At 45.7% G+C, this 106,537-nt stretch overlaps 2 protein-coding genes and 1 long non-coding RNA gene across 12 annotated transcripts; 2 read left to right on the top strand and 1 right to left on the bottom strand.

The window, feature by feature from the left end:
* The first annotated feature begins 8,286 nt into the window (after nucleotides 1-8,286).
* Nucleotides 8,287-8,520, top strand: LOC128340599 (cyclin-dependent kinases regulatory subunit 2-like). The gene has a single exon (XM_053285878.1). It carries the CDS (start codon nucleotides 8,287-8,289, stop codon nucleotides 8,518-8,520), a length of 234 nt encoding a protein of 77 aa, XP_053141853.1.
* Nucleotides 8,521-23,241: 14,721 nt separating this feature from the next.
* WNT6 (Wnt family member 6) lies at nucleotides 23,242-104,797 on the bottom strand. 9 transcript variants are annotated; one of them, XM_053284919.1, is made up of 5 exons: nucleotides 104,539-104,755; nucleotides 89,116-89,441; nucleotides 39,278-39,493; nucleotides 31,634-31,935; nucleotides 23,242-24,116 (listed from the first exon to the last, which is right to left on the bottom strand). In XM_053284919.1, the coding sequence occupies exons 1-5, from the start codon at nucleotides 104,613-104,615 to the stop codon at nucleotides 23,655-23,657; spliced, it is 1,383 nt and encodes a 460-aa protein (XP_053140894.1). In that variant the 5' UTR covers nucleotides 104,616-104,755; the 3' UTR covers nucleotides 23,242-23,654. The 9 variants fall into 9 exon arrangements, with proteins under 9 accessions (XP_053140894.1, XP_053140903.1, XP_053140897.1 ...); XM_053284928.1 differs by lacking the exon at nucleotides 89,116-89,441 and having other exon boundaries at nucleotides 104,539-104,797; XM_053284922.1 differs by lacking the exon at nucleotides 89,116-89,441 and having other exon boundaries at nucleotides 39,278-39,498.
* LOC128340137 (uncharacterized) lies at nucleotides 59,715-64,435 on the top strand. 2 transcript variants are annotated; one of them, XR_008313487.1, is made up of 3 exons: nucleotides 59,715-60,142; nucleotides 61,938-62,239; nucleotides 64,198-64,435. It is a non-coding gene; the product is annotated as an uncharacterized LOC128340137 (long non-coding RNA). The 2 variants fall into 2 exon arrangements; XR_008313486.1 differs by having other exon boundaries at nucleotides 59,717-60,142; nucleotides 61,938-62,138.
* Nucleotides 104,798-106,537: the final 1,740 nt, after the last annotated feature.

Below are 106,537 nucleotides of genomic sequence, written 5' to 3'. Positions count from 1 at the left end.
GGAACGCAACTCTGTACACACGTCACGTGCACAGCCACACTGACGTGCTTACAGATTTATACACGCCTGGATGTGTTCAGAGACACACACAGGCCCGTTCATGCAAGGCGAGGGGCGCGGGGGAAGCAACCTTACTTACCCAGCTATGAACATTGCATCTTTCCCGTGGAGATGGAAATGCACATCTTTGGCAAAATGCCCACCACAGCTTCCATTCGATGCACACACCTGCACACAACTACCCAGCCGTGAGCATGCATTATTGCAAATGGCCACACAAATGCACATCTCATCATATGCACAGAACTCTGCAATCCAAGAGTGTACACAGATGATCATACAGTCATTCACAAACACACACACTCATCTGGATAGATAAGCAAAGAATCTTGCAAACGCTGCCCAATATCCTTCTATGCACACACACCTCTGCATACTCATGGTGCCAGACGACCGAATTCACAGTCGCTCAACATAGCCATTTATACACAGACGTGTATACATATGTGATGTTGCGTTCTTTCATTCCACACATCTATATCCCAGCCTTCCTCCAAGGCGTTCAGCATGACATATATGGATGGGGTTACTTCCCCTTCCATCAACAAATAAATGTGATGGGGTTTTTTCTTACACCCAGAGAAGCTCATTTAAAATTTCATTTGACGTGTACCGTCCATCCGTAATCATTACATCCAAATGCCTTTCTTTCGTGCGTTTTTAAAAATGTGTTCTAAGGCTTTGTGCTCCTACTGTTAAGCCTAGGGAATAAGGTTATTGACCTAAAGACCTATGGAAATTTACAGTCATTGGCAAGAACCTACATGGTTTTAGTGAAGTCACAGTCCCAAACCTACTGAAAAATACAGGTGCCTACTCTTCTTTTGGCATATATTGGCCCATAGTCTGTGAAATCAGAAGCTGCTGCTGATTGAGATGGAGGAGACACCGCCTTAAAAACAAATCTGGAAAGATAAAGATCAACTCCAACTGCAGCCCATACTAGCCTGCACTCTTGTTTGTGATTCTACTGGCAAAGTAACTGTTTGCAATAATCCTGTACCTTGCTCTTCACACTTCTAGCAATTTCATTCATGCCAATGCATAGGACACTTAATTTTATTGATGTAGCTGGGGCATAGTGATTAGAATGTCACTATGTCAATCTCTCTAGGATTGTGAGACTTGAGTTCAAATCCCCTCTCAGCCATAAAGCTCACAAGGTGACCTTGGGCCAATAACTCTCAGACTAATCTACCTCACAGGATTGATGTGAGGGTAAGGTGGGGGGCAGGGGGCCAGATACATCACCTTGAGCTCCTTGGAGGAAGAGTGGGATAAAAATGCAATAAACAACATTTTGATCTATTACAATCCATCTGATAAATTAACATTTTAAAAAATTAAAATAGCCCCAGTAGAAATGCATGCATATTTTTCAGTTTATTTTTCTGTATGCTAGTTTGTATGTCTGTAGTCTTCTGTTTCCTAATAAACAGCTTTTGATACTTGTGGTTTTGCCTGAGAATTCAAGGAGTTTGGTATTGGCATTGCTCGACTATGAGACTTCATGGGTTGAATCCACATGAAGGTTTGGAAGGTGGACAGAGGTGCATCCAATGTACGCATGTACGCCTGCTCAGCTCCTGCTGTGACTAGATGGATCTGCTTTTCAATGGGTACACACATAAGACACAACATAGAGCCCATCTGAAGGTCTATGCTGTGGCAATACGTGCAGCAAGGAAGTGATTTTATTCTACACGTATTGCGTTTGCAAGTTCTCATCCAGCACTGCTGTTCCGGATTGTTAGGGGTTTAACTCAAGCCCCTTCTGTTTCAAATATACTTTTGGAAACAATGTCTCACTGTGACTCATTCAATGAGTTATTCGCAGATAAACATTTCTCGTATTTGGGCTGATCTGGACTCCAATATTTCTGCAGGGCCAGTTAAGGGGCTGCCCAGCAATCCCACTTGTGAGATTAGATTAGATTAGTTTCGGTTTGTGACTCCTGAGGATGTGGACAAGCTGCTTGGAGCGGTATGGTCTACCACCTGTACTTTGGATCCTTACCCAAAATGGCTGATTTCATCTTGTAGGGAGGTTGTTGGAGCTGGCCGAGTGGATATCATTAATACCTCACTGAGGGCAGGCAGGATGCCACTGTTTGAAGGAGACAGGGGTTATACCTCTTCTTAAGAAGCCCGTTCTGGATCTCCTAGTGATGGATAATTATAGGCCAGTCTCCAACAGTTTTCCTCTAACAGGGATTCCCAGATGTTGTTGACTACAACTCCCATAATCCCCAGCCAAAGGCCATTGCAGCTAGGGATGCTGGAAGTGAACAACATCTGGGAATCCCTGTTAAAAGGAACAGTGGTCTCCAACCTCCCATGGTTGAGTAAGATAAATGAGAGAGTGGTGGCCTCCCAGCTCCAAAGAGTCTTGGAGGAAACTGATTACCTAGACCCATTTCAAACTGGCTTTAGGGAGGGCTATGGGGTGGAGACTGCCTTGGTTGGCCTGATAGATGACCTTCACCAGGGAACTGACAGAGGGAGTGTGACTCTGCTGGTTCTTTTGGATCTCTCAGCGGCTTTCAATACCATCAATCATGTACCCTTCTGTATCACCTGAGAGATTTAGGAATAGGAGGCAGACTGTTAACCACAATCTGCTCATGAGCCAGTACTGTGGTTCCACTGCTGTGTCTCGGGTAGATTTCAGATGGTGGCACTCGGTGACAATTCCTCTTCAAAATGGGAGCTACAATATGGAGTCTCCTATGACTCCATTCTGTCACCAATGCTCTTTAACATCTACATGAAACCACTGGGTGAGGTCATCAGGGGATTTGATGCTTGGTGTTATCAATATGACTCCCAAATCTATTTCTCCTTGTCATCAGTATCAGGAAATGGCATTAGTCCCTTAAATGCCTGCCTACAGGCAGTAATGGGCTGGATGAGGGATAATAAACTGAAGTTGAATCCAAGCACAACAGAGGTGCTCATTGTTTGGGGTCATAATCTGCAAGACAGGATAGAACTTCTGGATGAGGTTACACTCCCCCAGAAAGAATGTTTGTAGCTTGGAAATGCTCTTGGACCGGGTCTCACCCTGGTGCTTCAGGCTGAGGAGGTGGCCAGGAGCCCTTTTTACCAGCTGCAATTGATTCAACAACTCTGCCCATTTCTTGAGGAGAACGACCTAAAACCAGAGGTACACCAGCTGGCAACCTCCAGGTTGGACTACTACAATGTGCTCTATATAGGGCTGCCTTTGTATGTGGTTCAGAAACTTCAGTTAGTTCAAAATGCAGTAGCCAGATTGGTCTCTGGGATATCCCGGAGAGACCACATTATGCCTCAAACAATTGCACTAGCTGCCGATTTGTTTGCAGGCAAAGGACAAAGTGCTGGTTATTATCTTTAAAGCCCTGAATGGCTTAGGTCCATGTTACCTGAGAGAGTACCTTTCTCTACTGTTCATTGAGATAATCAGGAGGGGTCCGTCTTTGGTTCATCTGGTGGCGACCTGGGATAGGGCCTTCTCTGCTGTTGCCCCTAGATTGTGGCACACACTCCCTGTGGATGTAAGAGGATTGTCTTCCTTGGAGGCCTTCAGGAGAGCCTTAAAGACCCATCTTTCTAGCCTGGCTTCTAATGATATTTAGTTTTCATTTTCATTTTAATCTGCTTTTAATTGGTTTTTAATTGTAATCTTAATCTACTTTTAATTGATTTTTGATTTTAATTGTTATGTATTTTTTTATTTTAGTGTAAACTCCCCTGAACCACTTTAGGAAGGGCAGTATATAAATCAAATGAATGAATGAATGAATGAATGAATGAAGGGTCAAAAATCATTCTTGGAAAATAATTAATGATTTGTCCATCAAATAGAGACGATGCAACACAATAATAACTAGAGTTAGTATCTTGCTTGAGAGTGTTCAGACAACTCTGCAGACCTTGAGCTGTGCAACACCAACACATGAGCACTAAGCCCAGTTTAAGGGTGCCCTCCCACCCAAAACCCAGGCTAAGTGGGAGGCTCCCTAAGTGGGTTTGCCACCACTGCCAGGAGTCACGCGCCTCCCAGTGGTTCACACACACCAGCAAAACTGGGCTGGGCTTCCTTAGCCCGGTTTTGCCTGCCCATGTGAATAGCCCCATTCTCTCCGTAATCCTCACAACAATCCTTTAAGACAGGTCATATATGCTTATATTGCAGGTGGGAGCTGAGGCTGATAGTAGTATGCCTAAAAATACCTCAAGACTTCATGGCAATGGCAAGAGTTGACCCAAGGGTCTGCCAGTCCACAGCAGAAACTCTTAGCCAGTACACGACACGGAAATCTCATGAACGTTCTGCAGATGTCTGCCAACGTAGCTCTAGTATTGTTCACTGTTTTCATCTGATTACCACAGTTTCAGGAGTGAGAAGTCAGCACAAAACTCTGAGAGGCTGGAGACATTTTGGAGGTGAAAACCCAAAACTATTTTGACAAACTTGATTAGGTTAAAGGCACTCAAATGCAATCTTGCAAACTCAAAATCAAATATGTGACTACAAAGGGGAAGGAGGGGAGATACCTGGCTAGGCAGTAGCACTGAGTTCTAGTTAACCACAATCTGAACATGAGCCAGTACTGTAAGGCTCTTGCATAAGACGTAATGAAAGAGAAGAAAAGGCACAGAAGACTAACGTAGAAGGTAAGAAGTCATTGTTCTGCTCGGCAGAGTACGATTCATTCTTCTGAGACATCATTCACAGAAGTTCAGGGCATCAGGGGCATAACTATAATAGGGCAAGGGGAGACCGTTGTCTGAGGGCCCACTGCCTTGGGCCCCCCCAGAGGCAAGTCACATGACTGACTTCCCCAGCCGCACACCCGCCCGGGCTTGCTTCAGTTGTATTCATCCTCCGAAACTGATGTGAGTGTTAAGACCTGGAGCTACCAGAACAGCATGTCTTTCTCCAGTACCATTAAATGACTTGCATCGTCCACAATTTACAAAACCTTTTAATCTTGTCTCTGGGCCCACTCCAACCTTGCTACGCCCCTGCAGGGCATCCTACTATAATCCCATGTAGCCTCATCTTGAATGTGTGAAGTGCAATCTCACTTCCCCCCCTTTTTTAGCCCAGAGGAAGTGTGTAAAGGAGGAGCCCAAGGAGACTGAAGGAAGAAGATTCTGGAGGGAGAAAGAGAAATGGAGTTCAGAGCAAGAAGAAAAAGACTAAGAGAATAAACTATCTCCAAACAGCAACTTTCTGCCCTGACCCACAGTCTGTCTAGCAGCATCAGCAGTGAGAAAGACTTATGCCTACAACAGTAACCCAGCCTGGAACTATAGAATTACAGTTAGGTCTGAAGCCAGAATTCTATTCATACATTATGTTCAACATGCATACAATCTGCACACAGACTGATCTGTATGTGTACACAGTTACGTACGCATTATGTTGACTGCTCTTCTTCTAACCTAACATCTGCAACATCTGAACCCAACATCTGCAACTCACTTCAGTCCTTGGGTACAGATCTCAGGTTCTCTGAAGCAAGCAGGTTACATTAAGCCAAGATTGGTCTCTGTTCGGATGACATGACCAATTTCCCCTTAAATATGTTAAATAATCAATAAATATTTTAACCTAAATAGGAAGCTGACATTCATGTGAAGATGGGAGCAGGGAGCGCATACTCCCAAAGCCCAGAGACATCGCAAAGAACTCGGCTCTACGTGAGCTTCCCTGTGACATCTGAACCGGCCCTATGACTGCTGCACTTTGGGACATATACTTGTCTTGAGGACTGTGATTAAGAATCCTTTACCTTTCCTCAGAAAGCTGATAATGTCTTAAAGTTGTAAAGTTGTGCCGTCGAGTTGGTGCCGACTTCTGGCGACCACAGAGCCATGTGGTTGTCTTTGGTAGAATACAGGAGGGGTTTACCATTGCTGTCTCCCACACAGTATGAGATGATGGCTTTCAGCATCTTCCTATATCTCTGCTGCCCGATATAGGTGTTTCCCATAGTCTGGGAAACCATACCAGCGGGGATTCAAACCGGCAACCTCTTGCTCCCTAGGCAAGTTACTTCCCCACTGCACCCTTAGATGGCTGATTATGTCCTAGTTTAGGACAATTTGCAAGGAAGATAGATCACATTTATTTTCTGATGGGTCTTCCTTGTGTCTGTAGTTTTTCTGTTCCTTAACAAACAGGTTTTGATAAATGACTTCTGTCTTTGCCCTGAGGGAGTTAAGGAATTCTGACTCAAGCCTGTAGAAGACCTGGCTACCCTCCAGTGCAGTGGGTCTTCGTCTGTCACCCTGGGGCCACCGAAACATGCAACAAGGAGCACGTGTCCTTGTTGAAAAAAGAAAATGCCGAGGAGCCAGAGATTTCTTTCATATGCAGCATAAATTCTTTGTCTTTATCTTCAAAGCTCTCTATAGCCATATCCCATTCTTTCTACCTTTGTTGTAAATTATATCTCTGCCCATGACATACATTTCTCCAGCCACCCCAAAGTCTGCTATTCCCTTAGATGAGCTATTAGATAAGCTATATGGCTATTGCCTATGGGTAGAAAGGTTAAATGGAAGAATCCTGCTCAACTCTGTAAGAGAGACACTGGGCAGAGTGTCTCTGTAAGAGAGTATCTTCTATATCTCTGTTATCTACCAGGTGTCCTAAACACTTGGTTATGAAGAATGGATAGGTGGAGATACAGTTCATTTATGGTTTTAAAGGTAAATAACAGTGCACTGAATTGCATCTGGGAACCAATTTGTAGCCAGTGCAGCTTCTTGAGGACCACCTCAGTGTGTTTCCTCTGGAAGTTCTACCTGTGATGTTCCACTTCCAGGCCATTCACACACATGTAAATAATTGCTAGATGCTGCACTCATCAAGTGATGAACATGCATTTGTGAACAAGACCTGAGTTGAGTACCTTAAGGAAACCTGGAATGCATCTCTAGTTTGCAGTTGACATTTATGGGAGAAAGAAATGGAAGATCCTATTTTCAGTTTGGAAGTGGGATTCTGCTCCTGCTTCACTGGGAATGTTATGATCCAAGCAGGATAAGTTCCAATGGGCAGGGGAGATACCAGAATGGAGGATCCCTAGTCCATTCTGACCACAGTGGACATAAGATCTTGGGGTTCATCCAGAATCAGCTGGAATGGCAGTGGCTTCCTGCTCTGCTATTTACAGGTGTCTAAATCATCCCTTTCCTCCCTATAATCTCAACCTTTGTATAAATGGGCTGTGCTGGGTGTTTAAATGTGGTGCACCATGACAGCAGCTGGCTCTGCATTTTTCCACCCAGGCAAAGATCCATGTTTTCCTATGGCTGGGATGGGAGCTGTTATTACCTGGGGCAATGACTGGGCTATAACCTTATAACTCTGCACTTGACCCTCATGCAGGCAGTTGCTCTGCTGCCAAGGATGCCCTCATTCTGATGAATGAGCCACAGTCCTGCCCAGTGAGTTTTTAAAACAGTCCAATCAGCCCTGCCCCTAATGAGGAGCACACCAATGTTGAGAGGCAGCAAAAAGCTTCAGGATGAAAACTTCTCTAGGCGAGGTCCTCCAAGAACGCATCACTGCACACTTGTTTCTGGAAACTGTGGAATCTCCTTCTCTTGAGGTTCTTAAGAGTGAATGGCTGCTGAGTATGCTTTAACTCCAAGGATGGAATTAGGATTGCCAACTCTCACTGAAGCTATTCTTGGAGATTTTTGTTTCCAGTATATTTCATAATATGAAGCCATTTAAGGAGTATCTCCACAAAGACTTTCCTTTCAGTGAATGAGTCTTCAAAGTCCCCCCCTTCTTCAAAACACTTGCCAAAGTCATAAGTGAGCATGACTTTGGGATTAAATATGAGGGATGCTGGTATAACTGCCCCTCCCCAGCCATGTTTTAGACTTGTACACATAAGAGAGAGAGTTAGCCTTCGACGGGTGCTGCTGTTGCTGGAGAGGCGAGAGAGGGCGGCTTCACTCGGAACAGAGGTGTCTGACCACTGCCTTCATCATCATCATCATCATTAACATTTATATCCCGCTCTTCCTCCAAGGAGCCCAGAGTACTACATACTTGAGTTTCTCCTCACAACAACCCTGTGAAGTAGGTTAGGCTGAGAGAGAAGTGACTGGCCCAGAGTCACCCTGCTAGTATCATGGCTGAATGGGGATTTGAGCTCGGGTCTCCCAGGTCCTAGTCCAGCACTCTAACCACTACACCACACTGGCTCTCTCATGGCCCACAAGCAGATCTATTACTCAGACAAATACTTTGATGAGAACTATGAGTATGTGATGTTACCAAGGGAGCTCTCAAAGCAAGTACCAAAGACTCATCTAATATCTGAAAAAGAATGGAGAAGACTTGGTGTTCAGCAGAGCCTTGGCTGGGTCCTCTATATGATTCACGAACCAAAACCGCACATCCTCCTTTTTAGAAAACCACTTCCTAAAGGCCAGCAGAAATGATATGACTTCTCTAAAACCTCCTGGGACTTTATGAATGTATATAAGTTGGTAGTTTTCAGGGAATATTTGAAGAAATGTACACAAATCATTACCTGTGCATGTGCTGTAAATATTCACAGCAACAGAGCTCAGTAAAATACAAACAAAGTAGGCTGCTATAGTCTTGAGAACTTTCCTTTTTGTTAAGTGCTTATTTGACTCAATTTTGTTCAATAAGGTTTACACGTTACATGTAATATGTTGACTAGATCATCAAATTTCAACAATTGAGGGCTTTTATTCTTGGTATTGTACCTTTTATTCTTGGTATTGGTAGGATAGAGAGTAACTGATTCTGAGAAGATCGAAGAGAGATGGAAGGAGTATACTGAAAATCTGTACAGCAGGGACATCAACATCCAAGATACTCTAGAAGATATTCTCTACTTGCAAGAACCTCTAGTATGGGAAGATGAAGTTAGAGCAGCACTCTGGTCATTACCAAGTTGGAAGGCTACAGGAATTGACAGAATAGCTACAGAAATATGGCAGGCAAGAGAAGAAGAATCAGTCAAGGCTCTAATCAAACTATGCCAGCAAATTTGAAGAATGACACAGTGGCCAACAGACTGGAAGAGGTCAGTCTACATACCCATACCAAAGAAAGGAGACTTAGATTGTGCAAACCATCGCACAATATCCTTAATTTCACATGCCAGCAAAAAAAAAAATGCTCAGGATCATCCAATACAGATTAGAGCCCTACATGGAAAGGGAACTGCCAGATGTTCAAGCTGGTTTCAGAAAAGGACAAGGAACAAGAGACATCATTGCCAATGCATGCTGGATAACTGAGAAAGCCAAAGAATACAAAAAAAAAAAGTCAATATGTGCTTTATTGACTACAGAAAAGCTTTTGATTGCATCGACCATGTCAAGTTGTGAAATATCCTTAGGAAAATGGGCATCCCAGAACATCTCATTGTTCTCATGAGAAACCTATACACAGGGCAGGAAGCCATAGTCCAGACGGAACATGGTGAAACAGACTGATTCCAGATCAGCAAAGGAGTAAGGCAAGGCTGCATACTTTTTCCTTCTTTATTCAATTTATATGCTGAATATATACTGAGAGGAGCTGGACTGGTAGAAGATGAGCACAATCTTAAAGTTGGAAGAAGAAACATCAATAACCTGTGCTACACTGATGACACCACTCTGATAGCTGAGAATGCAGATGATCTGCAAGCTCTAAGTCAAGAAGCACAGTGCAAAAATGGGACTACAACTAAATGTAAAGACTAAACTAATGACAGCAACCAGCCTCAGAATTGATAATGAAGACATTGAAGTGGTGGATAGCTTCTGCCTTTTTGGATCAACTATCAACAGTAAAGGATTCAGCAGTCAAGAAATGTGCCACAGATTAGCACTTGGTAGGGTTACAATTAAGGCCTTGGAAAGGACATTTAGATGCCATGACATGTCTATACTTACAAAGATTAGAATTGTTCAGACAATGGTTTTCCCCGTGACACTCTATGGATGTGACAGCGGGACTCTGAAGCAGCAAGACAGAAAAAGTATCAACGTTTTTTAATTTTGGTGCTGGAGAAGACTTTTGGGGATACCATGGACAGCCAGGAAAACAAACAAATAGATCATAGAACAAATCAATCCAGAATTTTCACTCAAGGCACAAATGACCAGGCTCAAACTAGATACTTTTAAAATTGTAAACCGCCCTGAGCCTGCTCGGAAGGGCGGTATAAAAATTGAATAGATAGATAGATAGATAGATAGATAGATAGATAGATAGATAGATAGATAGATAGATAGACAGATAGAGAATACTTGGGACACATTATGCGGAAACCCAGCTCCCCTGAGAAATTCATAATCCTGGGAAAAGTTGAAGGAAAGAGAAGAAGAGGATGACCAGCAGCAAGGTGGATGGATTTGATTACGACAGCAATGAATGCACCACTGAGAGACCTTAAAGGCCAAATTGAAGACAGATCATCTTGCAGAAAATCTATCTATGCAGTCACTAGGAGTCGATACCGACTTGACGGCACTTAATCAATCAATCAATTGTACCTTCTGCAACTGTTAGAGCAATTCATCCTGTGGTTTCTCAACTGTTGAAATAGGTCTGATTAAATAAACCCAGAAGAGAGATTGAAATGTCTCCTAATATCCAGCATATCTAGTAAAAATGTGAAATCATTCTATTCCTAAAGAAAGGCTCTATGACTATGCTAGGTGGGGAGAAAAGGAACAAAAAAGGTTCTCTAGCATTTCTTTGGCCTTCTCAGCATCTGCAGCATCTAACTGATCTAGCTATCCAGACCCCAAGTGCCCCTGTTACTGGCTCACCAAGGCAGGATCTGCTTTTCCAAAGAGGTTCAAAGGGGTGACAAACATGGGCTATCACATCTCCACAGCTTCAACAGACTTCAGGGAACCTGTTCAGTGCCAGCTGGATGGCAAGCACTATCTCACATGTGCATGCTATTGGGGGCGGGGGGGAATGCAGAACACTCACTTGCTCGGGGCCCCGAGCATTATCTACTGTGGAAAGTAACTAGGACTGGTCTCTAAACTGCATGGATGGAACTGCATTTGCTATTTTGCTGCCCATTTACCTAGTTTGGAAGTATTCCTTCATGCAGGGCATACCTAATCTATAGAATTTGCGGCCACACGATATGGTGATGGCTTAAAAAGGGATTAGACACATTTTATAGTCTATCAATGGCTACTAGTCCTGATGGCTATATGTTACTTCCAGGTTCAGAAGCTGGATGTCTCTAATACCAACTGTAGGGAAGCAATGACAGAAGATGGGGTATGCCTTCATCTCCTACTTGTGGGCTTCCTGGGGGCATCTAGTTGGCAAACGGGATGCTAGACTGTGTAAGATTTGGCCTGATCCAGCTGGGCTCTTCCTATGTTCTTACGTTCTTTGCTATTTTATGCCTCTAGCCCCCCCCCCGCCCCCGCTTCCCGGTTCTGCTATATCTACAGAACAACAGTTTAAGTCAGACAACAGAGACTTGCGTGTGAGGTCTGTAATCTCTCTCCAGATCCCTGATAAAACAAAATGGTGCCTTTGCAATTAAAAGGCCCTACCCAACACCACTAGCAGCAACTGAATCACAGAAAGCACTGGATTTTCTCCCCAGATTCACCAGAGACCTTCTAATCTGAGTTCCTCTCATAAAAGAAAATGCAAAGGGGGGAAATGTTATAAACAATATACAGTGGTCTTAACAGGATGATTGGGAGTTCATTCCATTGAAATAACACTCCTTAAAGTTCCAATCGGGACCTATTTAAAATAACCACTGCTGTCCCAGATAAAATACCGACTTGTGTGTTTTCAGGAACAATGCAGACTGGAGATTAGGCTGCAGTCTCTTCAATCCCTCCCTGTCTGGCCTGTAGGGAGCTTCTTGCTGTGTAGCAAGATGTCCATCAGAGACTCACTCTTGATAACCTTTACTCTCAGCTGTAACCAAGTTTTCAAGGCATTTGCCCAGATTCCTCCCTCCCGATCCTTCTCACTCACTCCATCTGTTTTATTTTAGACTATAAAATGAATATAAAATAAATATAAAATACAAAATATAAAATAAATCTGTTTTATTTTTAGACTATTTTAGACAATAAGCTCCTTGGGAGCAGAGACCTTTCTGTGTTGCCTATATAACCATAAGGTGCCGTGTAGTACTAGTAATAATAGCCTTAATAATAGGTCCTTCCAGCTGAGATGGGATGTTTTCCCAAACATAGTTTATATTGTCAGTACACAAATACACCCACTCATTCACAACTGGACACCCTAAAACTACACATTTGAAATAGAATTTAAAATATAGGGTTTGTTCAACAAATAACATAATTTTTTTATTTTAAAAACTTGGTATCCTCATAAATTATATCATAAGAAACCAGATTTTCCCCTTCTTCCCTTCTAGCTCATAATAATAACTTTTGGAAAGTTGCAGTTCAAGAAGTTTTTACTGGAAAATTATAATTCTTCCAGTTGATGTTGTTATGCGCTCTCTCTCTCTCTCTCTCTCTCTCTCTCTCTCTCTCTCACACACACACACACACACACACACATACACACACAGTAGCAAACTATAGAGTTTTCCCAGAGCCTCCAATATCAGTGTGTTAACCTTGCTGGAAACTAGCTCCAACCTGAAGCCCACCCTACCTGGTCAGACCCACATCCACCCTCCTGCTAGTGGGTGACCATAACCACTGCTTTGAATATTGTAGCTGTTTGTGAAGATCATGAACATGCACATCAACATTCAGTAAAAAATGAAGGGAAGTGCTTTGATCTGTCTCCAAGCCTTAATGAAATAATTGGTTCCAAGTGAAGATATCCCCTTCCTGCTCCTATTTGCTAGACCCAGAGAGCTGACACTAAACAGTCATCCCAGCAGCCAGGCTCCCACCCTGCCTTCCTCATGCTTCACACACTAGGCACTGATGGGCACTGGGCATAAGTAACTTAGCATCTTTGTGATATGACAATAGCTGAGGCTCCAACTGTCCCTATTTACCAGGAATAGTCCCTGTTTTCCAAAATCTGCTCCGGATAAATCACTGTCCCTGTTTTGAACTATTTGGAATGCATTGTTCAGAAACACACACACCCCTACTTTTTAAAAATGTGAATTGCTAGACTTGCCATTCTTCAGGATCCAGCTCCCTCCCCAGACTAGTCTCTAGAAATCCAATCTCCAAGTGGGTGGGTGGATGCATCATGTCTCAGGTGCACAGCATTAAGGCACTATACCATGCAGAATTTAGAGTGGGTAGAATCCAGCCATGTGTAATAGTGGGTGGTGGGTCTTGGTCACCGATCTTGATATGAGAATTAGTTGTTACAAGTGCATCCCTCCCTAGTTTCATCTGTGAAACGTTGGAAGGTAAGGGCTTGGCTTATCTGCTTTGATAATCTGGAATGATGCATTGCGTTCTGCATGCACTTTACTACCTGCTTTCCGTTTGTGATATACTTGGAATCAAAATTGCATGCCACCATGCCTCCCAGTTTACTTGACTAGCCTCTTAACATTAACATCCCTGTCCATATTTTCCTTGGTGAAATGTTGGAGGATATGCATTGGGGGTGACGAGGAGGAGAGCACACCACCACATTGCACATGCCTCCTACCTCACGATCAAGTCCACATCACTGTCTGGCTAAAAGCGCTTCTGCACTCTGAATATGGGTCTGTGGTTGTTTCCTTTGTAAACACAGGTGATAGCGCTCTCTCTCTCTCTCTCTCTCTCTCTCTCTCTCTCTCTCTCTCTCTCTCTCTCTAAGGTATTAGCCTGAACAGACTAGTTCATTCACTGTTGGATCTTGTGCCCATACTGTGCCAAGTGAGAGATTATGACGTTCAGGAGTAGCCCTTCCATGAGGCAAGGTCTCCTCAGGCAGCAGATTGCTGGGGTGCCAGGGAGACAGCAAGTTGCCATCCTGCCCCCCCCCTTTATTTTAAAGAGCAAAAGTGAGGGAGTGTACATGCAAGGGTGGGTAGCATTTGGCACCCTGCCTTGGGTGCACAGAAGTCCTGAGCCACCAGTTATGCCATTGCTCTTTTTCATGACCGTGCCTGGATTGTACTGTGTTAATCCAATGCATTCACTTCTGTTTCTTTTGCAGTGTTTTGCGCAGTTGTATTGCTTTATATCTTGTTAGCAAATTTATTATAATATTTACATTTCTACGTCACACGTCATTCAGAGCCCTCAGATTTATTTATTTATTTAGTCTGCTGCTCTGTACCTGATTTCCTAAATCGGAACTATTCCTGATTCCGGTCATCTGTTCTGAGTGCTTGTGATGTTTGCTGAGTGTGGTTGTGCTCTTGCTGAGAGCTACTCCAACCCAAGTCCTGGAAACTTGTTCCTCTCACCAAGAATGTACCTCCAGCCCTCGTGAATTCTATAACATTTCCCAAACAAGATTCCTTCAACGGTTTCACTGAGCTCCCCTTTCCCAATAAAGGACTGTTCCAAGGGAGCCTGGCTTCAAACCTTTGGGCTGGTTCTGGGCAAACATCCATTCCTGGAATATTTGATTCACTTCATTATCTGGTGATACACACCTTTTCTGTTCTGTTTCTGTTCAGAACATTTCTGTTTGCACACAAAGTGGCGTCTTGATGCAAGGTGGCTCTAGGCACCAACATCTTCTGTAGGACTTGGAACACTGCTGCCTTCAGGAGACTTCTGTGAAACATACAGCTAACAAAGGCATTCAGTTCTGCCCCTTTCAAAACCTCCTGAATTGGTCTGAGGTTGATTCTGAATTCACAGAAATGCCTCATAGCCCTCAGCCATTGTAAACTGCCCCTGGACAGAAGCAACATTCTTGGTATTTACTCATATGGGAACAGAAAGGTGGTACAGTATCTTTGCCGTGGGCAGCTGGGGATGCATTTCCATCGAAGGAGGTAGACTGTTCTGAGCGGAGCCATTAATGTAGTAAGGGAAAGAGCCCACAGCAGGCTGCTTCACCTTGAGGAGCCTGTATTGTGGATGCAGAAGCAGAGGAGTAGCTATAATTGAACAAGGTGGGACAAACGCTCCAGGCCCCAAGGCAGCCCCACCCACCATCCACCCCCGCTGACTGGGCAACAGTTCACGTTTTGCTCACTCTCATGGATGGGGAGAGTGCAATAATATATAAACAGAAGGACGAGAGAAAAGGTGTGTGGAGAAGGTTGTTTCTCACCATGTCCTTATAGTTCTTCTGCAGCAAAGGCACCAGGAGAGGAGAAGGGGGCAGCGGTACAAGGGGCAGTGGTACAAGGGGCAGGGATTCACTTCTGGCTCCAGGATCCATTCCAACCTTGCGACACCACTGCTCACTCAATCCTAGCTAGAACTGAGCAGATAGGGTCAAAGAACCCGGGCCCCACAGCTCCTGAGGCGCCCCCCACCCGCTAGCACCAACTCTCCCTATTTTCTTCATTATCTCCCTCCCTCTGAGGGGGCGCCAGAGAGAGGGGAGGACATGGGCCCCTTCTCCCCTCACTATGCCTACTCAGAAGCTTTGTGCAGGTTGACATCCAGAGGGGGCTTAAATCAAAGCTGCTGTTATGAAGCAAAGCAAAACTAGGACTTAGGAGACGGTGCTCAGGGGCTCATTTTTAGAGTGGGTCTATGGCAAATATGCACCAAACAAAACTGAGGAAGGATGACATTTCCGACTGCGAAGGAGGAGAGGGATTGATGGGCTTCTCCATTCCTCCAAATATCAACCAATCAATGTACTGGGTATTACGGCCAAACGATATGCAAACACATATTTGCTGTGTAAGGTGAAAGAGTTGGTGGAAGTACAACTATCCAGTGCTTTGTGCTTGAACGTCTGATCAATATATATGCAAAATAAGAAAAATGTTCTTGCAGAAATAAGTACAACTCTGTCTCTGTCCTTAGTGAACTGAGAGTTCTTAGCAAACTGAGCACTTCTGTGGCTGAAGTTAGAGAGTACTTGTATAGATAAATGCCTGCTGCTTCACACTAAAATCCTTTATTCTGCAATAGACAAGTTAGGGCCAAACTTATGTTACGTGCACGGTGCAATGATGTATGACTGTCCCTTGACTTATAATGAAAAGCAGCCATAGGAGACTGAAATCCTGAGCATTGAATCAGTAATGAGAAGGGACTTCTTATCTCTTTCTTCTTTGGGAACCTGTATTTTCCCTCTGTGGGTGCTATTTTGAGCAAAACAAATGGCCTAAAAGGAAAGAGTAAAACACACAAGCCATTCCTCTTCTCCCAATTGCAACTTCCCATAGCTGCTTTTCATAAAAAAACAGGAAAGTCAGAGACAAGGACCCTGTTCTGATACGCAGTCTAACCCAGGCTAGGGAAGCCCAGCCTGGGTTAGGCTGTGATCGGGCCTGATCCTGCCCTGATAACTGCGGGGATCAGGTCAAATCCTGGTGGGGCAGTGCCACCTAGCCCGGCTTTTTAACTTGGCTACTAGCCTGGGTTAACGACACCAGTGTGCCGTTAATCCAGGCTCCAGGATTGTGTGTCTCCTCGGGCTATGTTTAGCCCGAGGAGACACAGAGGTGAGCAACTAGAGCGCCTGTCTCCTAAGGGAATCCCCCAATGTACTGTGTTTGGCATGCAGTGCATTGTGGGATACCCAGAGGCCAGGCTGCATCGTCCCAGCCTCCAGACTTCCATGCAGCAGCAGATCATCTGGGAGCACGGTTCATGCTCCCAGCAACGTCCCATGTCTCGTCCAGGGGGAAAGTAAGATTTGTGCAGCTTCCCCCGCCTGCCTGCTCCCCCGCCTGCTCAGTCATGTGAATGGCCCCATTGTGTCTGCATTGCATGTAACATGTAAACTGGCTGTCAGCATGGGAATCCAAGAACATCTTTCTGAAATAATATCTCCTGAAAAGGGGATATGCTGAAAGACATTTGCTGAACACACTTTTGTTTAGCAAATGAAAAGAAATAAATATTTCCTAGTCCTCATTTTAAAGCATAATTTCACTATTCTAATGTGCACAGATAATGAGGACATTCACACAATCAAAAACTGTGTCCTACCCAGGTTTGAGAGCTGTGTGCACTCCCAATTTTCAGTTGTGTAGAAGCAAGGTAAGAGAAAAACCTGGGTAGAAGTGATTGTGTGGAAGCAAGGTAGGTGGAGAACCTGGGTAGCTTTTCCTCCTACCTTGCTTCCACACAATCACTTCTTCCCAGGTTTCCTCTTACCTTGCTTAAACACAAATGAAAATTGGGAGCACACACAGCTCCCAAACCTGGGTAGGACACAGTTTTTAACTGGGGCCATTCACACGAACACCCGGGCAGGCAGAGGGAAGGTTTCCCAAATCTTGCCTCCCCCACCCCCCCCGATGACTGCTGTTTTGTTGGTGGGAGTATGCAGCACACTCCCATACGATCAGCCCTGCTACGAGCAGTGGGAAGCAGGGCGGATTGATCTGAGGCCGGTACTCGTTGTCCTGGCTTCTGTGACTCCCACAATGCACCGCATGACACTCATGATATATTGGAGGATTCCCCCAAGAGACAGGAGCTGAGTGTGGCCAGAGTGGAAGCAGCACGTGCTCACACATGAGCAAGTAGTGGGGGGTAAGGGGACACTCGCTCCCTTAACCTTGACCTTGGCTAATGGCTGGGGTAAACAGTGGGGCTAGGCAGAGCTGCCCTGCTGGGATCAGGCCCAATCCCAGCGGTTCTCACATGCAGCCTAACCTTGGATGGGCGTCCCTAGCCCAGGATTAAGCTGCACAGGAGAACAGCCTCATTGTGTGAATGACTTCAATATGGTTTTGATTTCACATATGGAAGTACATTTAAGAAGACTGATGAGAGATTTTGGAAGTTTCTGTGAGAAAAACAACTAGTGATAAATTACTCCAAAACAAAAGTTGTAGTATTTTGCTGATCCCCCCCACAAATAAAAGTACAGATGGAATATTGATAGGCTTGTAATTACACAATAACTTTACATATCTGGGTCTACATTTTCCAAGGAAAAGGCTCCAGGCTAACTTCAGATTACAGCTTTTAAATTAAACGCTTGCAGAACTTCTTATGCAATATGGAGTTTTACCTGGGGAAGAGATAGAAACTTAGTAGTTCTGACACTCAAAAGATTCACAGGGAAGGTGACCCTGCAGCTCTGAGTGGAGCAAAGATATGGGGCCAAACATTAGTTCTTTATAAATCTCTCAAAATCATTTTTTAGGATCACTTCTTGCTCTGCCTCCAGGCACTCCAGTAGTTCATTTGAAAGCAGAAATAGGCTTAAGATCTATTGTTGTATGTGCTCAGCCAGCACCCTCATTCTGTCTTGGTTTAAGATCTATTCCATGGAGGAGGCTTTACAAGTTACAACTTCCTAAAATTTTCTTACTATTATGAAAAAGCTCCTAAAATGAACTGACTGCACCAGTGTGTAAATTTAATTCAGCAATATGGCCTGGATGTACACACAACCACTGTGCTGCTCTCTCTCTCCAGCTTTTCCTCTTCACACATTTGTGATATAGGAGGACCTAGCTTAGAAGCAGGATAAAACTCATGTAAAGCTGGACTTCTAAGAAGCAAGATAGAAAAAAGCGTTAACATTTTTGAACTTTGGTTCTGGAGAAGACTTTTGAGGATTGTTGTTGTTGTTTAAACAGTCAGACAGGTGTTATCGACTGGTTTGTTTTATCCAGACATCGGGTCCTTCCCAAGGACTTGGGATGGCTGAATTTTATTATCAGTGTTGTTGCTGCTGTTATAGATATCGTCACAGAATATAGGCTGTTCCAAGTAAAGTTGCTTTTTGTAATTGGCTGATGGTGATTTCTGTGGCCCCTGTGGTGTTGAGGTGCTCTTGTTTTGGAATTGCACCTAGGGCGCCAATTACCACTGGGATTATTTTGGTCTTTTTCTACCACAGCCTTTCAATGTCAATTTGTAGATCTTTGTATTTTGTGATTTTTTTTCTATTTCTTTTTCTTCTATTCTGCTATCCCTGGTATTGCTATGTCGATAATTTTTACTTGTTTTTCTTTCTTCTCGACTACAGTTATATCAGGTGTATTGTGTGGCAGATGTTTGTCTGTTTGTAGTCGGAAGTCCCATAATATTTTTGCATCTTCATTTTCTACCACTTTTTCAATTTTATGGTCCCATCACTTTGGCTACAGGTAGCTTGTATTTTTTGCAGATGTTCCAGTGTACCATCCCTGCTACCTTGTCATGCCTTTGTTTGTAGTCAGTCTGTGCGATCTTTTTACAACAGCTGATTAGGTGGTCCATCTTTTATTATTATTATTATTATTATTATTATTATTATTATTATTATTTGTTTACACTGTCAGACAGGTGTTATTGACTGGTTGTTGTTGTTGTTGATGATGATGATAATAATAATAATAATAATAATAATAATAATAATAATAATTCAGTTTCTAGACCGCCCTTACAGAATAGCTCAGGATACCATGGACAGCCGAGGGGAAGGGGGCCAGGGAATGGATCATAGAACAAATCAATCCAGAATTTTCACTCGAGGCACAAATGACCATGCTCAGACTATCATACTTTGGACACATTATGCAAAGACCCAGCTCCTTTGAGAAGTCTATAATGCTGGGAAAAGTTGAATGAAAGAGAAGAGGATGACCAGCAGCAAGGTGGATGGACTCGATTATGAGAGCAATAAATGCACAACTGAGAGACCTTAATTGCCATGTCGAAGACAGATCATCCTGGAGAGAATGTAATATCTATGTGGTCGCTAAGAGTCGACACTAACTTGACAGCACTTAATCAATCAATCAATCACTCACTCAATATGTAAGTAATATCACCAGGGACTCAAATAAAAGGGTGCAGCTGCCCCTGACAAATTGGTGCTGATCCAGCAAAAAGTCTCACTCTTGGAATTATATCCATGGGAGCCTAGGAGAAACTTAGAGCAGTGGTGCCCATAGTTGGGGGGCAGAGGTGTACCCGGGATCCTATACATACACACACCCCTACCTTTCATCTGGATGCTGTTTATATGTCTCCTGTGCTGTGTTGTGGAGCAGTTTGAAAGCCACAATCCAAGCCGGGTGATGATGGAAGGAAGCTCCAGCATGACCTGCAATGACCCCCTCCAGTAATGCCTGGGGCAACAAGGCCCAGAGGAACCCCTTCTCCTGCTCCCACCATGCTGGGGAGAAACCTCTCATTATCTGCCTGTGTTGTGGTGAGGCCAACACATGGCTCCACTTTGGGAGAATCAGATGTTCCTATCTTCGTCATGCAAGACTGAGCTATCCCCTCCACACAGCCTGGCTGAGGCATGGGAGAAGCAGTGAACTGACAGAGGACACACACACAGCCATGTGCAAAAAGAAGCACACAATGCTCATGTGTGACTGTGGGTCTTGCATGAACACAGCTTCCATCCAAATAGCAGCCATACAATGCCATGACTCCCCCGCACCCCACTGCCGCCCAGGGTAACTTTTTCAATTCAAAACATCATATATATAAGTAGAGTCTGTTGTCTGCTTTATCAAAAGGATCTGAGGCTGCCTAATTACCACTATGACTGGGGAAAGGGCTACAGTTCCCCCACTATGACTGGGGAAAGCCCATATAGTATTGACACAGATTATGTAGGATGTCCATAGAAGTTGGAATTCAGATCCTAAGGCCTGCAAAGCCCGTGCTGCCTCCACCAGCCAAGAACTAAGCTATCCCAATCCAAAGTTGGCACACTTCTTAAAACATCACGGCAGGTAAGTCTGTGGCAGCTAGAGGGGTGAGACAATTCTGCATGACCAGGGCCCATGTGACATCAGCATCGGGCACAGAAAGGGGGCGGCCTCAGAGGTGGAGAATACAAAAGTGCAGCAGAGGTTTAATACACAACTCCTCATGCTGACAAGTCAGCTAGTATAACAGAAACCTAGTATCTAGGAACACCAAAGACCCTATTTCCCATCCCAACAAAAACAGGACAAAGACTTCTAGCTTTTGCCAGATCCCACTAACAAGAAAGGGAAATGTTGTTTCTGGGACTCCACTGTCAGAACTGGTGCCAGGTCATGGTGGGTCTCAGAACCAAGCCCTATGCCAGACCCTACAGTGATTTTCAGGTCCCACCCACAATGGTGGTGGCATGCCCGGGTCTGCATTGTGCCCTGCCTTGGCAAGCTTTCTGGGCAGCGCCCGTGGGCAGCATAACAGCAGCAGGCACCCTTCCTTCAGCTGTGATGCCCTTTTAGATTTAGGCAACACCAGTAGTAGTTCTGTCATCACCTCCCCACCCCTAGCGGCAAATGGACTTCCTGCAGAGGTCTCTCTCTGTGTCATCACAGGGGCCTCTGGAGGAAAGCTGTTTGCAGATGGGGAAGGCAAGAGACGGCAACAACAGAGCAACAGTCAGCTGAGAGAGGGGCTGCCACTACACAGAGTGTGGGTACTGGGCAAGGACCTGGGAATTAGCCATGGACATGGTTTTTGATGGTCCAGTAACCTGTTGCTACTGTGCCAAAGCTAGCCTGGACCCTGGGCCTGGACCCTGTGAGGATATTGGTCAGCACAGATCTCTTCAGGATGTATAGATAATCAGCCCATAGTGGGTTTTATCCTTAAGATGGAAGCTGGGGAACTAAAGAAGACAGCAAACAGACAATACACCCGTGTATGGTCTATGCTGGAAGGGAGGTCTTGTCCTGTCCCACTCCATCACCAACATGCCCAAGTGCATGAACACACACCTGGGCAATTCTCCATTAGAGCGATGATGCCTAATCTAGTTTGTCCCTATCGCAACCACATGCAATGTTATATCAAGGCCCTGGCGCCCTCTGGTGGGAGAACGGTTCTTCAAATGTCCAACAAAAAGTGCTTCAGAGCGAGTGAGTGAGTGTGTGTGAGAGAGAGAGAGGGGGCGGGGTGGGTAGGGGGCCGGCATGTTTATCATCAGGGAAGTGGCTACTGAAAGAGAAGAGGCAGAATCAGAGAGTCATCCGTCTCCTGCACACATGTGAACGTCCCTATAAAATGCAACCACCTTATTAGTTGCAGAAGGAAGGCCAGAACTACTTGGCATTTAAGTGGGGGCCTGACCTGAGCATGTTGTTTACTTCCTGGGTGCCTCCTGTGTTCACCTAAGTATGTGCAGTGCTGGAGGTTTTGCACAGCATCCAGCAAGTGATCTGGTTCCAAGTGGCTGAGCTACAAGCCTGACCCAACATAATGTGATATTTTACTTCCACAAGGGCCCATATTTCATCTTCCAGACAATAGTTATGCAGCTGATCTCTTCCTAGTGTTCTCAGAGTCAGCCGTATCTACAAATACAGCCTCTCTAGCATTGATTCGCCTTGTAGTAAAGTGACCCCTAATAATTCTGAATGGGAAGAGTCTCTATAAAGTCATAGGACAGACAGCAGCAGCACCGATTCCAATGGGAGAGTGCCAATATCAAGAAGACCTCTATCCCATCCCTTTATTCCCCATACAGCCCTACTGACATGCAAAGGTGTTATACCATGAGCTTAGTCAGAGAAAAGCAAGGGCCTCCTAGTAATCAGGCACTGGTCCCTTTCTGCTGTGCTTGCCTGAGGAAGCAATCCCATTCTGCTTCAGATGGAAGGGTGATATTGCAGCAGGGTAAGAAAAGGAGATGCTGCCAAGCTACTGAATGGATGTCGTAGAAGACAAGACAGTTCATACCAAATGCGTCCAAACCAGAGGCATCACCAGAGGCATCACCACCAGAGGCCTCACCATTCACCTTTCTACCCTAGCATCTCACTCCATAGAAACTCTCTTTGATTCTGGATTGAGCTGCAATAAGCATCGTCCTCTTTGGTCCTGTTCTCCCATTCCCAGTCAGGAACACACAGTAAAATCACTTCTTCACCCCTTAGGACATATTCATCCATATACCACTCTTTAACCACCCTGATAGTGTGAATAGTTGAAGTGAGCAATTCAGGGACTAGTCCACATTAAATGCATTCATGTACACTCCCCTTTGCAACACTGGATGAAAGGCTGTTAAATAGCTTTATTGATGTAGAAATAAATTGCAGTCTGAGCCCCAGCAAGGAAGCCCTGGGGGTGAATCGTCAAGGAGCCTCTGCAGGAAAGATCCATTAATAAGTGAAGCACAACACTGTGCACATCCCATGGTCAGTGATCCACATAGGACCACGTTGCTGGAGTTGCTGATAGGAGAATACCAAGCGATGCAGGTGGCTGCAGTCTTCAGGAGGGCATGTCCAGGCAGGTACAGCAGGTGGGCCCATATGGAGCCATAACTTGGCCCTGGATACCAAGGACCTGTCACAAAGGAGGTTATATAACCAAGTGCTGCAAATGCTGGACACACCAAGGACTTATGACACAGTCCATGTTCTGCGGATCCATAGTGGGTCAGACCTGGGATCTGTTCCGGGGATCTCTGGCAAGCTCTTCTGTGACCCCCCAGACTAGATCAACATCATGGCCCTTACACTCATAACAACTCAGTTGTGCTCCCTGTCCCTGGATTCTGTGGTAGGCTGGGCACATTCCCCATCCTCATACTCTGTGCCTTCCCTCTCTGTTGCCCTCTGCATTCAAATGCACAGGCTGAGCTCTTTGCGCACCGTGCACTTTCGACACTGTACGACACAGCACCAGTGGAAGCGGCAAAGGCAGTTCTCTTCCAGGAAGAGTGTCTCATCACGGTGACCACGCCCACAGCACAGCAAGTCACAGCCACTCACGTCCATGGCAGTGCTGTTGCACACTCGCCCACGTGTGCCCAGCGAGCCCGTCTTGCGGTTCGCAATGCAGAAGTCGGGCGAGTCGGCAGAGTAGATGAGGTCCTGCCGGTCTGGGGGCTTGATGTTCCGACCCACAGGAATGAGCGTTTTGCCATCATTGCCACCCATCACCTTAAAAGCCCCATTAAAGCGTTCAAGAAGCCGGTCACCCACCTCCCGGAAAGGGGGCATCTTCTTCCAGCAGGTGCGTAGGGCACAGGAACCCGAAAGCCCATGGCACTTGCACTCCGTCCGCATGTGGTTCTTCACTGCCTGGAAGGAGGGAAAGGGACAGCCACTGGCGAAAACAAGTCACATCTCCAACAACACCATGCAGTAATGAGATTAACAAGTGGAAAGCTTGCTCTTGCCTCAAGTGATTCCTCTGGGCTAAAGGTGGGAGCAGAGTGACAGAAAGCTCGTTCTGAACTAAAAAGGGAGGTTGGAATGTGGCTCTGTTCTGCTCCAAAATGCGACAAGAAGATTCCCTCTCTCCATTTATTATCACTACTGGGTCTTCTATACATGAGGCCAAAGGGCCTTGCAGTGGCTGGCATTTATGGCTGTTGGAGACAACATGTCCAAAGGGTCAAGGAGGAGTATGAGCCTGGAGACCAGCAGGTGAATTCCTAAAGCAGGGTTAGGCAACCTGGGCTCTCCGGCTGCTACTGAACTATGACTCCCATCATTCCTAGCTGCAATTTATTGAGAATCGTTTTTTAGTATCTTTCGAAGAAATTCTGAACAGGAGGCCCTTGTTATTTGTGAGGGTTCCGTTCTTGCCTACGATCATGAATATGGAAACCACAAATAAAGAACTCTTAGGAGAGGAATGCTGGTCTTGTGGTAGCAGACATAACTTGTCCCCTTAGCTAAGCAGGGTCGGCCCTGGTTGCATATGAATGGGAGACTAGAAGTGTGAGCACTGTAAGATATTCCCCTTAGGTAGATGGAGCCGCTCTGAGAAGAGCAGAAGGTTCAAAGTTCCCTCCCTGGCATCTCCAAGATAGGGCTGAGAGAGACTCCTGCCTGCAACCTTGGAGAAGCCGCTGCCAGTCTGTGAAGACAATACTGAGCTAGACAGACCGGTGGTCTGACTCAGTATATGGCAGCTTCCTATGTTCCTATGACTCAATAGGAATCTGGAAGGTGGTGATTCTGGAGGTTAGGTTCCTGCACCAAATAAATTGCCAAAAATCAACCCCGACCAAAAAAAAATTTGGGAGAGAAGTAGAAATAAAAGTAGTACATCACAGTACCTTACTTTCCAGCTCTCCAGCAATGCCCTCCACCCACCCAAACCAGCCAATTTTTTTTGCTGATTTTCACTGGCTTTTAACTGCATATAGGCAAAAATAGCCTGTTTTTAATACCACGGATGATGAAACTGGGTCTTTAAGACCCATCTGTGGATATGCGAAACCACAGTTGCAGAAACTGTGGATAATGGGGGCCAGCTGTACTTCTCATTGACCTGCAGATATCAAATTTTGCATGGACAATCCTGCCACTTAAATTAGCTGGATTAGCTTTTTATACTAGAAAACCCTCAGGAAAAGGTTGATTATTTTATTTTAATTTTTTTATTTTATAAGAAATACTGAACTTACAAATACCAGATTTTGCATGGACAATCCTGCCAATCTCCCTTCTTCCTCTCTCCCTTGCAGAAGTGTTGCTAGGTACCTAAAAGACCCAGGGCCTGGGCTCACAGGGCCTGGCTGAGACCCACAGCCTCCCCACATTTTGAAAATTAAACCACTTCAAGCTCTCTAAAGGTATCCAGCACTTTATTCGCCATTAGTTTGCTCCACCACTAAAAATGAAGATTTGAATCTCCTTTTTCTCCTGCATAAGATTTCTCCTGCAATCAATACTCATACAAGTTGAGAACGCGTGTGGTGTAGTGGTTAGAGTGTTAAGACTAGCATTTGGAATGGAATCCTTTCCCATTCAGTCATTAAGCTCACTGTGGGACTTTAGGTAAGACACATTCTCTATCCTCCAGACCTGCCTCACAGGATAGTTGTGACTTGTGAGAATAAAAGTGGGAAGGAAGAACATGTACACTAGCCTCAACTCTGTGGAGGAAGAACAGAATATGTGTCATAATAATGCATATGAATATGTCTATAACATATACATATTTATGATGGCTTTTAACCACATGCACTCTAATACTAAGCATGCAAACTCAGAAACAAATTCAACTAATATTTTTTTTTTACAACTACCACAGCAGGAAGCATCCCAATTTAATCCCTTCTATGAACTACATTTAAGCAGAAAGCATATGTGACTATAGTGTATGTCAGACAGAAGGAAAAGTCACAAATTTGCTATCAGTTTAGGTCTATATATCCACCAATCTGATTTCAAACAGGACAGCAGAATGGCATACATGGAATTACCCTAATTTCTTATGATTTAAAGATAAGTAAGCATTTCAAGACCAAGGGAGCTTTTAAAATGAGTTTTCTCTGATCTGATTTGCAAAGCCTTATTGGGAAGACAATTATTTTAAAAGATCAAAAAAAGATATATTTTTGGCGATGGAGGAGGGGAAAATGCTTAATGTTCAATTTAGCCATTTCTGAAGCTACTTTTAAGAAGTTAGGGTATTTTAGTCCACTATAAAACAGACAATATGTGAGTTATTTATATATGAGCTACTGTTACACACACAAAGCAAAATAAAATAGTAAATATTATAAGGAAAAGCACGTTGGTACAGAGAGAACAATTTTCTCATATATTTTGCTATGTAAGCCACAATTCAAGAACTATGCTGGTAAAAAAGCAGTATATACATATTTTAATAATATAAGGGAAAGACACAAGAAACACACACAGACACACGCACCAGATTAAAGCTATAAGCAATTTAGTATCTTCAAACCTAACAGCCAGGACATGGTAAACCAAAAACTGAGAGCGGCGGGGGGAGGGGGGGATGACAAAAACAGAAACAAATCCATTTTGTTAGAGCATTTTTCTTCTCTCTTATTATTTTTAAAGTTTGTAATACTTTTTGTAGTGACTGATTTCCTCACAAGAAGGTATACTGTTGGGGTGAGGAGATTTTTCTTACACATTTGTATTAGAATAGTTTTGGCGTACACTTGCCACCTTGTTGTACCGCTTTAAAAATGTTTTAGGTTTTTTAGTTTCACACACACATACACACACGGAATGGGGAAGAAAGTGTGAGTGGGGAGGATCTCTCTCTCACACACACATATATAAACACTACAATTCCAAAACAAGGTGGGAGGTAGGGGTGTGCACAAGCCAGTCTGGCACTTCCTTTGTGCCCAAGCCAGTTTGACGCTTTCCTTTGTTCGAACTGGCTCCACTGGCAAGGGGTGTGTGCCTTTAAAAGAGCAGGTAAGGAGCTCTCCCCCACCCTGCCACTTTCTCCCGCCGGTGCTCAGTTTTTCAAGAGACGCACAAGACTGCTGCACTGCTTCCTGCAGTCCCGATCAGCGCCGGCACACACATGGCCAGGGCGCACACGTGCTGGCCATCTGCATGGTCAGCATGCCATGCAAATGGCCGGCATGCATGCATCCCCTTCCCCGCCATATGTGTGCTGATGCCAATCGGGGCTGCAGGAGCAGCGTGCCTTGAAAAACTGAGCACCAGCAAGGGGAGAGTGGTGGGGCAGGGGTGAACAGGTATGGAGCTCCTTACCTGCTCTTTTAAAGGTACACCTCTTCGCTGCCCCGGAGAGTGCACGGACTGCTCATGCACATCCCTAGGGGGAGGTGTCAGAATTCTAAAGCATTGCTCTTGGCGCCACAGTAACCTTTTCTGGCCACTAGAGGCATGATGAGGTGTTAATAGGTCTCCCTTGGTCAGTTAGAACCATTCAGTTGCTGTTGAAGGCTAGTGCCTGTTTGGGTGTGTTGGGTATGTTGTTCTATGTCTGTCTCAGTCACACAATCTAAAACTGAAGCTATTCAATCTACAGAAATCGGGCTAAGGGAGCCCAGTCCAGTTCCCGTGGATCATGAGAACCACCACCGGGCTGGCAGGCAAGCCCGGGAGTTCCACAGCAGCCAGCCCGCCTAATTCCCCCTCCCCTTACACCAGCGAGCACTCCCTTAACCTGGGGTTTTTGGTTGTGAGATGCCATGGCATGTCTCTGCACTGCAGCGACTCATGAGGAGACCCCCGACCAGGGGGCTAATACAAGTCTCCCGGCCTCAGGGGTCTCCCCAGGATGCCCTGTGTGCTCGTAAGGGGTATCCTGGGACTTCCGGGGGCCAGGTGGCCCCCCAATCCTTGCTGCCACTACTGGCTCCGTGACAGAGTCAGTAGTCATGTGGGCAGCTGATCCAGCCGTACAGGGACAGCTCCCTGCTCGTCTGTGATCATGTGTAGAGCCGGTTGTGTTTAGAGCCTCACTGTGTTCTACCCGGTTTAAGAGCCAAGTGTGATCACAAAATTTTTGGTTGTGTGGAAGCAAGTTAGGAGGAAAACCTGGGTAGAAGTGATTGTGTGGAAGCAAAGCAGGAGGAAAACCTGGGTAGCTTTTCCTCCCGTCTTGCTTCTACACAATCATTTCCACTACTACTACTACTACTACTACTACTACTACTACCACCACACATTCTTGTACTGCTATCTCATGTGTATTTCAGAAAAGCAAAGGAAAACTGCTGATTTACTTTAAAAAGTTCTTCTTATTTACTTAAATAAATCTTTCAGGAAGCACATTTGTTCCTCAGGCTCATTTATACTTTTAAAGCAGACATACACCACCCTTAGATGTCTCATTAGAGGATGTCAGTATACTGTAGAATCAGTAAGACCATCTGTGAGGGAGCCAGATTATTCAAGCCCTCAAACTAGTGTCTTGGAAATACAGTGATCCCCAACAATACAGAACTTGGCAATCCCTGCCTGAGAATGTCCAAAAAATGTAAGCAGGAATGTCAAGAGCTTCATGCTGCAAAACCCTAATGATCCAGGGCACTTTCCAGATTAACCCCTACCACAGTGTCAAAACGTATCTGCTAAGTGTGCTTCCGTACTTCCCGTGTTGTGACACTGCAGTCCCTATGCTGTCAGCAGGGTGCCGTTCACATTTTGGATGCCTTGTTCTGGATTTTATCATTGCAATTTAGTGCTATAACGTTGTATGTCCGTTGCAAAAAAGTAGCTGTATTTTCCCATGGTACGGAAATTTTCCTGTTGTAGATTCTGGGGATCATTTCCAATTCAATCCTGCCAAGCCAAAGCATTTTACCACCGTTTTAAAGGGTAATCTGGAAAGTGCCCAGGAAATAATAAGGTTGTTAATAAGGTTGTCATAACCAGAGATTCCTGGGTAGAAGGAGGTCCACCCTGGTTGCATATGAATGGGAGACTCAATGTGTGAGCACTGCAAGATATTCCCCTCAGGAGATGAAGCCGCTCTGGGAAGAGCAGAAGGTTTTCAAGTTCCCTCCCTGGCTTCTCCAAGATAGGGCTGAGAGAGATTCCTGCCTGCAACCTTGGAGAAGCCACTGTCAGTCTGTGAAGACAATACTGAGCTACCGTGTTTCCCCGAAAATAAGACAGTGTCTTATATTAATTTTAGCCCCCCAAAATGCACTAGGGCAATTAGCGGTACATCAGAAATTACTGCTAAGTCTTACTTTCGGGGTAGGTCTTACTTTCGGGGAAACAGGGTAGATACTAGACCAGTGGTCTCACTCCGTATATGGCAGCTTCCTATATTCCTAAGTAGGAAGCAGAAGCCTACCTTCCTTCCAGATCCCCCTCTCCCTGGTTGGTTGTGTGAATAAGCCCAGTATTTTAGGAATAACATACTCTAAATTATTTGATCTAATTAGAGGTGCATAAAATTATGCATGGAGTAGAGAGAGTGGACAGAGAGAAATGTTTCTCCGTCTCTCACAACACTATAACCAGGGGTCATCTCATGAAACTGAAGGCTGGGAATTTTAGGACCAATCAAAGGAAGTACTTATTCACACATTGCATAATTAAACTATGGAATCCTCTGCCACAGGATGTGGTGATGGCCTCTAGCTCGGATGGCTTTAAAGAGGGCTTAGACAAATTCACAGAGGACAGGTCTTTCAATGGTTACTAGTCTGGTGGCTATAGACCACCTCCAGCCTTAAAGGCAAGGTGCCCCTAAATACCAGTTGCAAGGGATCAACAGCAAAAGAGAGGGCATGCCCTCACCTCTTGCCTGTGGGCTTCTCAGAGGCATCTGGTGGCCCACTGTGTGAAAACTGGATGGGCCTGATCCAGCAGAGCTGTTCTTATGGACCAAGGGGCTCTGGCTGGGTTAACCTCCCCTGGACGGAACTGACCATTTCTGTGTAGCCCAAAACGTCCCAAACTACATCAGCATATGATTTTTAAAAAACCCTTATATAAGCACTATATATAAGCACTAATGCATTGATATAGCACTAGAGTACAGGTAAAGTGCGCCATCGAGACGGTGTTGACTCCTGGCAGCCACAGAGCCCTGTGGTTGTCTGCTTCACATATATTATATCAGGAATGAGGAATGTGTAGAACAGCCTTGTAAGGTAGGCCAGTATTATTATCCCCATTTTGCAGGTGGTGGGCTGAGAGAGTCACTTGCCTAAATCCACCTAGTGAATCACAGCAGAGATGAGATTTGAACCAGGGCCTTTGTGCCCACTCATCTTCTCTACTAGGAGACTAGATGAATTCCCTGGGCATGTAAGTGCATAGCTTTGTCTGTTCAGTGCATGCAGTGCCTAACCATCCCCTCTGGCCTTGTTTATTCATCTGCACTATTATCCATTGATAAATGAGTGATAGTTGTGCTGAGGATCATGGAATCGTTTGCCAGTTGATATGTTTTTGGTGGCAATCCAAGATGAACCCCAGGACTGATTACGGAGGTGGGAAAGACAGGCAGAGGCAAGAAGAATAGGATACCTGAAGATCACAGAGAGGAGCTCACGTGGCAGGCGATGCAGACATGTAGAAAGAAGAATCAGGCCTACCAATTTAACATGCTCTGGATATGGGGCAACCAAGGGCGAACAGAGATAAGCAAACTGATAGGAAAGAAGAGACCTGAGGCAAACGGTTGACTCAAAAGAGCTTGTGTGGGGTGGAATTTGCTCTTCATCCACCTCCAGCATTTTTGAACCTCTGAAGATGACCGTCAAAGACAGATGAGGAACTATGCAGCAAATAATGTGTCAGAAGAAGTGGTGGAATCTGCAAACAGAAACATCAGCGGCCAACATATGCTGGTGGCAACTTTGTTCTCTGCCCCTTTACTGCCAGGACCTGTAGGTGGCCACTTACCCATGCATCATGGCAAGGCTAGCCCTAGAGTGGAATGAAGGATTAAGACGCAAGCTGAGTTGGGGAGGGTAAGTAAGAGGGGAGGGGCAGGGCTGGCCTGGAGCATTGGAAGTGCTCTGGAAGCGAGACAGGATTGTCTGTGGAATAGAAAAGAGGAGGTGATGGGCAGTGAGTCAAGTTTATCTTCCGTCTAGTGGTGCCTCTCCTTCTCCTCTGCTTTGTTCCTTGCGTCAAGTGGATTGTGAGGTCTTAAGGGTAGGGACTTGGAAGGAAGGAGGGAAGGAGGGAAGGAGGGAAGGAGGGAAGGAAGGAAGGAAGGAAGGAAGGAAGGAAGGAAGGAAGGAAGGAAGACTGTGAAGGCCATGATGCCAAGGCAAGCTAAAGCAGCACACTTGGCTTATCTATCAGAAAGAAGGCAAGGCTGTCCATGGGAGAGGGGTACCAGATACCCAGGGAGTCTCGGAGGCTGCCCTTACCAGGCGTCCTGCTTCATTGTTGTGCAAGTCGATAAGGGTTCGAATGTCACTCTTGCCACGCTTGCGCTTAGCGTCCATGAACTGGCGAGATTTCTCATAGCCAAAGTCAACATCATCCCCACAGCCGCCCCATTCCCAAGCAGAGCCTTCTGACCCTGTAATGGTGGGGGGCAGAGGAGGTGCCCGGCTCCGAGTTGCCTCACATCCACACTGCAGCAGCTCACCCATGCTGCAGGCCTGGGTGACCGCATGGCTCACACCTGCTGCTGTGATGGCATAGACGAAGGCTGTCTCCCGGATATCTGTATAGGATATTTATTTAAAAGCATCAGACTAAGTTCAGTAAAAACAAGAAACAGCACACCCATAATTTTAAGTTTTGAAAGCAGACAGGTAGCCCATGGCCATACCAAAGCCTGGGATTACATTTAAAAGCTGCAAGACAAGCAGAAATTCAACAAAAGACAATTTTCCCTTATTTTTTTCTATGCACCTACTGAATTTCTGCCTGACCAATGGTAGTTAAAGTTAGCAATGTCCTGCATGTTTGTTTTTTTAAAGGAAAAAAACTTCAGATGTTTAAAGTGGGGTGAAATAGGTGTAGGTAGCTGTGCTGGTCCATTTAGAAGAAAACCAGAATAGGTTTCCTTCTAAACCAGAGTTCCTTCCATTTAGAAGGCAATTTAGAAACCAGAGTTCCTTCCATTTAGAAGGGAAAAATTGCAGTCACGGTAGGGCAACACTTTTTAAAGGACTAATTAAAGAATTGCTAAAAAGTATCTTCCAGATATTATATCTCTGAAATATGTGGGGTACAGCCCTGTCTCACTTCCTCTGCCCCAGAAACCCTTGGTGGGGACTGAAATCTCTCACACCTTTCAGAAGCTGATTAAAGTCTGCATGAAACTTTCTAAACTTTACTTTTCTATGCAACAGATGCATATTGATCTTTAGATTCCACAAACCAAAGGCTATCGGGAGACTTCCAATGTGCTTCCTTCCCTCACCCCACCCCACTCTTTTTGCTTACCAAAACCTCTGTAGAACTCCAAAGGGTGCTATTCAGTGGTCTCTTCAGACCACATGTGAGCACGGTAAGATATTCCCCCCACAGGATGGAGCTGCTCTGGGAAGAGCAGAAGGTTCCAAGTTCCCTCCCTGGCATCTCCAAGATAGGGCTGAGAGAGATTCCTGCCTGCAACCTTGGAGAAGCTGCTGCCAGTCTGTGTAGACAATATTGAGCTAGATGGACCAGTGGCCTGACTCAGTATATGGCAGTTGCCTATGCACCAATGCTCTGTGACTCTTTAATAAGTTATATTGAAAATATTACCCCTACTTTGAAGTGTGGTTTTTCCTGTTCATTACATAAAGGCGAGCTTAATAAACTCTTTCACCCTCCTCCTCTCACTTTAGCTGTGCCCTGGCCAAACAAACCTCACCTCCCGCTTCAAACTCTGCTCATGTATAGGGGCTTTGAACTGCATGTACTTATTTGGGAGTACGGCCCACTGAAATCAGTAGAATCTTCTTCATCCAACGAAACACGTATCGTAGACCGTAAGTGGTACGGCTCTGCGGGAGAAGAGAGAGCGGCGACTTTGTGAGTCATAATTACCGGCTGTTTTAAGCAGGCAGCTGCCTCTTACGGTGGATTTGGGGTGCCATAAAAAGGGCAGCAGGGTGAGGAGCTGACAGAGCTGCGTTACGGCGGGTCACACAACCCAGCGCGAAATTAAGGCGTGCAAGAGCCCCGCTGAAAATAAGTGTGCAAGAGTGCCAGGCCACACGCAGCAGCGTGGAGATTAGCATCTGCCCATGAGCAGCTGGCCTGCCTCTCAAAGCCAGCACCCGGGACTAGGCGAGGGTAACGTAACGCCAGGCTGGAATGCCAGCCCTTCCCCTCCCCTCCCCTCCCCTCCATAACCTGGCTTCTTATTTACGGCAGGGCGCCAGTCGCCCCTCCGCCGCGGGACACGAGTTCCAGGCATCCCTCGCCATGCCGGGACCTGCCACAGCCAAAGGGGTATTCTCCTATGTGCTTGCTCCAGCACCAGGCGCCGCACCCGCCGGGGGCTCAGTCTCTTCCTCCCGTCCCCGCGTTGCCAGTAGCCGCCGTCCTGGACTACCATGCTGATAGTAGGGCACAGAAAAACCCTTTAACCCCCTGGCTCTCTAGGCAGCTGGAGCGGCAGCCCCCCACGTGACCAGAGTCCTGTGCCCTTTGCCCTTCTCATGGCCCCGCCCTGCGACCCTTCTTTCCAGTTTGTTTCCCATCTCCCTCCAGACACTTGTCGGTGCTTCTTCATGTCATACTGCTTGCCACAGGTGCAGCAGGAGAAAAGCTTGCGGAGCAACTTTTCACTTGATTTGAGGGGAAGCGGGGAGAAATATGTTGTGGGCGGGGGGGGGGGGGTCAGTAAAATTTGATTTATTTATTTATTCGATTTCTATACCGATTTCTATAAATGAGGGAGAACTCCTCAAATGCAATGGAAGGAGGCTCTGCTTGCCCACCCATAGATTCAACCCCTAACCTGAACATATCAGCATCCAAGAATATGCTATTTTATTTACTTTGTGCAATGCAGTGGTATAGGGTCTTAGATTCTCAGCCCTGCTTCTCTCAGTCAGGAAGGATTGCCTGCCCTTAGTGAGAGAGAACTGATCAAGGAGCAGATGTTCCATTCTCCCAGTTGCCTGGCCCTCCATTCCTATTTTACCCAGGTGAAAGATGTTGGATTTGATTCATAAGGGCTCTGTGTAGGTCAAGTATCCATTGGAAATATTGTCAGAAATAATGGGATCTCGGTGGAGATGTTAGCAGCAATTTTAGATTTTAGCCGGTGTCCAAAATGTCCAAAGAAATAGTTCTCACAAAAGGTTTCTTTCTTCTTCTTTTTACTGTATATGAACATTTGGCCTGTAGTCTGGCAACCTTATTCCTGCCCATATTGTTGGCACAAAGGAAGGTAAGCCGCCTAGAGCCTTAATTGATTTGTTTAAGGCAAAGGAGGCTTCTTTGCCCTCTTGACTTGGCTGTCCTCTTGGCTTTGAGCCAGGACTCTTAAGAAGGCCACTATCCAGGATTAGGGCAAAGGGGCTCCCATGGGTGTGTGTTATTTATTGCCCAGCCCTGTCAAGTTGCTGGGAAGCCTGGAGGAAGCTCTAGGGACATGTAGGAGCAGAGTCTATGGGGAGGGTACGTAGGGGGAGGGGGCAGTAAATCACTTCCAGACATGGATGCATTCTTGGGTTTTATTAAAAGCTGCTGTGTTGTCTGGGAGCACCCATAATTGCTTCATTACAAGGACAAGGAGACATGTCACAGCAGTAAACCTTCGGCCTGTAGCAATAACCTGTGCTTCCCCAGGGACCCAGCTATTCCTGTGCCTCACACACTCTAAATGCTGCATTGCCCCTGCCTTCTGGGGAAGAAAGAAAAACCCTTGTTTGTATCATTTCCTCAGCTCACAGAAAGGGTGATGATAACTGAAGGGATTGTGAGGGCCAGGGACTCCCATCATGCATGGCCCAGCTCCTCCGTCACGATGGGCACCCACTTCTTCCTGCTTCTCTCCTTAGGTTTCCTCTAGTAAATGAAGATTATATGGCCCTATCCACCCCCACCCAGCGACTGTTGCTGGTATCTATCTTAGGTTTCTTTTTAGATTGTGAGCCCTTTGGGGACAGGGATCTATCTTATTTATTTATTATTTCTCTGTGTAAACCGCCCTGAGCCATTTTTGGAAGGGCGGTATAGAAATCGAATGGAGGAGGAGGAGGGGAAGAGGAAGAGGAAGAAATAAATGATAATATCCTGGCTCATTCCCCCTCCCAGTCATCCACACTGACATTAGGGGAAAGGACTGCATGAGCCACAACATCACAGGAAGTCTTTTCACTTAGGTCTACAGTTTTAGCTGTACACAGCCACAGTGCTGAGAAGAGCAGGGTGGTATTTTGGCCTTGATTTTACTGAGCAGCAAAAACGGCAGCACCCAATTATATTTAAAAATAGTTCTGTCATCAGATTAAAGAAATCTTTTGATTAATTTGTTTCTGTTGAAATGTTGATCAATTAACTACTTCTTAACTCTGCATACATTTGCTATTAACTAAGTGGCATATGACGCCAAGTAAGTTGGCCAAGATAAAGAAAACCTCTAATGCCATGTGTTGGAGGGGATGTTTGGAATTGGGTTCTTATAAACCTATGTGGTGGGATTGTCCCAGAGTTAAAAGATTTTGGCAAGCAGTAGAAAAGGAAATAGTAATTAAATATAGAGTTCCGTTAATACTTAATGTAGAATTGGGGTTATTGCTCTTGTATATTGGAAGTAATATAAAATTTGATAATAGTATTTTGTTAAGGTTTTTTGTATTGGCAGCACAAGGATTAATTGACCGTAATTGGAAAACTGCTGTAAATTTAAATATCAGTAATTGGTACAAAATAATATGAGAATATATGCTTGAGGAGTTTGTTTCAGCTTGATGTAATAATATTCAACAAAAGTTAACTAGATATGATTTCAAGCAAGTATGGAAACCTGTTATAGATACTATTGAAGTAAATAGGGTTTATTATAACCCGAGTAAGATTTTGGTTGAAATGATCGGGAAGATGATGGATTGAAATATCAAAAGTATTTAATTGTGATTGATATATCAGCTAAATATGGTTATACCAACTGTACATATTGTAAATGTTTAATTTTTTAAAATTTAATTTTCTTTCTCTTTTATTTTGATGTACCACCAATTTATTATTCATCTTAGAAAATAATGGAAATATAATACAGAAAATTATTTTTTTTAAAAAAACTCTGCATACATTTGCATGCAAATTGGGTAGTAATTCTGAGGAAAAATTGTTATGCGCTTTGTTTTAAGATGATGCGTTCATGTGTCACAACAGGGTTTCCCTTTGAGAGAGAAAAGGGGGAATGCTTCTTCTGAGATGGTGCCTGCTACCTGCATTTACTGGTAAATAGTTACATTTAAAATAATTACAATTTGATTAAAAATCTGTTGCCCTGGGGAACATTTTCATTGGATCAAAAAGCCCATGGTCAATTATCAAACAGCTGCAGCTGTTAAGAAAAAGGGACACATCTTGTTTCTTTGGACTTGATCTAGCCACTTGTGAGGCTCAGACATGGAAGTCCTTCACACAATGCACATTGGCTACATAGAAAGCACTTCTGTGAAGGTAATAACATGAAATGTACAGGCACATCATCACATCTGACAATTACACAGACATATGTTCCATACATACATGAGGGGTTCATGCTTCATGAACTTCACTTCCATTTAGAAGTGTTTTCTGTGCATAAAAATAAATAAATAGAAGCCCAGCAGAGGAGAGGAAAAGCCCATCTGCTTCCCATCCAGCGCTGCCTGGTGTGAGAGACCGAGTGTGTGCTGTTGGCTCCTTCTGCTGCTACCTGCTCGCTCCTGCTTCCCCTGTGAGACTGCAGCCTGATTCCTCTGTGTAACATCTGTGGGGAGTGTGTGCAGGACTGGGGCCAGGGGTGAATGATTCAGCAGTTCCTGGTGCCACCGGCCCAGCTCTGGGCCTTTTATAGGAATGATGCCTGTGGCTGCAGGTCCGCCACTGGTGGGCCGGCTACCAACAGGGTCGCCACCAAAGTGGATTGCCCCTTTGGGGGAGCCACTTCGGGGGATGGCAAGGGCCAGGCAGTTTGGCTCAGAAGGAACAGGTACGCAGTCTGAGGGTGCTTCTGGATCTGAACCTCTCCCTGGTGTCCCAGGTTGAGGCGGGGCCAGAGATGCTTTTTATCAGCTTCGGCTGATACGCCAGCTGCGTCCATTTCTTGAGATGAACAATCTCAAAACTATGCTGGTAACCTCTAGGCTAGATTACTACAATGCGCTCTATGTTGGGCTGCCTTTGTATGTAGTCTGGAAACTGCTGTTGTTCCAGAATGTGGTGGTCATCTAGAAGAGACCATATCACTCCTGCGTTGAAAGAATTACACTGGCTGCCAATACGTTTCCAGGCAAAATACAAGGTGCTGGTTAATACCTATAAAGCCCTAAACAGGTTAGGCCCTGGGTATTTAAGAGAACGTCTTCTTCACCATGAGCCCCACTGCCTGTTAAGGTCATTTGGAGAGGCTTGTCTGTGTTTGCCGCCAATGCATCTGGCGGCTACTCAGGGACGGGCCTTCTCCGTTGCTGCCCCTGGACTTTGGAATGCGCTTCTTGTTGAAATAAGAGCCTCTCCATCTCTGGCAACTTTTTAAAAGACACTGAAGACACATTTATTCACCCAGGCCTTTGATTAGATTTATAGTTTTAATATTTTTAATGTTGGGGTTTAAATTATTTTAATGCTAATGATTTTAATGTTGAAATTATGTTAATTGTTTAATTGATTTAATGTTTAAATGATTTTAATTGTAAACCGCCCAGAGATGCAAGTTTGGGGTGGTACAGAAATATGTTAGATAAATAAATAAAAATAAATAGTATGATATGTCAAATAGTTATAAGTCTCTCTAGCCTGAGTGCAAAGCTGGTTTGCACTAGTTGAGCTTATGTGGCTGAAGGTCTCAGAGTTTTCAGTGAAATAGAGCAGGATAAATGGCTTGCTTTCATGGATGCACTTCACCAATCAGACACAGACAGAAAGTCCCCCCCCCCCTTTTCATTCTCCAGCTCAATAGCATGATGCAGAGGTTCCCAACTTTGGGTCCTCAGGTGTTGCTGAACGCCAATTCCCATCATCCTAAACCACAATGACCAAAAGTTGATGGGAGTTGGACATTATCCAACTTCCATGTGTTCAGAGAGCTCACATATGTACTGAAAGAGTTCAAATAAAATGGAACTGGTGTACTGCCTGCTTTAAAAGAAACAGAAATGAAAAGAAGCAGGAAAAAATATATGTATTGTAATGTATTTTGCAAAACATATCTACCATATGTTTTTTCACATCTGCTTATGTCATACCAGAACCTTTGAATCCAGCTGAGTAATTCTGGAAGGATTCCTTACTTCAGTTCAGGTGAGCAAGTTTAAATTGTACCTTCTTGTGGGCACTAAAGTCAGAGGTTCCTGAACTCCAAGATCCTTAGAGAGGACTGGTGCCTTACCCCAATAATGGGGAGCAAACCTTCACCACTATCACAACCTAACTATAGTCTTCTGTCCCATCTAGAAAGAAGTAAGATAATCTCCATATAAATAAAAGTCTCCCCACTGGCATTTTAGAGCCCTTCTCCCCAATTCATGGTCTCATCTCTTGAGGATATCCCTTTTGGCTTTGGTTATGAGGGTCCTTAGCATGTATAGCTGCTTTATACTGAGTAAGAACTTTGATCCATCTAGCACAGTATTGTCTACATAGACCCTCCAGGGTTTCAAAAAGTTTCTGAGAGCAGACCTAAGACTTCTTGCATGCAAAGAAAGTGTTCTGCTGGTGAGCTACAATCCCGCTCTGTTTCCTCTTACTGAGCGATGACCCTGTAGCTTAGGAGGTTCCCCTCTAGCAGCAGTGTCCCTTGAGTTGCAGTAAATGTTTCTCTCCCTGCTACTCTCCATGGGAGAATCCTAAAGAGGGAAGTCGTCCCCCCCACCCCGTCACCAAGCAAGAGAGACTGCACAGCTCACCCTGCTGTAGAATTTTGCCAAAATATTTGCTGTGACTGGTGCAGTTCCAGCGACGAAAGCGGAATTGGTACTGGCACTCACGCACACCCAGCCTGGCACCCTTGGCCACCTCCTGCACAATCTCAGGCTCTGTCTGGCACAGCTCAGCTTGCTTCCCAGCCAGCCGCTTTGTCTTCCGGCAGATGCTGTTGGGATCCATGACCAATGGGCTGCCCACTGCCCTGGAGAGGTTGGGGAAAAAAAGACAAGGAAACACTCTAGCCAAGCAGAAATGGCTGGGCCTAAGACATACGTAGCTCCATACAGATATCCTCAGGGTCAAAGCTCATTCTCTTTCAGCATTCAGCCTGGCCAATGAAATGGCATCTGGTACACACACAATGGCTCCCACCCACAGGTCGGTTCAGGTGAAATGTCTGACTAGCCCTGCCTACTACATGATAAGGAACATCAGCACAACCCATTCCCTCTCCCTGCATTGAACATAGGAAACTGCCTTATACCAAGTCAGACTATTGGGCAGCAGCTTCTCCAAAGTTTCAGGCAAGAATCTTTCCCAGCCCTACCTGGAGATAACAGGGAGTGAACCTGGGACCTTCCGCATGCCAGGCAGATGCTCTGCCACTGAGCTGCAGCTCCATCCCCATGCCATTCTGTTTTCCATAATCGCAGTGCAGGTCGTGTTTGAGCCGTTCAGATGAACTGACCCTCCATGCAATTTTGAAAAGCAGACTGGTGTGCTGGGAGGGGGAAGTGGAGCATGTATGCTCACATCCCTGTCATGTGGTTGGTGGTGCTGGGGAGACATTTGGTCTGAACTGGCCCCAGTACTACAACTTCCCCAAGCTGCCACTTTCTCAGTCTGATTCACTTCATCTGAACCAACCGCATCAGAAACTACCCACTCTGATTCTGCAGCTCTGCGCACTCATCCAATCACTCCTCAGGATACACCCCTGGGTACCTTTATATTAGCACACAGTACTAAAACCATAGACTGATGCTCCAAAGACCAGCAGAAGGTCTCCCTTATGACCTGGAACATGGCAGATTCGCACTGCAGTTGCAGGGATGTATCCTTCATAGACTTGAACTCCAGACACAACATAATAATGGTGCAGGAAACCTGGACATCCAAAGACCTTGCACTCAGTGACATCAGTGCACACTCATTGAGAGCAGAAGCCAGCACGGGAAGGGGAAGACCTAAAGATGGACTGGGAGTGCTAGTTTCTACAGCCCCGGATGCTACATCAGTAAGTCTCTCCTCTTTTAAACAACACGCCATGGCTGTGACAATCCACTTCAGACACTGTACCCTGCTGGTAATCAACATCTACCTACCTCCACCAAGGCAGAAATCCCAGGTCAGGGAACTGTGTTCTGAACTAGAAAACTATTTAGCTGACCTTCTCTCTACCATCCCCAATGTGTATACAGTGGTAGGCAATGGTCTTAACACCAGATTAGGTCCTGCCGATGATACTCTGTATGCACACTATCAGTGGTGAACTATGCAGGACTCTGTTTGGAGTTCTACTCCTGGTCATGTCTCAGCCAAGCAGTCAGAACCAATGACTCAACTCTGTTCTGGCACATCACTGTGGATCACCCCAGCTATGGCTTGATGCACCTGGACAGAGGTCTGGGAAAGGCACTTTTGTGAATTGTAAAGAGACAAATAAGGGGACCTTGGATGCCCCTGGCAAGACATAGAGGACCTGCCCGCTGGGCCACCTGTAACATCAGCAGAGATCTCAACTAAGACCTGGGAAGGCCACTGGAGACGATCTAATCCCCTCTGGGCTAATAAAAAACAACTCAGTATGGTGGGCTCTCATTCTGGCCTCACTGTTTACATTCATTGACAAACACGGTTATATCCCTAGGGACTGGAGGCTAGTGGTCAATGTGCCCATCTTCAAAAAAGGTAGGAGGGATGACCCAGCAAACTATAGACCCATCAGACTGCTCAGCATTATAAGCAAGCTACACACCAAACACCTATATGAGAGACTTAGAGACTGGCTGGGACAAGAAAACCTCCTAGAAGAGGAGCTGGCCAGTTTCAGGAAGAGATGATCCACCATTGACCAGTGCTGAGTTCTTCAGCACCTAAATGAGAAATACTCTCCACTCATAACATTGTCAGAGACCTCAAGTCTACATTTGACTCCATCTCCCGAGCCAAATTGTGGGAAAAGCTGAAAGCCTCTTCAATCACCTGCTATCTCTTATTTGTACCCTCCAGAGGCGTATCTAGGGAAAATAGCGCCTAGGGCAAGCACTGAAATTGCGCCCCCTGTCCAAACATCTGACACCCATCTTTCAGACAGCTTTACCATAATATCAGCTGAAAAATACAAGTCAAGCTCGTTAATCTTTTCATATTTCAAAAACTATTTAGCAGTGGATGTAGCCAGACCAAAAAATGCTGGGAAACTACAAATTTCAGTAAGCTGGGGCTCATGAAATACCCAAATACTATGTGGAGGTGTACTTGGAAAAATAAACAGAAGTGCCTGTCTAATTCTCTACTATGCATTGTAGCATAGCTATTACATACGTTTTAAAAATAAATGGAGAATTTGACTTTTCCCAGATACTCTGAAAATAATTAAAGGATATGCAGAGTAAACTGTGTCACTACTTGGAATATATTCTAGTATTTCAGAAAGACAGTTAAAATTAGAGAAAGAGAGTAAGAAACTCCCAGTGGGCCTTAATACTAAGGATTTCACACTGATTCAAAGACAAACTCACCATTAATAGCCATATTATTAAGACATCACATTTAACTCACTTATCACAAGAAGCAAAGTAAGAGCAAATGAATATAATCCTAGCTCATAAGCTTCAGCTCAGTATTCACAAGCCCTGATTCTCTGTATTTAGTGCCAAACTAAATATGCGTACAGTGACATATTATATTAAAAAAAAATTCCCTGCAGCCCCTTCAGGGGGGCTTCCTAAGGGCCATGTGTAGGGGGTCTGCAACTGTTCCCCCTCCACTTGCTGGCCTCTAGGGCCTCTCAGGGACCATTTGAGTATGTGCGGTGGCCGTTTTTCAAAATAATTTTTTTTAAATGGCCGCTGAAAACAAAATGGTCACCATGCGTGCTCAAATGGCATCTGCAAGGCCTGGCATGGCCTAGGGCCTCACAGAGGCCATTTGAGCATGCATGGTGGCCATTTTGTTTTCAGTAGCCATTTTTAATTTTTTTATTTATTTTTAAGAATGACACCCCCCCCTTCAAGTGGCGCCCGGGGCACGTGCCCTGCCTGCCTCACCCTAGATACGCCCCTGGTACCCTCCACAAGGGCATATCCCTGAAAGTCAGATGCAACCCCCAAGGTCATCTGTCAAGCGCCATCCCCACCCACCCCTGTAAGGGCGTCAAACAAGGCTGCTCACCCTGTTCCTGTTCAGCTTCTATATAAATGCCATGGTGGGTCACTTAAATAATCTGGACTTTCACTTCTCCACAGAGGAGAGTTGGTCTTGTGGTAGCAGCAAGCATGACCTGTCCCCTTAGCTAAGCAGGGTCTACCCTGGTTGCATATGAATGGGAGACTAGAAGTGTGAGCACTGCGAGATATTCCCCTCAAGGGATGGAGCCACTCTGGGAAGAGCAGAAGGTTTCAAGTTCCCTCCCTGGCAGCATCTCCAAGATAAGGCTGAGAGAGATTCCTGCCTGCAACCTTGGAAAAGCTGCTGCCAGTCTGTGTAGACAATACTGAGCTAGAGAGACCAATGGTCTGACTCGGTATATGGCAGCTTTCTATGTTTCCTATGTTTCTGTGTAACTGGAAGAGAAACACCCCTGCACTCTGCTTTACGCACACAACATGGTAATTCTCTCCAGGACCCACATTGACTTAGAAGATCTCTGGGGGCCCTTGCATGTTACTATAAGGAGGACCACCTGGAAACAAACTACCACAAAATCAAATCATGGCCTTTGCCAGGAGACCACACTCCTGGCACATAAACGAGAACACAATCAAGCAGGTCTCATGCTTTAAATACCTGGGGGTGGTCTTTAATACTTCTGGCACTAGGAAGACCCACAGCAGCTATGTTGCCCAAAACGCCCAGAGGAGCACCTCAGCCATCCTAAAATGATTTTGATCAAAAGGAGGCTACTACATACCTGCAGCCTTTAAACTATTTGAGGCCAAGTCACTGGTGCAACTTCTCTACAGAGTCCAGCTGGGTCTGTTCTTCGACATCGCCCCCCACCCCTCGGATCTCATCACCAGACTAAATTCCTAAGAGTAGTACTCCAAGTACCCCGCTGTGTCTCCAGTGCCAGTAGATGACTGGAGACAGGCCCAGTGAAAGTGGAGGCCAGAGCATGGCTGTCCATACTCATTTTCTGGCTAAGACTCCCTTCCCAATGGGCCTACCCCCATAACACCAGAGGATGGATACCAACCCTCATGGAAGCGAACTCTGTTAGTAAAACGATCATCTCTTGGGCTCTCCCCACCCCACCTACTTTCCCTGGGATATGTGCAGGCCAGGACACTTCTTAAACAGTGTGTGGTGTGGTGGTTAGAGTGCTGGACTAGGACCGGGGAGACCCGAGTTCAAATCCCCATTCAGCCATGATATTTGCTGGGTGACTCTGGGCCAGTCACTTCTCTCTCAGCCTAACCTACTTCACAGGGTTGTTGTGAGGAGAAACTGAAGTATGTAGTACACCACTCTGGGCTCCTTGGAGGAAGAGTGGGATATAAAATGTTAAAAATAAATAATAAATAAATAAATAATGGACACAGAATAGCAAACTGACTTAGGCAGGGCCCCAAACCTCCCCATCACTGAAAGCCTAAGGTACATAATGTCACCTGCTGCATGTCTTACACAGCTGGCGGTCCCTAACCACAATAGAGCTTTCACCCTGGCTTGTTGCTGTGCCCTCCCTTTGGCCTTGTCAGATGGAGGATATAGGAAGAGCCCGTTCCTGGAACGCTTGTGCCCCCATGATGCTGGGCAGGTTGAAAGCACCGAGCACATCCTCCTTCACTGCCTTGTTTATAGTGACATCCGCAGTACTTTCATCCTCCCACTACTTACAAGGTTGCCAGGCCACACAGGCCAGTTCTGCATACCATTACTACTCTCTGACTGCAACTCCCTCATAATATGTATTGTTGCCAAGTTCTGCGTGGCAGCGTGAAAAATTCACCGGGGCCTGACCGCCGACAAGAGTTAATCAGACCCAACACTGCTCATACCTGTAATGATGCCTCTAATCTCCTGCCCTACAGTTCTTCTCTTAATTTTAATTTAAAATTTAATCCTAATCTTAACTAATGTTATAGGGTTTTTTTTTAAAAAAAATAGATCTTAGTTTACAGCAATAATCTGACTTTTATGATATCACTTTCAAACTGTCTTCATAGATATAAAGGTAAAGTGTGCCATCAAGTCGATTTCAACTCCTTGCACCCACAGAGCCCTGTGGTTTTCTTTGGTAGAATACAGGAGGGGTTTACCATCGCCTCCTCCCACACAGTATGAGCTGATGCCTTTCAGCATCTTTCTATATTACTGCTGCCCAATATAGGTGTTTCTCATAGTCTGGGAAACACAGGCCAGTTCTGCGTATTCCCATAGTCTGGGAAACATACTAGCGAGCATTCGAACCAGCAACCTTCTGCTTGTTAGTCAAGCATTTCCCCACTGTGCCACTTAAGGTGGTCTTCATAGATATAGGCTGTTTTAATAATATAGCTCTTAAATCTCTTAGCTTCTCTGTTTTCCCATATCACATTGTAAATTTTTAACCAATTTCATAGCTTTTCATAGTTTTATAGCAATATGATTTTAATATGCTATAGTCACTGTCTTCACAGCCTCCATAGGCATTGACTGTTTTAAAACTATAATTTTATAATTTTAATCTTTCACTTCTGATGAGTTTTTATGTTTGCCTTATGCTGGTCAAAGACCGTAATAAAGATATTGATTGATTGAATCTGATTCACATGCCACCTTTTAAACATAATAAACAGTAACAAATGGACTTTTGGTGAAGTGAGCCTGTCTTGAAATGACGTCGAGATGCCCCGCAACCCGCACCACACACACACACCCGTAGGCAGACTCATCCCCATATTGTTACTAGGAAGGTGTTCCAACTTCCTGAAGCCATTCAACACATTATTCAAAATGGAATGATAGACTGAGGTGGTAGAATTCTGGGCTGTTCTTCAGACTGCAGGTGAAGAGGGGTCATATTTTTGAATGCTCCCCCATGTAAAGGGACTACACTAAACCTTTCTCCCTGACATGCTAATTTTATGTTTGCAGAGATTTTTTAAATATAGGGGAGCATTAAAAAAGATGACCTCTCAAGTGGTACAACCATCTCATCTTCTTCTTCATAATTTGTAGAAAGGCTTCTGGTTATAAGCACTGCCATGAAACACAATGTATACTGGGAATATTGTCTCTGTGATTCTGGGGGAGGGAGAACCCAGTGCAGAGCAGGGACATAGGGGAGGCTGCTTTCTTTGTGAGAGAAAAGCTGAATAACCTTGGAAAATGATAAAGGCCAGTAAACAAGCCCTGGGCCTATGCCAGCTTTCCTCCCTGGCTTCCAGATGAAACTCAGTACAAGAGTTTTACTCTTCAGTGATGTGATTAAGGGATGTGGGGTCAACGTTTTGAGAGAATAGACTCAGGCTGTGTCTCCTCATCCTAGAATCCAAGAGGTTTCAATTCTTCTGGAAGGAATGTTCAAAGATATTGAATGCTCCATAATGTGGAAATCCCCCCCCCCCGAATCTGGATTATATGCAGCATCTAGTTAATCTCTATTTTCATGTCTTAAAAGAGCAAGAGGTTGTTGGGTTTTTTGCCTCTATGGTCATGGAGAAAAAACTTGAAAACATGCCAACAGTGTCTGCTAAATTTCAAAAACCAGAAAGGAGTCTTGGTGAGGCTTCCTGTTCTCAGAGGGAGAAACATTTGTGGTCTGAATGCTTCCGCATCTCTCACTGGATCTTGAGGTCCTTACCCTTTGCTTTCATTGGACCTATTGCTCCCCAGAGACCCATGCAATGTTTCATGCCTGCCACCCCAATCCCTGTCAATATTCTGCCATTCTGTAAGCCCATTTTGCAGTGGTACATACTTTATACCTCAGACAAGGCTGAGAGCAGATGGACCAATACCCAGAAGGGCAAGGTCTTTTATAAGAACACAAGCCTGCCATGCCTGTTTATCCATCACTCTCCATTTCCTGTCTGATGGCAGGTGGCTTGATAGTGTGATGTCTGAAAGGTCATATTACTAGCAGAGAATTCTTTCCAGGGAAACCTCAGTACTGCAGCCTTTTAACATCCTCATGCCACCCGGTTCTGATGCTGGAGGAGTGGAGTAAATGGGGATTTTTCTGTTCTGTTCTCTGCCTACCTTGCTGAGTGAGAAGACACACAGAGTGGCTCCTTACAGCCTAACCATGAGAACTCCAGGCAATGAGAGTTATTTCTCTCCACCAGTTTGCAGCAGGTTTTGAAGGAAGTTCTGTCTAATCAGATGAGTCACTAGAAAGGCCGAGCCAGGGGATTCCCAGCTTCTGCTCAGCCTAGCATTGACTCTCATGGTGGCCCAGGAAAGGATCCAGAGAGGGAGTCCAGGAGGGCTGGGTATGAGGTCATGAGTCCAGCAGGAGCATGGACATGCTTCTGAGGTTGTTGTCTACATTCCTGGATTTCCATGAATCTGTGCAGGCAGTGCTGTAAATTCTAGATGTCCTATTCTCATAGCTATCTATTATGATCCAGGTAGAAGTTGTCTCTGTTTTGCATCCTCCTGGCAATAGCTGCATGGTAGGGCAAGGAGAATTGGATGTGGTACAAAAATGTGCAACCTCTTATCCAACCCCAAACTGGCAGCACACAACAAACCACGGTTCCTTTAGATCTACTATCTAAATACATCTGTAGTTTATTAATAGATGTACCACCATACAAGGTCACTTAAGGAAAACTAGACACTGTGTAATAATGTTCATGGAGTCTCTCAGTGCGGCTTCGTACATTCCAGACACATTTCAGCCCAAGCCTTTCTCAGTGACATTACTTGTAACAATTCAGCAGGCTGATTCAGATGATCAGTAAGTAGCTGGGCAGAACAAGTGTGTTACCCAAGTTCAGTAGCTGCGTGCACTCCTGTTTTGCTAAAATACAAGGTAGAAGTGGGGGGAAGTGCACTCCCATTTTGCAATTGCACACGGCTTCTGAACTTGGGTAGGACATTTGTCCTATCCAATTACTGATCATCTGAACTAGCCTAATGTGTGCTATTTCCATAGTTTAAAATATCTCAAACAGATACACGTGTGACTTCTCGAGCCTGAATGAAACACATATAAAGACTGATTTATTGCAATAGTTAGGAAAGGAACTGTAGCTCAGGGGTAAAGAACCTGCTTTGTATGAAGAAGATTCCAGGTTCAGTCTCATGCATCTCCTAGTAGGACTGGCAAAGGCTGAAATGGCTCTCCAAGAACTGAAACCTTGGAGAGCCATTGCCAGTGTAGACAATACTAAGCTAGATGTACTAATCATATATAGATTTTCCTCCTGGCTATTTATTTATTCATTGATTCAATTCATTCATTCTTTTTTCTTTCTAATTGTAAATAGGGATGTGAAGAACTGGTTTGCTTGTGAACTGGACTGCTGTGAACCAGGCTGATTCGAGCAGTTCAGTCACAAACCACTTTAAACTGGTTCACGTTGGTTCATCGAACCAACCAGCCCAGCCGATTGGTTCAACCAAACCAATTCGCTTTGGCACAGTTCAGTCTGAATTTGAACCAAATTTGGACTGAACCACATCAAATGGTCTGTGCACACCCTTAATTGTAAATCATCGAGCTGTAGGTGTGGTGTCATTGCAGTCAGATGTGGTGTCATCTCTTATTTATACCACTGGTATGTCATGTTTAAACAGGCACAGATTTCCTTGCAATCACTTGCACTTAGTCAAACCTTGAGTACATCTGGCTGAAGGATGTGTTGTCACAGTTTAATAAGGGAATGAAAGAAGCAATGGGCACTGTTCTCAGCAATACAGCATGATAAACATGCTATTGTAATGCTGCACACTAATTCTGATTCTGTACACTGATTCTGCTATATCCAGTCTCCTTTTTCTTACAAAGCAATGCCATGCCATAGGAAACACTACTTTCAGCCTCACCTGTATCTCCACCCTATCACCTTATCCACTGAACTGCAGCTCTTTACCCCTGTGGTCGGGGAATCAGATTTGATTTGCAGACACTGAAATCTGTTGACTGTTCCCAAGTCATATTACTTTTATTCAGGGGGGCTGAGCAAACAGAACTATACAGCCAACCTGAGCCATTACCATTCCCTATTCTAAACCTTCTGTTGGTTCTTTGCTCAGCATCTTACAGCCCCATGTTTCAGGTAATCTAAACTGAGTTGATTTAGAAGGGGTTAAAAGCCAAGCATTACCCAGCCTTACTTTATTGCCAAAGTGCTGTTCACACATTCAGCAATAACCATAGGAATGACATATTGAGGCTGTTCTCATGACCAGCCTAACCCAACCTGGGGCAGCCCAGGCAGGGTTAGGCTGTTCATAAGAAGTGGCAGGATGCTCACGGATCCCTCCGCCCCCGCCTGCCTAACCCTCATAACCAACCCAGCTGTTAACTGATTTTAAGGGTGCTCTTGCACCCTTAACCCGGCTACCAGGTATTGTGTGTGTCTCCTTGGGTCGTCTGGGGGAAAGGTAAGTTGAATTTAGCCCCCCCACCCCCGCGCCCTTCCTACCTGCCCAGGGCGATCTTGAGAATCACCCCATTGTATGCTTCCCTTGCCACAAGAAACATCAAGAAATGACTCAAGTTCCAACAGGTCACGCGAGGAGAGAATGAGGGTGTGGTAAGGAAGGCAAAGTTGCCAACTTTCCTAGCTTCATCTGAACTGCCCTGTTTAAACCAGATAGCTAGATGGAATCATGAAGTATTTCAATATATAAATATTAATAATAGTAAGCAGAATAAAACACAGATCAAATACAAAAATAAAATACGGTAGCAGAAGGAGTAGCATAAAATGATAATGAATTTAAAATGCAGTATAGCTTAAAAAGTTAAAAGTTCATTTGTTGGAAGGCCTGAGCAAATAAGAACATTTTTGTCTGGTGCTGAAATGACATAATCAGAGCCAGGAGAGCTTCCCTGGGGAGGGCATTCTACAGACAGGGTGCCAAGACCAAGAAGCCCTCTTTCTGGTCATTACCACCACCTACTTAACTTCAGAGGACGGAAGACCTCTGACAATGAAGATAGTGTTCAGATAGGCTCATGTGGAATTAGGCAGGTAACTGGCCCTAAACTGTTTATTATTTTATTTATTTATTTATTTTAACATATTTGTATACTGCCCAAAACGCAAGTCTCTGGGCAGTTTACAATAAAACAATACAGTTTAAAACCATCAAACTATTAAAACAGTATTTAATTAAAAGCCTGGGTGAACAAATGTGTCTTGAATGCCTTTTTTTAAGTTGTAAGAGATGGGGAGGCTCTTATTTCAGCAGGGAGCATGTTCCAAAGCCTCGGGGGAGCAACAGAGAAGGCCCGTCCCCGAGTAGCCACCAGAGGAGCCAGTGGCAATTGCAGATGAACCTCTCCTGATGATCTCAATGGGTCATGGGGCTTCTCTTAAATACCCAGGGCCTAAGCCTTTCAGGGCTTTATAGGTTATAAAAAAAGATCTTATATTTTGCCCAGAAACTTATCAGCAGCCAGTGTAGATCTTTTAAGATAGGAGTGATCTCTGAGATGACCCAGAGACAAACCTGGCTGCCGCATTCTGGACCAACTGCAGTTTCCAGACTATGTACAAAGGCAGTCCCACATAGAGCACATTGCAGTAGTCAAGTCTGGAGGTGACCAGCAGATGTACTACTGTTCTGAGGTCATTTATCTCAAGAAACAGACAAAGCTGGCGTATCAGCCAAAGCTGATAAAAAGCACCTCTGGCCACCACCTCAACCTAGGACACCAGGGAGGTTTGTGTCCAGAAGCACCCCAGACTGCGTACCTATACCTTCTGGGGAACTGTGACTCCATCGAGAACAGACAGATCAAAATCATCCCCTGAGTTCCGACCCCACACAATAAGTACCTGTCTTATCTGGATTCAGTCTCAGTTTGTTAGCCTTCATCCAGCCCATCACTGCATCCAGGCAGGCATTTAGGGAGGTTATGCCTTCTCCTGATGATGTTGACACAGAGAAAAAGATGTGGGTGTCATCAGCATACTGATAGGACCCTGCACCAAATCTCCTGATGATCTCTCCCAGAAGTTTCATGTAGATGTTAAACAATATCAGAGACAATACAGAGCCCTGAGGGACACCATACAGAAGTTCAGATTTTGAAGAACAGCAGTCTCCAAGAGACACCATCTGGAATCTGCCCAAGAGGTAGGAGTGGAACCACTGCAAAGCAGTGCCTCCCACCCCCAACCTCCTCAGATGCTCCGGAAGGATACTATGGTTGATAGTATCGAAAGCCACCAAGAGGTCCAAAAGGACCAACAGAGTCACACTTCCTCTGTCAATTCCCAGTTGGAAATCATCCATCAGGCCAAACAAGGCAGTCTCCACCCCATAGAGCACCTGAAAGTCAATCTGAAATGGGACTAGATAATCAGTTTCATCCAAGACTGCCTGGAGTTGAGAGGCCCCCACCCTCTCAATTACCTTGCCTAACCATGGAAGGTTGGAGACAGGCCTATAGTTGTTTAACTCTGAGGGATCCAACACAGGTTTCTTCAAAAGAGGTCTAATAATTGCCCCCTTAAGGCAAGGAAGCATCCTTTCCTCCCTCAGAGAAGCATTTATAATATCTGCCAGGCCTTCTGCAACAATCTCCCTGCCAGATAGTATAAGCCATGTTGGGCAGAGTCAAGAGAACAGGTGGCAGGCCACACTGCTCCAAGAAGCTTGTCCACATCCTCAAGAGTCACAAACTGGAACTGATCCAGCCTGACCACATAAGAGGAGTCGTTGGACACCTCTGCATCAGACACTGCAGTAATTGTGGCGTCTAAATCCAAGTTGGCCCAAATATGATTTTATCCACACAAAAATCATGAAACATGTCACAGCGGGTAATAGATGGTTCTAAGTTCTGATTCAAGGGAGGAAGGGCACTTACTAGCCCTCTCACAACCCTGAACAACTCCGCTGGACATGAACTTGCAGATGCAATACAGACTGAAAAGATTTGCCTCTTTGCCATCTGTATTGCCAGATCTTCAAATGTGCTCTATGTTGTAATCTGTTGGATTCCTTCATTTGTGCTCCAATTGTCTATCTTGCCACTTCAGCCCCCGTAGTTCTTCCGTATACCAAGGGGCCAATTTTGAAGCGGGCCAGAGAGGACGTTTAGGAGCAATCATGTCTACTGCCCTGGTGAGTTTGCTGTTCCAATTCTCCACCAGGGAATCAACAGGATCACCGGCAGGTAAAGGTAAAGTGTGCCATTGAGTTGGTGTTGACTCCTGGCGACCACAGAGCCCTTTGGTAGAATACAGGAGGGGTTTACCATTGCCTTCTCCCATGCAGTATGAGATGATGAGCCAACACTAAATCCCTCCAAGGCTTCTTGGAATCCTATTAGATCCAATAACCTTATTGGGCAGACCATCCTAATGGTCCCCTTGCCCCTGAGATGGTGGGATGTAATTGTGAGTCCAACCTTAACCAGATGGTGGTCCGTCCATGACAATGGGGAAATCACAGAAGTCTCCACCCACGGAACACCACCCAGATCAGAGTGAAAGATCAGATCAAACATGTGACCAGCAACGTCCTTTGGTCCCTAGACGCCTTAGAAGAAGCCCATAGTTGTCATGGCCGCTATGAACTCTTGAGCCGCTCTGGACAGATTGATCCCAAAGTGGGCATTGAAGTCCCCAGCACCACAAGCCTGCGGGACTCCAACACCAAGCCTCTCAGCTCAGTTAGGCAGCGGGGCAATTGGTATGCCAACAGAAGTCCTGGTCTATCCCTGGTCCCCAAGCCTAGGTACACACATTCAATATGGTCAGACACTTCAACAGGAATCCTGGTCAGGGAGATATTGTTCTTATAGACTACAGCCACTCCACATCCCCACCCACGTCCCCACACCTGCTCTTCAACAGAGTACCCTGGAGGGAGAAGCTGGGACCAGACTGGACCACCAGCCTCTCCCAACCAAGTATCTGTGATATATACCAAGTCTGTTCCTTCATCCAGAATCCAGTCATGGATGGTTTCTGACTTATTCTGGACAGACCTACCATTACAGAGGAGCAAGGTGAGGGTCTGTGGGAGGTCAGCACTGCTCCTCAAGGTCAAAGAGCTGGCAGGACAGCCAGAAGGGGAAACAGCTATTAGATTTCTGATTCCCCTTCCCCTGTGATAGCTTGCTGACCTGGCAACATTACTTCTTCTATTCCTCACCACCACTGGAATAGCCACCCCATAGTCAGTGGACACACACCCTGTCTCCCCATCCCCAGACTAACCAAGACACATCTGAAACACCCAGAGCCTAAAAACAACAGAAGTTAAAAAAAAAAACCCAAAACCTGGCCCTCACTATCCCCTGAAGTGGCTCCCCCAAAGGAGCAGGTCCACCGCCACAGAGCAGCAGTCCTTTATAAGCCCAGAAGGATGGCTAGTCTGGGAAGATGGTCCTCAAGAACTGCTGACTCACTCCCCCCTTGCCCCAATCCCACACAGACTTACCCACAGGGCAGCAACCACAAGTTAGGGGGCACACAGGCTGGCAGGCTGTCAACTACAGATGGCAGCAACACAGGCTCTCACCACTGGGAAGCAGCTGTCTCTCTGGGTAGTAGATGTTAAGGTGTCTTCCTCCCTGTTTAGAGTTTTATAGGTAAGCACCAGCACTTTGAAATCTGCTTAGAAACTGACTGGTCTCCAGACCAGTAACCAGGGTAGCTGTTTAAGAACTGATGGGATATGCTCTTTATAGCCAGATCTTATTAGTAAGCTAGCTACAGCATTTTGTGTGCCAACTGAAGTTTCCAAAAAGTCTTCAAAGGGAGCCCATCGTAAAATGCATTACGGTAGTCTACCATTGCATGGGTAATAGTGACCAAGCTATTTCTGTCCAGGAGGGGCCATAAATGACATATCTGCCAAAACTGATGTTAGCCATAGATGCCACCTGGGCTGGACTCAACATAACATAACATGAAATCTTCATCGGAGATCACAAAAATTTCTGTGACTGAGGTCTGCAAACTATAAGTTTGCATTGCACGCATTGCATTGCTCTTATGAGTAGAAAACAGGTCCCAAGGCAATGTGTGAACCAGCTACTCTGCAACGGAATGTTGTTTCTAAGCTGCTTATTTATCCTCAGGTGCATCATTAAGGAATTATCTCTTGTGTAAATCCCTATTGCAACCAATCAAAAGGAAGTGCCCAAAGGGGACAGCAAGAGGAAGACAACCTGGGAGGAACAGAGTTGGGTGATGGTGGAGATGCTAATCCATAGCTAAATATGAAGGTGGAGTCACTTGCCAACTAAAGACAAGGGCTGGGAGAAACATCACTTATGCTCTTGAAAGTGGAGCTGGAGCATTCTGTATCCAGGAGAAGCCTGTAGGTTCAGAACCACAGAGAGAGATGAAGAAGATGGGTCTCTGTCTCCTGGGGATGAAGAAGGTGAGTGGCAGATGCCCAAAGGGCAAAGTTTGCTACCTCCCTGGAGAAAGAGGGGAAGGCAGATGCTTTCAGGGCGTCCCAAGGAGTAGACTATCAATTTTCTCTTTGATTCCTGCAGCAGTGAGTTACCCAGTGGAGTCTAGTCCATTGAAGGCATAGAAGGTGATGTCTCAACAGGGCACATGATGGGGAGCAGGGACATTCTGGTACTGGGCTCTGAAACAGGAGCAAATTTGACCCAAGAGGGAAATATGCTGGATATCTGCTCTGTCAGAAGATTAAAACCAGATGATATAGTGTCACACACTCAGGGCTTGCATATCCTCAATGAAAAGCGGGGGGGGGGGGAGTTTGAGTTGTGAACCAAAGAAACCCAAATTTTACACCTCACACTTGTACAAATTATATGTTGATTATAAGAGCTGCATATCTGCAGAATTTCAAGTGGCAATGGTACATGGCAATGAAGAAAAGTGGCCATGGGACACTGAATGATAAGGGGAGAAATGCTGAATAAGCACCATGGAGAGAGACATTCACCTGTCCAGGCCACTGAAGCTTCACTCCTTGAGTCAAGCTTCCCTTAATAAGTTTGAGGCAGCGTTCAACAAAACTGTCCAAATATTCCCAAGCATTTTCTCCATAGTCCTGAGGATTAGAAATACTATTTGAAGGGATTTTAGGAGGGGGGAAAATGAAGAGACAATATTCATTTCAAATACCACATACTCAATTCACTTATCCTCTGAGAAGGAGATAGACTTCTAGTTCATAGGAACCTAGGAAGCTGCCTTATACCGAGCCAGACTTTGGTATTAGCTCAGTATTACACTAACTGGCAGTATCTTTCCAAAGTTTCAGGGAATAGTTTCCCCCAGCCCTACCTGGAGATGCCAGGGACCTTCTGCATGCGAAGGAGATGCTCTACGACTGAGCTACAGCCCCATCCCCCAAACATCATGAAACATGTGTGCCATTTATACCTTACAGCAGTGGTCTGGGAGCCACTTATTTGTGGCTTCATTCCATGTTGCTGCTGTAACATTTAAAGGGCAAACACCACATGGATGAGGCCCACTGCATGCAGCCTCCCTATCCTTTCTTCCACTCTTAGTGAAGCAACGATAATATGGGAAGGACCTGAGCAATTTGTCCTGTACATGGTGGATGATGGTGATGGTGATGATTGATGATATGGACCTTTATTTCTTGCACTAAGCCAGAGTTGGACTAGAAGACCCAAGATCCATTCCCAACTCTTAATTTTCTATTATTCTATGTAATGTCAGACTTTTTAACATTAAGGCAGCAGCATGAAATTAAGCCACAAATAAATGGCTTCCCAGCTAAAGCTGTAATAAATAAAGGGCATCATAGACTGCCCACCTAATTTGGGCAATCCATTACAGATTGCCGATCTGTTCCATCAGATCGAGGGAACATGAATTTGTTTGTTTGCTTGCTTGCTTGCTTGTTTAAAATGGTGTATACTGATTTTCTTAAAAAGTTATTTATACAAAGTGGTTCACAATAAAATATTTAAAAAATTCAGTCAGAAAAATCCACACACACAACAGAAGAACCAACAGCAAATAAAATACTAAAACCAACCTAAAAGATGTTCTCAGTTAAAAGTTCAGTTAAAAGTTCCAATGAAAAACCAGCTGGAACAGATGGGCCGTGAAGTCCTGTTTAAAACTTTCATGAATCCCTTTTGGTAAGGAATTCCATAAGTGCCCAGCCACCACTCAGAAGTAGGTAATCACAGTGAAGCTGTGAAGGTGTTGGGGTATGCCTGAAAGTCTGGTTGCCATAGAAGTCCTCTCTCTCATATGTTTGTTTATTGTGGGTGGGGAGACTTACACAAAATCTATGTAGATAGTATTGTAATGACCACAGAAATAGTATTATTTCTAAAAATGGTACATAGAAACCAAAATGCAGTTTAGGTCTGTCAAAGGTGAGGCATTTGAATTTTGTAATATTCAGTGAAACACAGTGAAAAGATGGGACTACGACTAAATGTAAAGAAGACTAAACTAATGACAACGGGCACAGTAAACAGCCTCAGAATTGCTCATGAAGACATTGAAGAAGTGGATAGCTTCTGCCTTTTAGGATCGACCAACACAGTAAAGGATCTAGCAGTCAAGAAATACACCACAGACTAGCACTTGGTAGGGTTGCAATGAAGGCCTTGGAAAGGATATTTAGATGCCGTGATGTGACTATACCTACAAAGATTAGAATCATTTGGACAATGGTTTTCCCCATGACACTCTATGGATGCGAAAGCTGGACTTTGAAGAAGCAAGATAGAAAAAGTATTGACGTTTTTGAACTTTGGTGCTGGAGAAGACTTTTGAGGATACCATGGACAGCCAGGAAAATAAACAAATAGATCTTAGAACAAATCAACCCAGAATTTTCACTCAAGGCACAAATGACCAGGCTCAAATTATCATACTTCAGACACATTGTGCAAAGACCCAGCTCCCTTGAGAAGTCCACTGGGAAAAGTTGAAGGATAGAGAAGAAAAGGATGACCAGCAGCAAGATGGATGGACTCAATTTCAACAGCAATGAATGCACCACTGAGAGACTTTAAGGCCAAGTTGAAGACAGATCATCCTGGAGAGAATCTATGTGGTCGCTAGGAGTCTACACTGACTTGATGGCACTCAATCAATCAATCAATATTCAGTTTGCACATTAAAAGTAGGTGGGAAGTTTATATATATATATATATATATATATATATATATATATATATATATATCTCCTTAAAAATAAATAAAATATATATATATTTCCTGGGTCTTTTATATATATATATATATATATATATATATATATATATATATATATATACCCAGGAAATATATATATATTTTTTATTTATTTTTAAGGATATATATATATATATATATGAAGAGATGGAGTTTTCGGTCCTAGGAATAGATATTTTTCATAGATAGTTTCGTTTACCCCATCACAAAGAAGCCAACATGGTCCAATGAATTGTGGACAGGACAGATTTACCATTAGGGATCACCAGGTAGTTGGCTGCTAGGACAGATAAGGGAAAGCTCTGTTTCCGTTGCAGCAGAAAAGGTATTTTTCTTTGCCACATATGCTTCTGCTCAGTAGGCAGCCCCAATAACAGAAGTAGTGGCATTTATTACAAGAGCTTAATTTTTCAGCTGTGAAGTCCAGGGTCTGGCCTGAAGAAGGTACATGAATGCAACTACCTTGCTTAAACTTTGCAGGCCTGGGTCTGGTCAGTATGTGGCTGGAAGACCACTTGGGAACCCTATGGGAACCCTCGAGAGCCAGCATGGTGTAGTGGTTAGAGTGCTGACTAGGACCGGGGAGACCCGAGTTCAAATCCCCATTCAGCCATGAAACTAGCTGGGTGACTCTGGGCCAGTCACTTCTCTCTCAGCCTAACCTACTTCACAGGGTTGTTGTGAAAGAGAAACTCAAGCATGTAGTGCACCGCTCTGGGCTCCTTGGAGGAAGAGTGGGATATAAATGGAATAATAATAATAATAATAATAATAATAATAATAATATGTACACTGCTTTAAGCTCCAGCATTGAAGAAAGGTGTGCTATAAGAAGGGGTGGGGTCAAATATACCTGCAAGCAGTGTTCCCTCTAACAGGGAATTTCAAATGTTTTGACTACAACTCCCATAATTCCCATTCAAAGGCCATTGCAGCTGGGGATGCTGGGAGTTGTAGTCAACATCGGGAATTCCCTGTTAGAGGGGATGCTGCTTGCAAGTAGTGATTTCTGACAAAAGAAATTCTACTCCTTATCCTAAAAGTGTGTTGGGGAGTAGTAATGTTTTAGTGGTATTTTATTACGCAGTGTCACTTTTCTTTGTTGTATTAATTGCACTTTCTTGCCTTGTCTGTGAGACCAGTAGCCTAAGAGGTGGGGAGAAACCCTTTTGATAAAGAAATAATAAATAATAAAACAGAGAGGTACTATCCATTTGCACTTTTCTTTATATAACTTTATATCAACTAGCCTTGGGACTGAGAACTGATTTGGTGGCTAAGTTCTGGTGAAACCTGAATTGTATTAAACCCTTCCAGTGGACCTAAAGACTGAGTGTGAACTGTGTGTGATGAACAGTATCAGCTCATCAGGATTTGGGGAGGGGAAACTAAGCATATGAGAAACACATGGGGAAAGGGGAAAGGGGAAACTGGCAAAGCTACCTGAGAGGGAGAATGAAGCTCTACAAGGCCTTGTCAACCCATATGCTAGGTAATGGTAAAGAAGGAAGGAGGGAAGGGTCGCTAGACCCAGAAGCTGTTATAGGGGTATGTGTCATGTGCTTAAAGTGTCTGAATATACAGAGCCAGCCTTGTAACGAACAGACTGTGAGATGTGAGAAAACTAGCTTTATGCATCTCTTTCACTGAGGATCAATAAGCGTAGGTAGCCATTGGAGCATTAGCAAAAATCCAAAAGCCACATACACACACTCTATAAGTGAGGTGCTGGGAAAGCCATTCTCTCTCCTATGATAGGAAGCCCTTCACTTCAATCAAACATTCTATATAGTGCCATTTCACCATGTCTGGTCTTCAAGGTGGCTCACACAACTATAATTTAAAGTGACCTATAATAATGTCAATCAAAAATCCAGCAAAACAATCTAAAAAGCACATCAAGCCAGTAGATAAGAACAAACATTAAAAACAGCTTAGATATGGTTAAAAGTTCCTGCAAACATGATGGGGAGATTCTCATTGACATTTAACTAAGGTAATGCCAGACACATGCATTTGGAGGAGGGGTTCCAAAACCAAAGCGCCATAAAACAGAAAGCCCTGTTCTTGAGAGTCACCCACCTAATATCTAATGGGGGTATGCCATAGCTCAGTGGAAGAGCATCTGCTTTACATGCTGAAGGTCCCAGGTTCAGTCCCTGGCATCTCCAGGTAAGGCTGGGCCTGGGAAAGACTCATGTTTGAAAGCTTGGGGAGCCACTGCCAGTCTGTGGACAACAGTCTCCTGAGCTAGATAGACCAATGGTCTGCCCAGGGCAGCTTCCCATGTTCCTGTGTACAGCCCGACACCTTCTATGCACCCTCGATCACCGTGGTCCCTGTTGATGGCCTCAGAAGGGAGAAAGCCCATCCTTTTGGGTATGTGGAAGCCTGGTACCTGGTTCATAGTGGTGACTTTTAGTGGAGAGGGGAAATCAAGCTCAGAGCAACCTCATTCATTATTAGCACTCAACATATTTTCCAAGGCTGCTGTTGACCCTTGATTCGGAAAGCAGCTTCTGAACTGAGGGGCCTGACGATCTTCAAAGTATGCCCCAGGCCAGGACTTCAGTGGGGGAGGGGGCTTGACTGCGCGTCTCTCACCCGAGCTTTGGCCTGGGAAAGGGTATCATTAAGCAGGGACAATTTGTCCTCCTCCTCTAAACATAACGATCAAGCCCCGAGGCGGAGGATCAAACGCTGAACTGAGGTTCACCCCGGCGAGATCCGACAGGGAAGCGCCCAGCCGGCAGCCCGCCTTTCCTCCCACCCACCGCGGCCCTAGGTGCGCCAGGCTCCCCACCTCTCCGTCCCTGCCCGGCTTTCCTTTGCAGTGCACGAGGACGGCGGAAACAGGGCCGGGGGTGGCGGGCAGGGACCTCGACCTCGTGTCTTCCACCTAGGATGCGGGGGGAAACGACAACAAAGAATCCAGCAAGAAGCTGTCAGTTCCATCCCGCACCATAGAACCCCCCGGAAGGCAGTGGGGTAGAAAAATGCTGCCAGACTGCTACTGCTTTGGAGGGGGTGGCTGAGCTCCAGCGGGCCCTGCCTGAGCTTGTCCACAGCGCAAAGCTCGCCTGGGTCTGCAATTACCGCGCCCTCCGCCCACCCCGCCTGCCGGGAAACGGTGCCCCCGAGAGCGGGGCGAAGCCGTTATTGAGACGCGGGATTGATAGGGAAGCCACCACGCTGATAGGCTTTAATGGATGTTCGAAGATCACGCCCCCTTTTCCAAGGACACAATCTTCAACCTAAGTACACACACACACACCACACACACAATTAACGACCGGGGTGGTCAGCAGAGCGCCACACAGAAAGGTTTGTCAGATCAAACTTTCAAACCGTAATGAAAGTTCTTGAATGATGCCATGTCTCTAATAAGGGATTTCTGGGATATACTTTATAAACAAGGTCGTACTGTGTGCCAGAGCTCACTGCCACTTAGCCCCAGAACCTGCTTTCAATGGTAAGACACCACCCATATATTAGGAGACGAAACAGTGTTGTCCAGCACGTCCAAAGTTCCTTGTAACCTTGGCACATCTGCAGTCAAAGGCTTGGTTTGTTTTCATAGTGGAGTTTAAATACGTTTTTACATTTTCCACGACTATAATTTGAATGTAGTAACAGCAACAGATCGTTTTGCTTTACGAGTGCATTTCAGCCTAGAATTTGTCACTTATGAATGTTGTTAATGCAGGGCAGAAGGTAGAAGAGGGTCTGTTTAAAACTGAATTCTACCCTGTGTAGAATTATATCCAAACTATAAATGCTGGGGAAGAAAAATTCAGTATTAATGGAATCGTGTATTAATGGGAAAATGGTAAATCCAGTATTGATGGGAAAGTGGGACAATCCTATATTCCAGACAGAGCATCTTTGACTAACTTGGCAAAGAGGCACCTTTTAACATGGTGATTCTCTTTATTTAGCAGGGGGAGAGTAACTGGCCCTATTCACCCCCAGCACAGTACCTCCAGTGACTGTTGCTGGTATCTATCTTATGTTTCTTTTAGATTGTGAGCCCTTTGGGGACAGGGATCCATCTTATTTATTTATAATTTCTCTGTGTAAACCGCCCTGAGCCATTTTTGGAAGGGCAGTATAGAAATCGAATTAAGGTATTATTTGATGCTTGGTATTGTAACCTGCCTAGAGAACAGGAGGCTGTTGGTTCAAATCCCTACTGGTGTGTTCCCCAGAACACGGGAAACTCCTATATTGGGCAGCAGCGATGTAGGAAGGTGCTGAAAGGCATCATCTCATACTGCGCGGGAGATGACAGTGGTAAACCCCTCCTGTAGTCTACCAAAGAAAACCGTGTGGCTCTGTGGTCACCAGTAGTCAACACCAATTCCACAGCACAACTTTACTTTAGTATTAGTGTCAGAAAAAACAAGACTTTCACAAGGCTGCACTAGGTCTGCTGTTTATTTTAAACACAGTTGTAGAATTGGTTTAAAAAGCAACTTGTTCATTATCTTTCATTTTGTTTTGTGATTTGTGTGTGTATGAGAGTGGGGGTGGGTAGGGAGGAGAGTGTATTAGTTTCTGGCATTCTCCAGAATCTGTTTATTAAATTTGTCAACTGCTTTTCCAGACAGGTGTCAGCCAGGGCAGCTCACAATAAAGAATGTAATTGAAAAACCAAATAAAATAATTAAAAAATAATTTGAAAATGCACTATCACCAAGCAAGCAACAATATCTTGCATATGCCACACGACAATTTAAAAAGACTTAACTTCCCCTCTAAACGTATATGAATGGATGGATGGGCATTTTCCAGGAAGGCATTCCAGAATGGCAGATGCACCACTGAGAAGACTCTAACTTGGGTCTCGAAATATTAACCTAATAGAAGGAGAACAGGAGTAACTATATCAAATCAAATGAAAAAGTGGTTCAAGTACTCCTGAAGATTTATTTATTTATTTAGCAAATTTATTGACTGCCTGACTTCCTTAGAGTCAAGGCGGTTTACATAAATTAAAACAGCAACAACAAAGAAAAGAGAAGTGGGGGGAAAGGAAAGGAAAAAAGAAAAAGTACCCACCCACCTCCACACATGTTAAAAACTAAAAGCCTGGCAAAATAGATGGGTTTTCTTTCAGGAGCTTCTTAAAGGACAGGAGGGAGGAGGCTTTACGAATCTCAGGAGGCAGAATGTTCCATAAGGAGGGAGCTGCACCAGAGAAGGCCCTCCCACGAGCCTGGGCCCCGCCTACTTCCCCTGGGCCCCGGAACTCTGAGAAGGCCCACCTGAGAGGACGTCACAAGGCAGGTCGGAGTTGATGGGAGAGGCAGTCCTGAAGGTACAAGGGTGCCATACCCGGAAGGGATTTATAGGTGATAACCAGCACCTTGAATTGGACCCAGAAGTGAACTGGCAGCCAATGCTGCAACCTCAGCAAAGGTGAAACATGATCATATTTTCTGCTGCCCATAAGCAGCCGGGCTGCCGCATTTTGGGCCAGCTAAAGCTTCCGAGTCATCTTCATAGGCAACCCCAGGTAGAACACATTGTGGTAGTCCAACCGAGAGGTGACGAGGGCATGAGTTACGGTTGCCAGGCAGGACCAGACTCAAACGATATAGGGTTTTATAGGCTAAAACCAGCACTTTGAATCAGAGGCCCCTCTTACCCCTGGACTTCGGGGCAGGGCCTCCACACACCCTGCCCCCCACAAATCCTCTTTAGTCTGTTCTGGGTGGTGTGGTTTGTGCCCTCAAGAACTTACGTGTTAAAAAATGATGCCAAACTTGCAGTGGGGGGCCTCCAAAGGCCTTTAGGTCCAGGCTCCGAAATTACCTAGGTGCACCTCTGCTTTGAATCTTGCTCTCAAGAGCCAAACCATTCATCCAATTCACCTGAAAAATGGCACAAAATAATGAATGGTTTGAAGTTTAGGACCAATAGAATATTCAGGGTTTTCTATTGGTCCTAAAATTCAAACCATCCATCCAATCCACCTGAAATATGGCACAGAGTAAGTAACTAGGGTATAAGCTACCTGTCCAAACTGAATGCCGATCCATTGAGAAATAGTTTGAGCTACAGCAATTTGAAAACTTACTCAGAGGAAGGTGGGGGTGGGGGAATGAAGACAATACAGTCTTTTCAAAGCACAGCTGTAAATAATGAGCCCACTGGATTAATTTTTCACACCTACATTTGAGCCCTTATTTACAAAAAAATAGGGTTCAAATATAAGATGAAAACTGCATTGCAGGTCTCTTGTATTAACTACTGTAACAATGTTAACGGAGGTGTTCGGCTCTCCCTCATCAATGAGTCTATGTGTCATTTTCTACTTTAAAGTTATTTGCCTCGAGTTACAAAATTGTGATAGTAGAGTGACGTAGGAACATAGGAACATAGCAAGCTGCCATATACTGAGTCAGACCATAGGTCCATCTAGCTCGGTGTTGTCTACACAGAGTGGCAGTGGTTTCTCCAAGGTTGCAGGCAGGAATCTCTCAGCCCTATCTTGAAGATGCTGCCAGGGAGGGAACTTGGAACCTTCTGCTTTTCCCAGAGCAGCTCCATCCCCTAAGGGGAATAGCTTGCAGTGCTCACACATTGAGTCTCCCATTCATATGCAACCAGGGTGGACCCTGCTTAGCTAAGGGTACAAGTCATGCTTGCTACCACAAGACCAGCTCTCCTCTCATGACAGGGATGTTGTAACATGTTCTGGATTGTTTGCCCCCAGAAGCTGAAATTGAGGGACCTGTTTGCTACCTCTGAATATGGAAGTTCATTTTTGCTATCATAGCTAAACTATTGCACGACCTATGTTCCATGAATTTCTGTAAAGTATCAATCTGAACTATAATGTGTTGGTGGGAATGGCCCACTTACTTCAGTCATTTAATGTTTACAGTGGGCCAGTTCACATGAACACACACACCCCTTACAGGCAATGAAGGTGGGGATGCGCTGAGGATGTGCCTGCCCCAAATGTCATTAAAGGGCATGCTGACATGTTCTCAGCGCATCCTGTAATCATGTATGGGGATGATAATTGAAATCACCCCTTCCTTCACATGCACTGCAGGAACCATCTTCCTGTTTCATCGATTCCTCTCTTGTCCCATCTTTCTATAGATCCAAAGATCTCCATCAAACAAAACAAAAACCCCAACTTTCCCATAGGCCAGGGATTCTCAAACTTCATCCCCAGATATGGTTGGACTACAACTCCCATCATCCCCAGCCACAATGACAAAAGGCTGGGAATGATGATGATTGTAATCCAAAAGCATCTGAGGACTCAAGTTTGAGAACCCCTTCCATGGCGAGGCTGCAGTTGCTAAAGAACTCTGTCCTGGGATGCAATACTGACATCACTGCTTACTTTGACTACATAGGTCTATGGAGAGACTCTCTGGTGAAGTGGATCACCCATTCGTCAGCCTGCAGTAACCAAGAAGAGAGTCTGCTGCCTGCTTGCCTTTGTGCCTCCCTTTGCCAACATTCCTCCTGAGGGCTGTGGGCCTGCTGTCCTCCGCACCAGGCCTAAGCTTTGCTTGCCAATGGGTTTGTGTGTAAATGAATACAGGGAGACTGGAAGGAAAAAATACTCTTTGACAGAATAAAAAGTCAGGCAGCTCTTATGTTTTGTTTTTTCACAATGTGCTGTTATTAGTATAAACACTGTACCCAGAGATCCTGGCTTGGCATCGGGAAGGAATAATAGTCCCACCCCAGAAAGATGAAGGACTCTTGGGCACTGAAAATGACCGGGAGGGCTCCATGTTTGCGTGTTCTGACCATGACTGAGAGTGTGATATATTTTCATTGGATGGGCTTATGTAATTAAGCACTGGGAATGCAATCAAAAAGGCAGAGCTAAGGTTACATGTTGCAAACTTGACTTTGGTATTCATTCCCTTGAGTGCTACCTTAATAAAGCATGCGCATATGTGCGTGTGCGTACTGCATACAATTAAGGGGAAAAATTCAAATGTAATGTGAGTGAGGCAGAGTGAAAACAAACAGAACTTTTCAGATTTCAGATGTATCATTTGAGTATTTGTAACCTTTCAGGGTCTGGCGAAGCTAAAAACAATCACACTTTGGCTTGGAAAAGGAAGCAATGAAGGGGTATTGTTGAAGTGTATAATAGCATGACTGAATCAGTGAAAGAATAAGGAATTGCTGGTTTACTCTTCCACATAATTCAGCAACTGGTGGGCCCTTGACAAACGACAGATTCAAAATCAACAAATGAAAACACGGACCCTCAGACAATTATTTCATGGAGTGTATATCTAATTATTGAAATGTGAACCATTGCCTGTAGATCTTGTAGACATGGTGCTGATGACCAACAGGATAACAAACACAAGCTGAGACAAATCATTGAAAGATATAAATGTATTAACTAAGGGCATCTGCTGATGTTATTATTTATACTCTCATGCAGCTGCAAGTAATTCCAGTGATGAAAATGTTATCATTGGGAGAACCTATACCAACTTTTCTTGGAAAGTCAGGCAAGAATAGGCCAAGAAATCTTTCTGGCAATAAACTAGCATACCTTATGTCTCACTATGGAAGCAACCCTGCACACACACACACACACACACACACACACACACACACACACACACACACAGAGGAGTAAGCCCCTACAGCCAGCGTGGAATAGTGGTTAGAGTGTTGGACTTGGACTAAGACCAGGGAAACCTGAGTTCAATTCCCAGCTCAGTCATGAGACTCACTTGGGTGACTCCGAGCCAGTCACTTCTCTCTCAATCTAGCCTGCCCCACAGGGTTGTTGTGAGGATAAATGTAACTTTGTACACTACTCTTGGAGGAAGAGCAGTATATAAATGTAAAAATAAGTAAATGTGTATAGGATCAGGCTTCATGACTGCAATCCTGTTTAGATTTGCATGGCAATAAGCCCCCCTGAATTTAGTGGGGTTTACTTATGGGTGAACAAACAGGATTGGTCCACATGTCTTTCAGACATCGAGGTAGTGACATTCAGAGGCAATCTCTTGAGAGGATACCATAACATATTTCTTTATAATAGTAAGCAAGATCTGGACTGTTTGTCATGACTACTACTGAAATAAAAGAGACAAGTTGATCATGACTAACTTAAGTCCCATTAATTTCAATGTGACTTAGTGAAGACCAGCTTAGTCTGAATCCTGCTCAATATTTATTTCCCTGTGTAAGATATGTGTGATGTGAGGTATCATCACTCCTGCTTGCAGGAAAATCATTCCATGTGAAGTAGCCAAAAATGTCCTTGAGATGGCCAGGGCATTCTATACACATTCTGTGCCTAGACCTCAGACTGCAGAAATCTAGGAGTGAGTATTGTGGAATTATTAACCCATTAGTACCCTGTTTGCTTTCATACTTTTTATCTATAGCATTTTGTTACTACTTTCTCTTGGAAGCATGGTTGCTCCTAAATGCTTTGGAATTAAAAATATTAACATTCATGTGCACACCAAGGGGCCGTTCTCATGATCAAATGTGAGGGCGGCCAGGGAGGGAGGGAGGAAGCCTTGCCAAGCTTACCTCCCCCACAGACGATTGTCCTGTGGTGCTGAGCGCACGGATCATGCGCCCAGACACTCAGACACTGCCCCTGACAGTGCAGAGGAACAGAGTGGGATGTGTCCTCCAGGCCCCTGGACAGGGGCGTAGCAAGGTTGGAGTGGGCCCAGAGACAAGATTTTAAAATGCCCCCCCAAAAAAATCCAGGGCCTCCGCACACCCCAGGCCCCCAAGGATTTAAGTCTGATATTCCAAAATAAGTATGCTGCCTGCAAATACATTTCACTGAATACACACACACATGTCACAATATATAGTGATATACATTGAGTACTATACATTTGTATTACTTTTAATGCCTAGAACACACTAGAAAGATGAATTATTAAAATGAGCCCCTCACTGCAGATTAGCAAAGGAGACTTTCAACCATGCAGGGTGAACCTATGTCTGTTTTCTCAGAATTCTGAACAAATTCAGTCAAGTTTGATTGCAGGAGGTTTTTCACAGGAGGCTTTTAAAGCCCTTTAAGACACATCTCCTCTGGAATGGAGGTGCTGCATTCACATGTTGGCCAGATTTACCCTGAAGTCCCTGCAAGTTATTGGGGAGCAGTTCACACACAAGAAAAATAAAATAAAAGCACCACACATGCTTCACAGTTCTCACTCAGACCTTCTGGATTGCAAAACAACTTGAACATAAGTGCATTTATAAATGAATGAATGAATAAATAAAATTAATAAAATACTGTTCCAGAAGTTTTTGCAATTTTCTGCCATGAAACAAGCCACTTATAGGACTTTTTAGATAGTTTTTTTTAAGTCAGCAAATTTTCCAAGCTGTTTCAAAATAAATATTCAGAGACTTCTCGGTCCCTCCCCCCCCCCATATCCAAGCCCTATGGCAAGCAGATCCCTATATATGGGGGGGGGGGGCGGGAAAGGTAACCACAAAAAGGAGTTCACACTCTACCTGGCAAATGCTGGTCTGGGTTAAGCAGGGCAGCAAGGGGTCTTCTGCTGCAGAGAACACTCTGGCTGCCTCCTCCTTCCTGGCTTGCTTGGGCCCTACTCGAGTTCAGGCTTCACTGCGGCCTACACGGAGGCCTCCGTGGAAGCCCCGCCCACCCGCCAATCAGCTGAGAGGCGGGAGAAAAGAAGCTCTTGGCAGCTGGGCTGCTCCTTCGATTGCGGCCAGCAGAACAAGCAGGAGAGACGGCGAAGAGGGCAAGTGGCTGAGAGGCTATGGGGCTGGGCAGGGGGCAATGGGGAGTCACAACGGGTGCCTCTGGGGTGTCCCTCCAGGCAGTGGGGCCCCCAGACAACTGTTTCCCCTTGCCCTATCATTGTTACGGGCCTGCCCCTGGATATCCCATAATGCACCATGCCCAGTGCTGGCTGGGAGCAGCTGGCACTTGCCCATGGGCAGCTAGCCCAAGTTAAGGGCATGCCCACGCCCTTAACCTTGGCTAACAGGTGGGTTCCATAGGCAGGTTTGCCACCATGGTGCCGCTGGGATCTGTGTGGATTCCAGCCCGGGCTTGGCTGCTCTTGAGAACATCCTCAGAGATTGTTAAACCCCTTAACAGCTGCATGTTGTCACTGCACCCACACCCCATGCCAAAAAAGGCTGCACTTATTCCATTGCCACTTGCTATGCGCTGGTTAAAGACACAGACTCTCTGTGGCAGGAAAAAGGGTGGCCGGAACTCTACCAGCCAAGCATTTTGACCAAACCTTCACAACACTCTCCCCACACCTGCCCTGCCCACCTGTTTTGGACCTATGCATCTGTTTGCTTATTGATATTTAAGTTTACATCCCACCTTTCCACAACTGATCGAGTGTAATAAAATAAATCAAACAAAACTAACATCTAAAATTATTAGTAGCAGTGCAGAGAAACAAGCTGAAGGGTCATAAAAGGCTTGGTGTAGAAGAGATGAATTTTCACTAATCACCTAAAAATAACAACAGATTTGGTCTGTCAAACTCCCTTGCAGAGGTGCATGTAGGTAATTTTAGAGCCTGGATCTAAAAGCCTTTGAAGGGGCCCCCTCCCCTTCACATTAAGCCTCATCATGCTCCTCTGGGTGACCACACCACCCAGGACAGACTAAAGAGGATTTGGGGGTCTCCAGGAGCTGTGGAGGCCATCGACTTCAGCCCCAAAGTCCAGGGGTAAGAGCGCCTCTGCTCACTTGGGAGGAAGTTCCATAATAGTGAACTGCCCCTTTGGGACTGTTTAGCCTGAATGTAGGTGCTGCCTTCAATTTGCCTGCCCACCCTGGTTTCCCTGGACACAGTCCAGCCCTGCTTGTTCCCCAGACCTGGTTCAGCCTGGACGGTATATTGCCAAAGTTGCTTTCCTGTCTCTTGTCCTGAAAGAACTCTTCAAGCCCTTGTTGGCCTTTGACATCTACTAGTTAGGCCAATCAGGTTGATGTTGGGGAACCAGGAAATGTCAAAACCATGAATTTAAGTGGGCTAATCTTATTTGTTTTCCATCTCAATGAGCTTTGAATGATTTCGTACATAGTTCTCAGCCATTAATATGTAACTTACAGATGACTATTTCACCCTCAGTGACAACATTTACTATACAGCTATTTCTAAAGGTACCTAAACAGCCACCTCGTTGTCCAAATTTGTTGGACATTTGATTCATTTTCCAGAGGGTTGGCTGTGTTGGTTTGTTACCGCAAAACCAAACAGATACCACAAGCCTCTCTCTTCTTCTTCTTCTTTTTTTTTTTTTTTGTAGTATTTAGTTCACTTTGTGAGTCTCAGGCTCAAATGTAAGGCAAATACGAGTTGGTATTTGTCTGATGTCTCATTCTAATCTCACTTTGAATTGTTATTCAAGCTGTACAGAAGAAACTAAGAAATATCTCACTTAACAGATTAGAGCAAAAAAGAAAACGGACATACTAATTTTGGCTGCCCAGCATGACTAGAGGGGCACTCACTGATTTATTTATTTTAATGTGTGAAAACTGAGTAAAAACTGCCCTTTGGGATGTTGTATATTTTCAAAACTGACAATACAACTGAATGTTAATATGCTGCAGATGCAGCAACATACATTTCATATTCTCAAAGGGAAGCCATGTTAGTCTCTTGCAGGACAGCTAATCACCTGAAAGAGTAACAAATTAATTGTGATGTGAGCTTTCTAATTCATGTATCCAGTGAAAGAGATGTTTGCCTAGGAAAGCTCATGCTACAATACATTTTGCTAACCTTTAAAACAGGAGCAGGTAGAAGAGAGTGGAATCTACTGGGCTGAGCATGTACTCAGAATTACCCTGTTCCTTCATTAAAAGTCTATGTCTGGCTCTTGAGCCACTATTTTGCATCCTTGGTTCTGGTGCAGGGTTAGCTCTTCCATGAGGCAAGATGAGGCAATGGCTTCAGGCAGCAGATGTACTACAAGCCAAGTGCAGGTACCCCACCCCACGGCAGGTATCGCCCTGCTACCTACTGCTGTCACCCCAAGCAAAAATCTTTATTCTGATACTTGACCAGATTACATCACTTTGGTCCAATATTTGCACTCAATATTTGTTTGTTTGTTTATTACATTTATAAACCGCACCATCCAAAGGCTCTGGGCAGTGTACAACAAATTTTAAAAGACGTAAAAACACACACCATTTAAAATCCAATGCTAAAAACCATATAAAAACAATTCAAACACAATTAAAAACCATTTAAAATGAATTAAAATACTTTAAAAAACAATTTACAAAACTTGGAAGGCCAGGCCAAACAAGCAAGTTTTTAGGGCTCTCTTAAAGGCCGACAGCGAGCCTAATATACTCGGCTCAATCTGTCTGTCAATTGTCATAATTACATTTAAATAAAAGAAGTTTACCCAAACTGGGAACACGTCCTTCCCTAACGGAAAGGAAGAGCCTTCGCCATCATTTGACGTATTACATGACAAATCACCCTAGCCTCACCTATGCCATTGCTTAGAGGCATAGCGATAATTGAACAAGGTGTGGGTGTGGGGGGGGCAAAATGTCCCCAGGCCCCTGAGGGAAGGGGGCCCCACTGACTGGGCAATAGCTCTTTCTTTGCTTTCCTTCTCCCTGACTCACTGGCGTGCTGCTGGCACCTGACTGGAGGACTCATCTTGGCTTCAAGCCATGGTATATAGGTTTAAAAAATGTTTCTGAAGTCAGGAAATGCACATGTGCAAGTGTGTGGAGGAAAGCGTCTGCATGAGTGGGGAGTGTGTGATATTATTTTCATAAGAGTAAGAGAAAGGGTATGCCCAAAATCTTTTATTTTTCCGCATGCCCTTACAGTTCTTCTGCAGCAAAGAGAGGGGAGGGGAGGGGGCATCTTTGGCAGGGAGCCCAGCAGGGACCACACCACATTTTGCCCAGGCCCCACTCCAACCTTGCTGCCCAACCTGTGTTCCTCATCCTGGCCTGCCTCCTTCTCCCCAGTCCACACCTATGTGTGCTGCCTCCAGTTTTGCCGACCAGCTGCCGCCACCACGTTCTCCCTTCCAGGGCACTTTCCAGATGAACCCTGACCACCGGATCTGCCGTGTCACTACAGATCTGCTAAGTGGGCTTCCGTACTTCCTGTGTTGTGACACCGCAGCCCCTGCTCTGACAGCAAGGTGCCGTTCACATTTCCGATGTCTTGCTTCGGATTTCATTTTTGTGATTTAGTGCTACAAAGTGGCAAGTCCGTTGCAGAAAGATAGCTGTGTTTTCCCAGTGTAGGAGTTTGAGATTCTGGGGATCATTTTCAATACGATCCTGCCAAGCCAAAGCATCTTACTGCCGTTCTAGGGTGTCATCTGGAAAGCGCCCAGCACCAAAAGTGGATAAGCTGGAAAGGACAGTGGGGTGGCAACAAGAGACAAGGACTGGCAACTAAAGGCAGTGCACGCTGCCTAATACAGTAAACAGTGGTGCATGCTGGCCCCAGGACAAGGACAGAGCACATGTGCGGCTGCTTCCTCCTTGCTGTCTCAGGCAACGTGCCCTGCCTCCAGTTTTGCCAGCCCCAGTTCTCTCACTGCCACCTCGCTCTCTTCCAGCACCAGGCTTGACCACTTTGGTGCTGGAGGGGAAAGCATGATGTCAGCAAGAGAACAGGGGCCAGCAAAACTAGAGGCGCTGCACACTGCCTGAGACAGCAAAGAGCAAGCCAGCCCCAGGGCATGAACATAGCCTGCACCCAGAAGGTGAGAGGAAAGAGGGGCAGTGTCAGTGCGGACCTATGGTCCAGTGGGCAGGGCTGAGGTGGAGAGGGCAGGGCTACATCAGGGGGTGGGGCCAGTGAGGGGTGTGTGAGGCGGTGCTTTGCACCTTGCCTTAAGCAGCAGCAAGCCACTTTTGCTCTAGTTGATCGACGCTGGAGTTGTAGTTAAAAAAAGAAATAGATCCCACAAGCTTGAAATCTGCCCACTTAGTGGAGCTTATGAGATAAGTTCAGTGAACAATCCCATCTCTCCGTTTCTTCCATCAATTAAATGTCATCATAATGCCCTCCACTTCCTCTGTCCAACCAGATACCAATCTATCTGCTCTCCTGAACATCATATGCAATATAGAGCCTAATGTACATGATGTTGGGACTGCACAGCAAAATTTAGGGCGTTGGTTCCCATTTTATCAGGCACTTGTGGCTCTTTTACCTTCACTGTACCTGCTAATTCAGGTTTGCCAGAATCCTGTCCACCAGGATGGCTACTTAACAAGAGCTGACAGCTGAGACTTTGAAACCAACCGGCCCCGTAGCATGTCTCTTTTTTTCACTTGGCTCATTGGACTGTGGATTTGGAGTGCAACAAACACTGAAATTTAAAACAAGAAACACACTGGGATGCAGGTCAAGTAAAGTAATTTCCCTTAAAATTTGCTAGCAAAAAAATATCAAAGTAGTTCCATTTATCCTACAGGAAAAGAAATACGGAACATGCTTCCAGCATTTAAAGCATAAAAAAGATGTTGGCTGGCATGATGAGGAAAATTATTCAAAACAGCCTAACTTGTCATTTTAATTTCAATGGGACTGATTTAAGTAATTTCCCTCATTATGTCAACCATTGTTTCACTTGCTTCTGCAGGTCTTGCTTCCACAGATTTTTAAATCAGAAAGAATAAGGATTGTCACCTTTTTTGTGACAGGGCTCTTGTGCCTTTAACAACTACATGACCGGCAAAATTTTATCTTGGCACAGAGATGCTGTGATGGGGAAAATTTTGCTTGCAAAATTTTTTATTTTATTTATTTATTCATTGTTGGATTTCTATACCACCTTTCATTAAAAACAACCCCAAGGTGGTTTACAAAAGTTAAAAACACAATAAAAATGACAATTAAAATATTAAGCTAAAAATATAAAACAACTCTAATTTAAAAACTATAAAATATAAGCATAAAAACACATAGAAGCAGCATAGAAACGGTCATGTAAAAGCCTGGGTAAAAAGCCAAGATTTAAGAAGCTTTCTAAAAACTGTGATGGAGTCCTCAGAGCGAATGGCCACTGGGAGAGCATTCCAAAGTCTGGGGGCAACAATAGAGAAGGCCCTGTCCCAAGTGCACGACAGACGAGCCTCCTTCATTGTAGGCACCCGGAGCAGAGCCCCCTCAGATGACCTTGTCAAGCCGGCAGCAACCCTTGGGAGCAGGTGGTCCCTCAGATACCCCGGGCCCATACCGTTAAAGGCTTTAAAGGTCAAAACCAGCACCTTGAATTGGACCCGGAAACAAACTGACAGCCAGTGCAGCTCTTTCAGGATGGGTGTGATGTGCTCCCACCGGGCAGCTCTGGACAAAACCCTCGCTGCCGCGTTTTGCACTCGCTGCAGTTTCCGGATATTCTTCAAGGGCAGCCCCACGTAAAGCGCGTTACAGTAATCCAGCCTTGACGTGACTAAGGCATGGGTAACTGTGGCCAGATCTGCCTTCTCTTATTGTTAAAGGGAATGTAAATTCACAAGAGCCCCACCAGCCCCACCCCATTTTCTAGCATTGCCAGCGTATCCCCTTCAGCCCCTATCACATCATGCCAACTCAGAAGCTACCTCAGCCAAATCATTTCACATCTGACCAGGGATCATGTCCCATGGTCAATCCCCTGCTTCCTATTAAACATCAGCCCTATTCAGATGTTATGAGCACAAGCAGCATTCACGCTTACAGCTCTGGAAGCAGAGAGGAAGTCCCGCCCCACCGCTGTCACTCACCCCCTCCTGCTGGCCACTCATAGTTATGGCTCTGTTTGTGTGAAGGGAGAAGTGTCATAGCTGTGATGGTCACAGTGCTTCCATGGGCAGCAACCTGGATCACCCAAGGCTGCCACTCACAGAAGTGCCGGATATCACAGTTACGGCGCTTCCCCTTCACAAAATGGAGCGGTATCCATGAGCGGCTGGCTCATGGGGGTGAGTGATAGCTCCAGGCGGGTTCCTCCACACTTCTGGAGAGCAAAACATCCCATTTGCTTGACTGAAGCGCCAGACTCAGTATTCATCTCTCTCTCTCTCTCTCTCTCTCTCTCTCTCTCTCTCTCTCTCTCTCTCTCTCCAAAAACAAAAACACTAAACTGTAAAAGAGCCCCATCTCTTTCATAAACTAAAGAGAATGGACTTTGAGGTATAAGGAAGGATTACTCTCTGACATGCCAAGTGGAGACAGAAAACTGCCTCTGATTTTTATGTGGGAAGTCTCTGATGCTGCACCCTAAGATCCATACCCAGGGCCACTGACAAGGGATACCCAGAAATTAATTGTGAGGGTTCTCGAGCTCAAAAAGACTCTCCCATAGTCAGGAATTTCACACACACCCTCTGAGTCTTTCATTCAAACAGTCAGGGGTGGCCCTTTCAAGAGGCGAGGCAAAGCAGTTGCCTCAGGCGGCAGATTACTGAGGCACCAGCAGGATGGCAAGATTCCACCCTGCCGGCCGATCCAACTCTTTGGGACCAATCTGACCCTAGCAAACTTTGCAAGGAGCACATCTCTTCACAAGCTTTGCAGACCTTGCAAGAAGCAGAGCCTGCTGGCAACTTTCTCTCCTCCCTGCCCCCATGCACTTTCAAAACTTGCACAAGTTGGTTTTGAGAGAGGGCTGGCCCCAGGGGTGTAGCTATAGCTGAGCAGTTGGGTACAGAGAACCTAGGCCTCCCAACTCCTGAGGGCCCCCAGCTCCATCCCAAACTATTTTCTTCATTATGTCCCCCACTCTGAGGGGCTGCCAGGGAGAGGAGCAAACATGGACCCCTTCTCCGCTAGCTACACCCCTGGCTGGCCCCACTAGGAGCAATGGGGCAAGGCAACATTTTGTATCTCACCTCAGATGCCACAATGCCTTGGGTCACCTCTGCAAACAGCATATCAGGCCAGGAGATCTTGTCAGCAATTCTCTCCGCAAAGCTAAGGGCCCATCCAGCTTTTGTACCATAGCTACAGGAGTGCTTCAGGGCAGCTCTGGATGCTTCTGGAGATACAGTCTATTATTGGGTGCTATCCAAGAGAAGTTGACAAGAGAGGTTGTTCCTGCCTAGCCAGGGGCGTAACTATAATAGGGCAAGGGGAGACAGTTGTCTGGGGGCCTACTGCCTTGCCCCCCCCAGAGACAAGTCACATGACTGACTCCCCCAGCTGTGCACCCCCCTGGGCTTCCTTCAGTTGTATTCATCCTCCGAAATTGATGTGAGTGTTAAGACCTGGAGCTACCAGAACAGCATGTCTTCCTCTAGTACCATTAAATGACTTGCATTATCCACAATTTTAAGATTTCTTTACTTCATGAGCTGAGCTTCAATGAGGGGGCCCCCCACTTTAAAATCTTGTTTCTGGGCCCACTCCAACCTTGCTAAACCCCTGTGCCTAGCTAAGCCTTGATCCTAAAAACACAAATATAGATGCACTACAATCAGGCATGCAGCGTCCCCCTGAAATCAGTAGGACTGCCAGTCAGGGGTTCTTGAAGTGAATATATAAGCATTTGGGTGATATTTGTGTGTAAACAGAAAGAACAATGAGTATTGTTCTCTTCAATAAGATGGATGCAGGCAAGCAGGAAGTGTGTTATTCAAGATTCCCCAGAGAGTCGCTGGCAGATCTGGGAACTAAACCCAGATCTCTCACCAGCATCCTGGTCTTAGCCACAGGTTTCCCTCCTCCCACAGCTTTGCATTGGAAAGATGGCAAATAAATATATTCAGCAGCCACAAAAGCACTTGGGATTCTCTTAGAAGCAGCGGGTGGACTGCAGCTCCTCAGCAATGCTCGTAGGTGGCACAGGCCAAGTGACGAAGGAATTAAGGGTTGAAGTGATGATTATAATCACACAACCAGACTCCTGAACCCCCAGGGCAGAGAACCTCGACTCCAGTGCTCTGGGTTAAAGAGTTTCCTGGACGTCACTCATGTGCTTGACTCATTCCTGCCTTTGCAACTGAGTAATTAAGCAGCCCAACTGTTGCACTGATAAAACCTCAATCCCACGGTCCAGCATCCACAATTTTCTGGGCAGCTCATACACAGAGATGCATTAGTCCAGAAAGGGTTCTGCACTTTTAAAATCTGGATAACATTCCAAGATATTTTATGCTCTCACAGCTCCAGGTCCTAGATTCATGTAAAAACTTCAGGGCATGTTTGCAAGCAACCTTAGCCAAGCAGAAATCAGTGCTCGTTCTAGTTTTGTGATGCCTGAGTGATGGCTTATTCTACAGGACAAAATGTCAAGCAGCCAGGACTGCCAGGCCTCTGTTTAACAAGCTGTCACATCACAATGAAGGGCAAGAGACAACATTCAACCTATGCATGCAAATTCAGAAATAAGCCTTGCCTGAAACTCGAGCAAGAGTGCATAGAACTGACATCTCAATGGGCTGGTTCACATGATGGATCTAATATTAGTTTGATGGAACTGGAGCTCCCCACTGTGTGCACGCGCTCCCACAGACCATGTCATGTGCTGATTTTGTGCTGATCTCCTATTGGCAACACATCAACCCAACATGAAGCCAAGACTCATAATCAGGATCTGAAGTTGGCTTGACCAAGTTGTGTTCATGTCGGGTTGGCACGTTGCCAACCAGAGATTGGCAGAAAATCCTGAGTTCACGCAACACACTCCATGGGAGTATGCGCATGATGGGGATCTCCAATTTCTATCAAACTAACATTAAATTCATTGTGTGAACTAGCCCAAAATCTCAGGATTTCCATCATACAAGGAGTCAAGGACTTTCTCTCTCAGGAGGCAGGAGTAGGTTTTAGAGTAGGTGGCCATTCCTCCCTGATTCTGCTTCCTCAAGCCAGTTTTTGAATGTTTCTTTATTAGTATGATGGTCACACTGCTCTAGTCTCCCCTGTTCCACCCTTTCCTCTAAGCTTGTGAAAGAGGCATCTTGTGGGGCTTCTCGGTTTCTGTTGGCTGATCATCACTAGTGTGATGATCAACTCTGAGTCACTAGTGTGATCAAAGCATGCTGTGGTCCTGACTGATCCTGCCCACTCTAGGGTCTATCACAGAGGCAAATGCTCTCTGCTGTCTCCCCACCCGCTCAACACACAAAAACATTTCAGGCCCTAAGAACTGCGACCCCTCTCAAAGCCCAAAAGTCAGCAAGCAAATACAGGCCAATAAATTGTAGTATTTAAAGTAAGGTTGAGTTGGTACAAGACTTCAAACTTTAATTATTCTAAGATGTTTTATTTTATCTTCCTTTTAGGTATGAGCTCATACAAGTTTGTATTCATGAAGGTAAGCATAGGCTTCTTTATGAGAAGCAGAAGAGGACAGGAAGCATTTGTGGATCCTGAAGAGAAAAGGAATCTTTTGATTTTCTAAGTACCAAAAATTAATCAGGACTCTACTAAATCTCTCAGACAGCCCCTTTTCATCCCTTGTACTTAGTGACCTTCAAGATCACCAGAGAGCACTCTCTTGGCTCACCATCCACACATCAAGTTGTGTGGGAAAAGAAGGGCTCACGGGGAAGCAGTTTTGGTGGCCACCCCACAATTGCAGAACTTCCTTCCCTAGAAGTTTGTCACCATCCATGCCTGCGTATTTTCCAGCAAAGCTGTAAAACCTTCCTCCTTGGGCTGTCATTCGACAGCTAGGATGAAGTAGCTGTCAGGCAATTTTGATATAATCTGGAATTTTGTTTTTATAGTATATGCTTTATTTTATATTTTTAATGGTTGTTGCCACCCCCTGAGTCCTTGGAAAGGGTAGGACAGAGATACTTCTGGTTTTAAGCCCAACTGTGAATGATGGGCTTACGTAATGTGTAGCTAGGAGAGAGAGAGAGAGGCAGACAGACAGACAGAGACTCCAATCCCATCCTATAAAACATTAAAGTGGCAATCCTATGCATACTTGCTTGTTAATAAGCTCTGTTGAACTCAGCAAGGTTTGCTTCTCAATAAACATGCACAGTACCAGGCCCTATGTAGCCCTCATGCCCTTGCACAGTAGAAGAGACCTCTCATATAGCATTTGCACTGGGGCAGAGTCTGCATTTTAGTATTCTGGATATTGGCCACTGCACTGGCAATTTTGAGAGGGGAGGAGGAGGGAGAGGTGGATGCCTCTATCTTCTTGTGATTGCAATGTCATCTCTCTGTAATAGCACACCTTCGATATACCTGAATCCTTCCTGATGATATTAAGATCCCAGTACAGTATTTTTCAAAAACTTTAAATTCTGAGCATGAGCAACTTAACCAGACACCTGGAAATAGCCCCTGCTCTAGAACATTCCCCATGAAAAGGCAGAGAATCAAAGACTTAGCAGCTTAGGTACACACATTAAAAGTTAATCTTATATTCTTAGACGTTTGGGGCAAGCAGTCAGTGGGAGTGTTACTGTGTTCCCCCATTCAAGACCAGGGCACATCCAGGTGTTTCTTTGTCCATCCCGCTCCCTTGTTGTCTTTCTCCCACAACTGGCTCCTTTCTAAAAACACACCCAGCCCATTCTGCAAAATCTTAATTTCTGCCTTTCAAGCAACAGGAATAATGAGGCCATAGGTAAATGCCTAGAAGGTAAGTAGATCCCAAGGCAGACAGAATTCCTGTACTTTGGGATGCATACAGACATACTTTGAGCTGGCTGCTCTCACGTGCACCCTAACCCAGGCTACGGAAGCCCAACCTGGGTTAGGCTGCATGTGAGAACTGCCAGGATCAGGCCTGATCCTGGTGGGGCAGCGCTGCCTAGCCCTGCTTTAAAACACGGCTCTTAGCTAGGATTAAAGGCTCAAGTGAGCCCTTAACCTGGGCTCTGGGATCATGTGTTTGTTGGGGCTGTGTTCAGCTCCAGCAGACACAGAGATGGGCACCTAGAGCACCTGTCTCTCCTGGGGGAATCCCTCAATGCATTGTGAGATATCCGGAGGATATCATCCCGGCCTCTGGAACACCACACTGTTCCACTCAGTGGTGATCCACACTCCCAGCAAGGTCAACCGCTCGTCTGGGGGGGAAGGTGCATTTCTTAATTTTAACTAAGTGGGAAACCTCTTTTGATGTAACCTCTTTATTTTAATTGCTATTTGCTAATAGCAGTTAAATAGCAATTTGCTAATACCATATTTTTAGGAATATTTTAATCATAGAATTGTTAATTCAGGTTTGGACCATTCATCTTTTAAGTGCTACGCTTATGTTCTGCTTTAATCTTGTTATATTTATTTCTTCCTTAATTCATAGTAGATGTAATTGTGACTCCTAAGAGCCATTACTGCATCTTCTAACAATCAATTTTTAAGATTTGAACTATTGTTTCTCTAACTGTCTTATGGTTATTTTCACTTTGATTTGTAATTTTTATGTTTGTGCCACATTCTATACCAATTGTAATTTCTGGAGTGCATACAAAGGCAGCCCCATGTAGAATGCATTACAGTAGTCAAGTGCAACATACAACGTATGCTGGGAAGTGAACACATATGTTGAACTTTGAGCTGGGAATCTGTTGGCAGACCATAGCACTTGTGCAACAACGTTCACTACACCCTATACAGATGTACAAATTGCTGTCCAGAATCAAGCTCAGGGAGAACTGATTCTGATAGTTTACCACAGAAGTCAGCTGTACACAGTGCCGAATAGCTGGTGTTTAAGAACATAAGAACAGTCCTACTAGATCAGGCCCAGGCCTATCTAGTCCAGCATCTTGTTTCACACAGTGACCCACCAGATGCCTCTGGGGAGCCCACAGGCAAGAGCTGAGGTCATGCCCTCTCGCCTACCGTTGCTCCCTAGATCACCTTCCTTATGAGGCAAGGCTACAACACCTGGGGCTTTTTAGTTTAGAAAAAAGACGACTGTGGGGAGACATGATAAAGGTCTATAAAATCATGCATGGTGTGGAGAAAGTGGTAAGAGAGAAATTCTTCTCCCTCTCACATAACACTAGAACCAGGGGTCATCCCATGAAATTGATTGCCAGGAAATCTAGGACCAACAAACAGAAGTACTTTTTCACACAACACATAATCAACTTGTGGAATTCTCTGCCACAAGATGTGACAGCCAACAACCTGGATGGCTTCAAGAGGGGTTTGGATAACTTCATGGAGGAGAGGTCTATCATCGGCTACTAGTTGGAGGACTATAGGCCACCTCCAGCCTCAAAGACAGGATGCCTCTGAGTACCAGTTGCAGGGGAGTAACAGCAGGAGAGAGGGCATGCCCTCAACTCCTGCCTATAGGCTTCCAGCAGCATCTGGTGGACCCCTGTGTGAAACAGGATGCTGGACTAGATGGGCCTTAGGCCTGATCCAGCAGGGCTGTTCTTATGTTCTTATGGTATTGAGAGGCATAGTGCCTCTGAGGCTGGAGGTGGCCCACAGCCACCAGACTAGTAGCCCTTGAATTTGTCTAAGCTCCTTTTAAAGCCATCACCATATCCCATGGTGGCCATCACTACATCTCATGACAAAGAATTCCATAGATTAAGTATGCGCTGTGTGAAAAAGTACTTCCTCTTGTCATTCCTAAATTTCATAACCTTCAGTTTCATGGGATGACCCTTGGTTCTAGTGTTGTGAAAGAGGGAGAAAAACTTGCATGGAATTGGCCTTTTTCACCGCTGCTGCACACTGAATTGACACTTTCAATGAGTTGTCCACCATGACCCCAATATTTGTCTCCTGGTCAGTCACTAACAGCTCAGATCCCATCAGCATATATGTGAAGTTGGGTTGGGTTTTTTTGTTCCAATATACATCACTTTACACTTGCTTACATTGAACCGCATTTGCCATTTTGTTGCCCACTCCCCCAATTTGGAGAGATCTTTTAGAGTTCGTCACAATCCACTCTGGATTTCACTAGCCTAAATAGTTTTGTGTCATCTGCAAATTTGGCCACTTTGCTGCTTACTCCTACTTCTAGATCATTTATGAACAAGTTAAAGAGCACTGGTCCCAGTACCAATCCCTGGGGGACCCCACTTCCTACTTCCCTCCATTGTGAAAACTGTCCATTTATTCCTACTCTCTGTTTCCTGTCCTTCAACCAGTTACCAATCCACCTGTCCCCTTATCCCATGACTGATAAGTTTACTCCAGAGCCTTGGTGGGGGACCTTGTCAAAAGCTTTTTGGAAGTCCAAGTATACTATGTCAACCGGATCACCTTTATCCACATGCCTGTTGACACTCACAAAGAACTCCAAAAGGTTACTGAGGCAAGACTTGCCCTTGAAGAAGCCATGCTGGTTCTCCTTCAACAACGCCTTTTCTTCTATATGTTTTCATAATCACAAACCCACTTCCATTTAGAGAGCATTTAAAAAACTCTTTAAAACATCATTTTAAAAAAACAAAGCAATGTTGAATGAACACATTGTATGCGTAGCTTTAAAAAGTTGTGTTTTTTTCTTAAGTACATCTCCTACCTGAAGACTGTTGGTGGGCGTGGAGTACAGCAAGACAGTTGAGATCAGAATTCAAATATCTGATAAATATTGTCTGTCAAATGCATTGTGAAGGCTAGGGGGAAGCCAGGCTTCCTCACAAAAGAAAAAGAAACTCATCAAGTCCAAGTATGCACACTCCCTTTAATAGTTCTAGACAAGAGGAAATTTCAACAAATACAGTTTGTCCTACAGGCAGAGGCGTAACTATAGGGGGGGGCAGGGGGGGCACGTGCCCCGGGCGCCATCTTTTCTGGTCACATGGGGGGGCGCCGCCATGACCAAATTCTTTTTTTTTTAATTTATTTTTTTGTTAATACAAATGTTTCCTGCTCAGTGCAGCAGCACTGCAGCAGTCAAGGGAGCGCATCGGTGCCCCCTTCCCCACTAGCAGTCCCTTCCGTGCCGCCTGCACCCCCCCCATTGCTTTGCTGGCGCCTGGCGGCCAGTCAGTGGCCTGGCTTGGCAGTGGCGGCGGGCGCTTGTGAGGAAAAACCTAAGTATAATGTAGTATGTTGGGGGGGCGGTGGGCGCGGTGGGGGGGGGCGCCATTTCAGTGCTTGCCCCGGGCGCTGTTTTCCCTAGTTACGCCTCTGCCTACAGGGTAAGAAAACCTTTTGTACAACTATTTTTTCTTTTATTTATTTTAAAAGCATATATGCCACCATTCAATTAAAAACTCTCAGAGTGGTGAACATGAGTATTAAATATAATACAATATTTGAAGACTTCTGCATCATGCAAACAATATAGAATTCTATAGAATTCTATTATTCTGTACCATGTAAATTCATTTCATTTCATTCTTCAGATTTATATCCTGCTCTTCCTCTGAGGAGCTCAGAGCAGTGTACATGCTTATTTTTTTATCCTCACAACAACCCTGTGAGGTAAGTTAGGCTGAGAGATACATGACTAGCCCAGAGTCACCCAGTTAGTTACATGGTCGAATGGGGACTCGAACTCGAGTCTTCCCGGTCCTAGTCCAACACTAGTCCAACACTAGTCCTATGCTATACTGGCATAAATGACAGAAGCAATAGACTAAAATCCATCAGGACTGATAAAACCACGAAATTCAAACAAGCTTGCTAACCAGAGAGCCTGGGCAAATAAAAAAGTTCTTTGCCTGGTGCAAAAAAAAAAAAAAAAAAAAATCTGATTTGGTGCCAGGTGAGCCTTCCTGGGAATCAAAAGTAATTTATATTATGCCTGGAAATGGACCAGCAGCCAATGTGGCCGTTTTATGAACTGGCAAGATATGTTCCCTGTAACCAGTCTCAGTTAGTAACCTAACAGCTGTACTCGGTACCAGCTGAAGTTTCCAAGAAGTCTTCAAAGGCAGCACCACGTACAATGCTTTGCACTAGTCTAAACTGAGGTCATGAGGACAGATATTAAAGGCACAGGAACCATGTTGTCCTTTGCATCTAGTCACACTAATGCCTGGAACATGTCCAGGCTAGCAGTACAAGGATTGGGTTATCATGCATGCCAGGAGGGGACATTAACAGAGGACTCAGATGGGTATAAGAGTCATAGTGTCACAAACCTAGCCTTGTTTACAAGATTTTCCACCCACCACCAATGACTGTAGCTGCAGTATTGCTTCAAATATGGGGAGTAGCATTGCTAACTTTCAAATCTAGCTGTCCTTTAGCAGCAGTTTGATGTTCAGAAGAGAACCGAGCATTTTTGTCTTCAGAGCTAATGAAACCTGAACTGAATGAGGCCCATTCATTTTGGGTTCCATTCATTCTGAAACAAACCTGATGGCACATGAAAGGATCCAAATGGATATTAAAGGGGTCTTCATTTTCAGAACCCCACTCATTGTCCATTAGTTTTATTTATTTTTTTCACTTATTTTCTTGCTTCAATTTCTCTCTCTCTCTCTCTCTCTCTCTCTCTCTTTCTATGCCACTACCTAAGCTGACAGCAGGAGCTCCAAGGCACATCCACCTCCCTGGGGAGCACCATCATGAATATCCATAAGTTCCCTGACACGCAGCACCATCCAGGGCACACTGTGGGTTTAAAAAATTGCCTAGCATCGTGTTAATGTGTGTGTGTGTGTGTGTGTGTGAGAGAGAGAGAGAGAGAGAGAGAGAGCACTTTGCAGATAGTTCATTTTATCGTAACTGTTATATAGACCACTTTGATATTGTTTCTTTGTTTTGAATTGATCTTATTTTAAAGTAATGGCAGCCACAGCTTTAAAATAATAAATTTCTAAAATTTAAATAAATGCAAATAAATAAGAGGGGAATAAGCCCAAATAGTTGACAGAGGTTAGAAGATCATTATGGCAGGGATGGGGGGGTCCTTATAGTTGTCCACCCTAAAGCTATATGCTGAGGGGGAAAGAAAGCACTAGAGGCAAAGTTCTCAAATGGTTGTGACGCTGAAACCCCTCAGTCGATAATACAGCCTAACCAAGCTTAACAGTAACAAGTGTCACTGATGTTTATTGCTTTCACACAAAAGTGTCATGGGTGACAACAACCAGACAGTTTGACTGGCAGAGCTGCCGCGCTCACACATGTCCTCACTCTAGGGTGAAAAGAAATGGGATAATTGGGACCACATGTGTCCGTGGTCTGTTTAAAATGCTAGAAAACCCCCGGAGAAGCAACAGGCTTACCAACTACAGAGAGTTGTCCCTCCTCCTACCAGCATTGGCTCAGCTTGGTCTGTCATGTACCCTCATGTCTTTGCATTGATTGGGTGTTGTGCTGTGCTGTGCACAGTTCCTATATTTCCTAAGCCAATCAACTCACACAACAAGGTAGGATCAGGAAAGTGCTGGTGCTTCCAGCACCAACTGAAAGTACAATTGATTATGCTTCCCTACAGAGGTCCACACAGCCATAATATGCTGACTATCCAAACAGTTGCTCTGTACTGGAGATGGACACTCTTTTCCTTCCCAAGAGCCGTGCTATAACCCAGACACTAGCCTCGAGGCCAGAACTAAACACACTGCCCAATCCCTTCCTGGGTGGTCAGCTTTTATAATAAACTCAGTGCACCCAGCAATAAAGGCTTCACAGTTATAGAGCACATGCACTCAGACATGGCTGAGGCATCACATCTAAAAACCCCAAGGAGGAGTCACATTAAAATGCAGTTCCAAATATCTGTCTCTCACACAAGATCTGAACACAATTTCCTTTTCTTTATGTGGAAACTGTGGGCAAAATGTTTACCATGCCTTGATTAAAATCTGGTAGAGCTGCCAGGGACCAGATAAATTTGCTTCTTGGGTTGCATCTCCCTATGAGTCAGTGACTGGCTAAATAAACCAATAAACTCATGTCATACCATCTATAAATTGTCATAAGCAGAGACCAAGAAAGGGCTGTGGGATACATTTACTAAACCAAACCTTAGTGGTTGAAACAATTTGACATGGTATTACAGGAAAAACCATTAGAAGCTTTCTAATAGGAGGGTTTGCAGGATCCACGAGCAAGGGAGAAGAGTGACGCGAGACTTTGTCTAGGCTGGAAAACTCCACACTTTTTCAAGACTTGTTTCAGTGGATCAGAGAGCTGGTGTAGCTGAGTAGTTAACTTATGAATCAGGAAGTCCCTGTATTACTCTCACTTCTGCCATGCACTCGCTGAAAGCTACTTTTCTCTGTGCCCTCATCTGTAATATGGGGGTAGCGAGACTATATGAGTGTGAAGTATCTGTTTCTTCCACTAGCTATATTTCTCACGGTTGTTGGGGATACCTAGATACCTATATCAATGTGAAGTATTATATTTACCTGAATCGAAGATGACTCCTTTGGAGAGGAGAGCTGGTTTTGTGATAGCAAGCATGACTTGTCCCCTTAGCTAAGCAGGGTCCGCCCTGCTTGCATATGAAAGGGAGACTAGAAGTGTGAGTACTGTAAGATATTCCCCTCAGGGGATGGAGCCACTCTGGGAAGTGCAGAAGGTTTCAAGTTCCCTCCCTGGCAACATCTCCAAGATAGGGCTGAGAGAGATTCCTGCCTGCAACCTTGGAGAAGCCGCTGCCAGTCTGTGTAGACAATACAGAGCTAGATAGACCAATGGTCTGACTCAGTATATGGCAGCTCCCTATGTTCCTATGTAAGATGACCTCCTTAAAAAGTAAAGGCTAAATGCAGGTTATACCTGCATTCACTCAAAAGGAACAGGACTCTGAATTTAAGATAACCTCCTGATTTCTAATATCAAAGAACTTGGGGGGGGGACATCTTGGATTCAGGTAAATACAGTATTGTTATCTCTTCCACAAGCTGTTTGTCTCAATGTTGCTGTCAGGGTATCTAGAACCAATGCTAGCCTTCGTCCACAAAGGCCTAGCTGCCAAACAGCATTGGCTACAAATGTGTATGGTGCTAGCCGTGGATTCCATTGGACTCTCATGACATGAGAGCTCTTCAAAAATATACCATCCTCATCCAGCCCTTTTGTTAACCCCTGCTAATTGGGCAATGAGGCACCTTTTTAATGTGGTGATTCTCTTATATTTAGCAAGGGAAGAGCAACTGGCCCTATCCACCCCCAGTGGCTTTTGCTGGTGTCTATCTTGTGTTTCTTTTTAGAGTGTGAACCCTCCATCTTATCTATCTATCTATTTATTTATTTCTCTTAGACGTACCTGTCACTAATCCCATGCGTGGCAGCTCTCACGAGAGTTCACAAGCAGAAGCACCATGGTGATTGTGCAGTGGGGGTTTGATATGCAGATAGGGAGGAGGAGCCAATGGCACTGTGGTGTTTGGGCAGTGGGGATTCCATATGCAGATCGGGAGGTGGAGCATGTGATGGTTAAGGTCAGTTGGAATGCAACTGTTACTGGCCAGAAGATGTTCTTGATTGTAGAAGAGAGGAATCTATATATATACAAGGATAGCAGGCAAGGGTCTGCGAAGAGAGGGGTTGTGAGGGAGGAAAGAGCCCCTTCAGGAGAAGGAGGCTGCCGTTGTGTGAATTAGATGAGGAAACAACATAAACAAGATCTGTTAACTCAGGAAGAGAGGGAGAGGGAGAGAAAGGGGGAAAAGATAAGAAGAGAGGGAAAGAAGACAGAAGTGGAGGAAAGAGAGAGAGAAAGAAGGGAGGAGAAGGGAGAAAGAATGAAGGGTGATGGATGGGCCTGAGCCTGTCAGCAGCCTGGGGGGAACAGGTGGCCAACACAGCAGTGAGGAAGGACCCAGTAAACCGCTGCTCCTGCTCCTGTGGGGAGGAACAGGGCTTGGGTGAGGGTAGGGTGGTCTCTGGGGATAGGGTACTGCAGCTTGGACAATAGGCGCCAGGAATGCTGCAGCCATGACCAAGAGGGGTGAGAGGCATGGAAGCAACTGGATGGAGGAGGCGGAGCAGGAGTGCAGCTCAGGTGAGGGTGGAGAGATCTCTGAGGTGAGGGGGCTGTGACAGTGGGTGAGGGGAGCAATCAAGGACTAGCATGTAGGGATGGGCCCGGACCGGTCCGGACCTTGGTGGTCCGGATTGGGGGTGGGGGGTCGCTTTAAGAGCAGCGGGAGGGTTTACTTACCCCTCCCGCCACTTTCCCGATTTGGGGCCATAATTAGTATTGAAATTGGGGCGGCTGGATATCTCCCTGCCGCCCCTTCCCCGCTGCGGCTCACTCGGCAAAGCTCCCAGTAATGCTTTGTGTGCTTGCGCACGTCAGTGACGTGAAGCGCGCGCACAATGTGCACACGCGCAAAGCATTACTGGGAGCTTTGCCGAGTGAGCCGCAGCGGGGAAGGGGCGGCAGGGAGATATCCTGCCGCCCCAATTTCACTACTAATTTTGGCGCCAAATCGGGAAAGTGGCGGGAGGGGTAAGTAAACCCTCCCGCCGCTCTTAAAGCGACCCCCCACCCCAGTGCCGGACCGCAATGTGGCGGTTCCGTGCACACCTCTACTAGCGTGCAGATGCTCTGTGCGGGTTAAGCTAGTTTATTTATTATTTCTTGACGTAAACCGCTTTGGAAACCTTTGTTGAAAAGCGATATATAAATATTAGTTGCTGTTGCTGTTGCTGTTGTTTTGCAGCATCATTGCAGCATCATTGCCTGTAGCAGAAACGGGCAGCTTTGGCTGTTCTTCTTCTTTCTAGACCAACATAATTTGTAAAGCTATGAGGCAGAGCCATGGTTCAATGGTAGTACATGAGTTACAGCTCCCAGGTTCCTGAAGTCTCCAGCTAAGACTGGGAAAGTTTCCTGCCTGGAACGCTGCTGGAGAGCTACTGGCAATCAGCAGAGAAAACTGAGTGAAAGGGACCCAAGGCCTGACTCCAGAAAAGGCATCTTCATACGTTCATAATTTTGGCTTTCCAGTCCTCTGCAGCTCCTTGCAATGGATATCTCTCCAGTCTTCCCATTCTTCCTCTGATTCCTCCATCTAGCCTTTACCTTTCTTCTTCCCATTCTCAGGATCACTCTCTCATCTTATTTGCACATTATGTTAAAAGCACATACTGTGCACAGTGTCTGCCAGGGGCATATCTAGGGTCGGGCAGGCAGGGCACATGCCCTGGGCACCACCTCAAGGGGGGTGCCATTTTTAAAAATAATTTTTAAAAAAATGGCCGCCAAAAACAAAATGGCCACAACGCATTCTCAAATGACCTCTGTGAGGCCCTCGGCCATGCCAGGCCTCGCAGAGGCCATTTGAGCATGCGCGGCAGCCATTTTGTTTTCAGTGGCCATTTTCTTTAAAAAAAAAATTTTTTTAATGGCCACCGCACATGCCCAAATGGTCCCTGAGAGGCCCTAGAGGCCAGTGGGGGGAGGGGGAACCTTTGCAGACCCCCTCCCACAGCCTTTAGGAAGCCCCCCAAAGGGGCTACAGGTTATAGTTTATATATATATATATATATATATATATATATATATATATATATATATATATATATATATGTCACTGTACACATATTCAGATTGTCACTATGTACAGAGAATCAGGGCTTGTGAGTACTGAACTGAAGCTTATGAGCTAGGATTGTATTCATTCGCTCTTACTTTGCTTCTTGTGAGAAGTGAGTTAAATGTGATGTCTTAATAATATGGCTATTAATGGTGTTTGACTTTGAATCAGTGTGAAATCCTTAGTATTAAGGCCCACTGGGATTTTCTTGCTCTTTTTCTCTCATTTTAACTGTCTTTCTGAAAAACTAGAATATATTCCAAGCAGTGACACAGTTTACTCTGCATATCCTTTTAATTATTTTCAGAGTATCTGGGAAAAGTCAAAATCTTCATTTATTTTTAAAACTTATGTAATAGTGATGCTATAATGCATAGTAGAGAATTATACAGGCCCTTCTGTTTAGTTTTCCAAGTACACCTCCACATAGTATTTGGGTATTTCATGAGCCCAAGCATACTGAAATTTGTAGTTTTCCAGCATTTTTTGGTCTGGCTACATCCACTGCTAAATAGTTTTTGAAATATTAAAAGCTTGACTTGTATTTTTCAGCTGATAGTATGGTAAAGTTATCTGAAAGATGGGTGTCAGATGTTTGGACAGGCGGCGCAATTTCAGTGCTTGCCCTAGGCACTATTTTCCCTAGATACGCCTCTGGTGTCTGCACACACAGATCTAAATTCACGCATTATGTTCAATGCACATAAAGCAGTTCACTTCTTATCTGTACCCTGCATTTAAGGGAGCCTGCACCCAGGTTCATTTTTACGATGAATGCATGGATAGTCATCCACACAAACAACATGTATACCTGTATACACATATACAACATAATGTCTGAACAGTGGTTTTGTTGCAGTCCTTCTGTTTGAGATCCCTAGGCTTGTTTCTCTTATCCACTTCCTTTTTTAGGCCTTCTCCTTACCTAGGCCTCCTCTCCCCTGGCCAGTCCTTGTGTAGCAGCGAGGATCCTGGCTGGCTTTCTCACTTGTTCGATTTGGCTGCACACTCGCTGCCTCCCTGCAGGATGGTTGTGAGTGGCAGGGAGGGGGAGGGGCAGCGTGGCCCTGTGGGGTGGCATTAATTTGATAGTGGCAGCAATAGCAGCAGCAGAACCAGAATCTCACAGCAGACAGCAGCGGGATGGGCTTGGTAACAGTTTCTGTAGTTGTTGTGTGCTGCCGTTGGGGCAGCAGCTGCCAGCGGATCACTTGAGGTTTCTGGAAGAACAGGATATAAGCCCCAGAGATGCTGAAAAAAATATATAAAACACTCTAGATCTCATTACTGTCTAACATGTTTCATGATTGCATCTAAATTAGCTCTTCCTCAGAGGCGACCCAGATATATTCTGGGTGTGAAAAATCTTTCTCTCCTCAAGGAAAACAGAAAACAAGGAGAGCTGGAGTGTTCTTACAATGTTCCTTTTAGCACCTCTGGGGGCTTGCCTCCACTTTCCCCAGTTTTCACTTGATACTGCCCTTCCTTCCCCCGTATACACTTGAAGCTTCCCCCATCTGCCCCCTCCAGAGGCTGCAGCCACCCTGTCCACCCTCTCTGCATACTGATCAGAGAAGCAGCAGGAGCTGGTCTGTGGGAAGCAATGGCAGCAGTGCGAGTGGCAGAACAGCTCCAGAAGCAGCGTAGATCCGCCTCAGCCAGCAACCGTGAGTGTCATGAAAGTCCCTTAGCCTCTGCCTTATGCATGTGCACACCCGTGTATGGGTGTGTGTCTGTTGTACCCTATCTGTGACCTCTCTGCGTCTGCCTCTGGCTGGCTTTTTGAGCGGGATATGTTTGAGCTCCCTGCTTGGGAAAATCACCATTATTACTCATCTGTGAAAAGGGCAGATGTTTTCTAGAATGCCTCCTAAACATTTCATGGTATGCTGGCAGGTATGCTGGCATCGGGGTGGGGGGGGGCTGGCATCACTGAAGTCAAGGATCCAGCTTGATTAGAAGGGCCCACTGCTGGTCCCTAAACCATCTCTGTGCCATAGCCATGTGGTGGCAGCAGAGCAATTCTTTCAGGGCTCACCTGGATAAGAGGGCGCTCCTGGAGGGTAGTTTGCCAAGTGCCTCCTAAAACGTGAACCTGGCCTGTAGGGTATTGTATATGCATCTGGTTGTACACATGTGGGTTATACGTGTGTGTGTGTGTGTGTGTGTGTGTGTGTGTGTGTGTGTGTGTCAGACAGATGAGGGCTTGATGTGTAGTCTGTGACTGGGCTCACTTGCTTGAGTTATCTGCTCTGCATGTACTTCTAGTTATTGCTTTGTGCTTGTGATACAAGTGTAGTCTGGCTTGAATTTGATTGTACATAAGAACAGCCCAGCTGGATCAGGCCCAAGGCCTATGTAGTCCAGCATCCTGTTTCACACAGCAGCCCACCAGATGCCTCTGGGAAGCCAGCAGCCAAAAGATAAAAGCATGCCCTCTCTCCTGCTGTTGCTCTGTGGTATATGGGAAACATCCTGCCTCGGAGCCTGGAGGCAGCCTATAGCCATCAAGACGAGTAGCCACCCATAGACCTGTCCTCCATGAATATGTCTAAGCCCCGCTTAAAGCCATCCAAGCTAGTGGCTGTCACCATATCCCATGGCAGAGAATTCCACAGATGAACTATGCACTGTGTAAAAAAAAAGTACTTCCTTTTGTCAGTCCTAGATTTCCTGGCCATCAGTTTCAGAGGATGACCCCTGGTTCTAGTGTTGTGAGAGAGGGAGAAAAATGTCTCTCTATTCACTCTATCCACACCATGCATAATGTTAGACCTCTATCATCCATGTCTTCCAGGAGAGAGTTGCCTTTTTTTTCTAAACTGAAAAGCCCCAGCCTTGCCTCATCAGGAAGGTGCTCTAGGCAACTGATCATCTTAGTTGCCCTCTTCTGCACCTTTTGCTGTTCTACAATGTCCCTTTTGAGATACAGTGGCCAAAACTGTACACAGTACGTGAAATCTGGCCACACCATAGACTGGTATAGTGGCATTTTAATATTAGCAGTTTTATTTTCAATCCCCTTCCTCATTATCCTGAACATGGAATTAGCCGCTACACACCAAGTCAACACTTTCAAGGAGCTGTCCACCACAACCCCAAGATCCCTCTCCTGGTGACATTAAGCAGTAAAGCACATGTGCTTTATACAGCTATATACATTAAATGAACAGAGCATTATGTGGGCTACACCTCTTTACTGCTGAACCTGCCCATTTCCAGTTTTCCATATCTGACTCCACTCCTTGATCCACTGGGCACCAGCCCTAGGCCCCATCAAGGTACTAGTTTTTTAAAATATATATATATTTCCAGAACTGACAGCCCTACATTTCACTCACACCCTTATTTATTCTAGAAATGACTCCAAGCTGAGTCCTGCTTGAAATCTATGCAGACCTTTTTCTGCTTCTTCATTTGTCTTACACCTGGGCAAGAATACCTTGCATGTCTAGGCAAGAATGCTTCCCTAGATGTTGCATGGGGAGTGGGTACTCACCCTCCTCTGCTCTCAACCCACTGCAATAAATAGGGCACATTCTAGAGAGAGCACTATTTTAACTGTAATTAAAATTTATTTATTTTCATATTTATTAATTTCATCATATTTATATACCACCTAATATGTGTCTCTCCAGGCAGAGTATACAATTTAGAACACAACACAGAGTTAAAACAGAGTTAGAACAATGAAAAAAAGTTCACGGAATAAAAAGTTAAAATAATCTCATAGGTTAAAAAAAAATTAAACAATTTAAAATTAAGTTCAGTTAAAAGTCTGAGACAACAGGTGTGTCTTGAGGATCTTCCTAAAAGCAAACAGAGAAGGAGATGTTCTTATTTTGACAGGGAGCATATTCCAAAGCCCCTGGACAGCCATAGAGAAGACCCAGTCCTGAGTCACCATCAAATGAGCAACCATAACTGGACCTCTCCAGATGATCTTAATAGGCGGCAGCATTCATGACAAAAAAGGCACTCTCTTAAGTACCGTGGACCCAAGCCGTTGAGGGCTTTATAGGTAATAACCAGCACTTAGTATTTCGCTCAAAAATATATCAGCAGCCAGTGCAGTTCTTTTAAAACTGGTGTTATATGGTCCCTTCAGGTTATCCCAGAGACCAGTCTGGCTGCCACATTCTGTATCACTTGTAGTTTCCGGACTACGTACAAAGGCAGCCCCACGTAGAGTGCATTACAGTAGTCAAGCCTGGAGATTACCAGCATATGTACTATTGTTCTAAGGTCATTTATCTCCAGAAATAAACGTAGCTGATGTATCAGCCGAAGCTGATAAAAAGTGCCCCTGACCACTGCCTCAACCTGAGAGATCAGAGAGAGTTTTGGATCCAGGAGCACTCCCAATGTATCTGATCTTTCAGGGGGAGTGTAACTCCATCCAGAACAGGCAGATCTAAACCATCTCTTGGGTCCCAACCCCCCAAAGTCAGTACCTCCATCTTATTTGGATAAAACTTCAGTTTGTTCTCCCTCATCCAGCCCATTACTGCCTCCAGGCAGGCATTTAGGGAGGTTATGCCATTTCCTGATGAAATCAATTTCGAGAATAGACTTACGTATCATCAGCATATTGATAACACCCTGTACCAAATCTCCTGATGATCTCTCCCAGTGGTTTCATGTAGATATTAAAGAGCATTGGAGACACTGTGGAGTCTTCTGGAACTCCATACAGTAGTGCTTGCTTTGCAGAGCAGCAGTGTTGCTTTGCTCCAAGCGACACCATCTGGAATCTACCAGAGGGGCAGAAGCAGAACCACTGTAAAACAGTGCCACTCAATCCCACCTCCTAGGCAACCCAGGATACCATGGTCGATGGTATCAAAAGCCACTGAGAGATCCAAAAGGTTCAACCAGCAAAAATTTGAAAGGTTACATCCCTAGGGACATACCTGTATTTATATACCTTAACCACCACTGATATAAGCCCCATTCAGACATTGTGTTGTTGGAGTCTGTACACACATACATGTTTTTGTGTGAAATATTGTACCTGCGCTCATGTTAAAAGGGAACCTGAGTACAGGCCTCTCATATGCATGATACAGATAGGAGATGTACTGTTGTGCCTGCAACATAATAAGGTCATTCACACAACCATCAGCAGTATGGTTGGGGAGGGCCAGGAGGAAGGCAGAAGCCTACCTACCTTCCCCCACTTGATCTATGCTGCTCCTGGGCTCCACCACATCACACACCCACACGATTGGCACTGGCACTGTGGCAAGCCCAGAGGTGATCAGGAGCTGGGAGGAAGGAAGCCAGGCTGCTGGGTATCCCACAATGCACTGCACAAGTAGTGCAATGCACTGGGATATCTCCCTGCTGCTGGGACATTCTTTCCCCCCAGCTCTATGGATAAGATGGCTGCTGGCAGCCTGGGAGGAGCTGCCAGCAGTCCGCTCACCCACATGAGCAGTGAGTGAGGTAGGAAGTGCAAACACATCCTCTTACCTCATTGTAAGCCCAGGCAGAAAAACAGGGCCACCTGGAGGAGGAGTGCAATCCTGGCTCTTCTCATGACCAGCCCTACCCAGACTAGCCCTGTCCTACCTGGGTAGGGATTATAGTGAAAAACGACCTCATCATGTCAATAATGTACTTGTGTATAGATGTGGACCTGTTTGCACTATACACTTGTACTGACGTTGAACAAAATGTGAGAATAGGTGTAGCAATTGGCCCCTCCCTTACCCTAAGGAGTGAACCGGAAGGGAACCCTGTCCTGTCTGTCAGGCAGTGACCTCTAGCGATCAGCCACTCAGCACATGGTGACCGGAACCTAGAGGGCCTGGCAGCAGGAAGCGAAGAGGTTCTTTGTTCTTAATCTCAGCAGTTGGAGCCAGGCAGGGCAAGCCACAGGTTGGCTGGCCAAGCCATGGCAGCAGCCAGGAACTGTGCAGGGGCCTGAAGTCTCTACCGCTGTTTTGGTGAGTTCGGGGAAGAACCCAGGGCCTGGCTTCAGAGAAGGGTTTAGCCAGGGAACCGTGTGTTAGGTAGCTGGCGTCAGATTTCTTTATTTTAGTGCTTTGCAGATCCTTGCAACTGGCCTATTGTGTTTTATCTGTAACATAAGAATGTTGTACCTGTGCCCTTTTTATCCATCCAGGGCACTGCAAAAGTCTCTGTAACCTTTAAAGGTGCTTTTAAAGGTTCCTTATAACTGGGGATGCTTTTTGAATTATCCTTGCAACTAGGTAACCAAGATTTTAAAGTGTACCACTCCAGCTATCAACTGGAGTGCTCCTTTTGAATTATTCTTGAAAGTACTCAGTGTTCTTTGTTTTTTTAATCTGTAACTGAAGCTAGAGCCTCAGACCGAAGCAGTCTGTAGTCTTTTGAATAAAGTTTTCTCATTTGATGCTTTGTAATTTCACCTGCCTCTGAATTGATTTTTTTTTACTCAGGGAAAAGGGGTTTTACTCTGGTGCAGACATGCCTCAAGGTTAATTGTTCAGCAATCTACCAAGTTTTGTCACCACGTGTAGGCTGCATGTGGGAGGTTTTTGTATTTCTCCATTTGAGTAAATGAGGAGCAGAGTTCCCTGGACATTCTCCCAAATTCAGGGGTGGGGGGGCAAACTCTGTAATAATTTTAGTGTGGTGGCAGCGATTACCAGAAGAACAGCCTTGTTGAGCAAACATGGTGGGAATGAATCAGCATTTTTCTCTCCCCGACGTGGACTTGCTCTGAGACAAAGGCTAGGCTTAAATCCACCATTCACCAGTCCCCATTCATTACAGTAGGGTTATAAACCCATGTTATAACTTGGAAGTTCATAAGATGCTTGCCCTCAGCCTCAGTTCTTTTACTACAGAGAGACTGGAGTATAGCATTGTACCTATTAATTTAACAAAGTACCTGCCCCCCCCCACACACACACTGCTTATAAGTTGCTAACGTATATTCCAATTCATTCTGAATACTGACTTCTGCCAAAGGTAAGTACCTGGTTTGCAAAAGTATAAAATCCAGTTTTCACATAAGACAAGACCTATCTTAGAAGGAAACTGGCTTTTGGACTTCTGCAAGCAGGTACTGGGTTTAATAATTTATTTTCACAATAACTAAATGTCCATTTCAGATGGAAAGGAGTCATAAATGTATTGTGAAAGTATGGTCAGATATCACCAGATGCCATGGAAGTGAGCTCGCTTTGTTTGTGGGCTCAGTATCAGCCTGATGTTCACAATCTAGCATAAGCATATGCATTTTCTTCTGGTTTAAGAGTTTATACCAGTGGCCTATTAAGAAATATCCAGCAATGGAGATTTCACCTCTTCCTTTAAAAATGTGTTCCTTCCAGTGTACAATTCTTGCAGTTATGACACGTTTTCTAATGTTCCACCTAAACCTTCCATATTGTAGCATATGCCCATGGCTCCTTGCCCCAGATGTAAAACAAGAGTTTTAAAGAGGGAATGGGGAATAAAAAATATTCTTATTATAGAGCTTCAACTGTGAGCAGAAACCTTAGACAAGCAGCCATTCAGATCTAATCAGGGAGAGTCTTTATGCCCCTGCTAGCATCAGGGGTCAGCATCATTTGACAGTTACTGAGGGCCCAGGGCCCCCAGAAGCACTCCACCACCTCTGTGTATGTAGCCTTCATGTGGTAGTGGATCGACCCTTTTGGGACCCACCCAAGTAGGAGGGGACACCTAAAAGGTAGTTTGCTCAGATTCTCCTGGAGTTTGGCTTGTATACTCCAAAGAGGACCCTGCATTCTAAACAGACTTCAGATGGGGCGGGGGGGGGGGGACATACAGGAACAGGGAATGGCTTAAAATAATATCACACACAGCAGGCAACTTCAAGAATTAGAAATGGAACTAGAAATATTTGCCACCCTTTGCCTCTTTTGCTGCCCCCTGCTGGCTGCTGATAGTTTCACAAAAAAAATAAGCAAGTCTCAGCAGGCAATCTGTGTACAGTACAAACGTTTCCTTTCTCCCTTCAGAGTACGTCCTTACTGCTGAAAGAGAACACCAGAGACTGTGGGCCCCTTTTGGGATACAGAACACAAATCTCCTAGGAATATATGGCTTTAAAATCTCGATCTGTGTTTCCCACAAGTTCCAGTACTGACTTTCCAAGGCGTTAATCTGTGCTGATACCATCTACTATTACTCAGAAGAAGGGGCCGCTCTCCTTTGCCAAGTTGTTTGTGGTGGGAATAAGCTCATCTCCTCAGATGTGACATGACGCAATTAAGGTTTTCTTGTCCCCCAAGGAACAAGATGGTGATAACGTTAAAACCACTGCATGAGATCAATCATATACTGTGCCCAGAGCGCATCTTAATTATGGCCAAACATTTTACTGGTGATTAGATTACTCCAAGAAAGGTCAGCTCCTGAGCATCTTTACACCAGTGAAGAGTCTGGTCAATAGTGTGAAAGTTCACACTCTTTCCCCAACAAGGCCTGGTTTAATTCAATATATCCCTTATGCACACACTTTGTGTCTTTGTCTCAGAAAACATGTGCAATGTGCTAGAGCATAGATTCCCAACTTTGGGTCCTCAAATGTTATTGGACTACAACTCCCATCATCCCCAGCCACCATGGCCTTTGGATGGGGATGATGGCAGCTATGATTCAACAGCATCTGAGGAGAGCTGGTCTTGTGGTAGCAAGCATGACTTGTCCCCTTAGATAAGCAGGGTCCGCCCTGGTTGCATATGAGACTAGAAGTGTGAGCATTGTAAGATATTCCCCTCAGGGGATGGAGCCGCTCTGGGAAGAGCAGAAGGTTTCAAGTTCCCTCCCTGGCATCTCCAGGGTAGGGCTGAGAGATATTCCTGCCTGCAATCTTGGAGAAGCCGCTGCCAGTCTGTGAAGACAATACAGACCTAGATAGACCAGTGGTCTGACTCAGCATATGGCAGCTTCCTATATTCCTATGACCCACAGTCAGGAACCTGTGCACTGGCACATTGCCCTTGCATCGTGTCATGTATATTATTAGGAACATAGGAAGCTGCCATATACTGAGTCAGACCATTGGTCTATCTAGCTCAGTATGGTCTACACAGACTGGCAGTGGCTTCTCCAAAGTTGCAGGCAGGAATCTCTCTCAGCCCTATCTTGGAGAAGCCAGGGAGGGAACTTGGAACCATCTGCTCTTCCCAGAGCAGCTCCAACCCCTGAGGGGAATCTCTTACAGTGCTCACACATCTAGTCTCCCATTCATATGCAACCAGGGCAGACCCTGCTTAGCTAAGGGGACCAGTCATGCTTGCTACCACAAGACCAGCTCTCCTCTCTAATTCAGACACCCAACAAAAATCGAGTGCAGTCCAGTCTTGGGACGCACTTATATTCAAGGTTGCTTAATGTGGATGAGTCATTTTGCACATTTTTCATCCACCCTGCCATATTCATAATCAAATTACTTAAGGGTTGTAAAGGGGTGGTATTCTTCCACCATATACTTCTGAGTGAAATGGAGGTTGTAATCCACATTTGTTAGGGGATGGATCAAATTGAAATACTTATTCTCGATAATGAATCAGTCCAGAGAGGAAATGTGGAATCTTACATGTGAGGCACTGGATGCTTTGAAGCCCTAGAAGAAAGCAATATTCCAATTGATTCTACTGCATAGGTCTTGTGGTAGTGAGCATGACTTGCCCCCTTTGCTAAGCAGGGTCTGCCTTGGTTTGCATTTGGATGGCAGACTACATGTGAGCACTGTAAGAGCTGCCACTTAGGGGATGGGGCCATCCAGCTCGGTGGAAGAGCATCTGCTTGCTTGCACGCAGAAGGTCCCAGGCTTGCTCCCTGGCAGCATCTCCTGGCAGGAATGGGAGCGACTCCTGCCTGAAGCTTGGAAGAGCTGCTGCCAGTCAGTGTAGACAATGCTGAACTAGATGGACCAATGGTCTGACTTGGTATAAGATGTATGTAGGCCTATTGGCAGACCCCAGTCTTGCTTGGCCTTGTGGTGTGTGTTGAGGATTACAACAGGCTTCCTTCCTAGACACACACTGTCCCCATAGCCTGCAAGCCAGTTCAGTGGAGTAAGTAAGATCATCAGGTAAGATCCTGCTTTGAGTGCCAGCCCTGTCTGGCTTTAGATTGGCTCACATAAGGTACAAGTCCTTTTTTTTTTTTTACTACAATACTCCCTTCCTGGGGAAGCTTGGCAGGGCTGTTCAGCTACAGTCTTCAGAAAACTAGTGAAGACTACTTTATACCAGGGGATAGCAGATTAGAAGAAAAAGAAATAGAAAAAAAATCACCAAATACAAAGATCTACAAATTAAAATGGAAAGGCTGTGGCAGAAGGAGACCAAAGTAATCCCAGTGGTCATTGGCGCCCTGGGTGCAGTTCCAAAAGACCTTGAAGAGCACCTCAACACCATAGGGGCCACAGAAATCACCATCAGTCAATTACAAAAAGCAGCTTTACTGGGAACAGCCTATATTCTGCGACGATATCTATAACCATTGACAATAAAATTCTGGCATCCCAGGTCCTTGGGAAGGACTCGATGTCTGGATAAAACAAACCGGTCAATAACACCTGTCTGACTGAAAGAAATTATTATTTCTTCTATAAACAAGAAATAATAATAAATAAAAATCAGGAGTGCATTGTGTTTTTAACAAGAAGCTTTATGACTGCTTTGGTTTTACTTCTGATAAATGCTGCTCTTTAAAAATGGAATTTTGTTTTGATACATTGTATATTTCACTGATTTGACTGTAAGACGCCCTTAGGCGCTTTCTGAAGTCAGGCAATGGAATGTCAGTTTCATAAATAAGTAGTCCGTAGGTAAGTAAGTAAGTAAATTAGCAGCCTTGTAATTGTTGAAATGACTCCAGGGCCGTGTCCACCAGAAGGTAAGGCAAGGTAAGGTAAGGTGCTGCCTTACCTTCGAGGAGGCCCAGCCGTGTGGGATAAGTGAGAGACTATCAGCTAGACTTGCTGCTACAGGCACCCAAATGGTCTTGGACCAGCCCTATTAACCCAGAATAAAAGCCTCTGATCTTGCCAGGTTCTGTAGGTTTGTTTTTTTAATCCACCCCGGAAGATGGAAATAAAGGCTGGAATTATCTCAAGGGCAGTTATTGTGAGATAACTGACTGTGAGTGAGCAGCAGGCCCTCAGAGAGTGCTAACCTCTACAGGTTTCAGTGGGCAGTTGCCAGACATGCTACTCACCCAGCACTGGGACCCACTGGACACCTTAGCTGCCCACTGACGTCCTTTGCTGCTTTGGGCTGCAGGATACTTTCATGTACTCAAGTGAAAGCTTGCATTGGATCAGTAAAGAACATAACCCTATCGACAGGGCTGTGAGTACTCTATGCTAGATATGTGTGCATGTGCACCAACATAACCCCAGTTCTTCACCAAAGTATTGAAACCAAGCAAACACGCATGCATGTTTCTTTGGCACTGTTTTCCCACTACTCAGCTCAGCCCTCTTCTGAGCTTCCATCAAGCATTGATCACACAGATTCAGAGCTTCTTGCGAGCCTAACAAATAGATGTATTTAACGAACACTGAGGTTCTGGGGGTGTTCCGTTCTGGCTCGAATGCCTGTGCTTGCCTTATGCAACCACAGAATACATACACACTTGCTACCTCCCGGTACTCATTGTTGCTTAGCTCATCCTTGCCTCCCAATAGCATCCAGCCCCTTTGGCCCCACGAATGTTCCTGAAACCTGAGTGCACCAAAACAGTGACTGGGAAGGGGAAAGCCTACATTCTTGGTATCTAAGATAGATCTCTTCTTTGGGATCATGTTAGCCTTCCTGTGCTACAACTGAGTGCAACAGTCATGGCCTAGACAGGCCTTTTGTGCTGTGTTTTTGTGTCCAGGGTTGTTTTCTTCACTACTTCACAGCTGGGTTATTTTTAAAAATTAATTTTAAACAAAAGCCAAGAGGAAGCCGGGCCATGCTGAACCTCTGCCCTTCTCTGCATCATCCCCTTAAGCTCCCAGCCCCAGCTCTGCCAACACACACAAGATGATCACAGTCCTCCCTCCAGATGAGACTCCAGCCCTCTTTTGCCATCCAAGATCCCAAACTGCTTTAATCCCAGGCAAATTCCAGATCTGTGTCTTTTTGTACCCTTGCTGTAGCTGCACACTTCACTTTCCTCTGTACTGAACTGGCAGATGTGCTAGCAGCCCCCGCCCCCCCAGAACCCGCTACTTCACAGCCAGTGATGTAAATGGTGTGTGTGTGTGTGTGTGTGTGTGTGTGTGTGTGTGTGTGTGTGTGTGTTGGGATTCCAAGTGTAAATGTGTGTTGTGTGCTGGATATTAAACCTGGGAAGGGGGAACTGCAGGGGTGGAAACCAGGCATTAAGGAGCTATGCAGCAAAACTCTCACCGGATCACTTACTGGGAGAAAAAGGAGCTCCGAGGAGTTAACCGTTGTGCCTAGTTTTGACCTGTGTGGTTTTCACATGCAACAACCTCTCCCTTTCCCAGCCAGAAATCCTCCTGACACAGGCATCCATATGCCAAGAAGAAATCCCTTTGTGATCTTTCAGATGTGCATTAAATTACCTTAGGGATCATGCCTAAGTTAAAAACAACAACAACAACAACAACAGGCCAAGCCTTCTGTAAGTGTGTGTGTGTGTGTGTGTGTGTGTGTGTGTGTGTGTGTGTGTGTGTGTGTGCTGGGGGGGCGCTTCTCACGGGAGGGCTGCCACATGGAGACTTCTTGAAGCTTCCCTTTCAGTGCTGGCTGCTCCATGGGGTAAACTCTTTGGTGCATTCCCGCACACCAGGCAGATCAGTCCTCTCCCACATTGTTCCTCTCCATACAGTCACATAGACCATGGCCAGGTATGCTTGGTAGCAGTATTCTGCATCAGCCCTGCAATCTGTACTAGGGATGTATGAACAGGTTCGAATCCAAACCTGTTCAAAGCTGAACCAGTTTGGTTCGACAGCTCGATGTTGAGCTGAAACCACCCCCAGTTCGGCTCGACATCAGACTGAAGCCACACACACCCCAGCCGTGGGGGGGGGGGTGGTTTCCGCACAATTTTTTAAATTAGGTGTGGGGGGTTACTTATCCCCTCCAGGGGGCTTCTCTGAGGTCACAGAAGTATGTGTGTCTGCGGATGTTCACCCTCCCACCGTCGGCCTCTGTTTTGCTAACAAGCACCCGGTTTGGGTGATCTTCGGCCCTTTCCAGGCCTTTCCCCCATTGTGACAGCCATTTTGGAGGCTGCTGCACATGCACAGTGGGCCCCTGTGTGGCCTGAGTCATGACCCAACCAAGCAGGGCCCATTGCGCATACACGGCAGCCTCCAAAATGGCCACCATGATGGGGGAAAGGGTTAGGGTGTATGTCCTCTCTCCTGCTGTTGCTCCCCTGCAACTGGTATTGAGAGGCATCGTGGCTCTGAGGCTGGAGGTAGCCCACAGACAGCAGACTGGTAGCCTTTGATAGACCTGCCCTCCATGAATTTGCCTAAGCCTTTTTTAAAGCCATCCGAGCTAGTGGCCATCACCACATCCCATGGCAAAGAATTCCATAGATTAATTATGTGTTGTGTGAAAAAGTACTTCCTCTTGTCGGTCCTAAATTTCCCGGCCTTCAGTTTCATGGGATGACCCCTGTTTCTAGTGTTGTGAGAGAGGGAGAAAAATTTCTCTCTGTCCACCCTCTCCACTCCATGCATAATTTAATACACCAAAATCATATCTCCCTTTAGTCACCTCTTCTAAGGTAAAAAGCCACAGATGCGGTAGTCTAGCCTCATAAGGAAGGTGCACCAGGCCCCTGATCATCTTGGTTGCCCTCTCCTGCACATTTTCCAGTTCTACAATATCCTTTGTAAGATACGGTGACCAAAGCTGTACACAGTACTCCAGATGTGACCACACCATAAATTTTTATAAGGGCATTATAATATTAGCATTTTTATTTTCAACCCCCTTCCTAATGATTCCTAGCATGGAATTAGCCTTTTTCACAGCTGCCAACGAGCTGTCCACCACGACCCTAAGATCTCTCTCCTGGTCAGTCACCGACAGGTCAGATTCCATCAGCATATATGTGAAGTTGGGTGTTTTTTACCCCAACGTTGTGCAGTTAGTCCTGTCACATGGGGATGTGGCATGTATCCCCATGTGATGCAATCACTTGCTGTCTGGAGTAGCTGCCATGTGGATGCAGACTGTTGAGAGTGGCCTCTTTGTAATGGAAGGAGAAGGAGAAGAAATGGCGTGAGAAACAAATTGTGTAGTGAGGAGCAAATGCACACAACTCCTACCCACTCACCTGGTGCAGCACCACCACCCCACATCTGCGCATAGGGATGGAATATCCAAATGCCACCCAATCACATGATTGGTTTACTATGGTATTCAAACATTCCATCCCCACGTGTACCTCACCAAGGGTGGGAATTGCACACCAAGTGGGCACAGAGGAGCTGCATGTACTAGCCCTTCTCCATGCAATAGGCTACATCAGGGGAGATGCACATATCATCTGACCCAGCCCGTAGCCTTCAGGATCAATCTAGACACGTACTGAGCGAGATCAGGAGACACTTTGGGCGATTGGTTGCACTGCACTAAGAAGGCCCACTGTCCCTAATAGTCTGCCTGGACCTCCAAGGCAGGCAATGACCCTGAAGCCCTCTGGAGGAGTTGGGGAGAGAAGGGAATTGATGATGGACTGAAGAAATGTGTGTCTTGCCTTTCCACTCTAAAAACCCTCCAGGTGAATTCAAGGCCTGCCCACCTCTTCTGCAGAATCTCTGCCCTACTAGCTGCCTGCTGGCTTCATGGCTCTGTCTCTGAAGCTGGCGGAGACAACCAGCAGGCACTGGAGAGACCAATCTCCTCACGAGATGAAGAGGGGGAAAGAGGCAGGGAAAGGGTTAGGCGAAGCTTGGTTTTGGAGGTCAGGCAAGTGTGACAACGGTGAGATGAATCACCTTAGCTAATGAATTATGTCCCGGATTGCATGGAAGGAAGTCAGGCTGGAAAGCACTTAAAAAGGGATCAGGACAGGTTGGGTGAAATTCTTAATAGATTTAAATAGGTCATGTTTCGACAGATACCTGGGCTTTTCCGAGGCTGGGTCCCAGCTACGGCTCCTTCGTGCAATGAACCCCCCTTCCTTTCCCCTCCCTCCCTCCCTCCCTTTCTCTCTCGCCTGCCTCCCCCGCACCCTTTGATGAAGGCCCCACGACAAGGGGCGCAGAGGGGGAGCGCGCTATCCGAATCACCTCGCCTTTTCCTAACACCCTGTCTTTTTTAATTAAAGTTGACTTACTGAAGGGAAGGGCGAGCGAGGGTGCCCCCGCCCGCCTCTCCAGAGATCCGCAGGCTTTTCGACAAGGGGTCGGTCGATTCGTCCCCCCCCCCCGCCTCCCCTTGCCTTCTCCAGGAATGTAGCCCGAGGACAGCTCAGCGCTCGCCGGGCGTCGGCTCCCCATCCCAGCAGGAGTGACTCGCGTTTACCTTACGATCCCCGAGGGCTTGGGGACCGGCCGGGGAAGGGAATCAGAGAGACAGCGAGAAGAACAGGGGCGCTCCGAACTTGGAGGTCTCTTCGGCGGGTTTCTGGGGCTCTCTGTTCTGCAGGGCTGCTGCACTGGGGAGCGGGGGGGGGGTGGTTATAAAAGTGGAAAAGGGGAGGGGTCTGTTCCACGGAGATCAATGTGCCTAGTAGTCAGGGGTCTCAAGCGACAGGGAGGAGATCTTTCAGGGACCTCTCTCCGAGGTTATATCTCCGGGAAACTCTCGGAGAGTTTCTAGTCCCTGGGGATTTCGGTGGGTGGGTGGAATGGCTCTTCCCTGAGATCCTAAGGGGTATCTTTCCTCACACGGTCTGTAAAGTTAGGATGCTAATCTATGAGGCCCTGCTGCATTTGCGTGGAGGGGGGCGGGGTGATGGCGGTGGGAGAGGTCCTACTCGTGAGAGTGGTGTTTGCCGGGAGGTGGGATTCTCGGCTACAGAGTGGCCACCCTTTGAGTCTAGATTGGGGGGATACAGTGAAGGCTGCAGTGCCGGCCTCTTCGTTTGAAAATTCTTTCTGAGCAAAGTCCGCGGAGGCACGCCCGCGCCCTCCCCACTTGTGAAACGCCCTCTCCTTTCGGGACATCCTCGCTTCTGAGAAGCCCCTGGAAAACCTGCCCCGTCTAGAAAACGCGGGCCTGGCTGGCTGCTGCTCTCTCCAGCTGCTGCCCTCTCCTGCTCTCTCCCCAAGCGCTTGGTGAGCAGCAGGCAGCAGCAGCCCACCGCCGCTGCCCGCAGTCCCTTCCTCCTCCTCGGAGAGCCCCTTCCCGGGACTCCCCGTCGGGCCACTGCCGCCACCACTACTCACCACCACAGCCCGATGATGTTGGCCGGGCAGAGCAAGATGAAGAAGAGCCCCAGCTGGGTTCGGGACGGGGCCAGCATCCTGAGGGCAGGCAGCAACGAGGAGCTGGAAGATCGCCGCCAAGTCCGGCGCGAGCCCTTCTCCAGCGCTGCGCACCGTGCGCCCTCCAAGGCGCAGGAGAGCGCGCAGAGCAAGCGGAGTGCGGAGCCGCTCCGCTGGGCTGGGCAAGCGGCTGCTCCTGAGCCCCGTCCCGGGCGGGCGGAGCAGGAGAGGCAGGGAGGGAGGGAGGGAAGGACGGACAAGGCTGCCTCCCCGTGACAGGCAAAGCGGAGCGCGGGGAGGGGACGGGCGGCGAAAGAGGGAGGGAGGGAGGGAGGGCGAGGGGGAGGGGGCTGAGTGAGTGCCAAGCGGCGCATTCCGAGCGCACCGATTGCCATCTCCCTCCGGCAGCCCGGACAGAGGGACCGGGTCTGCGAGGCAGAGGAGGGGGCGGGCGGGAGGGCTGGGAAGCGGGGAGAGCACTCAAAAGCAGCCAGCCCTGGAAAAGCCGGACCCCCACCCCGGCCGCATCCAGCCTGGCATAAGCTGCCCACCAGACCTCGCCAGGATCCCCGGTTACAGGCAGGGCTCGGAATCGGAAGCCGCCTCTCCTGCGTGCGTCCCTCTGGCAAGGCAAGAGGGGAGGTGGTGGGTAGGGGCTCTTCTAGATTCGCCGGCCGGCTAAGACGGGCCATTGTGGTGCTCCTCAGCTGCTTTCTCTCCTCAGATCCCCAAAGACCGCCACCAGCACCGCCACCGAGCCAAGTGCAGGGAGTTCGACGACGCTCCGCATTTCACGATATTCGGCTCCCGAGCGTCGCCTGCATTTTCGAAGACATCCATTCCTCACTCTGGAGGAAGGCGGGCTCGGTGTTGATTCTTCCTAGTACCGGTCATGCGACGTGAGCTCTAGATTCAACCAACTCCTGGATCTGTTTTCCTTCCCAGGACTATGGGACATTTTGAACCAGTACACAATATGCCTCTGGACATGTGCAGAATGCCTTCGCGGTCACCCCATGATGATGATGATGATGATAATGATGATGATGATTACACACAGAGGGGGGGTTAGAGGAAAGGGCCCCACAGTCAGAAGGCTCTTGGCTGAGCCCTGACACACCTTGAGAAGGAGCGAAGTGTTTAGAGGCTGCGAGGTGACCACACATATCCTGTGGACAACTTTGATTTCCCAGTTCTGTCCAAACTATACTGTACTTTTTTCTTCTGCTCGTTGATTCCCTTGCCCCAAGGAAGTGTGCTAGGTGCTGTACAGAACATAAGAAAGTTTGCTGCCTACAGAGCAGAGGCATAGCTAGGGGAGAGGGGGCCATGTTCACCCCTCTCCCTGGAGGCCCCTCCGAGTGAGGGAGATAAGAAGAAAATAGGGAGGGGTGGAGCTGGGGAGGGGGGCCTCGGCTATATTCAGCCATCTTGGCATAGCCTCATTCCTCACTCACATCCAATTGAGCTGATTTCCGTACCCCTAACCAGGTACTTTATCGGGCAGCAGTGATATAGGAAAATGCTGAAAGGCATCATCTCATACTGCGCCGGGAGATGGCAATGGTAAACCCCTCCTGTATTCTACCAAAGAAAACCACAGGGCTCTGTGGGCGCCAGGAGTCGAAATCGACTTGACGGCACACTTTACCCTTTAACCGGGTGGCAATAGGAACATTGGAAGCTGCCATATACTGAGTTAGATGCCCTTCTCAGAGCAGCTCCAACCCCTGAGGGGAATATTTTAGAGTGCTCACACATCAAGTCTCCCATTCAAATGCGACCAGGGCAGACCCTGCTTAGCTAAGGGGACAAGTCATGCTTGCTATCTTCTTGTGGTAGCAAGATAGCTCTTCTCCCTAATGTCCCGAGCTCCAGTATCCTCCGCCCAGCAAATTCATGCTGAGTCGCAGTGCCCGCCCAGCTGGCTTCGTTCCCCATGTGCCAGGCCATATCAAAG

This window comes from Hemicordylus capensis, chromosome 1 (genome assembly GCF_027244095.1).
Source record: "Hemicordylus capensis ecotype Gifberg chromosome 1, rHemCap1.1.pri, whole genome shotgun sequence".
Taxonomy (NCBI): domain Eukaryota; kingdom Metazoa; phylum Chordata; class Lepidosauria; order Squamata; family Cordylidae; genus Hemicordylus; species Hemicordylus capensis.
Note: the sequence above shows the minus strand (reverse complement) of the source record. Positions and strands in the feature narration are given on the sequence as shown.

Excerpts from the sequence above, each read along its gene's own strand:
- WNT6 (XM_053284919.1), bottom strand. The coding sequence starts at position 104,615 with ATGCTGGCCCCGTCCCGAACCCAGCTGGGGCTCTTCTTCATCTTGCTC. Across the intron at positions 39,494-89,115 it reads CCAGGGGAGAGGAGGCCTAG|TGGGCAGCCCATTGGTCATG; the intron begins GTAAGGAGAAGG and ends TCTCCAGGGCAG. Across the intron at positions 31,936-39,277 it reads TGGCAAAATTCTACAGCAGG|ATATCCGGGAGACAGCCTTC; the intron begins GTGAGCTGTGCA and ends TATCCTATACAG.
- LOC128340599 (XM_053285878.1), top strand. The coding sequence starts at position 8,287 with ATGGCCCACAAGCAGATCTATTACTCAGACAAATACTTTGATGAGAAC.